This window comes from Meles meles, chromosome 4, assembly GCF_922984935.1.
Source record: "Meles meles chromosome 4, mMelMel3.1 paternal haplotype, whole genome shotgun sequence".
NCBI lineage: Eukaryota > Metazoa > Chordata > Mammalia > Carnivora > Mustelidae > Meles > Meles meles.
The window spans coordinates 20,759,671-20,903,849 of record NC_060069.1 but is presented as its reverse complement, the minus strand read 5'-3'; the positions used below and the strand labels follow the sequence as shown (position 1 = coordinate 20,903,849).

Sequence of the window (144,179 nt, the reverse complement as noted above, 5' to 3'; positions counted from 1 at the left end):
TCCCCTTCCAATTTCCCTCAATTCCCTCTCCTCTCCATCTCCCCATGTCCTCCATGTTATTTGTTATGCTCCACAAATAAGTGAAACCATATGATACTTGACTCTCTCTGCTTGACTTATTTCACTCAGCATAATCTCTACAAAACGCTGAGGAGAAGCACAAAATGAGATACTATTTTCTTAGAAACATAATCAATAAATATGTAGAACTATCTATGAAAAGTGACAAGTATCCTACATCATTTCAAGTTTGATTTTATATCTCCTCAGTAGATATCACTCTTCGCCTTCCAAGTTTCTAATGTCTGTGGAGCCACAGAAGGAACATCTTACTGGCATCACAGAGCCTGTGGCATCACATCTGCTGTGTGCGGGTCCTTGCCTTAATTCATCCCACCCAGGTCCAGGGGCCCTTCGAGCCCTGTCCAGTCCTGAGTCAGTTCTAACCATGACTTCTAGAGCATTAACAGTCTAAGACACATGATTCGGTGGGCTCTGAGTTTCATCTTTCTGCCCTAAACAATCTGGCTTTCCAATCCACTCCACACTTGGTCCTGCAAGATTATCTGTTCCATATACACATCACAGCCCCACCTGCTCCATGAGAAGGAGCATCACAAACAAGCTGGTGGCAGAGTTAGCCATTTTCTAGCCCTACTTTCCTAAGCACAAAAGCTTCCAATTTCCTTATTCCCACTCTGATGTTTCTGATTCTTTACCCCCAATGTTGACACTTACTTGAAGGTTCCTCCAGGATTTGAACCCTCCCCCCCATTCCAGTTCTTGCTCTTGTCTCATAGTCTGGTCCTGTTCTGAATGCTTCCCATTGTCTTAAGTGAACTTCCCTCTCTTGCCTCCCAGTGTCGGGACAAGCATGCTGACATCCTTCTCAGGCTCTAGTCACTCAGCAAGTACCCTAAGGCATGGTTACAGTTCATGTAGCACCTGGGCCAGAAGGAAGCATTGAGGACCTCCCTTGTCCACCAAATACTGGGCCCATCACTCTAACCTCTGACTTGTGACTAATCTTCCACTCTGGTTTCCACTCCACTTTTCCTTTCTGGAGTAAAAGCCCTGCCCTGCAAAAATAATAATAATACCGACTACTTATTTCTGTCAAGGTTGAATATGAAAAATAGAAGCTATTCTGTAGATATACATTTTCATACAAGGATTTAGACGTTTACACACCTGTTGGAAGAGCCTGGGGAGAGAGGTTCGGGAAGGGTCCTACCACCCACCCTGGACTGCAGCACTGATATGGTTGATTCTTTAAGGCTCTCTGGAAAGTTCTGGAAATCTCTGTTTCCAGCTGGGCTGCCTCCAAAGGCTTCCTTTTCTTATCTTCCAAATCTCACCCAAGCATTTCTCTTGGAAACACCCTGAGATCTCGAGAGAAGGAGGGTCTGGGGGCAATCCCCAGCTTCTACAGTGAGCAGAGCACTTTCAAGGGGGTGGTACCGATGCTGATTCAACAGCAGACAAGCCGGCACACTAAACATTTACTGAACGCTTCCACTGTGCCATGCACTGTGCTCAATTATATCATCTAATCCTCACAATAAGTCAATGACATGGACACTTTTCACATTAACAGAAAGAGAAACAAAACTCAGGAAGGTGAAGAAATATGCCCAAGGTTACACAGCTTAAAAAGGGCTCAATTAAGATTTGAATCTAGGGGCACCTGGGTGGCTCAGTTTTTAAGTGCCTGCCCTCAGCTCCAGTGATGATTCCAGGATCCTAGGATTGAGCCCCACATTGGGCTTCCTGCTCAACTGGAAGCCTGCTTCTCCCTCTCCCATTCCCATTGCTTGTGTTCCCTCTATCAGTGTGTCTCTCTCTGTTAAATAAACAAAAATCTTACAAAAAAAAAAAAAAGATTTGAATCTACGTCACCTGACTGCAAAATTCTATCACTTAAACACCATACTATTTGTCCCTGAGCTCTACCCTAACTGTTAGAACCCTTCAAATGACCTAATCCTTGCTAGAACCTTTCACCTCCAGTTGGAGACTGAATCTGTCTGTATCTTCACCTCTGCCTGGGGTCTTATTTCAAAATGGATTGACCTACCAGGAACAAGGTGGTGGCTCCTAACAGACCCAGTCTTCCTGCTACATGAACTCAGTAAGGCTTTCTTAGACCAAGACTATTCATAGACCACTCCCTTTGGTCTCTGATAGTCAGCTGTAGACCCTTCTCTGAAGGCCAAGTCTAATTCCACACTAGTTCACCCAGACCTCGGCTTCCTCACTTCCCATCCTTTGCTACTTGCCCAAGCTCCTAGCCTCCTTCAGTGTCACAAAGGCCAAACCATACATGTTATAATACTGCAAGATTCCAGCAAGCCAATTCTGTCACTACTCTTTGGAACTCCTGAAGTTCCCCACTGCAAATGTACTGTGAACACGCTTCCATATTTGAGTTAATTGGACAACTGGCCTAACATGGCATCAAGCCATTACAGCCTACAGAATAATATAGATACTCTCAAGTCATTCAAAGCCATTCCCAAATGGTTCAAACCTACCTTTCTAATCTTGCAGCCCATTACTTCCCTAGATGTATATTTTATCCTGTCAAAACTAATATAGCTACCATTTTTCTAAAAGAATCTGTGTGGACCTGCCTCTCTACTTTTCTTCAAGCTGTTCTCTTCACTTGGAATGCCCTTTTTACTCCCCAGTTGCCCCTGTCAAATTACAGCCTATTTCTCAAAGCACATTTCAAATGATACCTAACAAAAATTATATTTCTCAATAACAAACTTCAACACAGTGTTTGTATCTTGACTATTTGGGTCTAGATAGTATTATTTGCTCTATTGCCTTGCAAACCATCAAGAACAAGGATTAGTTGTCTTAATGATGTTCCTCACCTACATTTTCACAGACTCCCACAGTGGACTAAGACATGATAGATGATCAATAAAAAACTTTCAAATTTAATGTAGAAGTTGAAAGGAGGTCAAGAAAACTGTTATCTGATAAAGCAGAACATTTCCTTTTTCCCAAATTGGAAAAGACATTCTATACAATAATTTCTAGCTATGTAAAATAGCGACTTTAGATGATGCAAGTAGAAGGAAATTTAATATGATACTACCAAAAGGAAAATTGCTAGGGGAGGGGGGAATCTAGTCTCCAATTACCAGTGGATTTTAACAATCATCCCATCCAAAGGTTGGAGACCCATGAAGAGTCAGTATAGGTTATAGATTCTGACCATTTATCCAATTATGTTCTAATTGCATTTGTTATTTTCAATCCATTAAAACACTTATTCAAGCCCTTGGGATTTTCCCTACCTCCAATCCTAAAAGTATTTCCATCAATATGTTAAATGAGCAACAGAAGCTTTTGCTGAATCCTTGCTGAAAACCACTAAATACTGAGACTAGAGGAAATGTATCTCCTGAGTCATTGAAATATAGGAAATCAAATACCTGGAGAGAATAATAGCCTAAGAATATAGGAGGTATCAAAGATGGAAGCATTAGGAAGTCTTAAGGCACTGATACCAAACCTTGTGTGGCAAGAAATCTTTGTTTTTCACTGAAAGGAAACATTCAGATTATATGGATAAGTATACCTCCATCCTGAGGTATTTTCTGCCTTAGGGCGGAAGCTAGAGAACCTAGGTTAGCAGTTGTCTGGTAGGAAGGTCTGGAAGCCAAACATTGAAGACAGAGGTGTTAAGAGGCTATTAGAGGACATTGATGTGGATACACAGATTCCTATGGATACCAGGAACTGGGAATAAGTCACTTTGAAACACAAAAGGGTCAAAGCAGAGGTGAGGAAGACAACAGGGTTTCAATGGTCAAGGCAGACATACAGAAAGACTTGTGAATGGCATATTGATCAACACACTGCACACCAAGCACAAGAAAACAAAAGTCTGATCTGTGAAACAAACATGATGCGTTTGTGACACTAATACCCTCTGACTTCCTCTATGCATTTTATCAATTGTGAATTATTCCATGTTCACAGGTAAATGGAGAAAGTCATTAAAGTAGCTGGAGCTCAGGAGCATTCCTGATGCAGGCGAGTTCTACTGGCAGCTAGGACAGGAGTAGATGAACCCCGTGTGGCAGATTCTATTTTCCAAAGATGGCCGCCACCGTATGTCCCATCAAATGTGCTCTTCTTCCATGTCATCTTGCCATTTCCCCCGCAAGAAGTGAAGTCTCATTACTCTACCTGAGTGTGGCCTTCGTGACTTACTTGACCTATAGAATGTGGCAGAAGTGACTCTCTGGGTCTTCTGGGACAGGACTGTAAGGAGCCTTGCAGCATCTACCTTGGCCTCAGAGAGGGGTCACTCTGGGGCTGCTCCCTCCAAGAATTTTGCTGCTATCCTAAGAAATCTCTAGGCCCTGTGGAAGGTCCATGGGTAGGTACTTGGGAGGCCCCAGCTGAGCTCTCAGCAGTTAGCACCAACGCTAGCCTCGTGACATTCCAACTCAACTGAACCTTCAGATAAATGCAGCCTCGGCCTCTGTGTGACTTCAATTGCTTGATAGACCCCAGGCTGAGCCCAGTCGATCCACAAAACCATGAGAGAAAAAAATAAATAGTTATTTGAAGCCGTACATTTTGGAGTGGTTTGTTATGTAGCAGCAGATAATCAGTACCTGGAGTTACAGGGATGATTTTGAAAATTACCTCTATCTATAGATAGCAATACTTGGGACGTGGCATTTACAATTATCGCCTGTAGCAGACTCAGAAATTCACTGTTTGCCCCCATTCACTGCCGTTGCCATTCTAACAAAAAGTTTGGTGAAAGAAGACTCTGAAAGTTAAAATGATATTGGGGACTATCTGGAGAGTTTGGCTTACAGTGTCTCTGCAATGCCTCTTGCTGCACATATCTGAGATTTGGCTGGAGCCTAGAACAATCGAGAATGTGGAACGGCCTCTATTAAAGACCAGGATGGAGCATGAGCATTAGAGATAATTGAGCAATTACAGAACACCTTAGAGAATCCATACTCTGGCGATAATTGCCATTCACAGGGTGAAATTTTCCAGACAGATAAATCAGTTCTCTCTCAAACAATTAATACCAGCACCAGGCTGTTTGTTATGTTGTTACATTTCCTAGTGAAATATTACAGGCACCAGCCCATTTCCCTTACCTCTAAGCCTTCAGTTGCTCTGCCCCTGGTAATACAGGGGCACAGTGCAGCACATAAAAATGACTCTCAGTTTACAGTCCATTCTCAATTATCCAAGGCTTATGGAACTATGGTTCAGTCCGTTAGAGAGCTCTGCTTAAATATTGGCTTCATTGACATTTGGGCACATCTGAAAATCCAATCTGTTTAATTATAATTTTGCCATCACAACGAAGTTCTTTCAAATCTAAATAGCCAAACACTTCCTATGAAATTTGGGTTAGACAGAAGGAGGGGGGAAAAATTATAGATTGTCTTTTGTATACACATTGCTCTCCCATACATTATGTAATTTAATCCTTCTAGCTATTATATGAAGTACTGTTATCTTTCTTCTATAGAAAAAGAAACTAAGGCTCAGAGAGGTCAAGTTCAGTTTTCTTCCTCCCCCTATTTTGCTGCTTGACATTCAAATTATACACTCTAGAATCAAACAGGTTGGAATCAATCCTGTTTTCATCACGATATGCTAACATTAGAATTGGGTAATAGGGAGGGCACATATTGCATGGAGCACTGGGTGTTGTGCAAAAACAATGAATACTGTTACACTGAAAAAAATAAATAAATAAATTTTTTAAAAAAGAATTGGTTTTCTAATGTAAAGTTCATCTCTGTTTTTTATATACAGCAGTTTTCTCTATGCTTTAGCTTTCAGAAAAGCTATATTTTTTCTTAAATGACCTGCTCCTACTTTTGTTTAACTCACATCTTCACTATCTGGGAAATATCTAGCCTTAGAGGGGAAACAGGCAAGCATTTAGCTCAAATAGTAGCCACTCTATGCACTAAAAGAGAATAAGAAGTAGAAAGAATGTGACATGTCATTTTAAAAGCTATAATGACCACGTGCCTAGGAATTTTTTTGATAGTGTTTTCACCTTGTTTTTGAAACTACAATTCTACCAGTCACTGTATCCTGAGTTTTGCCTGGAAAGCAGTCATCCTTTGTTTAGAAAGGATAAGTCACCCTAGACTAACAGTCTCTTAAAAGTTGGTTGACATGTAAGATGGGATCGGGAGGGAGACAAACCATAAGAGACTCTTAATCTCATGAAACAAACTGAGGGTTGCTGGGGGGAGAGGGTGATTGGGTTATGGACATTGGGGAGGGTATGTGCTATGGTGAGTGATGTGAAGTGTGTAAGGCTATGATTCACAGACCTGTACCCTTGGGGCAAATAATACATTATGTTAATAAAAAAAAAATAAGTAAATAAAAAATTTTTTGAAAGTTGGTTGACATGAGACACTGTGGACTCCAAGAAACTAACCTTGGGGTTAGTTTTGGGGTGGGGTGGGGGGGTAGAGGGATGGGTTAGCCCAGTGATGGATATTAAGGAGAGCACGTATTGCATGGAGCACTGGATGTTATAGACAAACAATGAATCTTGGAACATTACCTCAAAAACTAATGATGTACTGTATGGTGACTAACATAATAAGAAATAATAATTTTTTAAAAAAAAAAGTTAGTTGATGGGCTTTTTCACAAATATAGACCATTAACATGGATACAGATTCTTGCCAATATTGCTTCATATTTTACATGCAACACAGGATGGATATATAAATGGTCTGCAATGCAACTTGTAATTACAACTTCTTAAAAAACTTGGTGTTGGTGACTTTTCCATTTACTAAGGGACTCCAGGCAGATGGTTCTAATTCTCTTTCAGTACTGTGTTGTTTGCCCGGTCCCCGGCTGACAGCTGGAATTAAACAAAGAATTGAGTTTCATTCTTTAGTATGACAATCTTAGGGGAACACTAAGAGGTAAATTAAAAATTAGTCTTCAATCTTTCACATAATGGAATCATAAAAACATTTGCAGGCATCACATAAGATGCAACAATAGAATACAGAGTGCTGTAAATCAGAGAGCACACAGACCATGCTGAAGACAAACTAATGACAATGCACAAAGTAAACTAGCAGTAATCCTTGGGGAATGTGTTTTACTGGGGTAGTATCAATCTTAGCCCAGGCAGGCAGGAGGGGAAAAAACAAAAGCAAAGATAAAAACAGAATCTCTAGCAAGTATATATAATTTTTGAAATGTAAGGTAAAGGAATACAATATGTGACCCAACTTCTTTTAATCTAAATAAAAGTGTGAAGAAATTAAAATTATCTGTAAGTGATGACTAATCAGCTAGAATTGCATATCAACCCACAGGGACAGGGAAAAACAAGGGAAGGCACCCCATCCCAATACACCGCAGGACTCCCTGCCACTTGCTCCGAGTGCCCTGTCAAGGTGTTCCATGCTTGGAGTGCAAGGATGCCCACTCTCACCACTTTTTTTCAACATAGCACTGGAAGTTCTTGCTGCAGCAATCTGACAAGAAAAAGAAATAAAAGCCATCCGAACTGGAAAGGAAAAATTAAAACTGTCACCATTTGTAATGACATAATGCTAGATCTAGAAAACCCTAAAGACTTCACCAAAAAACTATTAGAACTAAAAAATTCTTTCAGTGAAGTTGCAGGATATGAAACTAACATACAGAAACCTGTGGCATATGTACACACTAATAATGAAATAACAGAAAGAGAAACTAAGAAGACAATCCCATTTACAATTGCTCCCAAAATAATAAAATACCTAGGCAGAAACTTACCCAAGGAGGTGAGATACCTCTACTCTGAAAACGATAAAACACTGATGAAAGAAATTAAAGATGATATAAACAAATGGAAAGATATTCCCCATCCATAGATTGGAAGAATTAATACTGTTAAAATGTCCATACTATCCAAAATAATCTACAGAGTCAATACAATCCTTATCCAAATACCTATACCATTTTTCACAGAACTGGAGCAAATAATTATAAAATTTGGAATCACTAAAGACCCTGAATCAACATGTGCAAACAATGAATACTGTTACGCTGAAAAAATAAATTAATTAAAAAACACAAGATAATTTTTAAAGAGTAAAAAACTTATGTGTTTCGAAGTGAAAAAAAAAAAAAAAAGACCCTGAATCAACAAAGAAATCTTGAGAGAAACCAAAGCTGGAAGTACCACAATTCCAGATTTCAAGATGTATTACAAATCTATAATAAAATCTATAATAATCAAAACAGTATGATACTGACACAAAATAGACATATAGATCAATGGAACAGAATAGGGAGTCCAGAAATAATCCCATGTTAATTTATGACAAAGTAGGCAAGATTATGCAATGGGGAAAAGACAGTATCTTCAGTAAACCATGCTGGGAAAACTGGACAGCTACATGCAAAAGCATGAAACTGGACCACTTTTTTACACCAGACACAAAAATAAACTCTAAATGAATTAAAGACCTAAATGAAGAGCACCTGAGTAGTTCAGTTGGTTAAGCATCTGACTCTTGATCTCAGCTCAGGTCATGATCTCAGGGTCATGGGATTGAGCTCCATGCCTAGTATGGAGCCTGCTTCAGATTCTCTCTCTCCCTCTGCCCCTCACCCCACCTTCCCCTCTCGAAAAACAAAGAAAAAAAAAAAAAAGTGAGACCTATAAAGAGTGGGAAACTATAAAACTCCTTAAAGAAAACATAGGGAGTAATCTCATGGGCATGAGCCTTAGTGACTTTTTCTAGCTATATCTCCTTAAGTAAATGAAACAAAAGCAAAAATAAACTATTGGGTACTCTACCAAAATAAAATGCTTTTGTACAGGGGAGGAAAAAATTAACAAAATTAAAAGGCAGCCTACTAAATAGGAGAAGACATTCACAAATGATGTCTGATAAGGGGTTAATATCCAAAATATAAAGAGGATGGCTGGGTGGCTCTATTAGTCAAGTGTCTGCCTTGGGCTCAGGTCATGACCCCAGGGTCCTGCGATCAAGTCCCACATAGGCTCCCTGCTCAGCGGGAAGCCTGCTTTTCCCTCTCCCTCTCCCTGCCTCTTCCCCTGCTTGAGCTCTCTCTCTCTCTTTGCCAAATAAATAAATAAAATCTTTAAATATATATATATAAATAAATATCAATAATATATAAATATAATATATAAATATATACTTATATATGTATATACTTATACAACTCATCACCATAAATAAATAAACAAACCGATTTTAAAATGAGCAGAAGACCTACATAGATATTTTTCCAAAGAAGACATACAGATATCCAACAGACACATGAAAAGATGGTCAATATCACTAATCATCAGGGAAATGCAAATCAAAAACACAATAGGATATCACTTCACACCTGTCAGAATGGCTATTATAAAGACAAAAAATAACAAATATGTATGGTGAGGACATACAGATAAGGACAACCTTGTGCACTGTTGGTGGGAATGTAATTTGGTTCAACAGCTATGGAAAAAAGTACAGAGATGCCTCAAAAAAATTAAAAATAGAACAAAAAATTAAAAATAGAAATACCATGTGATCAAATAATTCCACTATGGGGAATATACCCCCTCCCAAATATATAGAAACACTAATCTGAAAATATATATGCACTCTTATGTCTATTGCAGCATTGTTTACAATAGCCAAGATATGGAAGCAATCCAAGTGTCATTGACAGGTGAATGGATAAAGATGTGGTGTATATAAATACAATGGAATATTATTTAGCCTTGATAAAAGAATGAGATCTTGCCATTTGCAACTACATGGAAGGAACTAGAGGGTATTATGCTAAGTGAAATGAATCAGAAAGAGAAATGACATGTGATTTCACTTATATGTGAAATCTAAACAAACAAAAAAACAGAAACCGACCCATAAAGACAGAAAACAAAGTGGTGGTTACCGGAGGGAAGGGGAAGGGAAATGGGCAAAATGGGTGAAGAGGAAAGAGAGATAAAGGCTTCTAGTTATAGAATGTAAAAGTCATGGAAATGAAAGTTACGGCACAAGGAATATAGCCAGTGGTATTTTAACAGTGTTGTCTGGTAACAGATAGTAGCTACTCATGCTGTGTGCACAGCATATCTTTTGGAGTGTACACCTGAAACATGGTGTGTCAACTGTACTTCAGTTCCAACCAAGAGAAAACAGCAGGTTGTTTCATACTGATAATCAAATAAATATGAAAGAAGAAGTAGGATGTCTGAAAAATTGGACAAAGCCCTTTAGAAAGGAAGACCCACTGAAGAACAGCTATCAGGGACATCACTAGACACAGGGTAGATTGGGCTAAGATGGGCCCCCTTCCCATTACACACTACAAAAATTCAAGACATGGGTGAGGATAGTGCTTTCTGGCACTCCAGCAGCCCCACGTCATATTAGATCCAGCTGTAGGCTCTAGGAGACAATGGCATTTCATGGAGTCAGGGATGGGGACAGTGATGCTAGAATCAGGACCCCTACAGAGAACCAGAAACCAGATCCAGGTATCCAGTCCATGAAATAGAAACTAGACTGTCCCCATAGAAGGCAACGTGTTCTAGAAACTTGGGGAAAAAAAGAAAGTCTCCTAAAAAAAAATTTTAAATCCCAGTCTCGCCCTACATGCAGGGGAAGTCAAGAGATAATACCATGTGAGTGATAATAAATTGTTATTTTCATCCATAGCTTCTGGGGCAGCTTGTTATATGGTAGTGGAGTCAGTACCTGGAATTACAGGGATTCCCCCATGTGGCAGGAATTTCAAGCAAAGAAATTAACACAAGAAGGTTGATCTAGAAGTGATGAAACATGAATCACTGAAGTGCTGTTTCAACTCACTGCAATTCAGACTTTGACAGCATGATAAAACCAAGTTAAACTCGCAATCAAAAATTGCCAGTCACATAAGGAAATGAACAACCATGAGGCAGAAAGAAAGAGAGCATACAAAAATAATGGAAAACTTTACAACCTAAAAATGTTTGTAAACTCTGTGCTGTAAATTATTAAAGAAATTAAAAACAAAAAGAATAATGAGTATCTCAGCTATTTCTTGATTTCTGAACTATATCTTCAGACATTCCTTCAGCAATGTTGGTAGTAAACTCTGTTTTTGTTTCCCTGAAAATGAGGGTCAGAACAGAGTATTGACTATAAAAAGCATGAGGGATTTGGTGGGGAGGGTGATGGAAATATTTTATAACTCGATTGTTGTGGGGTTACAAAACTGTTTTGTCAAAACTCACTGAACTGTGCACCTAAAATGGAGAATCATACTATATGTAAATTATACCTCAGGCTCTGACATTTGAAAAAAAAAAAATTCAGTCTCTTCTCTTTCAAGGTCTCCACAGACAGAAAACAGAACAAAACAGGCATTTTCATTTAAAGAATAAGAATTTGTGCCAACACTCACTAAGCAATAAACTCAAACAAATGAAGCAATGGAAAAAAGTAGATTCAAATCCTACTAAGGGTTCACAGATGTTTGTTTTTTTTATTTTTTTAATATTTTATTTATTTGACAGAGAGAAATCACAACTAGGCAGAGAGGCAGGCAGAGAGAGAGGAGGAAGCAGGCTCCCTACAGAGCAGAGAGCCCGATGTGGGGCTTGATCCCAGGACCCTGAGATCATGACCCGAGCCGAAGGCAGAGAGGCTTAACCCACTGAACCACCCAGGCGCCCAGGTTCACAGATGTTTTAAGTTAAGACTTATGTGAATACCAGTCCCCAAAAGCAGACATGGATGTGGCAACCTCCCATGGGAAGCAATTTCCCTGGTGAGAGCTGCTGTTAATAAACAGCCTTAGCCATTTTGGAAAAACTTATAACAGAAATATTCGTGTTCATATATAACACTAAAAAAATAATAATTAAATTCTTAGTACACAGGTTTATCACTGAGAAGTCAGAATAAATCTGTTGACTCAGAAAATAAGGAAATCATTCAAATTCAGACTTGGCCAGAAATAAGTAATATGATCTGGAGGCCAAGGTCTCACTTTTCTACTCTTTAGAGTCATTGTTTGCAATAATAAAGATGATCCCTCAGGTCTACTCCTGTATTCACATTCTAAGAGTTTATGACAATCTGGACACAGACAAGGAGCGACTAAAACTTCAAAGTCAAAATACCAAATTGGAGAAAGTTTTGAGGCCCGTAAAGCTTAACTGCAGTAGTAGTTCAAGGTTGTATGGTTGTAGAATCGTGCTTTCTGCAAAAATCTCCATGGGGGGGCGGGAGGGTGGGGAATGTAGAAACTAATTTCTCACCAACACAAACAGAAGGAAAATGTGAATTACAATATTTGAAATTTGATACATGAAGTTGAAAAAGAATTAGCAAATTACAGCCTCACATACATCATGCCCCATTCCCTCAAAGTTCCATTTTCTCTTTGGAAGAGATGGTGGAAATAGTAGCCAACTCCAGCCATCTCAAGCAAAAACCTGTAGTCTATTAGAAAACTATCACCAGATCACATAGAATCCAATAGAAAGAAGTATAACCAAGCCTCAGAAGGTGCTTAAACATAACATCAGATATACTGAAAATTAATTGTGCCACTATCTGGAATCAGCACAGAACCCACAAGTTAAGCACTGAGTCCTCCATAAGACTACCATCATTTTAATGCCAGCCAGACATCAGGGGTCCCCGGGCCACCTGTAATTCCAACTGGCTGACTATAAATTCAGGGATTCCCACAAACCCCTCAGGCTTGCTAATTTGCTAGACTGACTCACAGAACTCAGAAAAGTGCTATGCTTATTATTACAATTCTGTTTTAAAGGATACAGATCAGGACTAGTCAAATGAAGAGACACAAAGGCCAAGGTCTGGGGAGTTCCTAAACACAGAGCATCCATGCCCTCTTCCCATGGGATCAGGACATGTCAGCCTCCTGGTACATCGATGTACTTATCTATCCAGGAAGCTCCACCGAGCTTCAGTGTGCAGAGTGTTTACTGGGGTTTCATTATATAGGCAGGATTGATTAAATCATCAACCACATGACTGAACTCCATTTCTAGCCTTTCATTTCTTCCTAGAGGTCAGACTGCTCAAAGTCCCAACCTCCTAATCATATAGTTGGTCTTTCTGCTGGCCAGTCCCCATCCTGAAGCTATTTTAGAGGCTACACTTGAGACATCTTATTTGCATAAACTCAGGTGTGATCCAAGGGGCTCATGAATAACAAAGACACTTTATTACTTGGAAAATTTCAAGAAGCTCTGTGCCCAGAACCTAGAACAAAGACCAAATTCTTTATCATACAACATAGCTCATCTCAAATTCTCTCTGTGCCATCTTTTTGAATATTTTTTCTCAGCACATAGGCATTCCTGGCTTTCAGATTCTTGTTGATCACAGCTGTCCCAGCCACAGTGTTCCAATTTGATATGACCATTCCATTTCAACACTCAGTTCCAACTAACTCACTTATGTCCCTGAGTTACCATTTCAGGTCTTAGGAGAGAAAAATCTAAATGCCAAACTTGAATCAAGAGACCATTGGTCTAAAAAGCCATGATCAGTGGGACAAAGCCACAGAGTGCTTCAAGATGGGCCTAACAATTCTCAGAAAACAGAACATGGACTTAGCAGTCATCAAACAATATATTTAAATGCAAGTTCTACAATTATAAAAAGCATAAGTATGTAAAGCAAGATCCTAGGAGATATGAACAGGGATATGCACAGAGAGAACTAGATGTAATCAGACCCCAAGATTGTTGCCATCCCTCCTACAGTCCCTTTGTAAAATAAACATACAGATACTTCAGTTCAACTTTATCCAGGAAGGATGTCATTAAGATCGATAATCATGGGAGGCAAACCCAAGTTGGACATGTTCTTCTTGTGTGCAAATGATTCTATTTGGTTTTAGAGAATCATCATTAAAGAAAGCAGTTTATAGGGAATGGGAGAAAGAGAAAGTCCATTTGGGAGTACTTTCTGGAATCAAAATATGGAAAGGTAAGAGAAGACTTAGCTAAAGCCTAACCGAAGAGTCCATGGTTGAGCTAAAGGAGAAAAAAGATACAAGGTCTCTTAAGCTGCATATGACGGAAGCTAATTAGAGCTAGCTTAAGAAAAAATGAGAATTTGTCACACTGATGACAAACTCATGAACTCCAAGTACAAAAATGATGTCTGGCCTCCAGAAGGGGCTGAGACCCAACCTTAAAAGCCTTTATGCCTTCCCTCTGTATGTTTCCCTCTCTCTCTCTCTCTCTGGTATTCCCATTTTGCTATTTCTCAGGTCATACAACTGTGTATGAGGGTCACTTCACAACCCTGAGTTTACTTTCTGAAAAAGCTAGAGTCCCTTAGTTCCAGGTCTTTATCTCCAAGAGACACTGTGTGGTTGGCCCTCTTGAGGGCAACCAGCAGTGGTATTGGGCAGGGATCACATAGTGTAAGCATGGCTGCACAGACCCATCTTTGTGGGTCAAGGAGGTAGTTAAGGAGCCATTTGTGAGTTGAGAATATGCCCCAGAAAGTAGCTCTGATACTGTTCCATTTATTTCATTTAGAGAAAAATAATACCTGCCCTGAATAAATGACAATGTCTAAAAAAACATCTCCCCAGGCCACATGATAGTTTCTGCATTTAATACTTTTCTAAATTATGTAAAGAGAGAGTGCTCAGAAAGGGAAGGAAGGGAGGGACGGAGGAAGAGAGAGAGAGAGAGAGAGAAGAACGGAAGAAAGAAAAAAGAAAGAGAGGGAGGGAGGGAGGAGGAAAGGAAGGAAGAAAGAAAGAACAAACAATTCACATTTGCATCTGGACAAATATTCTTTGGAATATAAGTAAGCCAAGGTGATAGGAATAGAATGTCAACAGATAAACTTCAGTCTGTGTAAGGGAAAGGTAATAAAATCAGGGCAAAGTAAATCCAAATGATCTAAATCCATTAGTTATAAGAAATCAAAGAAGCATAATCTTGGATGCACTGAAGAGAATTTCAAACAGATAAAGACCTGAGATATTCCCATGACCTAAAAGATGAAAGGAGACTTTTTATTTACTGAGAAACTTTTAGTCTCAAGTATTATGTATTCACTCGCTCATGCAACAGAAATATACAAGGAAAGAAAGGGGGTAAGGGGGAAATGGTGAGAGGGAAGAGAGAGGAAGAAGAGAAGGAAGAGAATGAGAAAGACAGAGAGGGAGGAAGGGAAATCCCCCCGACCATGTCATACATACTTCAGGAGGCAGAGATTATCAATCTCATTCTTCAGATGAGGAAACTGGACTCGAGATTCCATAAACTACCCAAGACCAGCGTTAGTGAGTAGAATCAGGATTCTACTGATTTGGACTCACTAGTCTGAGTCCAAAGCCTATGTTCTCCCCACAACATGATTACCTTGCATTTTCAAGATTTGGCATGAAATTCTTAGCAAAAACACTAGAGCATATAAAATAGCCTTGTAAAAAGCCATGAGGTACTGGGTTTTTTGTTAATACTACATAGAAGTCCAAAGATGAAACAATAATCCATTTGGAGCCAGAGTATGACACACAAAAAAAAAATTTGTCGGCCCACCTACATGTGTACCCCCAAAATGCTGCCCTGTTTGCTTGCTAGGGCCTGAAATTTCCAAGAGGAAAACTTTGGTATCAAGTAAAATGAAAATATCCAAACCTAAAAGCAAAGAAGAAAAAATGAAGGGGAAAAACAAGACATATCACATGACAGAAAAATTAAAAGTTACTTTTAGGCAAGTAATACCAAAAATAAGGTTAAATTGGAAATCATGTGTAACATTTATGACAGTTACTATTCTTAATAGCTAAAGAGACCATATGATAAGAAAACATTAAATGCCTCTATATAGCAAAAGGGCAGAGAACTTATGAAAAAATGTCCATCTTTATTAGTAATTTTAGTATTTGTCTATCCAGATGTAAGTTTTCTCTTTCTTTTTTTAGTATCAATAACCAGGGTTTGTGGACAATATGGGGAAGTGTGCTTTCTTAATATTGCAAGTGAATGTATAAATGGTATGCATTTTCTGGAACAAGTTTAGTCAATAGCGTCAAAAATTTGAACATCTGTCTACCTTTTGACCCAACACTTGCACTTCTAGGAATGTATTCTAAGACAAAAATAAGATCTCAAAGACTATAAACAGTAATGTGTTTATACCCAAGTATCAGGGAAAACTGAAAACACCTGCCAGCCAAGAATAACAACTGCTTAAAGTTGATCAATCCATGTCATAATTGTTTGCAACCACCAGAAAGTATATTCTAACAAATAGAAATGCTCTAATTAAAAGAAAAGGGTAAATTATGAGATTATGTTTACTTATGTCTACAATTTCAGAAGTGCAAGCATTATATATTATATATAACACGTAATAGAAATAATTTAAAATTCTCATCAGATACACACCAATATATTAACAATAGCTCTTTCTGCATAGGGTTATGGGAGATTTTCACCTTGTACATATAGTTGTTGTTCTCTCTTTTTCACAGCTTCCATCATAAATTAAGTTGCATTATTTTTATAATCAGAAAACGATGATTGTAAAATAAAAAATGCAAATTTTCCAAAGAGAAGGCATAATTTCTACTCATCTAGTCTATGTGCAGAATGGACTCAAACAGGTTTTGATCCCACTGGAGGAGGTCACAAAGACAGCAGCTCATCCTGCGTGGCTGTAAGTAACTGTCCTATCTATAAATTTGTGGAACCTTTTTAAATATTCCTTCCCAGAGCAACACACGACCGTACATGTCTAGTAAGAGCAATTCGCTTTTGATGATGAATTCCTATCAAAAAAATTAAGACATTATTCAGAATCCTCAAAGGCAATAATGCAAATAATAGAAACAGAATAAACATACAATAAAAAAGGATCAAATACAATGTCATCTCATTAATAACGAGGGATTACTGTTGAAAATGTCCAGGGTCTCATTGGAAGAACTTTATTTTCTGTAATAATAGCTTTGATTGGAGAATGCCAATGTCAAAGTGACTTCATTTTACTCTGATAATGCTTTCATGACCGGGTATAGATAGCTCTGAGAGCGTTCACGTGGTTGAGGAGCATGACTGATAGAAAAGGGAACATATTATTTAAAATATTCAAAAACAGGGGGCACCTGGGTGGCTCCGTCATTAAGCTTCTGCCTTCGGCTTAGGTCATGATCCCAATGTCCTTGGATCTAGCCCCTCATCGTGCTCCCTGCTCAGCAGGGAGCCTTCTTCTCCCTTTCCAGCTTCCCTGTGCTTGTGATCCCCCTCTTGCTGCCTGGCGTAAATAAATAAAATATTTTTAAAAATTAAAATATTCAAAAGTGAAACAAAACATACTATATGCAGATAAAAAATATAGTACCTTTTAAAGTTAATTATTTCATAGAGACAGTATAAGTTGAATTCGGGGTTTTTTTAATATTTTATTTATTTGACAGAGAGAAATCACGACGAGGCAGAAAGACAGGCAGAGAGAGAGGAGGAAGTAGGCTCCCCGCGGAGCAGAGAGCCCGATGTGGGGCTCGATCCCAGGACCCTGGGATCATGACCTGAGCCCAAGGCAGAGGCTTTAACCCACTGAGCCACCCAGGCGCCCCGAATTCAAGGGTTTTTTTTTTTTTAATTTTATTTTTTTCACCACGGTAAGTGCACTCTTTAATCTCCATCACCTATCTAACTCATCTCCCCACTCTCCTCCCCGTTGGTGACTATGAGCTTGCCCTCTGTGAAACTGAGTTAGGTTTAAGCAAGTCTGGCCCCTCTCGTCGTGTTCTGCTCCCCTTCCCAAGTATTTCTGCCACCTTATGCCAAAGGGGCCAAAATACACCATTACTGAGTGATTTCCTGGGGTCCTATAGGCATTTACCAAGAATCATTCATTACCTGAAAGCAAATATTCTCTGAGCCAAATTCAGCTCAATCTTTGTTTAGCTGTGAGTAAGAAAGTGACCAAGACAAACATACCATGTGAGGGAACTGTATAGGAAGGACATACATATGGGAAGCCATACAGTGAGAAAAAGGCAAAGGGAAAGGATCATGGAAGCAAGCACGGCTAGGTATCCATATACAGATAATGGATATAATCATCAAATTCCAGAGAAAAGTAACCGATGCCCTTTTAAAATCAAGGAAGCATCCCCTGAATCCCATTATCTTAAACACAGCAAGCAAACCACTCACTCGCCGAAATGAGCCACTTCCTGTTCTCACCACAAGGCGGGGCTCTCCTTAGGATCTGCAAACTCTGACTGCATGTTTAGACCTGAAACAGTGGGAAGCGTGCAGTAGAGAAACCCCATCTATAGACCATGCTCCCCCAGTCAATTCAGGTTTGCATAGGACTTGCTGCCAACCAAAGACTTTAGGCAACTATAGAGTTCTGTCCACTGAGGACCCTCATTACTGGTGTTGCGTCTATACAGGCAAAGTCACCTCTGCATTGCAGCAGCCACAGCTATCACTTTCTTTCCTCAAGCTGAGCTTTCTGCTAGGGAACTGAGCTCTCTGCCTCCCGCCTTTTTCTTCTTTCTTTTTATTTCTTGGATCTCGTTATTTTATTTTGTGTTATGACAAGTAAAGTGAAATGTCATGCGATAGCAGATAGGGAGAAATGCCACTCAGATTATTCTTCAGGAAAAGACTGGCTGCCCAGCTGTGAAGACTGCAGTCATCAGAGGGCAGCTGTCAGCTCCTTCACAGTCTCGGCTACAAAGAGCCACCTCGCTCACGCCCATGCCCATGCCCATGCCCTTCCCGGAGCAGCAGACCTCCGGGGTCCGGAGAGGGTGGGTAGGAATATGGAGACCCAGCCCCCTCAGCCCAATGCCAGGCAACTGTAACAAGCAAAGCTTGCCCTGGAGCTTCGCTGGGCCACCAGTGCATGTCACCTTTGTCTCCTGGTTAACACTGCTTCCAGCCCTCTTCGTTTCAAGGTACTAATCCCTGGTAAATGTCTTGCATCCCAAACTACATGTCTGCGTCTACTTCCAGAGAACATAGCCTGCAACAATGAGAAAATAAATTGCTCCAATCATCTGACAATGATAGGCTATTAAATAATTTGGAGTGCCTAGCTTTTGCTTTTATACACTTTTGTGCTTCAGATATTTTCACTGAATCCCTATTTAGTCATTTATTCAATAAATATTCGAGTGCCTGCCCTGAGCTGTGCATGGTGCTTGGTAAAGTAGACCTGAAAAATATCAGGACTGGAGGTGAAGCAGCCATCTTGGAAGCATGAAAATGAGAGAAAGGAGCCAAGGGATGGCAAGAAGAGAGCCAGAAAGAGCCTTTGTGGAGCAGTCATGACTGTCCTGGATTGCCTAACCCTGACCTTCTCCTTGTGTAAGGAAAGTAACCTCTACTTGGTTTTTTATTATGTGCAGTGGAACATCAACCCTCATTGACAGAATCCCCCAGATGGTACTCACTGTGCCTGATGCAAATACGGTGCCTCGGCCGTTGTTTGTTAATTTATTGATGGAGTAAATGGAGGAATGAAAGACCATTCTTGGGGCACCTGGGTGGCTCATTGGGTTAAGCCTCTGTCTTCGGCTCAGGTCATGGTCTCAGGGTCCTGGGATCGAGCCCCTTGTTGGGCTCTCTGCTCAGTGGGGAGGCTCCTTCCCCCTCTCTCTCTGCCTGCCTCTCTGCCTACTTATGATCTCTGTCTGTCAAATAAATAAGTAAATAAATAAATAAAAGACCATTCTTACTATGATGTGACCAAACATTCCCTGGTCGAATCCAGAAATGCAGCCAGTAATAAGGAATAGAGCCCTGAAAAGTAGTCTGGTCCCTGACTGTCCACTCCTTGCCTCAAGTCTGCTCCCTTTATTCTTCCCTTTTTCATTTCAAAACTAGACTCATGTTATTCCTTTTATAGTATTGCCAGATGAAAGTGAACAACAAGCAAAGCATTTCTCTAGTAAGATCATTTTTGACACTTTTTTCTTCTATGTCTCATATACAAAGAGGAGGAAAATCTGACACATGGGCTGTGGGGCTGTATAAACATATAGCATATTATTTAAAATGGTACAGTTTCAGGGGAGCTGAGAAATAAATGGCACGTCTATAATCATGCCCGCACCATCAATACGTTTCAAATTACTATCTACTCTCAAAAGTGGAGAAAATAGTAAAGTATTTTGTATGAAACTTCAGAGGTTGTATATTTTGGTAATTGGTTATATCATAAAGTCCTGGACACAGAAGGGGTCTTGAGATTCTATTTACCTGAAGGGAAGTTTTCAATTCGTTGTTCAATTGGGATAGAAGAAGCCCACCACAAAAAGTCTGATCCATGAAGCAAATCCAGGCTTGCTGAGGTTCACGAATGTTTTCCACCAAAACTGGCAGGCAGGGGCAGTGTAACCCTCAATTAAGCTATCTCCCTATAAATGTCCTTATTCCCAACAATGTTTCCTTTTAATTTACTGATTTATATATCTATTTATCAGACTTTCACCAAACAGCAATTATGTGCAGTCATAATAGAAATAATAATAGAAAACCAAGTAGAGGTTACTTTTCTCACACAACGAGAAGGTCAGAGGCAATCCAGGCACTAGAAAGAAATAAGGCCTGGCCCTGGATCTAAAACCACAGAACTTATGAACACATATAAACACACACAGAGCACTTCAGTACAGTACCATGTGTCTAATAGAGGTGTGCATGGGCTATTTGGAGAAATCCCAGAGGAGGGAAACCTAGCCTAGCCTGGAAGAACAGTACAAGAAGTTTTCTCAGAGAAAATGGCCTTTATCCTAAACAATGAACAGAAGTTAGTTCCACCTACTGTGAATATATCCAAATCCGATTCCTTCTCCACAATTTCTTTTTTTTTTTTATTTTATTTATTTGACAGAGAGAAATCACAACTAGGCAGAGAGGCAGGCAGAGAGAGAGGAGGAAGCAGGCTCCCTGCTGAGCAGAGAGCCCGATGCGGGGCTCGATCCCAGGACCCCGGGATCATGACCCGAGCCGAAGGCAGAGGCTTTAACCCACTGAGCCACCCAGGCGCCCCCGATTCCTTCTCCACAAACCCACCTCTACTAGCTACGTCCGTCATCCCCTTACCTGGGTCACCACAGGAGTCTCCTAACAGGTCTCCCTGCTATATACTCAGGCCCCTACAGCAGCCAGAGGGAGCCTCTTAAAAGGGAAATCAGATGTTATCACTCCTCTAATACTTTCGTACATCCTTAAAATAAAAGTCTTTGCCATATCTCTAGGAACTGATATGATCTGGTATCTGGCTACCTATTCAATTTCATTTCCTATACCTCTTCCCCTCACTCACTGCTCTCCATCTACACTTGCACGCTTGACATGCCTCGAAACCTCGAAACCTATGTCAGGGCCTTTGTACTTGCTGTTCCCTCTGCTTAGAAATAGTCTAATGGCTTACTCACTTCCTTCGGGTCCCTGCTCAAGTGTCGCTGCCTCAGAGAGGCCCTCCAGGACCTTACCATTGAAAATACTGTGTACCATCCCCTTATTTGACTTCATTTTTCTTCCTAACACTTGTCAATATCTATCATTATATGTAATTATCCATTGCCTATCTCTCCCTCCAGAATGTAAATCCGATGAGACTAAGACTTTATTTCAATGTCATGTCCCCAGTACCTGCAGCAATTCCTATTATTCACAGCAGACACTCAGTAGACATCTGTTGAACAAATAAACCCACTGCATATGCCCACACCCAGAAAAGAAGAAATAAAAGGACAGTGTGTTTAGAAGTGCTTTACATGGCAGGCCCAGGCTCTCTGCTTCGGTTCTAACTGAGCTAAACAATCTGTCTAGCTAACTGCATGAAACCAAACAAAGACAAGATCATCTTCAAAGTGGGGACACAGGTGGGGTGGTAGGAGGGTCTGGGTAGGATTACTGGCCTGAAAATGTTGGAAACTGTATCGTCAGCGAATCAGAGCCATAATACTAAAAGCCTTTTTAAATCCTTCAAGTTCTAAGTGACTACAACACCCAAGTCCACATTAGAAACTCAACTACCTCAGCTTGATGTCACACTCTAAAGATAGGGTACCGTGGTTGACAGGGTTCCTGAAGAAACGTTGCTGTGCAGTCTCGGTGGGAAGCTATGTAAGAATTTCCTACACAGAGAGAGGTAAGAATTCTTAAAATGGTGACCCACAGGCCCATTCTGTATTTAAGGACTGGGGGTGGGGGGCTCCGTTGTATTTTTATGCACTCAAACATTAGAAGAATTCATGTGAAAACCCATATGTTGTATTAGCTCTTGAAAATAGAAGAACTCTAGCAAAACATAATAGTCCGCTGGAGCCTAGGTACAGCCAGTCCCTTCACTCTGTAGCTTGCCACCATGCTTGACACAACCTCTTTGTTATCTCAGGTGTGTTCTCTCATTTACTCGAACGGTCTAGGCCAGGCTAGTCTTGATTCCTGGCCTTAGACTTGATTGGTTACTTGTCCCAGAGTCAAGAAGATAATAAAAAGAGCAAAACACTCAATGCTAAGAACCACCAAGTATTAAAATGACCCAAGTCCTTGCAGAAAGGTAGAGCTGGAAGGGGCCACAGAAATCATCCAGGCAACTCCGTTATTGCAGTTGGAGCAAAAGAAGCCCAGGCGGGTCAAACTTTGAACAGATCAACGTTGTATCTCCTGATGCCAATATGGGTCTTAACCTTCCAATGAGCGCTGATCAGAACATATATTTGTAGGTTAGCAAACATTGCCATGTAACCCTGGCCAGTGCCATAGCCGCCCACAGACCTTCAGCCCTAATGTTTGGAAAACACTTTTTAAAAAATCTAAATATTAAGAAAAGATAGCATTTATAACCATGTAAGGGCAATTGAGAAAAATCTTTGAAATAAAATCTCACCCGGCCTAGACAAGATTTGGAGAACTGAGTTGGCCTCTGTCAGAGATAAATAAATTCTTTTGGTACAAGGCCAGATAGTAAATATTTTGAACTTTGTGGGCCATACAGTCTCTATGGCAACAACCCAACTCTGCTGTTGTAGCAGGAAAGCAGCCAGAGACAATAGGTAAATACATAGGTGTTACTCTGTTCCAATAAAACTTCAGTTATAGACGCTGAAAGTTGGATTTCATATAATTCTGTGTCATGAAATAATACTCCTGGATTTGGGAGGTTGGGGGTTGCAGAGGGAACCATTTAAAAATGCAAAAAGCATTCTAGCTCCAGGGCCATACAAAAACAGGTGGAGGGCAGGATTTGACCCAGGGGCCGTAGTTTGCAGATTTCTGATCTAGGCAGTGAGGGCAGATAAGAAGAGTGGCCAGTCTTGCTTGTCCTGCTATCCTAGGGCTCCTTCCAGTTTGAATACAAGAGATCTCCCAACTCGCAGGTCTGGCTTTCTAATGGTAGTATTTGAACTCTCTTACAGTTCAAGTTTACCCGGTTACTCATATTCTCTTGTTGGCTCTTCACGATGATCCTATTGGACACACAGAGCAGGTCTATGTGTATACTGCATTTCAAATTTGTTCACTTTTTGTACAGGTTATAATGATAACAGCAGAAGAAAAATTTGCCCAAAATATCACCACCTCAGGAAAAAATATTTGACCTTTTTTAATACTTCTCTATTCTTTTTTACTGAATTGGTAGATAAAATATAATGCACATAAAATGGTATGTTCCAGTTCTTTCCATAGTGGATCTATGCCTTACAGCATATTCCTAAATAAGCCTCATGATGAATATTTAAGCTTCTGTGTAACATGCCATTATTTATTTAATTCTTTCTCCTTTGTTGGACATTGAGGAACTTTCCAGTTATTTACCATGATAAATAATGAATGCTGCAATGAATATCTTCACTTACTTTACTTTTATAGGAATATTTCCTTGATAGTCCCAGAAAGGAGCTTACCAGATAAAGAACAGTAATACCAGATAAAGTAACAGTAACTTGATTATTAATATGCTTTGGACATTCTTTTCAAAAAACTGTTACCAAAGCAGTTTTCATCAGCACGGGGTTAAAACAATGGGCCATGAGTAGCCGAGCTGTCACAGACTCTGGTGTGACTTTGGGAAGTCACTTCTACTTAAGCTTGAATCGTACCACCTGTCAAAAGAGGAACATAATCTATGTCTTCTGCGAGAATGAAAAGAGAAAATCTATGTAAAGTTGAACCACAATAAGCAACTTCCACACACCAGTGAAGATGCTGTGAGATGTTGATGATGGGATTGGTAACAGTGGTGATGAGGGTGTTAGGACAGTGAAGCTGAGCTCCAGTTTATCTGGGGAGAATGGACATTCAGAGTCCACTGTCTTGCCCAAAGCCACATACTTGGTAAAGAGCACTTCAGATTCGAATTTATGCCTTTCTTTTGGTTTGATTTTTGTCCCTGCCAGGCTTTATATTAACATATACTGTGTTATTTGCTTCAGGGCTACAGGTCTGTGGTGCATCAGTCTTACACAATTCACAGCATTTATCATAGCACATAACCTCCCCTCCCCAATGTCCATCCCCCAGCCATCCCATCCCTCCCATCCCCCTCCCCTCCAGCAACCTCAGTTTGTTTCCTGAGATTAAGAGTCTCTTATGGTTTGTCTACCTCCCTGGTCCCACCTTGTTTCATTTTTTCCCTCCCTTCCCTCAAGGCCCCCTGCCCCGCCTCTCAAATTCCTCATATCAGAGAGATCTTATAATCATCTTTCTCTGATTGACTTATTTCGCTTAGCATGATACCCTCTAGTTCCATCCACGTCGCTGTAAATGTGCCGTTTCCTTTTGATGGCACCCGAGGATCTCCTGGGACCTGGGTATATAAATAGTTTTGATTTCTTGCTCACTCTCCAGGGCATTTCATTTGCAGTCTGACTTCTAAGTCCCAGATATCAGCCAATCTGTTCCTTCCAGATTCTTGGACCCCACTGGTCCATCTCTAACCTGCTACCCAAACCCAGAGGCAACAGCTTTTTCCTTTTTATTTTCTAAATTAAACAAGTAACAGATGATCATATCCACACCAAAATGTGTCTGCCTTCAGGCCCTCCGATCAGCCTGGTCACTAAACTTGCCACAGCAGTTTCCTTTCTGACAGCATTCAGATTACTTTAAAGGAGATGTCGACAAGTTCTAACTCTGAATTCATTTATATTCATAATCTTTTATCCACATTCTGATATTTCAAGGTTAATGAAATCAGGACTCCCGAAACTGAGAATTAATATCCAAGAAGAATTCAGATGAAAAATAAATGTAATACTTCTTCCTCTTTCTTTCTTCCTTTACAAAAACAATATCCCCAAGAAAGGTCACAATTAGAGGCAAGAATAATTACCATCAGAATTTTGACAAAACCTATAATCTCTATTTTCTATAATCTTATTCTGAAAGAAATGCCAAGATAGACCTTACCAACTTTTCTTGCCAGCTCTTAATCAGTGCTCCCAAGACAGTTTTCTCTAAGTTTACTCACTGATGTAACTGTGCTTCTAGGTGTTGTTTGCACTGGGTAGCAACTGTGGTCTACAGTATTTGAGGCAAATCTGGTTCCAGGAATTAAGGAGACCTGTGGTTATGGAATGGGGGCATATGTATGTGTGTCTAGAACAGTGTCAGGAGACTTTTATCTTAAATAGCCAGATAGTAAAGGTTTTAGCCTTTCCAGGCAAAAGGTCTCTGTTGCAAGTCCTCCACTCTGCTGTTAACAGTCCGTGCTGAAACAGCCACGGACTAGTGTTAAACAAATAGGTGAGGCTACGTCCCAATGAAACCTCATTGACCAAAGCAGGTGGTAGGCCTGCAGGCCATAGTTCGCTGACCGCTGGTCTGGAAGCTGATCGAACGTGCTCGCACTTCCTCATGTCAGTATCTTGGCACTTTGTAACACTTGATAATATTTCAGTGGCACATACCATCTCAGTTTTGGTGTTTTCCGGTACTTTGTGAAACCAGCGCACGGGGAAGGCTTCTTGGGACTTGGTGGCACTTATGCCTCTAGACGCTGATAGCACTTGAGGTTTTATGCTTGATGACTCTTGTGGTTGTGAGGGCTAGTGGCATTTACATTTCTCAAAGAGTTATCTAATGGCATTAAGGGTCATTTGCCGATCCTGAAGTCATAACCCTGAGCCCACAGTAAACACTCAGAGAATGTTGGTTGATTGAATGAATGACCTCTTCAGGAGTCTTCAAGTTGTGCTAAAAATTGTATTTCTAATATTTACAATTTTTCTACTTTGTGCTTTGTGTTAAACAAAAACCGGCTACTTAATTTGGAAAAAGTGACAGACCTTGGCCGACAGGAGGCATGGGTATTCATTAATTCATACTTGCAGTCACCATGTTAGAAAACATTAGCTGAGAATCTACCATGTACGGGGTATACTACTTCCTCTAACCAATTATTTCAAATGTTGTATTGAGGTATCTGGGTTCACAGCTTTATAAATATCTCTTATTGAAATGTGGTATATCTTCCAAAGTACTCTGGAGAAATTTCTGCCTTCCCAAAGGAATGAGTATGGTGTTATACACAGATCCTACTGGTCTCATTTTTAAATAAATATGGAATTTTAACTTTCTTCTGCATCTCTCTGAGAATGTTGCTATTCTGAGTTAGAAAACTCCAATTTTACAAGCATAAAATAAGAGAAGGCCAGTTTTACCCATTGACCTAAGTACATGAGGAGAAATAAAGTATCACTTTGAAAAAAATTTCACTTATCTTCAATGAATTTGTTTTTTTTTTTTTTAAGATTTTATTTATTTATTTGACAGACAGAGATCACAACTAGGCAGAGAGGCAGGCAGAGAGAGAGAGAGGAGGAAGCAGGCTCCCTGCTGAGCAGAGAACCCAATGTGGGACTCGATCCCAGGACCCTGGGATCATGACCTGAGCTGAAGGCAGAGGCTTAACCCACTGAGCCACCCAGGCGCCCCCAATGAATTTGTTTTTTATCCAATAAAATAACTAAGGGAAGATGGCAGCATTTCTGTAGAAGGAGTTTGCAAGCCGGTCTGAAAAGCCATACGAACTCCCAAGGTTTTGGCACCATCATGTGGCCATTTAGATTTAGCCATTAAAAACTGAAGTAAGTGCCACCGTGACCAATGTATTCCCACAACTCCACACAAATCATAACCGATCCCTGGAAATAAAGAGGAAACTCTTCAAAACAGAGTCTCAGTCAAACCTGATCTCTGACAGGAGACAAAAGATTATTATCCTCAAGCTATTACCTGACTTACCAAGTTAGCTTACTGTTTTAGACCCAGTAATTGTGAAGCCTTGTGGAATGTTCTAAATGTCTCCTGGATCTTCTGTGTGGCTCCCACTGCCAGCACCCTAGTCCAGGTAACACATCTGTTTCTCAGCGGGTCTGTCTCTCAGGCTTCTCGACCCATCTCCCTGCAAACACTCTTGATTCCCTCCACTTCATTCTCTGCTCTGTTGCTGCAGGGATTTGTGTTAATACAAAACTGATAGTCACTCTTAAACTCTACCTAAAACCCTTCATTAACGTCCCACTTCTTTTTTTTTTTAAGATTTTATTTATTTATTTATTTATTTGACAGACAGAGATCCCAGGTAGGCAGAGAGGCAGGCAGAGAAGGGGCAGGGGGAAGCAGGCTCCCTGCTGAGCAGAGAGTCTGACGCAGGGCTCGATCCCAGGACCTCGAGATCATGACCTGAGCCGAAGGCAAAGGCTTTAACCCACAGAGCCACCCAGGCCCTCCAATACCGTCTCACTTCTTAGGAAAAATGTCCCAATTCTAACATGGCCGACAGGCCTCACCGAGCTGTCCAGTGCAGCAGCCTCTACCAACATGTGGTTATTGAGCCCTTGAAATAGGCCTGGTGCAAATTAAGTGTGCTGTCGGTGTGAAATGCACCCTAGACTTTGACTACTTAAACCAAAAAAAAAGAATCTTGCCATTTGCAGCGACGTAGATGGAACTAGAGGGTATTACGCTAAGTGAAATAAGTCAATCAGAGAAAGACAATTATCATATGGTTTCACCCATATGTGGAATTTAAAAAACAAAACAGAGGAGCATAGAGGAAGGAAGAGAAAAATAAAACAAGACGAAACCAGAGAGGGAGATAAACCATAAGAGACTCTTAACCATAGGAAACAAACTGAGGATGCTGGAGGGGAGAGGAGTGGGAGGATGAGTTAACAGGGTGATGGGCGCTAAGGAGGGCCCGGGACGTAATAAGCACTGGGTGCTATATAGGACTGATGAATCACTGACCTCTACCCCTGAAACAAATACACTATATGTTAATTAATTGAATTTAATTAAAATTAAATTAAATGTAAAGAAAGTAAAAAAGATGTTATCTCATTACTAATTTTTTAAAGTATGCATTTTGCATTCTTTTTTTAAACTTTCTATATATTTTTTAGATTTTTATTTATTTATTTTTTTATTTATTTGACAGAGAGAGACCATGAGAGAGGGAACACAAGCAGGGGGAGTGGGAGAGGGAGAAGCAGTCTTCCCGCAGAACAGGGAGACCAATGTGGGGCTCTATCCCAGGACCCTGGGACCATGACCCAAGCTGAAGGCAGACACTTAATGACTGAGCCACCCAGGCACCCCTCATTACTAATTTTTATAGTGATTATATAATTACATTACATGAAATGATGATGCCTTGGGTAGATTGGGTTAAATACAATATATTTTAAACTTATTTTCACCTGTTTCTTTTTACTCCTACAAATGTGGATCTAAAACCTGAGGCCATAATAAAGCAAAAAGGGAAAGTTCCTTTCCCAGTGGCACTTACATCTCATGGGAGAAATAGGGCATAAACAACATGTATCAGAGAGGATGTGAGATAATGACACACCTTAACAAGAAGGGAGACGTGAGCTCCTGGACTGGTGGCTGAATTTTATGTAAGCAATTTTAGGCAAGGCATCACTGACTAGAGGATTTTGAGTCGGAGGAAAAGTGAGAGAAAATACCAGGAAGAAAATTCATTACGGGCAGAGGAAAGAGCAAGGGCAAAGGCAGGGGCAGACCTTGTTTATTTAAGAACCAGCAAAGAGGTCAGTGTGCCTTAAACTCAGCTAACAAGATGAGAAGTGGAGGTCAGGGTCATACCAAGAGCCAGATCTGGGTACTTTAGCTGAGGGAGAAAGGAAGCTACTAGAGATTTTCATTATCACATTTGTGCTGATGCAGAAATTTTATCTCTGGGGGCACCTGGGCAGCACAGTCAGTTAAGCATCAGATTCTTGGTTTGGCTCAGGTCATGATCTCAGAGTCATGAGATCGAGCCCTGCGGGGGGTGGGGACAGCTCTGCACTGGGTGTAGATTTTCTCTCCCTCTGCCCCTCCCCCTCCACTAGCATGCATGTGCTTGCATGCTCCTGAAAGAAAGATTTCATTATTTCTTTCTTCTTTCTTATCTCCAGCCCTAGCTCATTATCTGACTCAAACCTATATATCCAACCACTTGGTTGTTTAAAAACTCTTTCAAATGTTACCTAGACACCACTGATTCCTGATATCCCAGTCCACTATGCCCTCCCAAGACCTGTTTCTCACCCAGGATTCCTTGTCTTGCTAAAGTTGGATCTACATAAACCTATTTACCACTTACATTAAAATAATTTAGAGTAAAAAGGTTCCAGTTTCAGCTCCACTATGTAAAAATATTCAAAAATTGTCGGGGCACCTGGGTGACTCAGTCATTGAGCGTCTGCCTTTGGCTTAGGTCATGATCCCCAGGTCCTGTTATAAGGCCCCACATCAGGCTCTGTGCTCAGTGGGGAGCCTGCTTCTCCCTCTCCTGCTCCCCCTGTTTGTGCATGTGCTCTTTCTTTCATTCTCTCTGTCAAGTAAGTTAAATCTTAAAAAAAAGGAGGGGGGGGGCTTCAAAATTATCACTCTCAAATTCCAACAAGAAACAGCTGAACAAACTGAAAATCAATGGCTTTTCTTGGACCCATCACAGAACTGGGGTAACAAGGCAGATAACACCCTGAAATCTGGAGAGACAGGTGCATGCATTGAATTACAGCCAATATCTGCTTTCTTGAAGGAGAAGCTACTGGTAGCCTCAGATTCTACAGGGTTGCTACAATTACAGAGAATTTGACTCCTACGCAACTGACAGATGTCAAAGGCTTTTCCAAGTTAGAAATGAAATCCAGAGGTAAAATATTTACAGAAGCCATGAAATCTAAAAGACATGTTTGACTACCTAAAATTGATGAACTTCTATACAACAAAAGGAAAAAAAGATTAAAAGATAACTAGGAAACTGGAGGTAATCATTTATAGCATAGGTAACAAAAGCCAATGTCCATAATATATAAATAACACCTACAAATCAATTTTTTTTGAAAAAGAAAATCTTACACATTAAAGTATAAACAGGCATTCTGGAAAAAAAAAGTTACATTTCAAGCAGGCATTTGGGGAAAAAAAAGTTGTATTTGGGGAAAATCTAGTGGATTGAGAAAGAATGTTAAGAGACAAATAACAGGGGCCCCTGAGTGGCTCAGTGGCTTAAAGCCTCTGTCTTCGGCTCAGGTCATGATCCCAGGCTCCTGGGATAGAGCCCTGCATCAGGCTCTCTGCTCAGTGGGGAGCCTGCTTCCTCCTCTCTCTGCCTGCCTCTCTGCCTACTTGTGATCTCTGTCAAATAAATAAACAAAATCTTAAAAAAAAAAATAACATTCAGTGTCAGACATGGGAAAAAAGACACTATAAAGCAGCATTGGTAGGAGTGTATATTGGTAAACCTTTCTCGGTGGACAATTTGACAGCATTTGCCAAAATATTAAATGTGCATATTTTTGAGCCAACAATCTCACTTCTAGAAATTATTAGGGGAATATATAGAAATACAAGTATGAGCAAGTTCTTGTTACAATGTTTCCAGTGCAGAAAATTGGAAACAATTTAACATTCACCATTAGGAACTGGTTAAGAGCGGCACTTGGGTGGCTCAGTTGGTTAAGCATCTGCCTTTGGCTCAGGTCATAATCCCGGGGTCCTGGGATTGAGGCCCACATTGGGCTCATTGCTCAGCAGGGAGCCTTCTTCTCCCTTACCTGCCACTCTCCCTGCTTGTGCTTCTTCTCACTCTGTCAAATAAATTTTTAAAATCTTAAAAAAAAAGACCAAACTGGTTAGGGTAGGTATAACCATTCAGTAAGGTTCTATGGATGTGATCAAGGCCTATTGTAACTCATCTATAGTCTTAAGAAAATGTCCATGATTTGTATTTAAATAACAGAAGCATGATAAATATTCAGAGTCTTAGCTCAAAAAAAAAAAAAAAAAAAAGCACTTAATGTATTTATCCAAGACTTCTTTTTTGGCCCCACAATGAAGTTTTAGTTTCTTCCAAAAGAACCTTTACAGGTTAAGTTTATTTCTGTATGGTTTATGTTCTATGTTGCCATTATGAGTGGAATATATTTTTCTATTATATTGCCTATATAAATTTACATATAGTTACAGAAAATGTGTTGTTTTTATATAAGAAATCTGATTTTGTACATTTAGTTTATAATTGAACTCCTTAATGAATCTTCATATTGTTTCTAGCAGTTTTATTATCTACCCCTTCTACTTTTTATATTTCCTTTTCTACCCCCCAAGAGAAGGTATTAAATACTATGGCAGTTCAGGGGAGTTTTATTGCTAAGCACCTGGGAAAAGAGAGTAGGGAACCAAAGAATTACACATATTAGGAAGCAAAATTGTTTTGCAAAATCACGATGTGGTCACTGAGCTAAGGTTCCTAAAATCATTCTCCATCTAGGCAGTGGTGGTATTCACATACCTTAAGTTTTCTCCAAATGAAAACTTGGACAGGAACACAATATGTAAAACCGAGCTTGTCTGGTTGATGCTGTCCTAAACATTACTCTTTTTCCACGCATAGGGGTCCTGAGATAACTTTTGGACACAAACAGTGCCTTTGCTACAGCCCTAATGGAATGTCCCATGATCATCATCTTCTGGGATTTGATTTGGCTTTAAGGAACCCAAAAACAAAATATTGTACATGGTGATTCTTTGCTTTAAAGCTTATTTAGTCAATTCTTGAAAATTCCTACCTGTTGCCCTTAAAAACATACCATACTGAGTGATTAAAATACCAATGTTCCTGTTGATTTGATGTCTTTATAAAGATTATCAATTTAACGAAGGTCTTACTCTGTGTGCCCACTGCTGCTAAGGAGAGACAGCTTAGGAGAAGTCAGGAAAATTAAATCCAAAGTGGAAAGGAAGGGGTAAACAACTTTTAGAACAGTATAGACCAAGGATGGAGCTTTACAACAACGAGGCTTTCACCCGAAACTGTGCCTGATGCAAATGGTTCTTCAAGTTCCATTTACATAATTGGCCCAAGAGAGGTCTGCTGTCTGGCAAGCGCTCACTTATAAATTTGGTTCTTTTCGTCCTATGTCAGGTAGGGCTGGCAGCTGTGCTTTGGGACTTCTCTTACTCTCCTGGCACACATCTCTGTGTGCTTGCATAAAATTCCATCTGGTGGTATATGGAGGGATTTTAATTGCGAGACTACATTTGGCGAGTGGATGAGACAATACATCAAAAGTTTTCCACATGATGAAATTGCATCTCCCAGCATTATACTTTTTTGAATCACTGACGATGCTAAACTACATTGTTTGTGAGCAAAAGCCTTTCTCCCCAAATCATGTCTTACAGCAGAAGGAGCTGTCATGCTCTGAGCAAGCACACTGACCAGAAGGCTTTCTCTAAAGCCAACCCTGTCAGCTGCTCAGGCTCTACAGAAAGTACAGTATGGCGCAGGAATTAAATGAGTATCTTTGGTAACTGCTTTGCCATGATTGGTATAAAAAGAATAAATACACAATTGAGGAAAATTGGAGCTACCCAGATGCACATTACTTAATTAGCTTAGCCACAACTGAATGCACTAATCATTTTCCCCTTAACAAGTCCTGCGTTCACTTCTTTTTCTTACAAGTTAATTGTACCCCCTATCCACAGGCTCTGGCTACATTCTAGCTTTCTGTCTCGGTTTAAATCTGGGTTTAGAAACTACAGAATGCAATATCTCCTCTCATAGCCAAATGATACCTGTGTAAGTTCTGTTCCAGTCCATTTCTTCCTGCCCACAGAACTCGCCCATTGACCCTGAATATACTGCACATTTTTTTATGCATCAAGTATTGCTGATGAAAAGTCTGATATCATTCTGATTTTCTTTTCTTTGTAGGTAATCAATTTGCTTGGGTTGTTTGTTGTTGTTTTGTTTTGTTTTGTTTTAATCACTAGTAGCCTTTAGGATTTTCTTTGTATCCCTAGTATTTTGAAGTTTCACTACAAAGAGTTACTTTTTGTGAAAGGTGTAAGGTCTGTATGTAGGTTCATTTTTTGGCATATGGACTTCCCATTATTCCAGCACCATTTGCTGAAAAGATTATTCTTTCTCTGTAGACGTGCCTTTGCTCCTTTGTCAAAGATCTGAGCAGTCTATTTCTAAGCTCCCTATTCTATTCCACTGATTTATGTCAATCTATGTGTCTGTTCTTTAACCAACAACATGCTATCAGTTTGCCCTGCAAGAAAGGTTTACAAATACATACTCACACCAACACTGTTTCACATTGCCCTTTTACCCTCATCCCATCAACACTAAATGTTATCTGTCCTTTTAAATCATTTTTCCAATCTACTAGACAGCCCCCTTCAAAAAAAAAAAAAAACTTCCTTTTTTTCAATTGCCTGTTCACCCTTCAATATATTGGGTAATTATTTTAATGATTTGTTGATACTGTTTACATATTATGTATTGACATTTTGTTACCAATTTGTAAATAGTTCCCTCAAGTCTCCTTGCTACCTTTTAACTTTTTTTTCTTTTGTTGTACAGAAGTTCTTCATTTTTATGTAGAGAAACCCATCTTTTAGATTTCATGACTTGTATGAACATTTTACTTCTGGGTTTCATTTCTAACTTTAAAAAGCCTGTGACACCTGCCAGGTGCTTCAGAGTCAAATTCTCAGTTTAATTCTAGCAACCATGTGGAATCTGTGGTTTACATATTTTCATTCGAAATTTTTGCTTTCTCATCTCAGTGTTCTAACTTTCTTAACATTATTTAATATTTGATTTAGCTAATGTCTCTAAAACCACCTTGATTAATGTTTCTATCTCACAGGAAATAAATTCCCAGTGCAAAATGGGCAAAAAATAAACGTACATTTCACTCCTAAGCACATACCCCAAAGAATTGAAACCAGGTGTTCAAACAAAAACTTGTACACAGATGTTTATAGCAGGACTACTCACAAAAGCCAAAATGTGGAAATAACCCAAATATCCATCACATGATGAATGAATAAACAAAATGTGATATATCATACTTTGGAATAGTATTATTCAGTCATTACTTGGAATGAAATAGTGATACATACCACAAACTAATGAACCTTGAAACCCTATGCTAAGTAAAAGAAACCAGATACAAAGGCTCACATATTGTATGATTCCATTTATAGGAAATAATCGAGAATAAGTGAATCCCTAGAGACAAAAAGCAAATGAGTGGTTGCCAGGGACTGTGGGGTGAGAGTAATAGAGATTGATTGCATAATAAGTATAGGGTTTCTTTATGGGATGATGAAAATGTTTGGGGACTACACAGAGGGAACGGTTACACATTTGTGAATATACTAAATGTCACTGAATTGTACACTTTAAATGGCTAAGTTTTTATTATGTGACTTATACCTCAGTTTTCTTTAAATTCAAATATATAATAAACATTTCCTTCTAAGGCGGGGATCTTAATCTCCACCTACTGCAAAGGGTTGTTATAATGCTTAGATGATAAACAGCAAGTTAGAGCATTGTGCAAATACAGCATGATCCCATAGATCATAATCATGACTGTTTTCCCTTCTAGGACAGATTTTGCCTTCCTTTCAAAGCTTCTCAGCTGTGGCTTGTCATTCGTAAATCTGTTAGGACAACAAATTGCTTAGTTTCCACCCCTGCTCTGCTAGAATTTCAATAAAAGGAAGGTCATGGTTAAAATTCTAGCCCATCTCTGTCCCTGCTCCAATTAGGAGCCGGCAGCTGGTGTTCCTATGGACTGGATTACAAACTGTGTGGACTCAAAAAAAAAAAAACAAAACAAAAAACCATAAAGGGCAAAAACTGTGAGCCCCTTCCCTAGGGTACAGTTCACTTTGGTATTGCTGTTTTGTTTTATTTTCTTATTCAAAAATTAAGTATTGTTGAGCACAAATTATGTGTTGGGTACTTGGGATGCATTTACCAACAAACCAGTCAAAAATGCCAGTCCTTGTGGAGCTTGCCTTCTGTAGAGGGAGGAAGAAAAAATAATAATAAACTTAAGAAGGAAGTAAATTTTATAGTATGTAATAAGGTGATGAAATGCTATGGGAAATGGGAAAAGTAAGGAGCATGAGGAGAGTAAGGAAGGGTACCATTTCTAATAGGTGATCAGGCTAAGACTCCTTGGAAGAGTGGCATGTTAACAAAGACGTTAAGGAAGAAAGAGGTAGACCTCCAGATGTCAGATAAATGTCAGATAGATTCTGACATTTATCATGGAGAGGGCCTCATGCAGAGCCTAGGCAAATGTCCTAAAGCAGGAACATGTTAGAGCCTTAACAAGGAGACCGGTGTGGTCAGAAAGGAGTGAGCGGTGGAAGAGAAGACGGAAATGAGGTCCAAGGGGTAAAGGGGACAACAGATCATGTCAGATCCTTGTGGGAAAGTATAAGGACTTCAGTCATGAGGGAAAAGCAAGGTTCTGAGCAGAGGCCATGCTCGTGTCCAGATTGACTTCTCATTGTTCTAGCTGGTTTCCCTCAATGACTCTAGCTCAGCATATCACCCCCAGAATCATAGGCTTCTTGTGCCCATTTCACAATCTTCTTAACCCTGCCTCTTCCTTTAGCAGCTGTTACAGCTACTCATTCTCTGTGGTTACTAGTTCTTTGATCTCCTTTGTCCCAGAGCAGCTAGAGCACACCCTCCCTTAAGCCCCCCTGCATACCACTTGCTTTTGGCCCAGGGATTCTTTTGAGGCTAAGCCAAGATGTCTTCCAAGTCACTTGGAATTCTTAATCCAGATGTACAAGGAAGTTAACATAGCAAAGTCATTCATGACCGTGGCAATCAGAAGTCAAGGAGTAATCCCTCCCTCTTGCATCGCCACCAAGAGAACAGTCCTTAGATGCATTTCATGAGACTCCTCGGGAAGTCGCACTGGATCCAACACAAGATGCCTCTAGCACTCATTCAACTCAATAACACATTCTTGTATTGGCTTCTCCCCCCTTCCAGTTTCATTCCTGCACTCTCTATCCCTGCTCCTTGAGACCATATTTCCTAATAAACTGGTTTCACACAACCATATCTCAAGTTCTGCAGGAACTTAAGGGAAAATTAGGGGAGATCCAGTTTAAGACACCACCCTACACTTTCAAACTGTGCCCTTATTCCTCCAGAGTGCAATCCCCTAGAATGTGGTACGAGCCTGGAATGTCACAAACGGTCACACTCACCCAGCTTTTATTGACCACCAGTTCTACCCCAGCTGCCCCTTTAGCTCCCTCTGTTCCCCACAGCCGGAAGCAGAAAATGAACCCAGAAAACAGGTGGCCAACAGATTGTGAAAGGGCTGGGATGCCATGCCCAGAATTTGTAGGCAGAAGAGAGTCAATGGATGTTTTTAATCAGGGGAGGAATGTGATCACATTTTGGGAAAATAACCAATGGCACTGTAGATGGTAGATAGGAAGAAGAAAGGAGCCAGGCTGGGTTGCCCTAGGTGGAGGGACTGGCAGGAGAGCTGCAGAGGAAAGATAAACAGATGAGGGAACGTGGTAATTTGAGGTTGTGGTTGAAGGGCTAGATCATACTGAGATCCCTCATATTAAATGGGAAAGCTACAGAAGCCAGGCACAATGGACAATCTAAAAGAATCAAGACAGAAAGTGGTGAGAAGTGAGAATGGACAAAAAGGTGAAGATGTGGGGTGCCTGGATGGCTCAGTGGATTAAAGCCTCTGCCTTCGGCTCTAGTCATGATCCCAGAGTCCTGGGATCGAACCCCTACATTGCACTCTCTGCTTGGCAGGGAGACTGCCTCCCGCCCTCTCTCTGCCTGCTTCTCTGCCTACTTGTGATCTCTGTCAAATAAATAAATAAAATCTTTAAAAAGAAAAAAAGGTGAAAAGGTAAAATGTCTATCTTATTTCTTAATTATAATTCTGAGTGGAAGGCTTGGTATAGAATATATGGATGCTAATCACTCAGATGAGGTTGGGGATTATTGGTGGATTTCAAGGATAATTGGACTGAATATGCAATGAAATTCAATTCTGCTTAGCTGATAGGAACTAATGATCTCATTTCAAAGTCTAAAGTGAGAATGGACAAAACTTTCCATTAGTTCAACATAAATATTAATATGGAGCCATGGGTACAGGGCTAGAAAAATGAGGCCAGAGTATGGCCTTAAATTTATTTAGAATAATGGTCTGATCAAAATGCTATACCACTTGTAAGAGTTAACTACACGGATACAAATATATGTATATTAATGATATTTTAAGCCAACTTTAAAAATAAATTTGGTTTATCAACTTGGTGATTTTTCCTTTTTCCTAGTAATTTATCATTTCTATTTTCTTTCTATAATTGAATAATCCCTCATCTTCCTTTTTACAATTAAAATGATTTTCATATACATGAAAAATAAATAGCCAAGATAAATGCAAAAGCATAGGAATGAGGTCTGTAAACCACCAAGGTGGTCTTTGCTTGTTTCTTTGGTTCTTTTACTTTTATCGATGTACAAAATCACTTCCGCTAAATTGCATTTATCACCTTGAAGAAAGTCCAGAAAAAAATAATTTAAAAACCCTACAAATCAATACACGTGCCAATAAAAAAGTAAATAACCAAACCCCACTATATCAATTATCTATTGCTGCATTAATGTTTTGTAACTAGCACCCACAAATCCTGATTGGCATACACAGACAATCGTTCAGTGCTCTCATCACTGTGGATTGGCTATGTGGTGCTGCTGATCTCACCAGGCTCTCTCAAGTGTCTGTGAGTTGGATAGGTGGCTCTGGTTTAGCAGAGCTTTACTGAACCCAGTTAAGGGCTAGTTCTGCTTTCACTCTCCTGGAAACAGACTAGCTAGGAATGTCCTTCTCATGGCAATGGCAGAAGCTCAGTTGCAAAAACCCTTCAAGACTCTGCTTGCACCATATTCCTAAAATCCCATTGGCCAAAGCAAGGCCTAGAGCCCAAAGTTGGGACATTTCATCCTGCTCACGGTGGAAGAGTGCTGAAAAGGAACATGGCAAAGGGCACAGATACAATGAGGAGAAAAAATACAGCCATGGGTGCTATCTCCCATATCTATTGTTCAGAATTTACCCAAGGAAATATTTTAAAAGGATAAAAAGCAAAACTATGCATAGGACCCATTCATTAACATACTGATTACAATATGGAAAAATTAGAAATGTAAATATCCATGGAGAGGGGCCTTGTTAAGCCATCATGATATAAGAAAATGATCATTTACATTTCTATTAAAATTGATGTAGATACTTTTTTTTTTAATCTTTTTAAAAGAAAAATTTATTTATTTGAGAGAGAGAGAAAGTGCACCCACAAGCTGGGGAGCGGCCAAGGGAAAGATCTTCAAACAGACTCCCTGCTGAGTGTAGAGCCCATCTGGGAGCTTGAGCTCAAGAACTATGAGATCACGAGCTGAGCTGAAATCAAGAGTCAGATGTTTAACTGGATGAGCCGTCCAGGCACCCAATCCTTTTCTTTTTTAAATGGAAAGATGTCCGGGGCACCTGGCTGGCTCAGTCAGTTGACCATCAAACTCTTAATTTAGGCTCAGGTAATGATCTCAGAGTTGTGAGACTGAGCCCCATATCAGGCTCTGCACTGAGAGTGGGGTTTGCTCAGAATTCTCTCTCTCTCTCTCTCTCTCTCTTTGTCTCTTCCCTCTGCTCTGCCTCCCCCCCACTCTCACTGTCTCCCTCTCTCAAAAAAAAAAAAAAGAAAAAGAAAAAAGATTAAATGGAAAGAGGTCTACTACATGTAGTAGACAGGAAGGAGGTGCAGGGGAGAAATAAATTACGGAGTAGAATGAATAGTATGAACGCATTTATGTAAAATGCATACATATTCCCACATGTTATATGCCTAAGAAATAGTTCGATGTCAACTATACTTTTCTCTGATTGTAGAGTTTCAGATGCTTATTTCTTTCTCTGTATTATTTGATTTTTTTATAAGGCACAAATATTTTATAAAAGCCATACAGCACTCAAAAAAATAAGTAACTCCTCTTTAAGATTAAATAGAGGGGAGAAATACACCTTTCTTCTTAATTTTATTCCTGATTCATTGTCAAGATTTAGATTGGAAGTCCTAGTTTTTATCCACAAAAAAGAGTAAATATACATTTAAAAACAAACTTTGGGGGCACCTGGGTGGCTTAGTTATGGATCTGACTCTCGGTTTCAGCTCCAGTCATGATCTTAGAATCCCGAGACTGAGCCCCTTGTCGGGCTCCACACTCAGTGGAACATAACAGTGGAGTAAAGCAGCAAATACTGCCATAACCTAACAGGGGAGTCTGTTTGAGATTCTCTCCCTCGCCCTCTGTTCCTCCCTTCAGCACGAGCTCTCTCTCCCTCTCTGTCTACAATAAGTAAATAAAATCCTTAGAAATAAACAGTTAACTTTTTCATTAACTGGGTGGAAAGTACAAGGATATTTGCTATACTATGTTTTATACTCTTTTGTGTCTTAATTATTTCATATTAAATATTTTGAAAAATTCTTAAGCCAAACCTGTTTTACTACTCCATGTATTTGTATTGTAAATGCAATCTTTTATTAGCCTGAGTCTTGATGTCTAAAAAGCTGTTCAAATTTGAGACTTTTTTTTAAAGATTTTATTTATTTATTTGACAGACGAAGATCACAAGTAGGCAGAGAGGGAGGTGGGGGGGAGGGGGGGTGGGGAAGCAGGGTCCCTGCTGAGCAGGGAACCTGATACGGGGCTCTATCCCAGGACCCTGGGATCATGACCTGAGCCGAAGGCAGAGGCTTAACCCACTGAGCCACCCAGGTGCCCCTCAAATTTGAGACTAATTTTCATAATTTTCTAGACTCCTCTAAAATATAATCACTTAGGGTCAATAAGCAACTTCATGCCCCCAATTACAAGCATTCTGGCTACAGGGCACAAAAAAGAATATATACTAAAGAAAAAGAACAAAAAGAGCAATGTTAAGTAGTAAGCCTAATATGGTGATCCAAAATTGGCCAATATCCCAAGAGGATTATTCACCAGGATGCCTTAAAGTTCCTGAATATAGTTTGTTGTCAAAAGAATCTAATGTATGTAACTCGATCTGAGCTTAATATGACCATGCACACAAATTCAGCTGCCACATTTCCAACACATTGTCCTCCACATTCCACCAAAAATAGGAATTCCAGCTGCCCATATGTTAATACACACTGCAAGAACATTGCATCATTACCAAAGACCACATTGTAGACAGGCTTCCTAGTAGATACTGAACTGGTGATACACGCATTTTAGTTTTTTAATATCGAATACCAATTGAAGGCAGTAATTGCTGCTTTACTCTAAAATCCTATAGTTCAGTTTTTCAGTACAATTGCATTTAGATATTGACCTACATTTAAAGCATTTTCGTTCAGATCCTGCCTTTCTTCATTGATTATATATTCCTTAAAGAGAAGAACAGTATCTATTAATCACTGAGGCCCCAGGACCCCTACCACATTGTCTGGTAAAGAGTAGGTTCTCAATAAATGGTTTCTAAATAAATGAACAAATTCTAATTCTATTTCAATTTCTAAGCAATAAAAGGAAATCTGATGAGATAAAATTAAAAGAGCATGGGACTTTTGAGTACAGAGATGTAGACACTGTTGGCTACCAAGCCACATACTTACTTTGCAATACTATCATCTTTTACAGTAAATTCTGACTCCACTGACAGACTAGAATGCTAGGTCTTTTTTTTTTACACACCTTCCTTGTTACTTTAGGGATAAAAATATAACCAGTTCTAACCAATGAGATATGTAGATAACTATTTGCAGAATTATTTCTTGGAAAGATGCATCTCCTGATAAAGAGAGGAAGAAGGAAAGAATGGGAGAGATGAAAAGACAGAGGGAGAGGTAGACAAAAATCAAGGAAGAAAGGAGGAGGGGAGAGAGAAACAGAATGAAAGAAATAGGGAAGAAGGAAGGGAGAGAAAAAAGAAAAGGAGAGATTTACAGAGAAAAAGAGGTCCCTATCTTTCTCTTTCTGCTTTAGATTGAGTCTATAATGTGAAGATGTGATATTTGGAGCTACTGCAATCATCTTATGGATTTGAGGGAAAGGTCAAGACAATCAGAGAAATCAGTCCAATTCTCTGAACTAACCTAGAACTATTTTCCAATCTTCTTTTAATGTGAGGTTATTAAGTGTCTTTTTTGTTTACACTACTGTTAGCTAGGTAACCTGTCATAATAAGCCAAAAATATCACGGTTGATGTAGAAAGCATAGGTTTAAGTCCCAGCTCTGCCACTTGCTCTCAGTAGGACCTTAGAAAACTTTCTTCATGTCTGATTCTTCATTTCTCTATCATGACTTTCCCGGCAAGGATGGTATAGTGAAGGGAGGAACATGGAGAACAGTAAATAGCTATAAAAATCAATTTATTTGCAAGTTGAAACTAAAGATATTCTCGTATTTTTTCAAGGATTGTAGAAAGATCATGTCCTCATATCTCAAAATCAACGGGTAAAGAAAAGCACACCATAAAAACAAAATCAAAATCTGCTGACAAAGAGAAGCAATTAAATTCCTTACATCTCTATCTTATCTTCCTAGCAAAGAGAACTCCTTAACCTCATTAGACCAACTCCAAGAATTTCTTTCATAAAACACTACACTATGATTTTAAACAATATAGATTTTATTCTTCTTCAAATATGTTTTAAGTGGGCCAAGAGACATTTTTCTGGAACATAATTACAGCAAATATGGACTAATTACAGGATCAAGCCCAAGGCTGTTTTTCTACGACACGTTGCACACTGTAACCTGTAAACGCTCAGCAGCGTCTAATTACTCAGCATTCACGGCTCAGTATGTTCTACGCCTTTGCCAAATGAAACCAGACAAATACTAAAGGATAGACGTCAGACGGGTACATGAATCCGGGAAAGCACAAGTGTTTTACTTTCAGGTTGCCTGGTCTATGATCGGGGATGCTTTGTTATTCTTCATTGCACACATTTGTGGGAGTGAACTCCAGCCAGCTTCAAGTCAAACCATCACAGTCACCACCTGCCCAAAGTGAGAGGTTTAGGCCTGACTTCTTCTGATCACAGCAGATTGTAGTAACTACTATTTTATCCGCTCAGCATACGCACTTTCCTCACTTGTTTCTTCTGGTAACAAACTTTCCCCACTAGCCACAGGCTTGGTCATATGATGCAAACAAAATCAGTTAAATGCCACGCCCTCCTGACCCCAGGGATTGGCTCAGGAATGTGCATGTGACCCATTTAGGGCCAATCAGGAGCCTGCTCTGAGCTTACTGTATGAATGTTAAAAAAAAGTCCCTCTCCGTAACAGATAACCAGCTCAACACATAGAAATAACTAGCTCATTGTTTGGGTCAGGCTTTTAGCTTCTGCATAACTGGCAGGTTGCCAATTCAAATGACTTTTTTTTTTTTAATTCAATTAACCAACATAGAGTACATCTTTAGTTTCAGATGTAGGTTTCGATAATTTGTCAGCAGCCTAGAACACCCAGTGCTCATCACATCAGGTGCCCTCCTTTTTTTTTTTTTTTTTAAGATTTTATTTATTTATTTGACAGAGAGAGAGATCACAAGTAGGCAGAGAGGCAGGCAGAGAGAGAGGAGGAAGCAGGCTCCCCGCTGGGCGGAGAGCCCGATGTGGAGCTCGATCCCAGGACCCTGAGATCATGACCTGAGCCGAAGGCAGCGGCTTTAACCCACTGAGCCACCCAGGCGCCCCTTAGGTGCCCTCTTTAACGCCCATCCAAATGACTTCCGGCAAATACTTGCTGGTTTACCCAAGGATGTGACTTAATTTTTCCTCCATATGGTAGCAAGCAAAAATTGGGCAGTGAAATCAGCTATCATCAGAACACAGGTAGAATTCAGGAAAGACTTGGATTATCTATATCATTGAACACTGATTAAGTTAACAAGCAGAAATAAAGAGTAATTGAGAATAAAGATTAATTGATCCAAAGAAGACTCTAGAGCAGCACCATCTAATAGAAATATCCGGTGAGCCAAATGTAATTGTAAATTCTCCAGTAGTAGCTGCACTTTAGAAAGTAAAATAAAAGGTGAAAATAATTTCAACAATATATTTTATTTAACCTAATATAGCCAAAATCTTATCATTTTAACATATAATATTTTAAAATTATTAGTGAGATATTCTTTCCTTTTTTAGTAGTAAGGCTTGAAATCCCATGTGTGTTCTATATTTGCAGCTCATCTCAATTCAGACTAGCCATGTTCTTTTTTTCTTTTAAGATTTATTTATTTTGGGGGGAGGGGTAAAAGGAAAAGACAAGAGAGTCCCAAGCAGACTCCATGCTGAGTGCTGAGCACAGAGCCCAATGTGAGGCTTGATCCCATGATCCTGAGATCATGACCTGAGCAGACATCAAGAGTCAGATGCTCAACCAACTGTGCCACCCAGGTGGCCCTAGCCATATTTTAAGTGCTCAATAGCCACATGTGACTAGTGGCTACTATATTAAACAGTAAAGGTCTAAAGAATAAAATATCCTGGTTTTTACGTTTTGGTAGCAGCTTCCTGTAACTCTTTGTGTTGGGCATCAGGGTGATTTTCCCTAACCCAAGAAGACTCATTTACCATTATGATAAATAAAAATCCTATCTTTGATATTAAAAGGAAAATTCCAAGATTACATGTGGGTGTGGGTGCACCCAGGCATGTGTGCCAAGAACCTGAGACACCTCTTGTGAACCATTACACCTCCCCAGTGAACACACAACTATGAGTCATTTACTCTGCACCCAAGTTGTTGAGCTCTCTCTTGGAGAAAAATCCTATAACTCTGAGCATTGGTCTCATTTACAAATTCAAAGCCTTCGGATCTCAATTTGAAACTCAATATTACCCCCAAGTAACCTGCCCCTGATCAATTCCCTTTGCCATTGTCCTCAAAAATTTCATATCTTCACCATTTTCTTCGGTCCACTGCCTTTGCCTACCACCTTTTTCCATCATTCCTCCCTGGGCAACTCCAATCTTTCTTCATAGATAAATGGAAGCCTCACATACGAACCCTATTTCCCTACCCCTGTTTCCTCCTTCAAACTCCAGACTTCAACCTTTATCCTTTTTGGCCTCTTGTCTAAATCTAATTGCTGTCACCTCTTGCCACTGTCAGGCTTTTCACAGTCAATCACACCATCCCTTGCATATCCAACCTTTCTTCTCTGCTTCTTCTCTTTAGCATCTAAAGTTCAAACTTCTATTGCATTGAAATTATATACATCCAATTATTGCTACTGCTTGCTTTCTCTGCATCCCTTTGTAGCAATCTACCTTCCTTACTCTATTAAAACTGCCTGAAGGTACCTCCTCCTGGAAAATCCAACACAGTCTATTCTATATGTTATTGTTCCTCAGTAATATTTGACCAAGTTGAGCATGTCCTGTGTCATGAAAATCTTTCCACACTTGACTTTATGACACCAGTAAATTTCTGATTTCTTCTTTTTCCAGCTTTCAACAATTTCTTTAAGGTTTTTTTTTCTCCTTTGACTATTATTTGATTGTTGTTCCTTAAATATCAACCATCTACCTTCTTCATTTTCCACAGGCCAGTAGCATCACCATCGTCTCAGAGCTTGATGGAAATTCAGAATCTTGGGCAGCACTGCAGGCTTTCTAAATCAGAATCTGCATTTTAACAAGAGTCCCAGGCACAAGAGGCATATCAAACTTACTCTGGTCCTACAGGCATGTCTGATCCCATGTGTTTATATAAAGGGAAGCTCGTGAGAGGAGTGATCATGAAAGAATACTTTGGAATTGGAGTTGAATTTGACATAAGCCTAAAAGGTTGGGGGAGGACCAGATCCATGTAACTAAAAAGTGACAGGAAGCACAAAGCCCATTTGTCTTCAAAACTGATAATGTAACCCTTTTTTCCCCCAAGCCAGCAGTCTCCTGGCAGGGAATATAAAGAAGAGGTAAACTAGTCAAAGGTTGTTCCCGCCCCCAGGGTTTCTTCAACTAGTATGAGAATTCACCCAGACCACTTGGTCTCTACCCTCTGCAAATTTCTTTTCATGTATAGTTCTTTATGGAGCCTCTACTCAATAGTGTCAGGCACTATTATTCCCAGAGCTGGTGATATAGCAAAGAACAAAACACAAAAGTTTCTGCACTCACATTCTTAGTAGAAATATTTATTTTCTCCCCATAGTGAGTTATTTAGAAAGAAGTCATCATGCAACTTGAGTCCCTTTGTGATCAAGTCCCTGTGCAGCTCGAAGGTTCAGGAAGAATTCCAAAGTATCACTTGAAATACCTGAAAGCAAAGCCTCTATCCTGGGAAGACTTACAAGTAAGACTTTCTGTAGGCAAAGAAGACCTGGATCCTTCTTCAATTCCTCATTGCGTGTACAAAGAGGCTTGCTGGAAGCTAACCCCTAATAACCTCAGAATGACTAAGCCACTTATTCAATGTTTCTACACACTGAACTCTGATATCACAACAAAAAAGAACGTCTCTGCCCTCCAGCAGAGACAGGAGCTGCATTTCCTTGGTGAGTGCAAATCCACCACCACACCTGAGAAACTTTTTCCAAGTAGAGGAACAGGTTCATCAGTACACATAAAAACACTATGGGACATTCTGTTGTAGCTCTTGGTCCATACAGATTTCACTTGTGACCTATTCCCCACTGTTTTTATAGACTAATTGGAACAAACCACCAACTACAGTTCAACAATAGTGCACCATAGAAACGAGAATGGAATACATGTCTGGAAATGTGAAAGTAAGCCTATCAGTTCAGTTGGGAGCAGAAAAATATTGGTAACACTAAACCACAGAAAATTGACAGTGGAATTATAGATTAACTGCAGAAATAGAGCATCTCCCAGACACTTTCACAAAAGATGTTTTCCTCCAACCCCAAAGATCATGCCCTTCTATATGGTTGATAATTGTGAAAATTTCAACTAAGTCACCACACTCCTCCTTTTACATTTTTTTTATATTACATGTTAGTGCTGATAAAATAAAATGGGAGAAAAAAGTAGAGCTCTGATATCATGGCTCTTACCTTCTGATTTGATTTCTATCCCATTATCACATATTTCCAGAAATAAGCATAGTGCCAAATAGCTTTTTCTATCTTGAGGTGGTTTCCCTGTGTGTTAGCTGTCATTGTAAAATTATTGTGCCTCCTATTATGCAGACTAAAATTCCAAACAATGGCTACTGACAAATTTCTCAATAGTTCACTGGTTCCTCATGGAAAATGGATTTTCTACCCAGCTAAAATTAATTACCGTTGTTATAGAAATCAGAATGCATCTGTCGATTTGAACAGAAAATACTGCGTGCTTTGCTTTCCTTTTTATCGCATCAGTAATACAGTCTCCAGAATCCATTATTATCCTATAATCTTCCTAAAGAAATAGCCCACTACACCTGCTTACTGTGGAAAAGTCCCTGGGTTTGTGTATCCCTCAGGCACAAGAATCTCATGATGGTGGAGACACCACTTGGGGGAATAGGAGAAGGCCTCAGCGAATATTTTATCACCTCTAGCCCACCCCAAGAATAAGAAAGCTTTGGGAAAGTGACACGATGGTACTAGAAGCCCAGGATGGAGAAGGTTGGGGTGTTGAAGTTACTACTTCCGCCTGACCAGCCACCTAAAACTTAGTGGCTCAAAACAGCAGCCATGCATCATTCCTCATACATCTACAGGTCCCCAGGCAGCTAGTTCATATGACCCACTTCTGTGTCCTCAGGCACCTGGCAGGCTGCTCTTGCTTCTGCAGTGGCTCAAGCAGGACAATTGGGAAGTCTCAACTCTCCTGCCTGTAGTCTCCCCTTTCAGCAAGTTAGTCTGGGCTTATTCTCAGGGCAGCAGCAAGGAGAGAAGAGAAACGTGCAAAAGTCTTTAATGATTCAACTTGGAACGGGCATTCCGTCTGGCCCACAGCAGGCTCTTAGCCAGAGCAAGTCACCACTCAGCCCAGATTCAAGGTGCAGGAAAGAGGATTCTACATCTTGATGAGATTTTAAAACCACAATGCAAAGGGCTAACATAAAGGGGTAGGGCATTATTAAAGTGTTTTAGCCACAAGTCTAACATTCCTAGGAAACCCCTGGATAGCCTCCTTGGGTATTACACTTCTATCTGGCGCTCTTCGGGATCACGTTTATGCTGAGATTTTCTCTTACTGTGGCCTCCTCTTGCAAATGCTGTTACACCCCAAAGGGCAGGTCAGAGAAGAGACAGCAACAGAGGAAAAGAGGACAATGCTGCCTGTGCCTGTAAGACTTCATGGTCTCTCAGCTCGACCGGTACATCCAAAACAATTGCTGCGGCTTCTTGGTTGGAGGGAGTAAGCTTTCCCACCCCTTGACTTTGGGAGACCCACGTGCCTTGCTTTGGCCAATGACATGTGCCACAAGCAAAGATTTAAAATGTGTTTGGGGTGCCTGGGTAGTTCAGTCTGATGAGCAGTCACCTCTTGATTTCGGTTCAGGTCATGATCTCAGGGTCTTAGAAGGGAACCCTGAGTCAGGCTCCATGCTAAGTGGGGAGCCTGCTTCAAGATTTTCTCTCTCTTCCTCTACCCCTCCTCCTGCACACATGCTCTCTCTCTCTCTCTCAAATAAATCTTTTGAAAAATAAATAAAAATAAAATGTGTTTATACATTGCTTGTATTATTGCATTTAGGCCTGGGCCAGAAGAAAAACATACCCTGAGTAGACACTGCCTCTTTAGCATGGCGTGAGGCAGCCCAGACAATACACAGGGGCGTGACCCACAAACAAATGCTTACAGTTATATGCAATTGAAATTGTGCAGCAGCTAAACAGCAAACATTGAATTATTGATAAATTGAATTAAAAGAGTAAAACAAAAGGCAAGGAGGAGACTGGAAATTCTGAAGGCAGGAAACCAGCAAATAGGTGATGGAATCACTATCTTCAATCTGGGTTTGTACAACATATGAATTTTCTGGAGAGAAATCCCACAGCAAGGGTATTTTATCCTTTTTTTTTTTTTTTAAGATTTTATTCATTTGACAGACAGAGATTACAAGTAGGCAGAGAGGCAGGCAGAGAGAGAGAGGAGGAAGCAGGCGCCCTGCCGAGCAGAGAGCCCAATGTGGGGCTTGATCCCAGGACCCCGAGATCACAACCTGAGCCGAAGGCAGAGGCTTTAACCCACTGAGCCAACCAGGTGCCCTAAAAGGGTATTTTTTCTTTACTGAGCATTACAATCACTGATCCAAGAACATCTTTTCTACACTTTGTGTGTGTGTGTGTGTGTGTGTGTGTGTGTAAACATATTTCTTGTTTAATAGCAGGTGCTGGCCATGGCCACTCATTAGGTGAGAACTTTACATTATTTTTGTAAGTATAACAGGTTACACTGGTGTCTGTTCAAGAACTAAACCACCTTCTCCCATCTGTGAAATGGAGATTAACATGCTAAGATGCTTCAAAGGATTGTTTTGTTTTGTTTTAAGAATAATGGAAAAAAATAATTGAAAACACTTAAGAAATACAAAGCGATGTAAACATTAAATAATAATTACTTGTGAGAATTGCTTTGCCAAGAATCTTAAGTTAGATTATAGCTCCATTATTTGTGAGGAACAGTTAATGGGAATCTTCATTAAAAATTCTAATTTTCTACTGACTGACTCTTTACCAGATCAAAACTATTAGCAAATCCATATCAACCATCCATCTTGAAAAAGAATGATGTTCAGCGGAACCAGCCTAATTTCTTTTTGCAATACAGTTGACCAGGGTTGTCAGAAGTCACACAGCCATTGCAGAAAGATGTGGTACTTCCTACTGGAGAGGAAAATAATCATTCTCCCTGGCAGATAAAGCTTCACAGGGGTATAAGGCTCTAGTTAGTTAGTTGGAAGACTAATTGATGTAATATTTCTTATTGCCATTCCAAAAGACTCACTGCTGATTTATATATGCACACTAATAATCATAATAGCTACCACTTATTACATAACTACTATGTGCCAGGAACTTTATATATGTATATTATTTTATTCCCTAACCCTATTATGTGTAGTTCTTTATATATAATAGAAGCTAATGAATACATAATGAATGAATATTCCTTCTTACAGATAAGAAAAATGGAACTTAAAGAATTTAAATGACTTGTGTGGCACAGCACAGAGCCAGAATTCAAAGAAACTTTCTGAATCCAAAGCCATGTCTAGGACACATAGTACATTCTAGTAGCTCACTCCTTTTCCAGTGTAGACATGAAGAACAGAATGTAAGCTCACAGAATCCTTGCTCTTTTGACATTTCTGATCTAAACCAAGGCAAAGTTACCTGGTGCAGCCTGTGTTCAGTGGGGTCCAGCTATCCCCATGCAAGGTAGGGTGGACTGCCATGGACCAAGGACCAGACTTTCTCTAGGTCCTTCCCTGATTCTCCCAAGGCTGTGCCCCCTGGAAATCAATTTGAAGCAAGATAGCCTGGTATTTCCAAATACAGCATCCACCAGTAGGGCCTCAGCTCCAGCCCTTCCCTAGTTCCTCTTTGGTCAACCACCCTGTGAACACACTGACCTGCTCTCCTACCTCTTATTCTACAAAGATGACCCTGTTACCCAGCTCCAGGAAAACATGTGGGCTGATTGGGGCTTCCAGGGACCCTTAACCTTCTAATTTTCCTCATCTATCTCACGACCCAGAACACTCCCCACAACCCACTTAGCTCAACATGTTCCTCTCCATGGAACATGTTTTATATGTTTGCTACAATATCATGAGCATAAAATCTGGAGCCAGAAATCCCAGCTTTGTCATTTATTAATGGACTTTAAGAATGTCTCATAATCGGGGCACCTGGGTGGCTCAGTCAGTTGAGCATCCAACCCTTCATTTCAGTTCATGGTCTTGAGTTAGTGAGATTGGGCCCAAATTGGGCTCAGTGTTGAATGTGGAGCGTGCTTAAGAATCTCTCGCTCCCAAATAAACATTAAAGAAAAAAATATTGGGGCGGGGGACATCTGGGTAACTCAGTCGGTTACACATCTGCCTTTAGCTCAGGTCATGATCTAAGGGTCCTAGGATTAAGTCCTACATCAGACGCTCTACTCAGCAGGAAGTCTGCTTCTCCCTCTTCCTCTCTGCCTGCTTGTGTTCTCTTTCTCTCTCTCTCTCTAAGAAATAAACAAAATCTTACAAAAAAAAAGTTTCGGGACGCCTGGGTGGCTCAGTGGGTTAAGCCGCTGCCTTCAACTCAGGTCATGATCTCAGGGTCCTGGGACTGAGTCCCGCGTCAGGCTCTCTGCTCAGCGGAGAGCCTGCTTCCCTTCCTCTCTCTCTGCCTGCCTCTCTTGTGATTTCTCTCTGTCAAATAAATAAAATCTTAAAAAAAAAAAAGTTTCTCTTTCCTTCTGCCCCCCTCCCCACTTATGCACACATACTCTCTCTCTGTTAAAAGAAGAAGAAGAAAAGAAAGAGGAGGAGGAGGTCTCATGATCATCTTCAGCCTTGACTTTCTCATCTATAAAGTGGAAATGAATCTATGGAGAAAAAGAATGTACTTTAAGGCAGGTCTTTCAAATCTTACCAAAAGTATTGTTAATCCAGATACTTCAGATAGAACACTCTGACAAATTGGAATGAAGGAGAGTGATTTCAGTTGAGGGAGCTTGGTCTATGACCCTAATATCATGCTGCCTAGGAGCCTACCTGATTCCCCCTTTACACTGGCCCTGAGTCATAGCTCTTAAAAAGAGGGGCATGTAGGGGGGGAGTCAAGATGGCGGGGAAGTAGGAGGAGGCACCATTTCAACCTGTACCCTAAAGTGAGCTGATTACCTACCAAAGAACTCCCACCACCCATGAAATCAGCCTGAGATCAGAATTATACACGTCTGGATCTCTACTGGAGCAGAAGATGCCAGTGGCAGGTAAAGCAGACTGGGAGCGTCCGACTGATATCGGAAGATAAACAAAAGGGGGAGGGAGCCACCAGAGGTGACCGATTGGAAAGTAACACCCCAACACGAGAGTGCTCTGCGTCTGGGGACCAGCATTAACTTGGAGTCTGGTTGAAAGCACTCAAAAAACAAACAGCAAAGGATCGCGGCGGGGGGGGGGGGGGGGGGGGGGCGGGTAATAGTGGGAACCTGGGCCGTTAGGGTCAGGGACCTAAGTCCCCGGACCCAGGAGAGCCTCCCCTGGCGCTGAGCCAGAGAGAGTGCGGCGGAGAAATCAGGTCTCCGTTCCTGAGCGGCCACTGCACCTGACCCGCCAGGGCGCCCGAGAACGAGTGGGGTCTGGCTCCCGTGAGGGGCTGGGAGCCTGGCCAGACGGCAATCCTGAAACGCGCCCGTCCCACACCCTCCCTTGGGATAGGTGCTACTAGGCGCTAGCCTGGAGCTCTGGCAGCCGGAAAAACCAGACATTCCCAGCCCGGGACAGCGGGAAAATCTCAGTGTGCGATCTCTGCTCGGAACCTCTCTGGCGGTCTGGAGCTGCCTAGACAGCCACCGCTGCCCTGGTTTTGGGTACAACGAGGAGCTCCTGCATCCCCAGGGACAGTGACTCAGAACCGACTCTGCCAGCAGCTTTTGCAAAACAGTCTGAGGCTTCTCTCTGAGAGGGAGGTTGGGGTGCTGTTTGCTCTCCTCTAAACCTCCAAAAACCATCAAAAGCTGTCAAGGCGAGAGAAAGCAGATGAAAGAACATAAAAACCCCCACAGAACAAAAGGCTGAAAAAAACAGTTTCCTGAAAAAAAAAAGCTCACCCCCTTGAGGGGAGCAGGAGGACCTAACTCAGGCAACATCATTGTCTGAAAACCCACGTGGCAGGCCCCTCCCCCAGAAAACCAACCAGGAAGGAAGGAAAAAAAAAAAAAGACTACAAGAGAACAACCACCACTACTTCATAAATACAACTTTTATTTTTAACTCTTTACCAATATTCTGGTTCTTTTTTTATATACATACAGATAATTTTTTAACCTATTTACCATCACACTGAGATGTCCAGTACATCAAATTCTTTAATAACCTTCTAACCTGAACTTTTTGATACATATACCCGTGTTTTTCTTTTGCTTTTCTATTTTTTTAATTCTTTTTTAACTTTAACTTAGTTTAGTCTAGTTTATTCTTTTTTAATTTTTATTTTCTACTATACATATAGAGTTAAACTTCAAGGTAATCCCCTTTCCCCAATCAATGCTACCCCTATAGGCAAACCAGTTTCTAATCCCCCTGTAACTTGGGAAAGTTGAGTCCCTTAACAAAAACATCAAGATACCTTCAGGAAGAATCAAAATAACCTTCCTCACCCACACTGAGAATCTATAACCATTCTCCCAATTTTTCCTTCTGTCAGTGTTTCTGTGAATTTGTGTTTGTCCTGATAATATATAAATCGTATACTTGGGGTTCTTTCTGATGAGGTTCTGCCCTTTTTTTTGCTTATATATACATATTTTTTTCTCTTGTCATACTTTTATCACTCTTTTTGTTTGTCTGTTTTTGTTTGTATACTCCACAAATCTTACCTTGTGGCCCATTTGGGCTGAGCCTTCTCTTTTATCTTCCCTTTTTTTCCTATCTCTCTCTCTCTCTCTTTTTTTTTTCCTTTTTTCTTTCCCCCTTTTTTTCTTTCTTCTTCTCTATTTCTTTTTCTTTTCTTTTTTCTCTCATTTGGGTGGGGAATCCTGATTGCACAGAAGCGTTCCAGGGTGCACATTGACTGCACCATAATCAATAAGTCCAGCTGCATCTGTTCAGTCATCTCTTACCAAAATGACTAGGAGGAGGAATACCCAACAGAAGAAAAATACAGAGGATGGGCCTTCTGCAACAGAGCTAATGGCTATCGACATAGACAATATGTCAGAAAAGGAATTCAGACTAACAATTATCCAGGCAATAGCTAGGTTGGAGAAAGCCATGGATGACCAAACAGAATTGATTAGGGCAGAACTGAAAGCCACCAGGGATCATGTTCACAATGTTAGGGCAGAACTACCAGGGATGATGTTCAAAATGCTCTCAATGAGTTCCAATCCAATCTAAATTCTCTAAAAGCTAGGGTAACTGAGACAGAAGATAGAATTAGTGATCTGGAGGACAAACAGATAGAGAGAAAGGATCAGGAGGAAGCCTGGAACAAACAGCTCAGAAGCCACGAAAACAGAATCAGGGAAATAAACGTGCCATGAAACGTTCCAACGTCAGAATTATTGGAATCCCTGAAGGGGAAGAAAAAGAAAGAAGTCTAGAAGATATAGTGGAAGAAGTTGTCTATGAAAATTTTCCCAATCTCACAAATGGAAACAACGTTCATGTACTAGAGGCAGAAAGATTTCCTCCCAAGATTTTAGATTCTCAAAAGTCCTCACGGCACCTTATAGTTAGAATGGGGAATTATGTTTCAAGAGAGACCCTCTTAAAAGCAGCTAGGACAAAGAAGCTTCTTACATACAGAGGAAAGCCCATTAGAATAACGTCAGACCTATCCACAGAGACCTGGCAAGCCAGGAAGGGCTGGCAAAATATATTCAGAGTACTAAATGAGAAGAACATGCAACCAAGAATACTCTATCCAGCAAGACTGACATTTAAAATGGATGGAGAGATAAAGAGTTTCCAAGACCGGCAAGGCTTAAAAGACTATGCAACCACCAAGCCGACACTGCAGGAAATATTAAGGGGGGTCCTATAAAAGAGAAAAAATCCTAAGAATATCATTGAACAGAAATATAGAAACAATCTACAGACAGAAAGACTTCAAAGGCAACACGATGTCAATAAAAACCTATCTCTCAATAATCACTCTCAATGTGAATGGCCTAAATGCGCCCATAAAACGACACAGGGTTGCAGATTGGGTAAAACGACAGGACCCATCCATACGTTGTCTACAAGAGACCCATTTTGAACCTAAGGATACACCCAGACTGAAAGTGAAGGGATGGAGAAGCATCTTTCATGCCAATGGGCCTCAAAAGAAGGCCGGGGGTAGCGATTCTCATATCAGATAAATTAGATTTTAAACTAAAGACTGTAGTCAGAGATACAGAAGGACACTACATAATTCTTAAAGGGACTATCCACCAAGACGATCTAACAATTGTGAATATCTATGCCCCCAATATGGGAGCACCCAATTACATAAGAAAACTATTAATCAAGATAAAGAGTCATATTGATATGAATACAATAATAGTAGGAGATCTTAATATGCCTCTCTCAGAAATAGACAGATCATCGAAGCAGAAAATTAATAAAGAAATAAGAGCATTGAATGAAACATTGGACCAGATGGACCTCATAGACATATACAGAACATTCCACCCTAAAACAACAGAATACTCATTCTTCTCAAGTGCACATGGAACCTTCTCCAGAATAGACCACATACTGGGTCATAAAGCAGGACTCAACCTATACCAAAAGACTGACATTATTCCCTGCATATTCTCAGATCACAATGCTTTGAAACTGGAGCTCAATCACAAGGAAAAGTTCAGAAGGAACTCAAACACCTGGAAGCTAAAGACCACCTTGCTTAAGAATGCTTGGATCAACCAGGAGATCAAAGATGAACTTAAACAATTCATGGAAACCAATGAGAATGAAGACACCTCGGTCCAAAACCTATGGGATACAGCAAAGGCGGTTCTAAGGGGGAAATACATAGCCATCCAAGCCTCCCTCAAAAACATTGAAAAATCCAGAATACACCAGCTGTCTCTACACCTTAAAGAACTGGAGAATCAACAACAAATCAAACCAACTCCACACACAAGAAGGGAAATAATCAAGATTAGAGCAGAGATCAATGAGGTAGAAACAAGAGATACAGTAGAATGTATTAATGAAACTAGAAGCTGGTTTTTTGAAAGAATCAATAAGATCGATAAACCATTGGCCACACTAATCCAAAAGAAAAGAGAGAAAGCCCAAATTAATAAAATTATGAATGAAAAGGGAGAGATCACAACTAACACCAAGGAAATAGAAACAATCATCAGAAATTATTACCAACAGTTATATGCCAATAAGCTAAGCAACCTAGATGAAATGGATGCATTCCTGGAAAGCTACAAACTCCCAAAATTGAACCAGGAAGAAATTGACAACCTGAATAGACCGATATCTAGTAATGAGATTGAAGCAGTGATCAAAAACCTCCCAAAAAACCAGAGCCCAGGACCTGACGGATTCCCTGGGGAATTCTACCAAACTTTCAAAGAAGAAATAACACCAATTCTCCTAAAGCTGTTCCAAAAAATTGAAGCAGAAGGAAAACTTCCAGACTCTTTTTATGAAGCCAGCATTACCCTGATCCCCAAACCAGGCAAAGACCCTACCAAAAAGGAGAATTTCAGACCAATATCACTGATGAATATGGATGCAAAGATTCTCAACAAGATCGTAGCAAACAGGATCCAGCAGCACATTAAAAAGATTATCCACCATGACCAGGTGGGATTCATCCCTGGGTTGCAAGGTTGGTTCAACATTCGCAAATCAATCAGTGTGATAGAACACATCAATAAGAGAAAAGAGAAGAACCACATGGTCCTCTCAATTGATGCAGAAAAAGCATTTGACAAAATCCAGCATCCGTTCCTGATGAAAACGCTTCAAAGTATAGGGATAGAGGGAACATTCCTGAACTTCATAAAATCTATCTATGAAAGACCCACAGCAAATATCATCTTCAATGGGAAAAAGCTTGCAGCCTTCCCGTTGAGATCAGGAACACGACAAGGATGCCCACTCTCACCACTCTTGTTCAACATAGTATTAGAAGTTCTAGCAACGGCAATCAGACAACAAAGAGAAATAAAAGGTATCCAAATTGGCAAGGAAGAAGTCAAACTCTCTCTCTTCGCAGATGACATGATTCTTTATATGGAAAACCCCAAAGACTCCACCCCCAAACTACTAGAACTCATACAGCAATTCAGTAACGTGGCAGGATACAAAGTCAATGTACAGAAATCAGTGGCTTTCTTATACACCAACAATGAAAATACAGAAAGGGAAATTAGAGAATCGATTCCATTTACTATAGCACCAAGAACCATAAGATACCTGGGCATAAACCTAACCAAAGAAGTAAAGGACCTGTACTCGAGGAACTATAGAACACTCATGAAAGAAATTGAAGAAGACACAAAAAGATGGAAGACTGTTCCATGCTCTTGGATTGGAAGAATAAACATTGTTAAAATGTCTATACTGCCTAGAGCAATCTATACTTTTAATGCCATTCCGATCAAAATTCCACCGATATTTTTCAAAGAGCTGGAGCAAATAATCCTAAAATTTGTATGGAGCCAGAAGAGACCCCGAATTGCTAAGGAAATGTTGAAAAACAAAAACAAAACTGGCGGCATCACATTACCCGATTTCAAGCTTTACTACAAAGCTGTGATCACCAAGACAGCGTGGTACTGGCATAAAAACAGACACATAGACCAGTGGAACAGAGTGGAGAGCCCAGATATGGACCCTCAACTCTATGGTCAAATAATCTTCGACAAAACAGGAAAAAATATCCAATGGAAAAAAGACAGTCTCTTCAATAAATGGTGCTGGGAAAACTGGACAGCGATATGTAGAAGAATGAAACTCGACCATTCTCTTACACCGTACACAAAGATAAACTCGAAATGGATAAAAGACCTCAACGTGAGACAGGAATCTATCAGAATCCTAGAGGAGAACATAGGCAGTAACCTCTTCGATATCAGCCACAGCAACTTCTTTCAAGATATGTCTCCAAAGGCCAAGGAAACAAAAGCAAAAATGAACTTTTGGGACTTCATCAAGATCAAAAGCTTCTGCACAGCAAAGGAAACAGTCAACAAAACAAAGAGGCAACCCACAGAATGGGAGAAGATATTTGCAAATGACAGTACAGACAAAAGGTTGATATCCCGGATCTATAAAGAACTTTTCAAACTCAACACACACAAAACAGATAATCATATCAAAAAATGGGCAGAAGATATGAACAGACACTTCTCCAATGAAGACATACAAATGGCTATCAGACACATGAAAAAATGTTCATCATCACTAGCCATCAGGGAGATTCAAATTAAAACAACATTGAGATACCACCTAACACCAGTTAGAATGGCCAAAATTAGCAAGACAGGAAACAACGTGTGTTGGAGAGGATGTGGAGAAAGGGGAACCCTCTTACACTGTTGGTGGGAATGCAAGTTAGTGCAGCCACTTTGGAGAACAGTGTGGAGATTCCTGAAGAAATTAAGAATAGAGCTTCCCTATGACCCTGCAATTGCACTGCTGGGTATTTACCCCAAAGATACAGATGTAGTGAAAAGAAGGGCCATTTGTACCCCAATGTTTATTGCAGCAATGGCTATGGTCGCCAAACTATGGAAAGAACCAAGATGCCCTTCAACGGATGAATGGATAAGGAAGATGTGGTCCATATACACAATGGAGTATTATGCCTCCATCAGAAAGGATGAATACCCAACTTTTGTAGCAACATGGACGGGACTGGAAGAAATTATGCTGAGCAAAATAAGTCAAGCAGAGAGAGTCAAGTATCATATGGTCTCACTTATTTGTGGAGCATAACAAATAACATGGAGGACATGGGGAGATGGAGAGGAGAGGGAGTTGAGGGAAACTGGAAGGGGAGATGAACCATGAGAGACTATGGACTCTGAAAAACAACCAGAGGGTTATGAAGGGGCGGCGGGGCGGGGGGGGGAGGTTGAGGAACCAGGTGGTGGGTAATAGGGAGGGCACGTACTGCATGGAGCACTGGGTGTGATGCCAAAACAATGAACACTGTTATGCTGTAAATAAACAAATGAAAATAAATTTTAAAAAAAGGGGGGGCATGTAATAAAAACTCAGTGAGGACAAGGATTTTTGTTTGGTTTACTAAGATATCCTAAGGACATGACACATAGCTGGTATTCAGTAAAAATTCTTTGAATGAATGAATCGAGAAATTGCCATAAATAGCCAAACTCACAATTCTACCCACCACGGAAGTAACTGGCCTAGTGGTTTAAAGCAGTGATTTAGGGGTCTGACAGATTTGAGTTCCATTTCTGGCTCTGCATCTTATAAACTATGTGAGCTTGGGCAAGAACTAAACTCCTAGGCCTGAGTTTCATCATCTGGAAATGAAAATAATAATAGCATCTACTTGTTCAGGGCTGTTTGAAGGATTAAGTGAGATAATACATGGAAAACATTTAACACATGCTTGGCATGCAGACCAACTGCTGGGAGGAAGAGAAGCTAGGAGTATTGCAGGAGTAGTCAAGTGAGACAGAGGTCCTTTGGTTTATGGATTCCATTTGTGCTCTCTTTGTAGGCATAAGTGACACCAATTCATTCATTCATTCGGCAAATACCTTTTGGGGACTTTCTATGTGCCAGACATTGATTTAGGCACAGGGGATGCTTTAGTGAACAAAACAAAGAACGTCTGGCAGAAACAAATATATAAGCAACAGGTGAAATAAATAATTATAAGGTATGTTAGACGGTGACTAATGCTTTGGAAAATTAAAAGTAGAGCAGGGTAAGTGTGATCAGCAGTGGGAGGTGGGAGCATAATGTAGTATTTAAATAGGGTGATTCTTGAGAAGGTGACATTTGAGGAAAGACTTGAAGGAGGTGAGAGATTTGGTCATGTAGGTATCTGGAAGATGAGCAGTGAAGGCAAAAGGGAACAGCCAGTGCAAAGGCCGTGTGGAGGGATAGGACCAGTGCCTTTATGGGTCTGTAAAGAGATAATCAGGGCTGGAGTAGAGTGAACGGAAGTGGGTGCAGATTATTTAGAAGCTGGTAAGCCATTGTAAGGACTTCAATATTTGACATAACCTGGGTTTTAAAAGGGTTGTTCTAGCTACTGAATTGAGAACATGTCATAGGGAAGCAAGTGCACAAACAGGGACACCTATGAAGAACCTATTAGAGTGATATAAACAGGAGATGATGGTGACATGGACCAGGGTACCAGGGGCCTGGGAAATGGCAAGAAATGGTTGGATTCCAGATACATTTTAAGGTGATTAGAATGGGTAGAAGTCAGAGGTTTGCCCCAGTGAAGGTCTGCTTATCTCCACTTATTTCCAGAGGACACAGTGCCCAATCAGTAAAGATAAATACGAATAATTCCATAAAATTATGCTAGGTGGGCCTTGCCCTGTTCAAAGAACCATGGCCTCCACCCCTGATTTTTATTCAAAATTAGCAATTTATAGACCTTGGCCTGTCTGCTAACATCACAAAAAGATAGCCATTATGTGCTGACTCATGAACAGTGTGTGTTCTTGTGAACTTGGATCAAGTCAAGCCCCAGTTCTAACCACTAATTTCTAGGCAATCTAGAAGATACATGAACATGTTAAATAATACCACAGACTTGCAACCAGCAAGATACAAATGTGCAAAATTCTATAAAACAAAAGATCTGTTTCTTTCGCAGGTAAATTACAGGGAAAAAGAAGAAAGAGACTTACTCCTTTAGCTTGAAAATGATTTCAGAGCTACCTCTTCCAAATGTTTTAACCTTATTTAGGTCCTGTTTTTCAATAAATCCATATTTTTAAAAATTTACGAGATATTTGGGCAAATTTTAACACAATTTCATATTTGATAATATTAACACATTATTGTAAATGCTGTGAGATGTGAAAATGGATCGTGGTTATGTTTTTAAAAGGAAAAGAGAGAGGGGCACCTGGGTGGCTCAGTGGGTTAAAGCCTCTGCCTTCAGCTCAGGTCATGATCTCAGGGTCCTGGCTTCGAGCCCTGCATTGGGCTCTCTGCTCTGCAGGGAGCCTGCTTCCTCCTCTCTCTCTGCCTGCCTCTCTGCCTACTTGTGATCTCTCTCTCTGTCAAAAAAATAAGATCTTTGAAGAAAATTTTAAAAAAGAAAGAAAAAAAGAAAAGCAGATTAGGAAAGAGATTTTTATTCACATACATAAGAGTACACACACCTAGGAGGTAGTTAGAATTTGGGACTTACATATCACCTTAATGGTGGGGGGGGGGGGGGCGCAGAGGACACTTATGAGAAACCAAATGAGTTCTAGGAAGGATAAATGGGCCCTTAGAAAAATAGATGACAGATATGATAGTTTTGTGACAATGTCTGTTTAGATGTTGTTCCAACTTCTTTATGATAAGAATCAATCTTTCATAATGTTGAAATTCCCAAGGAGGAGACTTATGATAATTGAGTTCTTTTAGGAGACTCTACCCTTAGGCACATAAGTGAGTTGGTAGGAGAAAAACCTATCCTCAAATGACTTCAGCTTAAAATTATTTTTATGCCATATGGAATATTCTGGACCCCTTCACTATGTTCCAATTAAAACAGACATTGGGCTGTAATTTGCTACCTCTATATTAGAGATACATCTTGGAATATTTATGCATGAAGTAATATGATGTATGAAATCTGTTTCAAAATAATCAAGTAGGGGAAGTGAATGGGCATTTAGGAGAAGATTGCCCATAAACAGATAACCGCTGGTGAGTACATGAAGATTTATTATACTTTGTTTTATATTTTTAAATGTTTGCTATTTCTCATCATAAAGGTAAAAAAATAGGAAAGAAGCAAAACAAAATAAAACAATACTTAAGATTTGTAATTAATCACTATTATTGAATACATTAAATTCCAGGAACAGTGCTAACCACTTTTAATGTACTGACTCGTTTAATCTTCAAAACCACCATAAGAAGTAGGTACTATTTTTATGCCCATTTTACAGATGAGGAACAGGAGATACAAAAAAGGTTAAATAGCCAAAGTCTCAGAGCTCATAAAAGCTCAGAACCACTATCTGACCCAAGCAGGTTGGCTCCAGAGGCCAGTCTCCTAAGACAATGTACAAGTTACTTACTAGGTATAAGATGCTTATGGAATTGTAGAATTCTCTGTTCTCTGCTCACAATGACTCTTCTCTAGTTAGTATGCTGCTCCAGTAATGTCTAGTCTGGGAGGATTACCTCCTGGATCTTTGCATTCTACATTATTATTCATTCATCTTTCTGAACTGCAATGTGATAACTAAGCTTAGTTATTAAAATAATCTAAATCCTTCTGTATCTGACTGCATTTTTTATCAACCTTCTCCCTCTTGCTTTCATCCAAAATACAACACCGAAAAAAATCTTCTTGAGAAAAAAGACCCAGTGGCTTTTATAAAACATGAGTATTTGAGTCCTGCTAATCTCAAGTATACAATTTTAACCAAGCAGGCAGAGATTCAGGTCAGGAGCCAGTATTTTCAACCATCATTGTGTGTACAGAGGATTTCACATCAGCAGTATTAGCATAATCTTTAAATAGACATCAAAAAACAAAACCCAGGCTACAGGAACCTTGAGAGGTCATCTAATCCTCCCTGCTGCTAGGAAGGGGTGGGCCTGAGCCAGCCAAGAGAGGCAACCTTTCATCCCTTCACCAGGAATTTCATAAGCTTCTTTTTTAACATTTCTATGCTTCAAAACACTTATTTTAGGGGAAATTCCTAAAGTCTGGATATGGTACTTTTTAGCTTGACAAAGCTTTTCTCCATTTAGTAATAGGTCTCAAGGATGATACTATAACAGTAATAATAAATATAGATATAAAATATAAAAATAATGATAAAATCCAAAGGCAATTGAATTTTCTGCATCTAGCAACCAAGCTCCTGGAGAATTCATTAATATGAAAAAGACCATACTCGTCTCTTAATACAATAGCCACTTTTTACACAGATGATCCCACTCAGTGTGTTATCGATCAACCTGTTGGAGGTTCAAAATCATTATTGCACAAATATTATTACTGACTCCATCTACAGATGAGAAAACCAGGGCCCAGCAACAGTGATTTCAATCTAGGTCTATTGAGTCCAACTCTCCCTCTCTGCCCCCCATACCACCCTAAGAAAGCAAGGAAATTTTCAGGTGGGTTGTTCGTCATCAGACCACGGCTAATAGACCTTGGCTAGGGTGGGATTCAGCAGTGAAAGAAAAAAGGAAATTCTCATATGCTATTTTCCGAAGTCAGGCCAGACCAAAATGGCAACATATATATCAGGTGCTTGGAGGTTATAACATGTCATTAGCCAGTGATAAGGCATATGGAGAATGGGTTGACTTGTATTCGTCCACACTGCTTCAATTTGTAAAACTGATCATATATTGGGGCACCCGGGTAGATCAATCAGTTAAGTGTCTGACTTGATTTTGGCTCAGACTGATCTCAGGGTTGTGAGATGGAGCCCCGCATCAGGCTCTTTGCTGGGTGGGGAGTCTGCTTAAGATTCTCTCTCTCTCTCTGCCCCTCTCCTGCGCTGCGCTCACTCGCTGCACTTTCTCTTTAATAAATAAATAAATAAATAAATAAATAAATAAATAGAATATAGGACATCTGGGTGGCTCAGTCATTTAAACATCCACCTCCTGCTCAGGTCATGATCCCAGGGTCCTGGAATTGAGCCCTGCATGGGGCTCCCTGCTCAGTGCCTGCTTCTCCCTCTCCCTCTGCCTGCCGCTCCCCATTGCTTGTGCTCTGTCACTCTCTGTCAAACAAAAAAATAAAATCTCTTAAAAAGATGAGCATATACCCTATACTATCTGTGGTAATGAAAAATATACCATCAATGTTTTTACCTATAGATAGGTCCTTACCTTAAGATACAATGATGAATTTTAAAATCCTAAGTATTTTAAAATTCTAAATAAAGATACACAAATACTGTACCTGGAAAGAGCAGAATATTTACAGCTAGAGAAGGATTATTTTGATTTTCAAGTGGGGGGTTATCAGACTTTAAATGTTCTAATATAATCTCTCAATACCTGCAAAACCAAATAGGTCACATATTCGTTCATTTCCAAATAGACAAAAGAAGACATCCAATAAACTTTCCACCATTCCTTCATCCAACTCAAAACAGCGTCCATAAGAGTTATCTTCACCCTGTTCTATAGTAGTAGGGAGTGTCAGCTCTTGATTTTTGAGCAAATGGTATATTCTTAAGTTTAAGAAGATGCTCTTGGGGGGCGCCTGGGTGGCTCAGTGGATTAAGCCGCTGCCTTCGGCTCAGGTCATGATCTCAGGGTCCTGGGATTGAGCCCCGCATTGGGCTCTCTGCTCAGCAGGGAGCCTGCTTCTTCCTCTCTCTCTGCCTGCCTCTCTGCCTACTTGTGATCTCTGCCTGTCAAAAAAATAAATAAAATCTTTAAAAAAAAAAAAAGAAGAAGATGCTCTTTGGAGTCAGAAGATACCCTTGAGTCCCTGCTCTGCCATGTTCTAACTTTGGAAACGTTGGACCAGCTTTTTAGTTTCACTGAATTTCAGGTTCCTTGTCCCGAAAATGAGGACAACAGTATTACTGGAATTGCATAACAGTTATGAGGATTAAATGAGAAGGATTAAGAAAGGCTTGAAACAATGTGTGGCATATAAGCATTAGCTATTGTTCTTGTAATTGTTATTACTACTCCAGTACTAAAATCCAGCTGTCTAAGGTTATACTGCAAAGTTTCTGGACACTTCACCGATGCACAAAGATTAGATGGCTAAACATTTCAGAGAATGTCAAACAATGTGCTTCTTTGAAGAGTTAGGGCAGGAACTGTGAAAATATAACCCATTGCCCGAATCTGCCCCTTTCCCTGCCAAATCCTGCTAGACCTACCCACTCATTTATGCATGGTCTATTGCTGCCTTTGAACTATAAGGGGAAGGTTGAGAAGATGTAACTGAAACCATATAACGCACTAAGCCAAAAACATTTGCTATCTGGCCCTTTACCAAAAAATGGGCTGAACTCTGAGTTAAAGGCATTTTTGCTCAAGACAGAGTATTTAATTTCTTAAAATTCAAGATAACATTTCTTGTAAGCAATTCTAAAGAAACTACCAAGATAACCATGAGCTTTCTTATTTGATCCCAACCAGCTAAGCTGAGTCTCAAGTAACCAAACAGAGAAACAGCATGGCAGCTTCCACTAATTATGGTCAGGAGGTCCATCCCCTGTACTTAAGGCCCTGAGTGGGCAACTCTTACCTTAATAACAACTCTTTTGGTTTTCTAAGACCATGGGTGAATGGCTCTTCCTCACTACCTTCCTGGAATAAAGATATTTTTAGTTATTGTTGAGACTAAAATAGTTGTTTGTGTTGGTGCATGTGTTCATGTATATACTTGCATGTAACGTCTGTGTGTACCACACAATTTGCTGGATTCTGGGAATACAATTTTTTTTCCAAGGATCGATAAGATTTTTTTCCATGAAACTTGTGTTTTAACAGAGAGATTTTTTTTTAAAAACCCAGAAAAAGGGGACAATTTTTTAAAAAATTATTTATTTGACAGAGAGAGCACAAGTGAGCACGAGCTGGGGTAGGGGCAGAGGGAAAGGTAGAAGCAAACTACCTGCCAAGCAGGGATCCGGACGGGGCTCAATCCCAGGACCCGGAGATCATGATCCAAGCTGAAAGCAAACATCTAATTAATTGACTGTGCCACTCAGGCATCCCTAATAGGGGATAATTTCTGGTAGTAACAAGAGATTTAAAAAAAAAAATACCATAGGGCTAGGGGATGGAAAGGGATTAGTAAGGAAAAGAGGGGGCTACTTTTTTATTTTTAAGAATTTATTTGTCAGGGGTGCCTGGGTGGCTCAGTGGGTTAAAGCCTCTGCCTTCGGCTCAGTTCATGATCCCAGGGTCCTCAGATCGAGCCCCACATTGGGCTCTCTGCTCAGGGGGGAGCCTGCTTCCCCCCCCATCTCTGCCTGCCTCTCTGCCTGCTTGTGATCTCTGTCTATCAAATAAATAAATAAATAATCTTAAAAAAAATTATTTGTCAGAGAAAGAGCATGCAGAAGCAGGGAGAATGGCAGGCAAGGGGACATGCAGGTTCCCGCTGACCAAGGAGCCCAATTTGGAACTCGAACCCTGGACCCTGGGATCATGACCTGAGCGGAAGGCAGGCTCTTAACCAACTGAGCCACCCAGGCGTCCCAGGGGGCTATTTAGATTGGGTGACCAAAGAAGACCTCTCCCAGGAAGAGGCATTCCTGCTGAAACCTGCATAACAACAGGAAGCCATTTTGCACATCAGTTAAAAAAAAATCATGTTCCAGGACAAGGGAAGAGCAAACAAAAAGCAGAAATGAGCATGGTGTATTTGAGGAAGAGAAAGAACACTTGAATGTGAGTAGTATGACATGAGATCCGAGAGGGAGGTCAGGGCCAAATCCCATAGAGCCCCTGGCCTTGGTCAGGTGTTTGAATTGCATCCTTCATCAAATGCGAAGCCATAGGAAGCTTTTCAGCAGAGAAATGACATGATCTGATTTATATCATGCAAAGATCAATTTGGCGACTATGACAAGCATGTTTTGGGGGAAGCATTGGATAAGCTGAAGCAGAGACCCCAAAGTTGCCCCTTGTACTGATAAGGAAAATCTGTGTTCTGAGGTGGATGACCAATCCACCCGGGGCCCAGGGCCATTCCAGGCTTTCCCACAAGAGTGGCACAGAAGTAAAAAGTGTATAAACTACCCCATTTGTCTGCACTAGGGTCTCAGACCTTTAGAGATTACTCTCCTCTGGACCCACTGGTGTGAAATAAATCTCCCATCCTCCACGGTCTCCCAGTGCCACTTGGTCTTTTTGGCCAGGATCCAGCCCACATTCTGTAATCGTACTAGTTCGGGGGAGAAGTGATAGCAGTAATAGTACTAGTTCAGGGGAGAGGTGATAGCAATGGTTAGGTGTGAAGATCAGTGACTGCTTAGAGCATATACTGGGTATATAATCCACTGGAATGGCTGAAGGATTGGAAATGGGAAAGCAAAATCTGGAGAATCGAGGATGATTCTTACTAGTCTTGTGGTCTAAGCAACCAGGTAATTGGTAGAGCAACTTTTGAGATTCATTCATTTGTTCACTCAGCAAATGTTTACTGAGGACCTACTTTGTGCCAGGTACTATTCTAGGCACCAGGAACTCTAGCAGTAAAATAAGCAGTAAAAATTCCCACTCCGGTAAAATTTATATTCTAGGAGGAAACAGAGAATACAGAAGATTAAGGGAGAAGCAAAGAATCTGGGGAGGAAGATGGGGGGAATCATTTACCAGATCCTGCTGATTCTGTCTCCCAAATATTTCTTATAGTTCAAGTTGAAAAAGATGGCAGCTGCTTTAAAGCCACCTTCACCTTGTTTAATTAATTTAACAAGGAGGCTCTTAGACTGAGGTGGCTCAAATACTGTGGCAGCTGATGTAAATAAACCAAAATCAAGCCTGTATATGCCTCAAGGTTATTAAATAGAAAGCTAAGGACAACCAATCACAAACAGCCAACTAGGACGTAAACTGCAGTCAATCAGTAATTGCCTTGCTCAGCTTCCACCTGTTCTCTGCAAAATCTCTCCCTGAACTCTTTTTTTTTTTTTAAACATTTATTTGACAGAGACAGATCACAAGTAGATAGAGAGGCAGGCAGAGAGAGAGAGGGAAGCAGGCTCCCTGCTGAGCAGAGAGCCCTATGTGGGACTTGATCCCAGGACCCCGAGATCATGACCTGAGCCAAAGGCAGCGGCTTAACCCACTGAGCCACCCAGGTGCCCTCTCCCTGAACTCTTGCTGGTGGAAGGCTCCTAACTGTTTCTCGTTTGGTACTAGCCAATTTGAGTCAATAAATTTTCAGATAAACTCTGAAAATATTTAGCATGCCTCATTTTATCTTTTAACAGAGTAGACTTGAAAGACCTTGGGGAGGGGAAATCTTCCTAAGGAGCAGAGCTGCAAACAGCCCAACTGGCCATCTACTTTGTCCAAAAGAAGCCCAAGAAGTGAGACAATATAAAGGTTCCTAGGGAGTAACCAAAGTCTCTCCTTCAATCAGGCGTCCGGACAGAAAAAGACGGAAAGATCAGAGATAAGATTATCTGGGGCGGAGCCGTGCAAAGGGACATACAGACACTTATTTGAATAAAGACTTCTGTATCAGGGCTCCTGGGTGGCTTAGTGGGTTAAAGCCTCTGCCTTCGGCTCAGGTCATGATCCCAGCGTCCTGGGATCGAGCCCCACATGGGGCTTTCTGCTCTGCAAGGAGCATGCTTCCTCCTCTCTCTCTCTGCCTGCCTCTCTACCTAGTTGTGATTTCTCTCTGTCAAATAAATAAAATATTAAAAAAAAAAAGACTTCTGTATCACACATTTATACCCCCCAGAAGACATCCACCACTGCAGAGGAACTGAACAACCAAGTGGATAAAAAGACTCTGCCAACTGACATTAGTCAGCCTTATCACCGAACACCAGAACTTTCATGAAAGACACATGAATGAAGTAGTCACAATGGCAGAAATGGAGGCCACATATGGGCCCACCAATGTAGACTCCCACTTACCAGATGGATCTAGCTACCGCTGCCTCCATTTACTAAGTAAACAATTTAGCTACAGCTGGCCTCCTCGTCTGCCAGGGATACCTTCTAAGACCCCCCAGTGGAGGCCTGAAACCACAGATAGTACACAACCCTATAAATTCTGTTTTTTCCTATACGTACATACCTATGATAGAGCTTAATTTATAAATTAGGCACAGTGAGAGATTGACAATAAAATAGAATTATGCTGTAATAAAAGTTATGTGAATGTGCTCTCTCAAAATACCTTTTGGTGGGACACCTGGGTGGCTCAGTTGGTTAAGCGGCTGCCTTCGGCTCAGGTCATGATCCCAGCGTCCTGGGATCGAGTCCCACATCGGGCTCCGTGATCGGCGGGGAGCCTGCTTCTCTCTCTCTGTCTCTGCCTGCCACTCTGTCTGCCTGTGCTCACTCTCTCTCTCTCTGACAAATAAATAAAATCTTCAGAAAAAAAAATACCTTTTGGCACTGAACTCACCCTTCTTTTGCTGATGGCAGATAGCGTATGCCTACGTGAGGAGATGTCGACAACATGAGGGGAAAGTCATGGGTGCTATGGCAAAACCTTGGGCTCTTACTGATCTTCTGACCACCCGTCAGGAGGATGACTGGCTTCTGGACTTGGCTGAGGGCAGGGAATCAAAACTCGGAAAACCAAACTGCAGATAAGGGGGAACCACGGTAGCGTTACCCCTGAACGTCCAACGTAGCTCAGAAAGAAGCATCCGTGTTTCGTGGTCATAGGATTAGATTCCTATTTCAGGGGTTACACAAGCGTGGAACCCCACACAACACAACATCTGAGTGGTGCTTCTTGTCAGCTTCCCTGATGAGATATGAATGGGCCCCTCACACCGGAGGGCAAGGAAAGCCTGAAGAAACTCCCAGTTGGTGAGTGGCTGGCTAACAAGTAAGGGAACCTTATGAGGCTTGTTTCCCATGGATCTCTGCATCAGCTGCGAGAAATCTTTAAAGTTTATAGAGAGGCCTTAATGAGGTTCAGTCCTGTAACTGCCTAGATAGTTTCAGTAACATATTGCTCGCTCAAGGCTGTGTCCTTGAAATTGCCTCCCTCTGTAGAAACTAAGGGCTGAATGTAGATTTTCAGGACCCAGCAGGGGGTCAGGAGCTTCTAATTGCCTGGGTCTAACCTGAGGGTCAACTGGTGTTTCTGTCTGCTGGGTGACCTCTTGCAACAATTTACCCATCCTGATCTGCCTTTACAACCTTACAAGCCCCCACGCCCCGCCCCCGCCTCTTCTGCTAATTACCCTGAGCAGGCGGCAAGGAGTTTCACCGGGATGGCGGTGATTCATTGGACAGCTACCTGGCTGCGTTGGAGGCAGATACCACAATACAGACACATGCAAGAGGACACAGATTGAGGTAACGATTCTCGAGATAAAGAACAATTTTTTCCAGCAAAGACCCCATGATCCAAACTACCAATTCGTTAAGTTACCGAAAAAGGGTGTGATTCAGAACATTCACTTGTATCCTCAGGTGACTCTGCTAATGTATTAGCATTAGCAGGTATGAACACAGAGCATTCTCTTGAGTAATGGCATAGGTGCCTCCTTGCAAGGCAGTAATAACATTCAAGGCCATCGTTTTTTGGAGAATAGTTTTTTTCTTTAGAGATACTTCAGTGTTCAGTAAGGAGAGGCTGTGTTGGCTATCATTTAAGCCTTCCTAAGTGAAATTTGTAAGACCTTCTATGTGAGTGATAATGTCCTCCAAGATGATGGTGGGGGGAAAAGACAATGGCCAAATAATTGTACCAGTGGAAAACAGAATGTATCCGTCTGACCTAGAGGAGACTAAGGTTGGTGGCTTTAGGATTTACCTGGTTGTAATACTGTGCATGTTTCCTGGGGGAGGCAGCACTCTCAGGCAGGAGGAGATGGACTGGGAGCAGAATACGTCAGACCAAGACCTCTACTCTCTTCCCGTTTAAAATGGTGCATGTTTCATTCCAGGTATAGTACATTTCAGAGGTCCAGCTTGCAGCAGGACAACTGGATCCCAGTGCAGATTAAATAGTTGCTCCTCATCCAGGGGTGCAAAGTAATTATTCATCCATTCTGGTGGGACATCCCATTGCAAATCCCAGTAGGTAACACCTTTCCCAGGCATCATGGGACTTCGTATACTCAGCAGCACAGCATTTTGATCCACGGTGACAGTTGGTGGGAAGGGCTCTGGTTCCCACAATTGCCATACATTTGCGGTATTGTGTATCTCAGCTGGGTCCTCAGTCTGGCATATGGAGCAACAGGTGCTACTGGATGATCATTCAAATGTATTAAAACATGGGACAGTACCTTAGTCTACCCAGGCAAGGTAGTTTTACCCTTGAGTAATTTAATCTCTTGCTTGCAGTTTATAGGGAAGATGGAACCTCCATTCAATGTCACACTCTTTTGCCCAGTTTTGTACATCATGACATTTGCAATGTGGCCCCTGATCACCATCTATTTGATGAGGGTATCTACATGGTACTTAGCTTCGCTAATCCCCTATGGTAACAGGAATACTTGGGTTAGGCCAGACACAGTGTCGACACAAATCAAGGCATATTAGGAACCCTTACTTGGAGGGACAGGACCAACATCATCAACCTGCCGATCTGTCATCCATTGGCAACTCCAGTGAACAGCCCTAGGGTCTTTTGGCAATTGCCTTGGGCATTTTTTAGAATGCACAAGACATGTTGTTACTGCATTAACCAAGTCTATGTATTTCAAGGGCAATTTGGCAATATGCCATTCCACCTGGGCACTACTGTGGCACCTGCTGAGGGGTCAGTACGAGGGCTTATACAGAGCAATGGCATTAACTTCCTGATTGCCAGGAGGTGTCCTGCCTTATGAGCCAGGATGTACAAGGCAGTGAGAAATGTCTCAGGCCCTTGCAGGTGAACCCAAATGTCCTTCCACATATCCTGACCTCACAGAGGCTTATTCATGAACATCCATCTCTCAGCTTCCCACCAGTCCAAACCATGGGACTGATCCTTTCTGAATAGCCCAATTGTAAGTATAAAGGGTTAATGGCCAGGACTTATGAGTGATCACCAGCCAAACTGCTCTGAGTTCAACTCACTGGCTGCTGTGGCTCTTTCCTGTTACAAGGAGAACAGATTCTTACTGAACTTATACTAAAAGCTATATGGGGGGCGCCTGGGTGGCTCAGTGGGTTAAAGCCTCTGCCTTTGGCTCGGGTCATGGTCTCAGGGTCCTGGGATCGAGCCCTGAACCGCATCGGGCTCTCTGCTTGGCAGGGAGCCTACTTCCTCCTCTCTCTTTCTCTCTCTGCCTGCCTCTCTGCCTACTTGTGATCTCTGTCAAATAAATAAATAAAATCTTTTAAAAAAGAAAAAAGTCTAAAAAAAAGCTATATGGACATGAAAATAAGAATACACAGTAAGAGTTTCCAAATTCTGGAAGGATCAGGTAGGGAAGAAAAGAGAAATGTTTCAACTTTGTTTATAAAGGTAAGATGTTGGCAAACTGCTGATAGCTTAAGGAAAAAAAGCAAAAGGTTTTCTTAAATCTGGAAAAACAAGACCAAAAAAATCAATGTTTCCAATAAAAAGCCATAAAAATTATAGACATCCTTATCAGTTTTTCCATTAGAGTTCTGCAAATTCTTATTCAGTTCTGTCTTATGATCTTAGAGATCAGACACCTGTATGTGTCAGTCTTTTGCATGAGTCTCCTAGAAAATAAAGCACTGTGCAGGAACACTTTCGCAAGGGTATGGGAGTACAGCAATAACTGTAAAAGACAAAAGACTTAAAAATAGCTATGGTTAAAGATCTGGTAAGAGTTTGTTAACAATGTGATTAACATGGAAATTTGGTTATTTCTTTGGTACACAACCTCTTGATGACTCCTCCGATACTGAACAGGGGGCTCCTGAAGAGCAAACGCGCAAACGAGATGGACCCTGGGAGCACGCCAGTGACATGGTTAACATACATAAGTTGTATCCCATGTCATACCATCCAGAAGCAGCCAGCCTCAGAGACTGCCAAAACGGCCCTCTAACGGCAAACTGGAATCAGCAGCTCACAAGCAATATCCTGAATTAGTGCCATCCTCAGGATGCAGTATTTGCTGAAATCAAAGACTTCGGTACAGGGCCAAGTCCCCACTAAGTAGAACACAACGGGTGTGGGGAAGAGGAGCGACCCCGATTACCATCACTCCCAGTGATTCAATCACAATAGGGAATTTTGTGCTTCCCATCCTTGTAACTCTAGGCTCTGCAGTGTTAGAAGTTCTGGTCTCCGAAGGGTGCACATACTCTTGCCAGGAAACACAGAAAGCGTCTCATTGAACACCAAAGTGTAGTTACCACTAGGACACTTGGACTTCTTGTGCCTTGAGCCCAGAAAGTCAACATGCTGGCTGTGGTATTTGACCCTAATCCGCTGAAGAAGATGGTGCTGCTTTACAAGGACAGGGAGAGTATGTATGGAATCTAGGTGGTGTACTTGGGCACCTTCTGGTATTTCCTTTCCTCCTGATGCCAATGGTCTAGACACAAACAGCAACTGCCGTCTGGAAAAGGTGTGGTATGATTGCTTAGGGCCCAGGCTGTCGGGAATGAAGGTTTGGGTCACACCACCAGGGGAGTCAGCAAGGCCTGCCAAGATAACTACAGCTGAGTGCGAGGGGGAATTTAGGATGAATAGTGGATTGGGGGAGGATGAGGACCAGTGTGAACCTGAAACCTACCGCGGCATTAGGAGCTACTATTTGTCCCACTAAGCTTCCTCTTCTGGGAGAAGTGGTTAAGCTGTCTCTGTAAGGCTGTTATGTTCACTTGTTATCCTCTGATGCTGGAATCTGAAGTCCACAGGGCAGGCAGTTGGAAAGGGAAGATGGATGTAAAGTTTCAATAACAAGCTAGAACCCACAACCATGAGAATGAACTGAAACCACTCAGAACTTGCTCCTTCTGATTTGGGTGGTGTGGGACAAACCTGGGCCCTTTATTATCATGGAGCTAGACACACACCTGGTCCAGAAGTCAGGGAAACTTAAGGAAGATCCAGCAGAGGGAGAAGCAGGTTCAGGCTCAGCCACTGCCTCCTCATTGAGGTGAACCAGCAAACCCCCATCACGTATCTGCTACGAAATGGCTACTGTTTCACGTCCACCCTCCCAATCTCCCACAAGAATCTCTTATGGCCAGCACTAACCAAAAACATAAAGAGAATTCTGGGTAATGTAGGTGAGCCTAGCCAAGCTGACATTTTACAAAACCATGATGACCTTACCTTAAATGACCTCCCATTACTTTTATGCCTTTAACAAAACTTGTTAAGGTTCCTTGTGACCTGACTTCCACCAGATTTCCTGCTTTATCTCCTCTTCCTCCCCACCACTCCCCCAATCTCAGGTTATATGTATTTATATATAGTACAAATGTTCTGACTTTTCTAGCCTTTCCACACTATTCCTTGTGGCTGGAAGACTTTTCATTCCATCTCTCTTCCCCTAACCTGGCTGAGACCTATTCACCCTATGGGTTCAGCTTTTTTTTTTTCTTTTTAAAGATTTTATTTATTTATTTGACACAGAGAGAGTGATCACAAGTAGGTAGAGAGGCAGGCAGGGGAAGGGGTAAGCAGGCTCCCTGCTGAGCAGAGAGCCCGATGCAGGGCTGGATCCCAGGACTCCGAGACCATGACCTGAGCCGAAGGCAGAGGGCTCAACCCACTGAGTCACCCAGGAGCCCCTGGGCTCAGCTTCTTTTCGGAAACTTCCCTGGGGGGCACCTGGGTGGCTCAGTCGTTAAGCAGCTGCTTTCAGCTCAGGTCATGATCCCAGGGTCCTGGGATTGAGCCCCACATCGGGCTCCCTGGTCAGCAGGAAGACTGCTTCTCCCTATCCCACTCTTCCTGCTTGTGTTCCCTCTCTCGCTGTGTTTCTTTCTGTCAAATAAATAAAACCTTAAAAAGAAAAAAACAGGAAACCTTCCCTGATGTATCACTTTATTCTTGGCAGTCACTACAAAACCTCCATAGTTAGCAACCAACAAATTTTGGTTAAGTAAATTAATACGTGCCAATGACAATTAGAACTGATTATAACTGAATGAATATGGCTGCAGTCTTGGGCATACAGGGGATGAAGTGTTATAGTTAAGGTCAGTGGGTAGGTAATATATCCAGCCTATTAAAACATGTGGAACATAATTCAGTTCGGCAGAAATATACATGTTCCATTTATCCATTTATCCACTTATTCACTCTACCCCTTTGCTCTATAAACCCCCATTTTAACACCCACTTCTTGCTCAGTTTGAGTCTCCCACAAAGCAGAGCCTAACACAGGGTTGTTTGTTTGGGAGGTGATTTCTGAGAGTAGGATTAAAAATCAGAAAGGGAAAAAAAGGGAAGGGGGAAAAGCCAGGAAAGAGGTTATTGAACTGGTTAATGCCCTGAGCGCTGAAGTTTTATCTGACCAGAAACCCTCTGAGGAACTGGGGAGAACATTAGATATCCCTCTGGGAGGAGGCTGACACACTTAACCACTAATCCCATCCTTTTTGGTTTTGACTGCTGCTCTAGGGAACTTGCCCCTGTCCCTTTCCCAATACTTCCAGCCAGATGGGGATGAATGAGACCCCAAAAGATCTATAGAAAAAGCCCCATTGTGGAAAATTAGAGACACCACCAGCACTTGTGGGGGACATTAGAAGCAGACACAAAAATTATCTACCATAGCTATAATAAAGGTGGGTTGAGGTAATGTGGCTTAAGTCACCAACAAGTTCTGCTCCACTTCCCAAGAACCTTTATCTCCATTAATCACTAGATGCCACCATAATTACAAAAGGAGTAAGAAACACCAAGCCAATTTTACTTCCTTCTTTCAAAGAACTCATGACTTGGACATTTAAGGAAACTCCACTAATTTATTGCATCTCTGTATAGATAATACGAAGAAAAGAGACCTAGCTGGATAGAAGGGGTAACTAGCTTGCTGCCGGCTGACTGCTTTATTCAAAGAATGTTGATCAGTGAGGCAAACTCCCAGTTATATGTGTCTTCCTTCTCCTTATGTTGTATGGCAATGGTAAGCCTAGAGTTGTGCAATGCAACAACCTAGCCTAGCACAGAACAGCTACTCACCAAATGTTATTGGAAGATACAAGAGCAGGTGAAACATCCAAGAATTGTTTGACCTAGAGTATTAGGAAAATAGAGATCAGTGGTTCTCATATGGGGACCATTTTGCCACCCAGAAAACACCTAGCAATGTCTAGAGACATTTTTGGTTGTCACAACTAGAGAAGATGGTGCCTCTGAAATCTAGTGGGTAAAGGTGAGGATGCTGCCCAGCATCCTGTAATATACAGGACAGCTTCCCCTTACCCCAACAAAGAATTATCCTGTCCAAAATATCAATAGTGGCAGGGTTGAAAAACCCTGACACAGATGAAGGGTATCTGGGTATTGATACAGATTGATATATAGATACATACTGATGTATTTATGTAAACATTTATTTCTCCATTTAATATAGTTCATACATTTTTTAAAAATCACATTTAATTACAAATTATTTGTCCTACATGCCAGCAATACAAAGCGTTGCATTAGTACCACCAAAACCGAAGGAATTGGTGAGTCCAATACATCTTTTCTCAGTTTTCCATTCCTGTGCCTTTAGCGGAACATAATTGAGATCAAATTCTGGTTCTGTACAATCCAGGTTTAAAGTAGGTGGTAGTTTTTGATAATAACAAGCCAGAGCAGTAAAAGCTGCCTCGACTGCCCCTGCAGCTCCCAACAGATGTCCCGTGGCTCCCTTAGTTGAAGAAACTGCAAGGGCAGGTGCATGGTCTTTGAAAAGATGTTTGATAGCTTTGTTTTCAGCAGCATCTCCCAATGGGGTGGAAGTAGCATGCGCGTTGACATAGGATATCTCTTCAGGTTGTACACCTGCATCTTTTACAGCCGCAGCCATACATCTAATAAAATAAGAAAAGAAGTTCATCAGAACTAGGTTTAATTTGAACAAAGGAGTCTTTATATGGCTTATAAGAAAAAAATAAACATATATGCTGGGTGAAGAGAATCCTTTCCTCTAATAATAGAACCCCAACTTGGATTACCAGAAGAATTAGAATGCCACCTGCATGGGAATAAGGAGTAACCCCCAATACCCTGGATTGATTCAACACCATGAGATAAACACACAGGCCTATAGGTTTTATAATCTCTAACAAAATATATTTACATTTATTTGAATTGGTATTTTTCTCTGGAGGAAAAACCATATTGACTCAAGCCTAGAATAGTTTTTCTTCTAGGAATTTTTTATCAATGGGGGGTGTGTGTATGTGTGTGTGTATGTGTGTATGTAGTGATTCCAAATGTGGTAAAAATTTTTATAACTGTGTTTTAATTTTTTCTCGCACATTTAAATGTAAAACTTGGCATATTTCTCAATAATCTAAAAATGGCTGCACCATCACTTTGGTGCTTCAAATAACTTTTCAAAATTCTATTTAGGCTGTAGGAATGCTAAATAAATGAAGTACAACACCAAGCAGAAACAAACAAATCCGAAAATAAAACATTTCTCTAGAAGAATCTTTGAAAACATCATCAATGTCAACACCTTCTGTTTTAGTTCCTGATCTCTGGATTGCATATATTTCCTTAAGAGGTAGCTCCGGGTGTAATTTGAAGTGTGATGAAGGGTTTCACCTAAATATAACTAGTACTTCATCTAGCTGGCTACTGTTTGACACTTCTAGCACCAACAACTATTTACTAAAACTCAAAAGCATAATTCAGGGGCCAGTAAACTACAGCCCTGGCCAGATGCCTGTTTTTACAAACACAGTTGACCCTTGAATAATATGGCTTTGAACAGTGTGGGTCCACTTAAATGTGGATTTTTTATACTACTGTACTGTAAATGTATTTTCTCCTCCTTATGATTTTCTTTCTTTCTCTTTTCTCCAGCTTACCTTATTGTAAAAAAACAGTATATAATACATACACAAAATACGTGTTCATTGACTGTTTATGTTATCAGTAAGGCTTTTTTTTTTTTTTTTTTTTTTAAAGATTTATTTATTTGACAGATAGAGATTACAAGTAGGCAGAGAGGCAGGCAGAGAGAGAGAGAGGAGGAAGCAGGTTCTGCGCTAAGCAGAGAGCCTGATGCGGGGCTCGATCCCAGGACCCTGGGATCATGACCTGAGCTGAAGGCAGAGGCTTTAACCCGCTGAGCCACCCAGGCGCCCCAGTAAGGCTTTTTGTCAACAGTAGCCTATGAGTAAAGTTTGGGAGGAGTCAAAAGTTATACATGGAATTTTTGGTTGCACAGCGGGCCAGTGCCCTTGACCCCTGCATTGTTCAAAGGTCAACGCAGCTTCACTGGAGCACGTCCATTCATTTATATATTGTCTATGGCTGCTTTCACACTAGAAGACAGATTTGAATAATTGTGACAGAGACCCTATGGCCCATAAAGCTGAAAGTACTATTTGTCCCTTTACAGAAAAGGTCTGCCAACCCCTGGCCAAGTTAACTGGTTAAAACATCATCTGATCGAAGCAGGCTAGTCCATTAGCTAACACATTAACAGGGATTTTTTTAACTTAATTATCTCTTCTGCGATATCAACTTGCTTTTCAAATTGTGGTTCTCAGACCAGCAGCATCAGCGTCCGCTGAGCTTGTTAGAAAGGCAGAATCTCTAGCACCACGCCAGGCCTAGAGTCAGAGTCTGCATTTTAATATCCCTGGGTGGTGAAAAGTTAGAAAGTACTGATTTAGTAACAGCAGAACCCGGTTGAAATGGCACAGAGACCAGACACAACTAGAAGAAAGGGTTGACTTTGCTGTCTGAGATGATGAAGGGCAAAAGAAGAAGACTGTGGGAGGAAGCACTCTGACAGCTGTTAAGCACAACTGGAAGTATGAAAAATTGGCAAAGACACACACAGCCCTCTTCACAACTTTACATGCCTTAACTAAAATCCAGTTTCTGTTAAAGATGTTCAAATGCTTTCAAATAATTCAAATATGTTAAAGCAAAGAATTCAAAATCATTTTGTTTAGTCTAAAATGGAAAAACATCAAAGACAGTGTACAATACTGGACTCCCTAATTTGAAAGTCTAATAAAATGTCTTTTTTGAAGAAATATTTTAAATAAAACTAGTATTGGGGCACCTGGGTGGTACGGTGGGTTGAGCAGCCCACTCTTGGTTTCAGCTCAAGTCGTGATCTTGGGGTCCTAGGATCCTGGGATCCTTCCATCAATGTGGAGTCGGCTTGGGATTCTCTCCCTCTCCCTCTGCCCTTCCCACCCCCACCCCATGCGCTCGCTCAAATAGGTAAATAAATCTTTAAATAAGAAAAACCAAAACAAGTCTTTACCTTAAGGCACCTTCTCCTTCAGGGTCAGGCGCAGTTATGTGACCAGCATCACCCGAGAGTCCATAGCCCAAAACTTCTGCATAGATCCGCGCCCCTCGTTCAATGGCATGATCATATTCTTCCAGCACCAGCACAGCTGCACCTTCTCCCATGACAAAACCATCTCTTTTGGGGTGAAATGGTCGACATGCCAACTTAGGATCAGGGTTTGTGCTCAGAGCACGGGCTCTGGAAAACCCAGCAAGAGATAAAGGACTAATGCAAGAATCTGTACCTCCAGCCACCATCACATCAGCATCACCGTGGGCTATAAATCTAAAGGAGTCTCCCACAGCATGAGCTCCTGTGGTACAGGCTGTAGACACTGCATGATTGGGGCCCTTGAGTTTATATCGAATGCTGACCTGGCCTGCCGCCATATTGACCAGAATCTTAGGGACAAAGAATGGGCTGACTTTACTATAACCTTTTGTCTGAAACATCAAAGCAGTTTCAGAAACAACTTCAAGAGGAACCATTCCCATGCCAATTGCAACTCCAGTAGCCACTTGATCAGCTTCTGATTGAGGGTGCCAGCCAGAATCTTTCATGGCTAACTCTGCGGCCCCAATGGCCATAATGGTTGGAGAAGACATGGACTTGATATCGGATTTGGACACAAAGTTTTGTTCATTGAACTGACCTTCATCACCACCTCTTGGCACATAAGCAGCAACACTGCAAGGGATATTCTTATACTCCTCACCGACCAGTGAAATAATTCCACTCTCTCCTCGGATGAGACGATCCCATACCAGCTGAGTTCCAACACCCAGAGGAGTCACTAAGCCAATGCCTGTAATGACAACCCGCCTACGAAATCTGAACATTGGCACAGTTCCGGAAAACCTCCTTTTACTTCCTATTAGTCGCTGGCATAATCTTGGATATACATGAGAGCTTGTCATTTTTAAGAAATTTTGCAAGCAGTTTGACAACATGATTGAGATTCGATCAGAAACACATTCCTGTAACAGATCACAACACGTCCTGGAGGTAATCACTGTTTAAATACTTTATAGGCCTAAGAAACAATAGCCGATTTCCTTCTGATGCTCGGGTGAGCTGTTAATGAAGACAGGGAAAACAACGTTAACATCACTTTAATTTAGACTTATCATCAAACCGTTTGGAGTTCCCTTTTTAGACTGTAAGTACCCTCAAACATTCCAAGACAAAGAGGTGAAATGATGATTCATTCAATGCACAATAGAATTAAACCATGAAAAACAAGCAGTCCCAGCCTTTTATGCACTGCAGAAAGCATCCTTTATCAGGATTACTGAGGCCTTATTTCAAGTAGTATTTCTGGTGTCGATGACACAAAAAAACATCAGGGCCTATTCTCTTGAGGCAGGGGTAGGTGAGCTTTATTGGTCTTCAACAACAAGGCTAAACCTAGGGCTTTAACCCAGGGCGGGGTTTGGGAGTGAGGGGGCGTGGCCAACTCCCCACACCGCCTCTCAAGCACCAGCACACACCCTCCCCCACCCCCCACCCCGAAGAAAGCACGCCCAGAGGAAAGGAAACCAGGCCCAGGCCATCAAACTCCCCCTCCCCGATTCAACCCACACCCGATGTGGCGGTGGAGGAGCAGAAGGAGAAGCGTAGCTAACAGCTGATACCTTCACGAGGCCTCACGCCAGCCGCGCAGCCGCTCTCTGCACACGCCCGTCCGCTCATGCGCGCGCACGCGCTGTGTCTGAACTGGGTGCGGCCGGGAGCCGTTCTTCCGCGTCACCTTGGTGGAGGTCAGAACCGGGACCGGGGCAGGGCTCCGGTGGCGGGGGTGGAAACGCCCCTCTGGCGATCTCAGTGACTGGATGATAACCAAGAACGTACCTGGGACGTGATGAGATAGATTTTTTTGCCCATCAGAAAAGGATTTTGGCGAGGGGAGGGGAGTAATACTGATGTCCAAATATTTCTCTCTGCTGGGAAAAGAGACGCATAGTCTACTGAAATCCTTGGAAAGAATTAAGGAAATTATTGTAGCCTCAAAGTTATTATTCTACCTCCCGAAGTTGTTTGTAATAGTAAAATAGAACTAACCGAAGTGCCCGACATCTGGAAATGGGTTATTTTGTAGTACACCTAAAGGCTGTGCAGCCGTTTAAAATAATTATGTAAGTGAATATTATGCGGAAAGATGTTGAAACCATGTTAGGAGATACAGGTTACAAAATAGTATTTATACCTTTTAAAATACGTGTGTGTGTATGTATATCTATCTGTGTGTGTATTTTTTAAGATCTGCAAGGATGCACAATGATTGTGAAGTTCCCCCATTTTTACTTAGGCTTATTTTCTGTCTCATCTACAATAAATAATACTTTTGTGATGATAAAACGTTTTTACTTTTTAAAAATTACTGGTTCTGGGGCAGGGCTCCAAATGCCATGTGTAATGTCTAACAAGAATGGAGACAAAAATAGAAATTGTAGACATTAATTGCTAAGTGTCTAAAAAATACAGTAACTTCATTTGTTTAGAGCTGTGAATCTATAAAGGAAAATATAACATGAAATATTAAAAAAAAAAGAAAGAAAGAAAGCAGCAAGATATTTATTTAGATGACCTCTGTTATATCACATGTTACATGCTATCCCAGGTGTGAGGCTTGTGTCCTTTATTCTTCTTTAGATAAAGGATTGACGATATAATCTGCATCTGATCCTCCCAGCCAAATTTGTTTCTTTCTGAACAGTGTCTTGAAATGATTGTTTCTGAGTGCTCTGCCTTCATTCTCAGTTCTAGAGAATTTTGGTCAAGTTTATCTTTTCCTGCTTAGTACTGGACTTAAACGAGTTTTGAAATACACTTTGCATAAAATAATTTAGGAAAGCCCAGTATGACCTTGAGTCTTGATCCAAGGCCTATTCAGTTACTTCTTAGCATGACTTTATTCATTAACTAGAGAGTTAATTTAAGAGGAATTAAACAAACACATGTTGTTATAAAATAACTAAAACTTGAGAGAAATATCCAAACTTGCTGTCCCTTTTCATTGTTATAGAATATGTTGAAATTACAATGTGAAAAGATCTACAATATATTTTTTGAACCCAAACTCCTATGAAATACAGTTTTAATGTGCTGTTTTTTTCTCTTTTGTGATAGCACAAGATTATCTTAGATAAGAAGTGACAAATCAGTTAAAATCTTATAGAAAAGTAAAACCCCCAAAAAAGTCGTTTCATTTTTATTTCTACCTCTGATCTCCTTTCCTTTGGTTTGGAAAGGGGTAAGAATGTCTATGATACTCCAATAGCCATAAAATGATTTAGTACTGTATTTCTTGCTGGTGATGCTGATGCTGATGTAACCATGGCTGTAAACTCATTGTAACATCCATGAAAGCAAGGCCTGTGCTTATCTACTTCACTGCTTCACAGTACCCAGCACAGTGCCAGGCATTTGGTAGTCACTCCATAAATGTTTGGTGAATGACTGAATTATGAAATGAATGAATAAACATACATTTTTATTGGTTAGTATATATGCAATGCTTTGGGTGGTTTTTGTTTTTTGTTTTTTTAACCAAATGACTTTTTTTTTCTTTTCACAATAACTTTTTTGTTTCATCAGTTCTAGGGCTGTCTGTGTGTAAGGTATGATCATCAGTTTTGTCTTTCCTACTTCTTTAACAATCTCTTATGTCCTCCATCATACTCCATACATACTCTGCTCCATCAGACTACTTTGTATAAACAGGTGCTCAATAAATGTTGGTTAGTCACTTAATGCACTCACACAGTAGTGAATCACCATACCAATTCCTCAAAGGCTTCACCTCCTCTCCCTGTTACAGACTTCAGTCCTGGGGAAATTTAATGGGTTATTTCTTTTTTCTATTCCATTTAAGAATAGTGCCCCCATGTGTCAACTCTAACAATGGTGTGCTTAATAAAGCTGGAATCTTTAAAAAGAATTTTTTTAAATTATTATTTTGAAGGAAAAAAATCAAGTAAAGGAATGGAAAGTTCAATGCTAATTTAAAACTAGAACACCCATGAGTTGACACGATGTTAAAAAGTGTAAAGAGATTAAGAGTAGCCTACTATCTTCAACTTTTCTAAAGGAACTGAAAAATCAAAATATTTTCAACTTAGTAGAAGCAGCAGACAGAGAAAACAATGAATCAAAGTCACTTATAATAAACTCTCTTAACAGCTGCATAAATGGTGATATCCAAGAGAGACTGTACTTAAGAACTTCAATAGGAGTATTGGTAAATTTGTAATTTGGAATGCTTTAAATTTCAGGTGACTTAAACAATAACTTACTGAATTACCCTCAAAATGATGATTTCTATGATTCCTTGGACTGCATTATCAGAGCATGAACTTTATGGCATTGGTTTTCACACTGTGTTTGCATGTTCCCCCACACAGATACCTGGTGACCATTACCTCTGTTAAGGCGCGGGCTAAACTGATAGCATTCTGTCCCTTCTGCCCCCCCCCACCTTCCACCCCCCCACCCCCCGCCCCCGCTTAAATTCTACAGCATATCCACTTTGGTGCTTTCTATGTACCGGGTTTCCTCCGAAGAATTTATTTGAAAGAGAATAAAAAGTGGTGTTACTTTAAAAAAAAAAAAAGTCAAAATACTATATAGTATATAAAATAACTTTAAGCTATTATAAGTATAAACAAATGTGAAAAAAATTCAAATGAAGGTGAATGTAATTTTTTGTTTTGTTTTGTTTTATTTTACAGAGAGAGACACAGTGAGAGAGAACACAAGCAGGGGTAGTGGGAGAGGGAGAAGCAGGCTTCCCGGCCAAGGAGGGAGCTGGATGATGGGCTCAATCCCAGGACCCTGGGATCATAACCTGAGCCGAAGGCAGACACTTAACAACTGAGCCACCCAGGTGCCCCCTAAGGTGATATAGTTTGTGGTTAGAGACACCTAGCTATAATTCTAGGCCCCCTTCCCTGCACCTTTCCATCCTTTAGAGTTGTGGGTAGTACATGTACAGCTAGGGACATTTCCCAGCCTTCCCTCTTTTTTCTAGATGGTGCTTCATTTTTTCCAATTATATGGTAGAGAAAATGCTGTATGTCATTTTGGACCCATGTGGTTAAGAAGCAGGTATACCTTCTTTTTGCCCAACCACTAACTAAATACAGAAGTCTCTGGGGCTTTATGGCAGGAGTTAGCAAACTTCAGGCCAATTCCAGCAGGCTGCCCGTTTTTGTAAAGTGTCATGGGAATGCGGCCATGACCATTCATATTAAAGTACTATCTACAGAACTACAAGTGCAGAGGCAGAATTGAAGAGTTGAAACAAAGACCGTGTGGCCACAAAGCCTTAAACATTACAATCTGGCCCTTTACAAAAAATGTTTGTTGACCTCTGTTCTACAGGATGGAAGCAGCCTGGGAGCCCGAATCATTACATGGAGGAAAGCAGCCCATTGATTAATGACACCTGCTTTTTAAACTGCTATGTGAACAAGAAATTTCTCTTGTGTTAAGTCACTAAAAATTTTAATTACAGTAGCTAGTTACATACTATTGGTTAAACACACTGGTCTTGGAAGCTGTTCCAAAAAGCTACATATTAAAAACTTTTCCCACATCTAGGGATGAATGGTAATTGAAGCACATGGCATGGCTCAAGGTCTTGCTCTGAGATACTGGAAGATAACTTCAAATTTAAGAAGCAAACAGAAGACAAATCATCAAGAACATTTAAATAAGCAACTTACACAAATAACTTACCTTAAAAACACAAGGTCAAGAGAATATTTGTTGAAGTTTGAAAAATATGTCTGCAAAGAAGGAAGCCATTGGTAAAGCACATTTTCAAGGACATGGTGAGGCAGAGAATGGATTAAAGAAGTTAGGATTCATCTTCTAAAAGGAATAAAGGACATTAATGACATGATCTACCTATGAAGCAAAGTCACAAAATAACACCTGCCCTTACCATGTGAGATGCATATTTTTACTGCCAACCTCCCCCTCCCATTTTATTCTATTTTGTCCTTATGGTATATATGTTTTATGCTGGTCACCACACGGTAAATTGAGTCCACAACCCGCTGTGTTGCAACCTGCGGTTTGAAAACTAATTCTTGGAGCGCCTGGGTGGCTCAGTGTGTTAAAGCCTCTACCTTCAACTCAGGTCATGATCCCAGGGTCTTGGGATCGAGCCCCCCCATGGAGCTCCGCATCCAGCTCTCTGCTCAGCAGGGAGCCTGCTTCCCCGCAGCAACCTACCCCCCACCCCCCGCCTGCCTCTCTGCCTACTTGTGATCTCTGTCAAATAAATAAATAAATGTCTTTATTAAAAAAAATAAAACTAATTCTTTACAGAGACGTCACGCCATTTGAACTGGCACTTATGAAAAAGATTTTTCCATCATTCATCTAATTCTAAAAAGAATCTATATACCAGAAACCCAGTAGAGTTTACAGACACCCGTTTTTTTTTTGTTTGTTTGTTTTTTTTAAAGATTTTATTTATTTATTTGACAGAGAGAGATCACAAGTAGGCAGAGAGGCAGGCAGAGAAGAGAGGAGGAAGCAGGCTCCCTGCGGAGCAGTGAGCCCGATGCGGGGCTCCATCCCAGGACCCTGGGATCATGACCTGAGCCGAAGGCAGCGGCTTAATCCACTGAGCCACCCAGGCGCCCCAGACACCCGTTTTAAACATTTGTTTTAAACATAGTTTTAAACATTTGTTGCTCGGTCCTTCTGGGGTCTTTCATCCACCCTAATCTAGGAACACGGAGCAGTCTTCGAGGAGGAAGCTGTAAGATTGTTTTGTCTGGGGGGAAAGGGGTGATTGTACTAGGGGGTTTTCCCACCTTCTTGGCTGGATCAATGGAAGACCGCACTTGGGCGCGGAAGGAGCCGGGTTTCTGGGACAAACTCGCCGGCGTGGGCCAGCATCTCCCTGCCCCACCCTGCTGAAGCCCCCGGGCCCTGACAACCAAGCACCCCGCCCCTTCTTTCTGATCGAAGCCCGAGGCCCTGGCGGTGAGGCCAGACTTGGACTCCAGGTCCAAATCCCCGACTCTCCCAGAGACGCCCCCAGCCCGCCCAGCTGAGCCCACCCGCGCCCCCGCCCCTGCCCCTCCCCGCCGCTGCCCCTCCCCGCCGAGCCCCCGACCTCCAGGTCGAGTGCCCCGCCCCTCCCGGCTCGCCGCAGAGGAGGCAGCGCGCTGTAGCGCCTGCTCAGTGCGGGACGCGGCGCGCGAGGGGCGGCGACGGCCGCGGGCGCTCAAGCATGGCGGCAGCGGCGCTGGGCAGCTCGTCGGGCTCCGCGTCCCCGGCAGTGGCGGAGCTGTGCCAGAACACCCCGGAGACCTTTCTGGAGGCCTCCAAGCTGTTGCTCACCTATGCGGACAACATCCTCAGGTGCGGGACTGAGGAGTCGCGCGGAGGGGAGGGAGGGTGCCACGGCGGACGGTGAGGGGGCGCCTGGTTGGCCTGGGTTTAGGGGTGCCCGCTCGGGCCCCGAAGGGTGGCGAGGCCAAAAGGGACTGGGTTCTGAGCCGGCCTTGGCTCAATATCGGAGCCCACCGGCCAGGGGCCTCGAGACCCGGTCGGGCTACTCCCTCCCGAGAAGAGTAAGTTTCTTTGCACTTGTGACTTGGCACCTAATGTCGGGGTGCTCTAGGGTGAACTGGAGGTCGCGGGGATGGCGCAGGGCGGAGGAAGGTGAGAAGGCGTGCCCTAAACATTCGCCTCCTTTCGGGGTAACTGTCTTAATGTCAGCACGGAAACGGTAACAGCGTTTCATTCCCAATGCGTGAATTTTACCGAACAGAGTGCCTTAGCCACAGGCTTATGAGAAGTTAGTCTCGACAAAATCCTCGCCCCAACGTTTTGTGACTACCTTAATATTAAAGCATACTACCACTGAAGTGGTGGTGGGGGGTTTACATTTTTATGGTCTTTTCCTGCCCACTTTTTTTGGTTGAAATATTATTAACCATATTAAAGTTACAATTTTCATATTGATACCTGTATTCTGTTTTTCAACATGACCTTTTAAATAGGAATTGATAAAGGTTACCTTGGCTGAGAGTAATTTGTTTCATTCTCTTGTGAGCAAAAGCACACTTGTAGATCCTTAAGGGACCTTACAGGTTTGGGGAATTGGGATGCAAGTTTGATTATTCATTTTGAATCATTATCGGCTTCGGTTCTTAGATCAAATCATGTGGTGGCTTGTGTGGGGGAGGGAAATGGAATCGAGGTTAAAGAGCTCCAGCTGCCAGGTACTTGTGGGGTTACCTCCTTCATCAGGTCACCATGATTATTATCTAGGTTCTCTCGCCCACCTCACCCCTTGGTGCACTTGTTCTTTTTTTTTTTTTTTTTAAAGATTTTTATTTTTTTATTTATTTGACAGAGATCACAAGTAGATAGAGAGGCAGGCAGAGAGAGAGAGAGAGGGAAGCAGGCTCCCTGCTGAGCAGAGAGCCCGATGTGGGACTCGATCCCAGGACCCCGAGATCATGACCTGAGCGGAAGGCAGCGGCTTAACCCACTGAGCCACCCAGGCGCCCCTGGTGCACTTGTTCTAAGTGGCATGAAGTCTAAAGGCATTGACATGAAATCTAAAAGGAAATTCTTAGTTTCAAGGTTATAGATTTGATGTGACCCAATTTTAGAGACAGTGGTTACAAATGTAGTGTTTTAACCCATGGTATTTCATTGTTCGTGGCAATATATTGTTCATAGAGGTAGCATTAAGGATTTTAAAAGTAAATTGAAGGAAAAACGAGCCTTTATTATATCCCAAATGCCATAAGGGATGTGCAGTATGTGCAGTGTACACACCTACACAATTGTGACCTATGTGGAGACTGCCTTTCTCCTCTGTGACACCTTCTCAACTCACCTCTACCTTGTGAGGTCTAACAGCTGCTCAAAGCACAGGGGTGCCAATAGACTGCATGAATGAACTCATAAGCTGAGTCTTCTAGGTCTTACAAGCTGGGACCTCCAAACTGGAAAGCCACCAAACTGTTTAAATCCCATTATTCAGAAAAGGGAAGTGGCCTTGTAATAGGATTCACTTCTGCTTTTAATCTAGTAAAACCCAAAATGCTAAGATCAAGGTGTTTTGAGGAAGGAAAACTTTGCATGCAAATAATGACTTGGCATCATAATTACCATTATGAATATTTATCAAACTCATAGAAGAAGCTTGGCATGCTGTCAGTTCATTTTACAGTCTTTCCTATGGCTTGTGTTTCTGATCTGATTTCTGTTTCCGATTCAAAGGGTATTGAATTAGGAATCTGGAACTCATAATTGAAGATGGTATGAAAAGCTACCCTTGTTAGTTTAAGTACAGGTATACCTTGTTTTATTGCTCTTCACTTTATTGTGCTTTGCAAATACTGGCTTTTCGTTTGTTTGTTTTGTATTGTTTTTTACCAATTGAAGGTTTGTGGTATTGAGTGAGTCTATTGGTTCCATTTTCTCCAATAGCTCACTTTGTATCTCTGTGTCACATTTTGGTAATTCTTGTAATATTCAAACTTTTTCATTGTTACATTTGTTTTGGTGATCAGTGAGCTCTTTCATTTAATTAGAATATAGTTTATACACAATGTTACATTAGTTTCACTAGTACAACATAGTGATTCCACAAGTCTATACATTATGCGGTGATCACAAGTGTAGTTGCCATCCATCACATACAGTTCTATTATAACACCATTAACTATATTCCTTATATGTATCTTTTATCTCCATGACTTTTTTTTTTTTTTTTTACTGAGCTCTGTGTCCAGTGTGGGGCTTGAACTCATGACCCCAAGATGAAGAGTCACATGCTCTACTGACTGAGCCAGCCAGGCGCCCCACCCCCACACTCGTGACTTACTTATTCTATAACTGGAAGCCTATATCTCCCACTCCCCTTCACCCATTTTGCCCATCCCACATTTCCCCCTCCACCCCTGCAACCATTTTTTGTACTCTGTTTTTATGTGTTTGAGTCTAATTTTTGTTTGTTTTATTTTTTTTATCCACATAGAGGTGAAATTATGTGGCATTTGTCTTTCTCTCTTTTTTTTTTTTTTAAGATTTTATTTATTTGACAGCGAGAGAGAGATCACAAGTAGGCAGAGAGGCAGGCAGAGAGAAAGAGAGAGGGAAGCAGGCTCCTGCCAAGTAGAGAGCAGAGAGCCTGATGTGGGACTTGATCCCAGGACCCTGAGATCATGACCTGAGCCAAAGGCAGCGGCTTAACCCACTGAGCCACCCAGGCGCCCTGTCTTTCTCTTTTTGACTTACTTCTCTTATCATAATGCCATCTATCTAGGTCCATGCATGTTGTTGCAGATGACAAGATCTCGTTCTTTTTTATGGCTGAGTAATATTCCATTGTGATTATGTATACCACATCTTCTTTCTTCTGTGATCAGTTATCTTTGATGTTAATATTGTTTTGGGATGCACCAACTGCACCCACATAGGATGGTAGACTTAATCTATTAAATGCTGTGTGTGTTTTGACTGCTCCACCCATTGGCCCTTCTCCTGTCCCTCTTAGGCCTTCTGTCCCCTTAGGCCTCCCTGTGTCCTGACACACAATAATTATTGAAATTAGGTCCATCAGTAACCCTGCAGTGGCCAAGTGTTGCAGTGAATGGAACGGCTGCACGTCTCTCAGTTTAAACCCAAAACTAGAAGTGATTCAGCTTAGTGAGGGCATGTCAAAATCCATGATAGCCCAAAAGCTAGGCCTATTGTACCAAACAGCCAAGTTGCAAATGCAAGAGAGAAGTTCTTGTTTTGTTTTTTGTTTTTGGTTTTTTTTTTTTAAGAGAAGTGCTTTAAGGAGGTTAAAAGTGCTACTCCAATGAACACACAAATGATGAGAAGGCAAAACAGCCTTATTGCTACTAATGGAAGAAGTTTTTGTGGTCTAGATAGAGGATGAAGCCAGCCACAACATTTTCCTAAAACCAAAGCCTAATCCTGAGCAAGGCCCTACCTCTTCAGTTCTCTGAAGGTTGAGAAAGGTGAGAAAACTGAAGAAGAAAAGTTGCAGGTTAGTAGAGGTTGATCCATGAGGTATAAGAAAAGAAGTTGTCTCCATAACACAAAAGAGCAAAGTGAAGTAGCAAGTGCTGATGAGAAGCTGCAAGTTACCCAGAAGACCTGGCTAAGGTGATTCATGAAGGTGGCTACACTACAACAGATTTTCAGTGTAACCCAAATAGCCTTTTATTGGAAGAAGATGCCATCTAAGGTCTCATAGCTAGAAAAGAGAAATCAATGTCTGACTTCAAAAGACAGGCTGACTCTTATGTTGGGGGTTAATACAGCTGGTGACTTTAAGTTGAAGTCAGTCTTATTAACCATGCTGAAAATCCTAGGGCCCTTAAGAATTATGCCAAATCTATTTGGCCTGAATTCTGTAAATGGAAAAAACAAAGCCTGGATGACAGCACGTCTGTTTGCTATGCAATTTACTGACTGCCACTGTTAAGACCTGCTCAGGAAAAAAGATTCCATTCAAAATACTGCTCATTGACAATGCACCTGGTCACCTAAGAGCTCTGATGGAAATGTACAGTGACATAATGTTGTTTTCATGCCTGCTAACATGACATCCATTCTGCAACCCATGGATCAAGGAGTCATTTGGACTTTCAAGTCTTTTAGATTACATTTTGTAGAGCTATAGCTGCCATAGCTAATAATTCCTTTGATGGATCTGGACAAAGTAAGTTGAAAAACTTTAAGAAAGGATTCCTCATTCTAGATACCATTAACATTTGTGATTCATGGAAGGAGGTCAAAATTTCAACCTTAAGGGGCGCCTGGGTGGCTCAGTGGTTTAAGCCGCTGCCTTCGGCTCGGGTCATGATCTCAGGGTCCTGGGATCGAGTCCCGCATCGGGCTCTCTGCTCAGCGGGGAGCCTGCTTCCTCCTCTCTCTCTCTGCCTGCCTCTCTGCCTACTTGTGATCTCTCTCTGTCAAATAAATAAATAAAATCTTTAAAAAAAAAAAAAATTTCAACCTTATTAGGCATTTGGAAGAAATAGATTCCAACCCTCATGGATGACTTTGAGGAAAGACTTCAGTGGAGGAGGGAACTACAGATGTGGTGGAAACAGCAAGAGAACTCGAATTAGAAGTGCAGCTAAATTGCTGCAATCTCTTGATAAAACTTTCATGGATGAAGAGTTGCTTCTTATGGATTAGCAAAGGAAGTGGTGTCCTGAGATGGAATCTGCTGGTGAAGATGTGTAAAGACTGTTGATATGACAACAAAGAATTTAGACTATAAGTACTTTGTTGATAAAGCAGCAACAGGGTTTGAGGGGACTGACTCCAATTTTGGAAGATGTTCTATCAAACAGCGTTGCATGTTACAGAGAAATTGTTCATGAACTGAAGGGTCAGTTGATACAGCAAACTTCATTGTCTTGTTTTAGGAAATTGCCCCACCGACACCAGCCTTTAGCAACCATCAACATTGAGGCAAACCCTCCACCAGCAAAAAGATTATAATTCACTGAAAATTCATATGGCAGTTAGCATTTTTTAGCATTAAAGTATGTTTAAGGTATGTACAATTTTTTAAAACATAATGCTATTAAACACTTAATAGACTACTGAATAGTATAAATATAACTTTTACATGGAGTGGGAAATTATTCATTTGACTTGCTTTAGTGTAATGTTCACTTTATTACAGTGGTCTAGACTCAAAACTATAATACCTCAGAGCTATGCTTACAGTAGTATTAGTCCCTGCTCTTAAATTAGACTTTAAATTCCTTTAGGCCTCAGGAAGTTAGAAAACACTCTTTGTTCCACTTCTAAGTCCAGTGACTTGTTAACCTCTAAACAGAAAAGCCTCTGATCTCTTTTTGATTCTAACTACACTACCTTATAGATCCATTACTCTAACTTGTTTAAGAGTAGAGAGGGGCGCCTGGGTGGCTCAGCAGGTTAAAGCCTCTGCCTTCAGCTCAGGTCATGATCCCAGCCTGGGATCGAGCCCCGCATCAGACTCTCTGCTTGGCTGGGAGCCTGCTTCCTCCTCTCTCTCTCTCTCTCTGCCTGCCTCTCTGCCTACTTGTAATCTCTATCTGTCAAATAAATAAATCTTTAAAAAAAAAAAAAAGAAAAGAAAAGAAAGGCTCCCACAGGGGCCACCTTTTAAGAGTAGAGAAAACCAAGAGTTCTGTTCCTTTTGCTGTTTTGGGAAATTGATCGGTGTTAAAGATAAGGGACTATGTCAAGGATGTTGTCTTGATATATCTTGTTCCTACCTCAGGGTTTGACATAGTATCTTATGAAATGAGTGCTGAAATAAGAATTTCATTAGTAGGTGTTTTGGGTTTGTTTGTTTTTTTTTTTTTTTTTAAGATTTTATTTATTTGTCAGAGAGAGGGCACAAGCAGGGGGAGCAGCAGAGGGAGAAGGAAAAGAAGGCTTCCCGCCAAGCAGAGACCCTGATACAGGACTTGATCCCAGGACCCTGAGATCATGACGCCACCTACTCAGGCACCCCTTGTTTTGTTTTTGAAGATTTTATTTATTTATTTGACAGACAGAGATCACAAGTAGGCAGAGAGAGAGGAAGAAGCAGTCTCCCTGCTAAGCAGAGAGCCAATGCCGGGCTTGATCCCAGGACCCTGGGATCACGACCTGAGCCAAAGGCAGAGGCTTTAACCCACCGAGCCACCCAGGCGCCCCATCTTGTTTTGGTTTTTTTTTGTTTTCTTTTGTTTTTTGTTTTAAGATTTTATTTATTCGTTTGACAGAGATCACAAGTAGGCAGAGAGACAGGCAGAGAGAGAGAGAGAGGAGGAAGCAGGCTCCCCACCAAGCAGAGAGCCAGATGCGGGACTCGATCCCAGGACTCTGAGATCATAACCTGAGCCGAAGGCAGAGGCCTAACCCACTGAGCCACCCAGGCGCCCTTGTTTTGTTTTTTTAACAGCATTACTTGTCACTGCACTCAAGTGAAGATAATACCTTTGATTACATTTCAGATTTCTGCTTCAGGTGATGTTTACTTATTCCCCAACTAAGAGTCATAAAGCTAATGAAATTCTAGAATAAAATGTAAGCTAATTCGCATGTACTATATGCTATGGGTTTGAGACTTTCTAGGGGTTTTTTTTGTTTTTGTTTTTGTTTTAGTTCACTAACTTCTAGATAAAGATGAGCTGTCTCAGTAATAATCTACTTTGCAAAGTTTATAATAGTTTGACTAGCATGTGTTCCGTAGATAATTTGCTCCTTTCATTCTTTAAAAAAGATGGTTGATTTCCTTTGCAAACTGCACACAGTTGTTGGTTAAAAACTGCACTGCGTATCATTGGGAAGGGCCAAGAATGGAAAGTGGTTTCTTCCAAGAAAAAAGTTATGTTTAGGAGAAGAACACAAGTATGGAAAGTAGCCACAGCATTAAATCTAGAGAACAATTGGAAGACAGTGTTTGAGCAGTTACATGTTTATGTCTGGAGATAGCAGAGGGACCTAGTGTGGAAGAGTTTTGAGAATGGAGGTTTGGTAAGATGGGATGGGTTCAAGGAATAGCAGACAACATATGTTTGATATAAGAGGCAAGAGAAAATAATTGTACTTTCTAGAGTCAGAGAGAAACATGAAGGAGTTTCATGTAGAATAGTGATGTAAGGCACAGGCATGGGTTTCATTTGTGAAGCTATTACAGTAATCATAAGCATAAATAGGGATAGAATGTAGAAAGAACAATCAGAGGCAGGTATTGGCAGTTCTTGATGAGTAGAGGAGACAAAATAATTCAAATAACTTCAGCTTTCTAATCTAGGTGACTGTTGACAACTAGAGAAATTGAGAGAGGGAAGTTAATTGAGGATTGGTGAGTTTGTTGGTATATTGTATGGTGGAGAGTATGTAAGCTTTGTAATTAGACCAGTGGTTTGAATCCCAGTCAACCATTTCTTAAAAGAGTATGGCTCTAGGCAGTTTATGTAAAGTCTCTGGGTTTCAGTTTCCTCATTTTTTTTTTCAGTTTCCTCAATTTTAAGAGGAAAGAAAAGTGCCTGCATTATAGGATTGTTGCAGAAGAGAAATGAAGGAACATATCTTATCTGTTGTTACCATTATTCAGTTTTTTCATGTTGAACAAGCCAGATTATGTGTGTGGTTCCCTTTTTGTCAGCTACATAGAGTGGTAGAGTTAGAGTCAGATGGTTCCCAGATGATTCTAAAGATGTTTTTTGAAAAATTTACATGTATCACAGAAGAATAGATTTTCAGAAGGACTAGAAATATTTTCTAAATGGCCTGCAAATCAACTTTTGTGATTAGTAATAAATACAAGATTATAGGATCTCTTGTGTACTAGATTTCTATTTATGTAAACCTTTCTAAGATTATGAATTCTAAAGATGTAGAGGGCTAGTAAATGGCTAGATATATTTAATTACCAGCATTTCTGAAATTCTGAAATAGAAACATTGAAGGGTTTTTTTTCTGAGTCTGTGACCTCTGGGAAACCTACTATTCACATGTCTTAGGATCTTTTTTTGGGTGCCTGGGTGGCTCAGGCAGTTAAGTGTTTGCCTTTGGCTAAGGTCATGAGCCCAGGGTCTGGGGATCCAGCCCTTCATCAAGCCCTGCATCTGGACTCCCTACCCAGCAGGGAGCCTGCTTCTCCCTCCCCCTCTTTATCCCCCCTGCTTATGTGCATTCACGTGGGCATGCTCTCACTCTCTCTCAAATAAAGTCTTTTAAAAACAAATATTTTTCTTAAAGATTTTTGTTTGTTTTAGAGAAAAGGGGGTGGGGGAGTGGGATTTAAAAGTGAGAGGAACAGGGAAAGAATCACAAGCAGACCCCATGCTGAGCACAGAGCCTGACATGGGGTTTGATCCCATGATCCTGAGATCATGACCTGAGCCGAAACTAAGAGCCTGACCCTCAACTGACTGAGCCACCCAGGTCCCCCAGTGTGTCTTAAGGTCTTAAATATGTGGTCAGTTCTGACTTTGAAGGTAAAAAGCATGGATTTTTTCTACCATTTAATAATAAAAACAAAGACAAGTGAGGGTAAGACAACTAGGAAGACAGCAAAATGTATTCAAAGTGGTAGTGAAGTGCAGGATATTTTGCTGCCTTTTCAAAAAAAAAGGTAAAAATTATTGCAAGCAAGCAAGATAAATATTACAAATTGCAGAAATAGGTAAGGGTCAGCAGAGGTAGAAAAAAACACATTGAAGTAGTACAGCAAAAAATACTTGAGAAAAGTCTACAGAGGAAATTAAGTTAATGAAAGAAGAAAATGAAGCAAAAATAAACTTGATCCTTGGGGCTACTTTAGCCACTGCCAGATAAGGAGAATAGTAATAAGTTCAAGGATGGTGGATACTTGGGGATGATGCTGTGAAGCTAGAGATTTAGAAAGTTTGTTTGGTACTTTTCCAGGGGCAGGGAATGGGATCTGTTGGATTTGAGCTCTGATGGCTTTATGGCCAAATTCTCTCTGCCTTTGAGGGCTTCAGGACAAACTTTTGGCCCCATTGTGTGTTCAGTGCTATGGCTGGTGTGCTCAGCATATTTAAAAACAGGAAGATAGAATTTGGGTAGCCAGACATTACTGTTGGTCTTTTGGTTTGCTTCTCTTTGCATTATTTTTTTAGTGAGAAAAACAGATAAATGGTATTGTGAGGCCCATAATGTTAAAAGACAGAAAATTGCTGACTAGACTAGAGCAGAAAAGTTGTATCAAGAGTTACTTTGAAACATGTATCAAAATAATAAGCTGTATCAGATCAACTAGTCTAGGTTTTATAAGAATTTTTAAACAGTGGTGGAAGAGGGAGGAAAAAATATAAAATTAAAGCCAGAGAAAGACTGATCATGTAAAAATCTGGAAGATATTGGGGGGAAAATAGGTTAAAAAAAATCGGGCAGTTTTGCACCAGTACATTATATCATCCTGGTGGTACTGATGGTTATGACCCTGTGAAATGTGTTGAATATCATGAAAAGATGCTTCATTAATCTATAACTGGCCTTGATAAAGTAAGAATATTGTATAGTTTAGTATTTTTTAAGTGGTAAGAAAAGGAGGCACACTTACGGTATAATGTGGCAGAAAAGCCAGGGATGCTAAGTATCTTGCTGTGCTCAGGGCAGTCCCAACAACAAAGACCTCAAATGTCAATAATGCCAAGGTTGAGAAACTCTCATTTAAAACAAAGAATGAAAGAGTGGCACATATATTTTTCTTTGTGTTTTTTAACCATCCGTGTTGAACAGTGTTTTCATTTTTAATTTCCAATTTTTTGTGGATCTGTAACTTTGTAAAGTACAATAAAAAATTCATGGCAAATTGTTATAAAATTGCTGAGTGGTCTCAATTTATGCACTTCTCATGAATGACTAACAAGGAGTTACAGGTGGGTACCAGTCTGTGGACCTTTTGAATAATACTATTTTAGAGCTTTATCTCTGAGTATTCTGTAATAAGCTTGTACAGTTTTTGAAATTAAAGAAAAGTTTAAAAAAGATTTACGTATATATGACAGTTTGGCAATAGAGAGTTACTTGATAGAAAACAAATGTGAAATACGTTGAAATTTCTACAAATTAGGACAAAAATGCTTAATGGTTGCTAGCAGTTGCTAGCATTTGTCCATCATCCCCATTCCATACCCCAGGCAGATGGCCTCAGCACTCCTTCCTATGGACCCCTGACACTGCCTCAGAATCCTTCTTAGAATAGTGCTAATGGAAGCCACTGCTATTGCAAGGGAGTTTGTATCAGATATGAAATTTGCTTATCGGGATTCCTGGGTGGCTCATTCAGCTAAGTGTCTGCCTTTGGCTCAGGTCAAGATCCCAGGGTCTTGTGATCAAGTCCAGCATCGGATTCCTTGCTCAGCAGGGAGTCTGGTTCTCCCTCTGCCTGCCATTCCCCCTGCTTGTCCTTGAGAGCATGCTGTCTCTCTCTCTCTCCCTCTCTCTCTGACAGATAAATAAAATTTTTAAAAATTTCATCATCCTAAATTATGTTCTGAAGTTCCTTTGTGTAATAGAAGTATAATAGTGTCATTATTTTTATTTTATTTAATTAATTAATTTATTTATTTGAGAGAACGTGAGCGGGGAGGAAGGGCACAGGGAAAGGGAGAAGCAGACTCCCCACTGAGCAGGGATCCCAATTCAGGACTCAATCCCAGGACCTCAGGATCATGACCTGAACCAAAGGCAGACACTTAACTGACTGTCCCACCCAGGTGCCCCAATACTGTGGTTATCTTAACCTTGTATTTTTTCTGTGTTTGTTTGTTTTTTTAATACAGCCTTTCTGATTTATCAAGGTTATTAAAAATATCAGAGTTTTTCAAATATGCTGGTCTCATCCCATGTATATTCAAAATCTTAATCATGGTAAAAAAATTTCTGGCTCTGACAAAAAAATGTATCTTGAGCTGAAGCAGAACTTACTATAAAAACAATCATTGGTCTAGGGAAGAAAGAAAATCAATTGACTCTAAGGTATACCTGGATTTGTATTTGTCAGAGGTAAAGTCTTTGAGGAACTGTGATCCTTTTTTGTAAAGCTTCTTAGTTTCTTTTATTCATTCATTTCACAAGTATTTATAACCGCCATCTATATGCATCAGGCACCATTCTTGATTGATGAATCAGAACAAAATAGGCAAAACGTCCCCATGTCTGGAGATTGCCTAGATTTTTTTTTTCTTAGCAACCTAAAAACTTATTAAGGTATGTGGCTTTAACAGCATAGAATTAAAATGTCGCATGGATTTCTCTTATGGAAGCATTAATATCATTAGCTATGAAATTAAACAGTAAGGTGGTAGTAACTGTATATTGAGGTAAGAATCACAAAATCCGGCTATTTTTCTGGACTGTGCTTCCTCTTTCTTTAAGGTTGGGAACCTTGCTTCCTCGTAGCCAGTATAGCCAGTATAAAATGTAAAAAGGAGTGAAAAACACTTTGGAACATGTACATTGTTATATATAATCATACTTTTTTTTATTTAAATCAGAAACCCTAATGACGAAAAATATAGATCTATCCGAATTGGAAACACAGCTTTTTCTACTAGACTCTTACCTGTGAGAGGAGCCGTTGAGTGTTTATTTGAAATGGGCTTTGAAGAGGTAAGTTAAAGGGTTTCTTTTCCCTGGTTTACATATAAAGAATTTATTATAATGTTGATGGATAATTATCTAAATAAGATAATGTTTTTAAATTAATATATTATTTTGAAAATCTGTGGAACTACTTATTTCTTCACCTATTAGATATTTAAAAGTCACAGTAAATAATTTTGAAATCACAGTAAAGTATAACAACTCTCCCACAGGGAAAATTCTTACAAGTTTTAGTTCTTTAGAACAGGAAGATCAGACGTACAACCCAAAGACCAAATTGTGGGTTATTTTAGACTTTTGGCAAAAATCTGATTTGTAAGTACACATAAATACTAGCACGGTCTAACCACCTGTCTCCAGTAAGAAATGAAAAGAGTAAATACAGAAAAGCTGAGTTAAGTTGACATATGTAAGGGATTTCTTCTGTGATGGAAGAGAAGAATGTCAGTATTTTTTTTGTTTTTTAGTCAAAATAAAAGTTCAGTGTTTTCATCTTCTCAAGTCTTACGGCATAGCTTAATTTTATGACACAATGAAAGTTAACAATATTGTCAGTTTTCTTTATGTATATATGCTTAACCATTTCTAGTTTATGGACTGTTGAAAGATGTTGAGCCAGGTTGTGGATGCACAGCAGTCCATAGCAGTCAGAAAGGTCAAGGCTGTAGAAATTGTTAAAAAGAGATATGCTGAGTTGCCACAAGAAGTACTTTCCTTCCTGCTTCTCTGCTTTTCTCTCTAGATTCTGTTTCAGGCCCTGAAGGGTATAGTAGTGAACTAGAGAAGATGATCCCATCTCACATGAAACCTGATTCTAATAGGTTAGACAACAGTAGACGTGAAAGCAAAGATGAGTGCAAAAAAGAAAATAAGGCATGCTAATACACTAAAAAGCAACTGTAGAGGTGGGCAGCTATGTAAGAATGAGTGGTCAGGGAAGGCCTCTCAGGAGATAATATTTGAGCTGGGAACTAAATGAAAAGAAGCCCTCGGGGAAGAGTACTTCAAACAGAAGCATTCAGATGTGCAACAGACTTCTATTAGGATTAGCTTTGGCACAGAGAGTAGCTACGCAGGCCAGCAGAATCCAGGGTGTGGGGATAAAGACTTGGACTTCATTATAAGTGAGATGGGAAACCATAGGAAGGTTTTTTTTTTTTTTTTTTTTTTTTTTTCCATAGGAAGGTTTTAGGCAGGGAAAAATATTTAAAAGATTACATTAGCGGCTGTATAGAGAATGTTCTGGATGTTCTGGGATGGGGGCAAGGGATGAAGCAGGGAGACCAGTTAGAAAGCTTTTATCAGCCTAAAGGAGAAACAAAAATGGTTTGTATAAGTTCCCTGAGGGCAGAGCCTTTTGTCTTTTTGTTCCCTCTGTTGCTAGCTCCTGGAACACATTGAGGCACTCAGTAAACACTTATTGAATTAAAGACTAATAGCAGTGGAGATGGGGGAAAAGTAGAGGCATCTAGAATTTTTTTGAAGAAGAGCCTGCAGGACTTGCTGATGAATGTGGGGTACAAGGGAAAGGAAGGAATCAGGGATACTACTAGGTTTTGGTTTGAGCATCTAAATGGATGCAAGTACCATTAATTCAAATTGAGACATCTTGGAGTGTGTAGCAGATGTCAGGAGAAGTCACTACTTCTCTTTTGGGTAATTATAACCCATATACTGTTAAACTTTCAAGTAGAGATAGCAAGTAGGCAGTTGAATATATGAGTCTATAACTCAAGGAAAGGTCAACCTAGAGATATAAGTTATGTTGTCATCTGCTTATTAGTTACAGACTTCTGAACATAAAGAACTTAAAGGGATCATAGACAAATTTGAGAGAGCATTGCTGATTTCGTTAAAGGAAATACAGATTTTTGAGTTAAATGACAGAAAAATTTAGTAAATGACAACTGGAAACTACTGATTTCTCAGTTTTGAAGTGTCACATATTCTGTGGAATCATGTTTGTCTTTTCATTCAACAAATATTTGAGTGCTGGGTGTGATGACAACCATCCCAGTTTGCCTGGGGCTGTCCTGGGTTTAGGACTCAAAATCCCACATTCTATAAAACCCGTCTCAGGCAGACCCAAAGGTTGGTCACACCATTGCCAGGTAACAAACCACATTGAGAACTGGAGTAGTATTTGACACAAATGGAGCACGCTTCAGAAAAGATTAACATGTTTTGATCAGACATTTATACTTCAAGGTTCTGATTGTCTTTAGACTTCACACCTCAGGACCCATCTGCAGTAAATGTTTTATCAGTGTGGCTACGTTGGAGAAAGAACCAGTGGAACTGCAACTGAACTCTACCATTAGAAAGAAACTTAGTAAGCTTAAAGTGAAGTAGGGATCTCAGACCCATCCCAAAATGTTCATTGTATATTAAAATCTTGAGCACTTTTGGGCCTGCTTGCCTCTGAGGCTACATTCTTTGTGAATATTTTGAGGAGGTTGAGAAAGACTGGGATCCACATGGATATGTGACTCAGCCAGCTTGCTGAGTGAAGTGATTCTCGCCAGGTCCCATGGCGGGGGGTGGGGGGTTAGTTGTCTTGGTGACTGGAGGAGGATATTACCAGCACTTAGTGGGCAGAGCCAGGTTGGCTTAGCATCTGATAGTGAAAATTGTCTTCGCAAAAATATGTTGAGAAATACAGATTTTGTTCAGTACTGGAATTCTCATTAATTTTTTTTTTAAAGATTTTATTTATTTGATATATAGAGATAGATCACAAGTAGATAGAGAGGCAAGTGGAGAGAGAGGGGGAAGCAGGCTCCCTGCTGAGCAGAGAGCCCCATGTGGGGCTCGATCCCAGGACCCCAAGATCATGACCTGAGCTGAAGGCAGAGGTTTAACCCACTGAGCCACCCAGGCACCCCCTCATTAATTTTTTAAACTGTTATTAGATCTAGTGCATTAAGCCTGTAATTTTGTCCTTTTGTGAAAAGACAGTGTGGTTGATGAAACTTTTTGGTACAGACCCTTTAGCCATAATCATACATTCTTTTAAAACTGGTCCTGTAAAGCTAGAAGGTAAGGGAGCAAGGCACAAGTAGCATCTCTGTCTTATCAGGGCCTTCTTTGAGGTATGGACTGAACATAGATCCCGGTTACGCTGGATTTCTGCCTCTCTCAGTGCTGCTGCACTAACAGTATGAGATGGGAAACCTCCATATTTGGTTTCAGCCTAGATACCTGATTTCTGAAGAGAAACCTCATCAGAGATGTGGGGTGGTTCCTTTCTAATGTTGGGAAATCATTGTGATCCAGTTTTTGCTAATCATGTGTGTCTTCACAGCTGTAGAAATACTCACTTTTTGCTCAACCCTTCCAACTATTAGTACAAGCTTATGGTTTTTGGTCCCTGTTCAGTCTAAGATGTAGTCAGTTATAGCTTAACAACCAAGGTTTACTCCAACAATTAGTCTGTAGCATCAGGCAGATAATTTTACTTTTCTGAGCTTTCATATTTTCATATAAAGAGTAGGGATAAACCTAATACCTACATTTCAGGATGGTTGTGAGAATTACTTGAGATAACATACATAAAAGTTTATCATAGCACCTAGAACACATGAATACAATAAATGATAGTTTTGTTTTTATAACTTTTATGGGTAATGAATATATAGAGCTTAATGGCCTCTTTTGAAAGCCTTTTAAAAGGGATTCATATGAACTTAATTTTCATGTCATTAAGGAGAATTGTAATGGTCACTTGATTCTGAAAGGTTTGCCATCACCAGGGAAATAGATCATCCTCAGTTATGGAGCCTAACTTAAGTGCTTAAAATCGACAAGTCTGTCTACTGCACATTAACAAGATTTTATCCCATATCCATTTGGTGGAATTACTATATTAACACTGTTGTTTCTCACAGCCTTGAAACTTGATTGAAGATATTTCATTTCACCTTTTTTTTTGTAATTTGTTTCACATTGTGAGCTTTGTTGTAATGTTTATTGTGTCTTAAAGCACTCTGATTATATTATGGGTATTCATTAAATGAATCACTACTTGAGGAGTGGGATTTTTATTGCTTGATTGTTTTGTTTGGACCACCTTTGTATTACTGTTAACAGTCTGTGTTAACTTGACCACCAGGCTGTACTTTTTGTTTTCTAGGAAAAATTAGTGGACCCCCCCACCCATATCCAGACTTCTAATCACATAGCTGTTCTTCAAAGTCTTAGGTTTGGAGAGTCAATCTTCTTGACCCCAGATCATTTTGTATGGCTACATCTCTAATAGTTACTATTATTTCATAGGGAATTTCACAGAGAATAGTAGTATCATATACTATTGCAGAGAAGATAAGAATGTATATTTTTATAATTCTTATGAGACTTTGTAACTTATTATTCCTAAAAGAAAATATTTTTCTGATGGCCTTTAAACCAATCAGATAAGCTAAGCATTATATGCAAAGAAGGAGACCCAATTTTCTTAACTTCCTGGTTCATATATAGATACATTTTACCTTTGACTATTTAAAAAATATATACCATAATGATAGGAAATCAGAGTGATTTTAAAATTATGATGTATTCTATAGTATTGATTTCATTTTATAGATATATATATATATATATGAATGACTATCAGTGTAAAGCAAAGGTTAAATTTCTTCCAATTTTATAAATTCCAGGGAGAAACACATCTTATCTTTCCCAAAAAAGCTTCGGTGGAGCAGCTGCAAAAAATTCGTGATCTGATTGCCATAGAGAGAAGTAGCAGATTGGATGGATCGAATAAGAGTTACAAAGTTGAATTATCTCAGCAACCTGCATCCAGTACCCAACTTCCTGTAACACAGCCTTCAAATCCTAGTGGGTTAACCCAGCATGCAGGGAACAGTGAAGGACAGTCATCAAATCCACCATCTGCTCCAACGGTAATGTTAGAATTAAACCTTTCTTAACCGTTCAAAGTATTGAAACAGCAAAAACTTTGAAATATGTTGTGATTTATTCCTGAATTTTTGCTCTTGTTATTCTTGGTTCTTAGAATTGTAGTACATCCAAATTTCCTTAAGTCTCTAAAAAATTGTCAAATTTGTAACAAAGTAGGGAAAATAGTTATCTTTTTTATACTTTTAAATCTTAACTTTTGGTTCATTGCTTCTTGGGCATTTCATCATTTTATCATTCATAAATGTACCCATTGCCTTGGTACATAAATCAGTAACATAAATTAGCATATGTCTTAACCTAAAACCAGAGTAACAGACTTGCTGGACAATGGCAATCAAACCTCTACTGCACTGGTACTTCTGATCTAAATTTTACCTGCTGCCATTCATTATGAACATTATTAATTCCAATAGCCTAACCATTATTAACTCCTCAGTTTGGTAAAAGAAATCAGCCTCTTTAAGGTAAATAATAATGCATTAATTTATTGAGGGGGTGCCACCAGATTAATGAAGTTTAGTTAGTGGCATACACAGATACATGCTTCTGAAGAACTGCAGTCAAACTTTCATCTCTTACAGGCATCCTTGATACCCTTAACTGATCTTATTTAATAGGAAACTATCCTATTTACAAAAATTCCTTTTGATAGCGGTCTTTAAGTTTTCCTCTGAATTTTTTTTTTCCTATAGTAATTTTATCATTAACCAGCTTCAACTCGTATCCTCTTGTTTTAATTTTCGTAAAACATTTTGTCAGTGTCCTCCATAAAACAGACCTTATATATAGAGTCAGTTATTAAATCTGCCCTTAATTTTCTCCAGTTGAGTAATTCCAGAGTCCTTAACCTCACTTCCCTGGGGGTCATTTCTTTGTTTATGCTGAGAAGACCCTAAGCTTGTCTTTAAAAAATAAAGAATAAAGGTGGTAAAGGCTATCAGGGGAAGAGACAGCGTTAACTGTCCTTTTATATAATTCTTGTTGAGTGGTTTCCAGACTTTTTTTTTTATAATGGAGAATTAATTCCTCTAAAACATATTTCTTTGTGCTTCAATTTACTTAGATTAACTTTTAAGTCTTGAAAATATTTTCTCCTCTAATTAGCTTCACAACTGTTGTTTGCAAATGTCTTCTAGAAACTATTACTGAATATGTCTGATCCACTAGAAATGATACTAAGTGGCTGTGGGTATTCCATGAGATAGCATATGTGAAAACACTGTAAACTATAAAGGACTTTGTGAATTATAAAGGTTTGCTCTTGGTAATAGTAATTCTTTTTGTAAAGTATCTGAGCTGCTTCATTCGCAGAGTAACAGAAAAATGTAACTACTTAACTCTAGTGTGACATAATAGTGACCCTAGTCCGTCCATTATTTAGAAGAGTGGTTTTTGGTTACACATCTTAACAGTAATAAAATGCTGAGTACATAAACCAGCATCTATTTCCTTATAAATTATGTACTTTATGTACTTCTAATATGTTATGCACTTATACAACAGTTTTTTTAAAAAGTGAAATAAAAATAAATCTAAGATGTGCCCCAGTGGATTCTTTTGTGCCCTTCTTGTGAGCATGTGTATTCCATCTTGGAATACCTGAGGTTGTCTTCAGTTTTACAATTAAGGTTGTTAACAGAAGCACATTTAACTTCTTCATTTTGAGCACTGTTTCTTATGTTTTCTAATTATAGTGTTAGAATATATCTTTTAAGATTCCCTTTTAAGATTGAATTTCATTGTTACAATTTAAAATGCACAGTACTAACCAGCTTTTCAGAAAAGCGTGTAATACATGAAAACATTTTATTTTACAAAATAGCTGTTTCCTGGACTAAGTAGTATTTTGTTAGTGTTCTGAGTGAGGAGATAAATTCACATTTTCTTACTCTTCTGTGACCTCTTTTTTTTTTTCATTCCTTTTTTTTTTTTAAGATTTTATTTGTTGGGGGGAAGAGTATGAAAAGCGGGAGGGACAGAGGGAGAAGCAGACTCCTTGTTGAGCAGGGAGCCCGATGTGGGAATGGATCCCAGGCTGGGATCATGACCTGAGCTGAAGGCAGCCATCTAACTGAGTGAGACACCCAGGCACCCCTTATTTTTTATTCTTAACCTTGTAATTCATATATAATTTGAGGCCTTTAAAACTCTGTAATCACTAGAAAGCCTCTGTATTCTAAACTAAAAACAAATATATACAAATGTAGAGTTTAGAGGAAAATAAACTTTCCCAAAGACATATGCTTTTAGTAGGCAGTCTATTACCAATTCTTATTTCTCTAGTCCTCGGGACGCAGTATCTTTTTTCAGAAAAAGATTCCTTAAGAGAAATTAGAATGAATGTTATTTTTTATCAACAAGTCTTGTTTATCCATGGATCACTGGAATGCATAGTTTAAAAAAGTATTTTGTTTTTTAAGCATTCATCACCACTATTTGTTATGCTATAGAATTTGACAGCTGTGTTCCCCTGCCTTGCCTATTTTGAGTAGGTGTACTTAATTGATAATTAAAGTAGGCCAAAGGCAAGCAGCAAGAGAAAGACTTAAAAAGCACTGAATGGGGGCGCCTGGGTGGCTCAGTGGGTTAAGCCACTGCCTTCGGCTCAGGTCATGATCTCAGGGTCCTGGGATCGAGCCCCGCATCAGGCTCTCTGCTCAGCAGGGAGTCTGCTTCCTCCTCTCACTCTGCCTGCCTCTCTGCCTACTGGTGATCTCTCTGTCAAATAAATAAACAAAATCTTAAAAAAAAAAAAAAAAAAGCACTGAATGTGTATAAACTAGAAAATCTTGAGCACTGATGTGCTCATAACTATTATAATATTTCTTTGGTTAAAACTGCATCAAGTAAGTAAAATTTTGAAATACAAATCAAAGTGATAGTGATGTTGAAGTTTGCCAGTAAGCTTTTCCTTTAAGATGTAAAGTCCTGGAATATCCTGGTACTCAATAAAGGTTAATGTTGTTAGAAACTTATTTTGCTGCTTTCTCTGGATATTTTATGTAAATGGAATTACACGATATGTAGTTTTTTGCTTTTGGCTTCCTTGTGTGTTTTTGAAGTTTATTCATATTGTAGGATGTATCAGTATTTTATTCCTTTTTACTGCTGGATAGTATTCCATGATGGACATTTGGGTAATTTCCCATCTTTGCCAATTATGAGTAAGGCTGCTATGAATATTCATACAAGGCTTTGTGTTTTCATTTCTCTTGGGTAGATTCCTAGGAGTGGAGCCACTAGGTTGTATTGCAAGTTTATGTTTAATAGTTTAAGGAATTGCCAAGCTGTTTTCCAAAGTTGTTGCACCATTTTACATTCTCACCAGCAGTGCGGGAATGTTTCTCAATATCCTCTCTGACACTTATTGTTTTTTTTTATTATGGCAATTTTAGTGGATGTTAGGTAGTATCTCATTGTGGCTTTAATTTGCATTTCCCTAATGACTCAATTGACTTTTAAATTTGCTGGTTATACATGCTGAGTGTTTAGTGTTCCTAAAGGACATAATTTCCCAATAAACCTTTATATATTTTTATACCCTTTGTCTTTGAAAAGCAGTTTTGAAACAGCAGAGATAGTTTTTCAAAGATATAGACCTTGGAATGTTAAAGGCATTATATTTCCAATTTTGCAACTTTATCTAGGTTGAAAATATGTGATTCTGAAGTATGATTTGCTTAAAATAAGCCTCTGTTATTACAGAACTAGTTTAGCTGCATACTTTTATTTGGCACATGCCTACTTTTAGCATTTGTATAGAATTGTTAAGGACTTTTCATCAACTCTAATCACTCTAGAAATTATTGCCCATTGTGTATATGGGTATGCATTTATTTATTTAAAAGAATTATCATCTGAAATTACTCTTGAAATTATGTGTGTAATATTGTATTGTTAGACAATGATAAAATGAGTTGGCTTATTTTTTTGAGTTGGTTTAAACTTAATTTCATAGGGAACGTTTTAGTCTGGATCTCTATATGATCTTTATTAGATAAGAAGTCTTCTAATTTGGACATTAGATTAAATTTCCAGTTTCTTGTTGTGAATCTACCATTCTTCAAGGTAAAATATACTGCATAACCTTCAATAGGGGTTCACTTATATTACAACATGTCCATATACTGGGATTCTTAGCATCCATTAAAAATGATGATACGGTCTTTTTGGCATTAGGAGAGTTGTTATGTGGGGGAAAAGTGATAAACTGAGAATTCCAAAATTAAACAACATATGTCATGTATATGTATATAATATTTCAGTTTTCTTATTAAAAAATGCACATACACAAATACTTTCATTTTCAAAAGGTCTGGAAAGCTATACATAGGTATCTTAGCCATAATTTTATCTTAGGGTGAAATTATAGGTGATTCCATATTATTTATACCACTCGGTATTTCCTGACAATTCATTACAACAACATTTACTTTTATAAATAGAAAAAAAAAAAGAGGGGTTGTAAGAAATAAGGTGATAAAAGTCACAAGCTGTTTAAAACTAATGTTAAATTATTAAACAGAACTTATGCTTAAAAAGACAGATTCTAAATTTAAAAGTCACAAAAGCAAAAGGCTGCATAAAGGCAGAAGGAAGACTGGTGGGCTTGAGAACCCCTGGTCCTTTACTAAAGAAGTAAATTTGCTTAATCCAGCTTGTATGGATTATATCACATGATTTGACAAAATATACATTTTTTTTTATTATGAAGAGTCTTAAATATATTTCAATTAGAAACCAAAATAATTGAAATCCAAGTAGTGATCAGTGAAGCAAACCATCGTTTTGACCTAAAACCAGACAGATTACACATTTTGAACTTCTGTTTGTATGCCAAATAACTTCACCTCTCTCAGGCAATTACCTGCTACCTGTCTGTGTGGTTGCCCCACTGCGGTAGTCACCATGCAACCAGCAGACTTTGCTTTTATCTCTTAGTGTGTATGGAGTTGTGCCAAAGAATATGTAAAGAAATCAGGCAAGAAAATAAACTCTCATTCAGCATTGTTTGAGTGCCATAAAAACCACAAAGAGTGAGGTGGTTTTCAGATTGGAAGTATCAAATTGAAAATAAAAATTCTTTAGATGTGTTCTTACCCTCTCTCAGTAAATGAAAATCTACATGTAAAAACAACAGCAAAAATATAGCTGTGCCTCCTTTTTGTAAAAGTTCTTTTAAAATGGAGAGCTATTTTGTGTGTTTTTGTATCAGTTCTGGTAAAAGAGCGTACTCCTCCCTCTTGGGAATACCCTGGATTTCTCATCACAAGATCGTCAGTAAGTTTCTTTAATCATCTGTTGCACTCATCCCTTCTGTGAATGGGGAACCGTGTCTGCTGTCTGCTCTTAATAAAAGGCAGTTCCTTGTTTGTCCCTGCATCCCTTCTCCTCTGTTCAGTGTGGAATCTCATGTGGACTATGTGCAGTCCTGAACCTCGTCTTATCTTGGGGATTCTTCTCATTGGCACTTAAACCTTGCTTTAGGGCAGTTTTCATCTAAGGTTAGGCTATTGGCATCAGGATTAGCTGGACATTCAGGTTCCTAGATGTAACCCTAGACTGGCTAAATCGGAAAGGGATGGGGGTGGAATTAGGGAATCTGTGTTTTTCACAAGCAGATTAATGTTTAGGAACCTTTCCTGTAAACTGTTCTATCTGAGAAACAAGCCAACCTACATATATCCCTGGGTACTACATGTCCTCTGGGTCTCATTTCTTTACAGAAAGTTTCAGAAAGAGCTCCTTGTACTCATCACTGTATCTTTACTTCTCACATACATGTCTAGCAAGCTTTCCCTTCTTTAGTCATGTACACTATCAGTAAAATGTTTGAGCATAGCCTTATAAATTTTTGTTTATAAATTATATACATGTACTATTATGCCATTATACTGTATCAGGAAACAATGTCAACAGAAGCTAGTGAGTAAATATTTCTAATTCTTAAAAATGTGTTAATATATCATTGACGTGAGGGGTACCTGGGTGGCTCAGTTGGTTAAGTGTCTGCGTTTGGCTCAGATCATGATCCCAGGGCTCTGGAATTGAGCCACATCAGGCTCCCTCTCCCTCTGCCTCTCCTCCTGCTCGTGTTCTTTCGAATAAATAAAATGTTTAACTAAAGATAATCACAGTGTTACACTCAAAAGACCTTCAGAACATAATTTAGGTTGATGAGTAGATTTTTTTTTTAAGATTTTATTTATTCATTTGACAGACAGAGATCACAAGTAGGCAGAGAGGCAGGCAGAGAGAGAGGAGGAAGCAGGCTCCCTGCTAAGCAGAGAGCCCAATGTGGGGCTCGATCTCAGGACCCTGGGATCATGACCTGAGCTGAAGGCAGAGGCTTTAACCCACTGAGCCACCCAGGCGCCCCGATGTTGTTGTTTTTTTTTTTTTTTATATTTTATTTTTAAATAATGTCCACACCCAACTCAGGGCTTGAACTCACAACCCCAAGATCAAGACCTGCATGCTCCACCAACTGAGCCACCCAAGTACTCCCAGTCTTTGTAATCTTTTACAGGTTGAGCGTTTGTTAGTGAAAACTGTATAACATAACCTGTAAAGTGTACCTATAAATTCACTTAGCCAGGTATATATGAATTGCCAAACCTTGTAATACGGTTAAGTAGTATTAAGCGTGAACATGCCAGTTGCTAACTCCCCCTGTACTTTGTGGTCCTTTCTTTCCTCAGGCCAGCTTGCTAGCCACTAATCACCAATACTAAGTGTTCTTATAACTTAATTGCTTTTTTTTGGCAAAAAAAAAAATAGGAGTTCTGATAATTTCTGTACACTTTCCCATAGACCATTTTGTGCTGCTGCTTTAGGTACTCTTAGGCCATTTTGGGACACAGTTACACAACTAAATTTTTTACAATTTGTTTTCTACTAACACTATCAGAAATCTTCAAAAACCTCCATGCTGCCAAATTTAATGTCCTTTTTTTCAGTTCATTTTTACTTAACCCTTCATCATCTTTAACTCAATCATTTCTTGGTTTTTCTTCTACCATAAGTGATTCAGCCACTGACCCAGTTAGTTGCTCACTCAAAATCCACAGATCATTACTAATATATTTTCCTACTTTTCCAGCTGCCCCCTGACTCCACAGTTCCGTCACCCAAGACTTCCTGATCCTATTTCCTAAGTTCTTTTTATTCACTTTACTCCTACTAAAGCCACCAGCTCTTTCAGAGTTCTGCAGTAGGCCCCCCTTGGATCATCTGTAACCTCCTTTCTCAAGATTCAGCTAGAGTGATATTCTGAAGATGTAAATCTGATGGTTTTACTCCCTTGCTTAAGTCTTTAATTGGTTCCCATTACAATGGAGGTAGACCAGAAAGATAGCAGCTTATCAACTCCATTTCATCTTCAGCGTTCTCCACCATTCTCCCCTTGGTTCTCCATGCTCTCAACACCCAGATTTTTCTCTGATCCTACATAATTTCCTGAACATATCCCCACAAACACACTCCCCAGCTACCTATATGCCATCCAATAGGATTTGCCTTTTCCCTTTCCTGTTAGCTTCTTATCCTTATTACTTAACCACAAATACAAGAAATACCATTTTTTCAGGGAGTTCTAGGTTCAGAACCCTGTTATACAGTGTCACTATCGTCTATATTTGCTTACTCTTCTTATACCTGTTTTAAATTGACTAACTTACCATTATATCCCCAGTACCTAGCAAATAATAAAGACGCATTAAATATTTGAGTAAGTGAACACTGTTGTACCAGTGTTAGTTTCTATATCGATAGACTACTTTGTGAGGATAATATCCTTGACTGTTTTGGTCTCCATTATTTTTCCAGTATGTAACATATACACAGATTTGTACACAAATACTTGTTGACTTAATATGGTGGTTTTGTCATTATTTAATACCTTTCCTCTCTCTTAGACAATAAAGTGATGTCTGTCTTAGGCACCCATCCCCAGTGCTTTAAAAAGTCCTGGATAATAAGAGACTCTTAATGCCACAAAACAAACTGAGAGGGGCTGGGGGAGGTGGGTAGGGAGAAGGTGGTGGGGTTATGGACATTGGGGAGGGTATGTGCTATGGTGAGTGCTGTTAAGTGTGTAAACCTGGCGATTCACAAACCTGTACCCCTGGGCTAATAATACATTATAAGTTTATTAAAAAATTAAAAAAAAAAGTCCTGGGTAATGTCAGGGAGTATTTGAGAATGGTTTTTATTTTTTAAATTAATCTATGTCTTCCTTTTAATATACATATTTAAATCAGTTCATATTTACCATAATTGTTAATATGTTTGAATTTATTTCTGACGTCTTATTTTGTGTTACCTGTGTCCTTGCTTTTGTTTTTTCCTTTTTTCTATCTTTGTTTTATATTGAGAGCAGTTTTCTTTCACTATTTTCTCTTTAGAAGTTAGAAAGTTAAATATCTTCTTTTTTTAGTCCTCTATTATTGCCCTTAAATTTTTTTTTTAAGATTTTATTTATTCTTTTGACCGAGATCACAAGTAGGCAGAGAGGCAGGCAGAGAGAAAAGAAGGGAAGCAGGCTCCCCACTGAGCAGAGAGCCCGATGTGGGACTCGACCCCAGGACCCTGAGATCATGACCTGAGCCGAAGGCAGAGGCTTTAACCCACTGAGCCACCCATGCTCCCCTATTGCCCTTAAATTTTTAATACAAATATTTACTTTTATTTTTTTTTAATTTTTTTATTTATTTACCAGAGAGGGAGAGATCACAAGTTGGCAGAGAGGCAGGCAGAGAGAGAGGGGGAAGCAAGTTCCCCACCAGGCAGAGAGCCCGATATAGGGCTCGATCCCAGGACCCTGAGATCAAGAGGATCCAGGTGCTCCAACTTTTATATTTTTTTAATAACATAACAAGACAGGAACCTCAGAAAGCTTTAACTCTTTCTGCTCCCTTCCCTGATACCTTCTTTGTGAGAAACTTTGAGATTTTGCTTTTCAATTATTATTTGTAATCATGATGAACTTAGGTTTTACTAGTTTATTTTTTTAACTCCTCCAGCTTTTATTTATATCAATTTCTACTCCTGGGTGTTCTGTTTATTTACTTTGATTATATTGTATTTTGAGGGGACAATAACTTCTCTAAGAATTCTTTTAGATAAGATTTGTGAGTGGTATACTTTCTATACTGCTACATATCAGAAAACGTATTTATTCTGCCCTCCTGTGTGATTAGCTTGGCTGGGTAGGAATCCTATATTCCCAGTCATTTTCCCTCAGATTTTCAAAGAATTTGCTTCATTGTTTCCAATGACATATCTGATACATAAAAGGCTTTGGGATTTTATTTTTCTACTTAACTGTTGCGAAATGTCACTATTAATACGCTTTTTTATTCTTCCATTCATACTGACTCTTTCTTCAGCTCTCAGAAATTGGATTCCATTGTTTCTTTGAGAAGTTTTTCTTTTCTTCTGTTTCTGCTCTACTTTCTAGACTTCTGTTAACTGGATTTGGAAACTTAGATTTATCTTCAGTGTCTATTTGGGTTTTTTGTGCCACATTCTCAGAAAATGTCTTGGCTCAGTCTTCTAATTGATTACGTTTTAACTATGTTAATTCTACTGTTTGACAGAATGTGTACTTTCTTATTTCAGTGTTTAAATTTTTAATTTCCAAGATCCATAGTTGTCTTTCTCTGAGTACAGTATACTGTCAAATCTCTGAAGATAGACTTGCTGCTGTGGCCACAGGGTTAGTTCTTCTGATGTTGATTCTAGTGTATCTTTGAAACAGTACAGGTTGTTGCAGATCAGTGAGTCTGAGAGCTCCTGATAGCCTGTCAATGTGGCATCTGCTTCTAACAACCATGGGGAGGGGTAGGACATGCTACAAGATGGGCTGTACCAGAAGCCACTGTTCTGAGCTTGGATTTTTCTCTTTCCTTTTGGGACTAAGCAGCCTCTCTCACTTCTCAGAAGCATGTTCTTTGTTGAGAAGGAATGATGAGGTGGGGACAGGGGTAGATGTCTAGCTATTCCTCCTGCAGAGCCCAGCCAGTATCACTAATGTTTGTTCCAAGGCCCTTTTCTGTTCTGGATCCTGTGGCTCCTCTCTCCTTGGGATTGTTTTGAAAACTTTTTTTTAGTTTGTATAACCACTCCTTTGGGGGGTCATATTGCCATGGTTTTTTCCTTTAGTCCATTTGTATCTGTTTTTCCTCTTAGGAATTTCTCAAAATTCTGAGCCTTGAAGAGTATTCCTCCTTTACTAATGCTATATGGAGTTTTGTTTTTTTGTTTTTTTTTAAATTATGTTACTTGCAGGGATTTGAACTGGAAGGGCTGTCAGATGCATTGCTTAGAGCACTGTCTTTTTTTTTTTTTTTTTCTTTTTTAAGATTTATTTAGAGAACACATGTGCACGTGAGTGGGGGCAGGGGCTGCAGGGGAGGAAGAGAAAAGCCTCATGCAGACTCCCTGCTGAGCATGGATCGTGACTCAGGGCTGAATCCCAGGACTCTATGACCATGACCTGAGCCAAAATCAGGAGTTGGCCACTTAACCGACTGGACCACCCAGGCAACCCTCAGAGCACTATGTTGATCCAAACTTGTAATCAAGAATCTAGCATACCTCTGTTTAAATATATCCTCAATAATATATTCTGAGAAAAAGAATAGATATATCTTCGACTGTGACAAAGATATGGGTATCTCCTAAGACTAATATTATATAGGCTTTGAGTATTATATTTTAGTAAATCCATAGTTCCTCTTTATGAAATCATAGAACCACCATTTTTGATTATGTGTTATTTTTGTAGCATACAGAGAAAAGCTAACCAGTATTTTTTTTTCTATTAGGTTACTACTGATTCAGTCATTCTAAAAGTTCTCCAGTCCAACATTCAGCATGTGCTGGTCTATGAGAACCTTGCTCTCCAGGAGAAAGCACTGGCTTGTATTCCAGTCCAAGAACTAAAAAGGAGATCTCAAGAAAAGTTATCTAGAGCTAGAAAATTGGATAAAGGTAGTAGCTTTATATAACCATTCATTGCTAAATATACATCTGTTGCTAAAGAGAAACACTGAAATGCTGCCTTTTGCTGTATACATCATAAAATTCTAACCTATTTCTATTCTGATTTTTAAGATGTATAACAGTGGTAAAGTATTACTGTGTGTACCTCATAGACACATCATTAACACATCTTTTTTTTTTTTAAACCTCAGTATATGTTTGCAGCTTAATCATTGGTATATGAATTTCTTTAGGCATAATATAATTTAAGTCTGTGGAACATATGATAGTATTATTAGTGAATTTTAATGTGAATTAGAAACCACATTGAGGATTAATCCAAATGATTAGACCGTTGATTCATTTCGGATAATAAAGAGATAGTATTTATGGGTATATGATAGGGTTCTTCCTCACCCACTGCTGTCTGCTGCCTGGGAATAAATTGAACTCTGGCACTTTACTGTGCATCACTAAGCAAGTAATTTGATCTCTACGCCTCAGTTTCTTCATTTGAAAATAGGGTGATTTTTTTAAATAAATAAAATAGTACATGTAAATGCCTCAGAACGATACCTACCACATTCATCAACCAACAATATTTGTGTGTTATCATTAATAGTCTTAAGATTTTAGTTGGTAGGTTTTTCCAGTGTTAGCATTTTTACTTTGAGTTTTTATGTGATTAGCTTTTATCTAAGTTGTTTCTTAATACTGTATTTTCTAGGGGATTATATAATTTCTCTGATGGTTACCTTAGTTTGCAATAAAGGTTTTAACTGTGTCTACCTTCAAAAACACTATTCTACTTCATGTATAATGCAGACACCTTTTAACAGAATCATCCCAGTTCTTCCCTCCCATCCTTGCAATATTGCAGTCATATGCTGTAATCACCCAATACATTGCTCTTATTATGATTTAAAGAAGTTACTTTTTAGGCCAAGAATAAGAAAATAAAAGATTCTCTTTTACCTTCATATATTCCTTTTCTGACACTTCTTTTTCATAGATCCAAGTTTCTGATCTATATCATTTTCCCTCTTCCTAAAGAATTTCTTTTAATACTTCTTTCAGAGCAGATCTGCTAGAGATGAATTTCCTCAATTTTTCATTGCCTGAGAAACCCTTAATTTTTTCTTCACTTTTGAAGAAAATATCACTGGGATATAGAATTCTAGGTTTGTGAGGTTTTCTTTCAACAGTACTTTAAATGTTTTACCTTCCGGTCCTCTTGCCTCCATTGTTTATGACAAGAAGTCTGTTATAATCCTCATCCTTATTCCTGTCTAGGTAAGGTTTTCCCCATTTCCCCCAGCTCACTCCCATCCCCAGCTTTATTCAAGATTTTCTCTGTCTTTGGTTTTCTACAGTTTGAATATGATGTGTCTAGGTGTAGTTTCTTGGTTGGTGTTTTCTAAGCATCCGAGGTCTGTGGTTTGGAACCTTACTAATTTTGGAAAATTCGTGGCCATTATTGCTTCAAATATTTCTTTTGTTTCTTTCTCTCTTTTCCTTCTGGTATTCCAAAATGAAGGAATCCTATTTTACTTTTATCTGTCTCTGCCTCAGTTTCCCACAGTTCTTAGATGTTCTGGTCCATTTTGAGATTCTCCTGTGGTTCTTGGATGTTCTGTGCTCTTTTCCTTTTTTCTTTCTCTTTTTTCTTTCTCTTTCTCTCTCTTTTTTTTTTTTTTTTTTTTTGTCTTTGATTTTCAGTTTGGGAAGTTTCTGTTAACCTACCTTCAAGCTCACTGACTCTGTCCTTGGCTGTGTCCCATCTACTGATGAGCCCATGAAAGGCATTCTGTTACAGTGTTTTTGATTTCTAGCATTTCCTCTAATTTTTTTTGAAGTTTCTAAACAGACAAAAAAAAAAAAATCTATTTACATTATCCATCTGTTCCTGCATGTTGTTTTTACTTTTTTCATGAGAGCACCTAATAAATAGTTATTTTAAATTCTTTGTTTTTTAATTCCAAAATCTGGGTGGTTCTGATACTTGCTTTATCACTTCAGACTGATTTTTCTTGCCTTTTAATACATCTTGTATTTGTTTGTTATTAGACATGATGTATTGGTTAGTAGGAGCTGAGGTGAATAAGCCCTTTATATAAGGTCTTACGTCCATTTAACAAGGAGTTGGGTTATATTTAATGTTAGCAGTCGGTGTCAGAAACTTCAGACTTCCTCTGGTATTCTTGTCTCCCTTGTTGTTTCTAAAAAACTCCTCCTTAGATACAGTCTGCATCTTTTAGTAGATTCCATTGTTTTTACACCAGAGCCTTTTTGGTGTAGTGGTAAGGCAAGGGGGAGTAGACGCCCCCTGTAATCTGATGATTAAATCTCAGTGCTTTAGTGGGCCTGTAACCTCAGACCTGTGACCTTACCAAGTCTTTCTTAACTTTTTCCTCCCATAGATGAGATAGGAAGGCTACAGGTGGCTAGGGTCAGGGAAGTTCCCTTTCCCCACTTAATTGTAAAGCCTTAATTGTAAAGAAGGCTCTGGGCATACTTCGCAATTCTTTTTTTTTTTTTTTTTTTAAGATTTTATTTATTTATTTGACAGACAGAGATCATAAGTAGGCAGAGAGGCAGGCAGAGGGAGAGGGGGAAGCAGGCTCCCCGCTGAGCAGAGAGCCCGATACGGGGCTTGATCCCAAGGCCCTAAGACCATGACCTCAGCCGAAGGCAGAGGCTTAACTCACTGAACCACCCATGCGCCCCATACTTTGCAGTTCTTAATCTTCTCTTCTTCTCAGAGCTATGAGGGGATCTTTTTTGGTTCTTCACCAAGAAAACCTGGTAGGATTGTTGGAAGGAAAGCCCACAAAAGTGTAAGGAACCCCTCCCAAGATTGTGTTTCTTACTAAAGCTTGTCCATATTCAGACTCCAGCAGTTTGTCAAAATTATCATTTAAGTGTTTCTACCAATTAATGGCTCCAGTGGCTTCCGTTCCATATAGCAGATGACTGGTTGTGATTTCATGTATTTGGCTGAGATTCTCTGTATTTGTCTGTCTCTCCAGATTTCAGGGTGACAGTTTGCCCTGTGAACTCTAAGGAGCTCAAGAACAGTCAATGATTTTGGTTTGTTCAGTTTTTTGTTGTCGTAATGATGGGAATGACAACTCTAAGCTCTTTACATGTCAGAAGTAAAACCGCGGGGCGCCTGGGTGGCTCAGTGGATTAAGCCGCTGCCTTCGGCTCAGGTCATGATCTCAGGGTCCTGGGATCGAGCCCCACATTGGGCTCTCTGCTCTGCAGGAAGCCTGCTTCCTCCTCTCTCTCTGCCTGCCTCTCTGCCTACTTGTGATCTCTCTCTCTGTCAAATAAATAAATAAAATCTTTAAAAAAAAAAAAAAAAAGAAGTAAAACCGGAAGTCTCTCTGAGGGATTAACTATGAGTCTCTTTTCCATTTTTTAATCATTTAATCACTCCTCACATATCTCATTTAGGAATTTTGGTGCCTATTGTATTTTGGTAGTTTTGTTTTTATTATATTATACTGTGTCATTTTCTTGTATTTGAAAACCATTCTGGGCCTGAGACTTAATTCAACAACATTGTTGTGAGACCTTGAGACAACTCTTCATCTTCTTGAATTAACAGTTTTTTGTAATTTATGAAGTAAGAATGCTTATTAATATGTGATCACAAAGACCCTGTTCACATTAAAGTACTGTGCTCCTTTAGATAATCCCTGACATAAATGCCTGTTTAACAGGTACTTACCAGAGCATGTTTTATGTGTGACTCATTTGGCTGAGCCCCACAGAGGAGACACAGCAGTGTCCCTGTCGACATTTGCCTGGCATTTTTTCTCTCTAATTATAAAGATAATACATGGCTTTTTTGTAGAAAATTTAGAAAATGGGGGTAAGATAAGCCATCTATAATTTCACATCATAGTGCGACATGAGACTTGTCTATATATTCTTTCACACTTAAAATTTAAGAGCACTATACTGCAGCTTTAAGTAGGAAAGAAAGAATATATCAGGTTGGTAGAATGGTATTGTGAAAATCAGTAGAAGATTGAGTTTTTGGGTTTTTTTTTTTTTTTTTTTTTTAAGGTTATAAAGGATGACTTGGAATAATAACCTGAGCTGCCACAGGAATTACTAAGGCAGAGATCAGGGTATTGTATTGTTCCAAATGTAGTGAACAGCATGTATGGAGGCAGAAAAGTTATATTCTATGTGGGGAACAATGAGTAATAAAATCTGGCCATGTGTAGTGTAAGAAGTGGGTAAAAGAGTAGTGAGAGATCAAGTAGGCTGAGATCATATTTTGGTTGACATTGAATTTCAGGCAGAGAAATATATACTGAATTTATCTTACATTTTTAGTCTTTCCAAAAAGAACTAGAGATAAAATGGAACAAAGAATATTTTCGACAAAGTTTTGAAATAGAAAATAAGGACCAAAGAAATTAGGAGGATGTACATGTCTTAGTGGTAAAGCTAACATTACAATGTTAGTATGATTGAACATGAAGCAAAAAGGTTATGTAGTCTGTTCATTAGCAAGGAGGAAATAAAGCCATTGCTCAGGGAAGTCAAGTATTCTTGATTACTTAATTCAGCTGCATTAACCATCGAAGCTTTAAGCACATGAGTGACCTCAGAGGTGTGCTTAATTGACCTAGCTATAACTTGTAAGATGAACAAGAATAAGAGAGTGCAAGGAGAGAAGAGTGGAAACACAGTAGTAATAGAATTTCCAAAAGAGGAATTAGGGTGAACAGGGTATTGTGACAGCCGGGGAAAAAAATGGATGTGAGTTACTGGGGTGTTAGAATGCATGTTGTTTGCAGTTGCTGAGTACGTTTGATGTGACAAGGCACTGTGTATGCCTAAGGAAAATGTCAAGGAGGACTGTCCGGTTTTGAATTCAGACAACCAGAAGATTAGAGGAGTCAATAGGAAGAGTCTTTGAAGGGAAATGCTTTAAAGTACCTGCTGGCCATTATCTGGACCAGGTGAAAATGTAGGCCTGGAGTACACTTCAGGGTGATAGGTGAATCTGTGCAAGTAAAGGAGATTTCCCAGAATGAAAAGACAAGGGGGAAAGGAGAGATTGCAAAGATTCTAGAAAACAGGTCAGTACTAGCCACATATAGGTATTTATATTTAAATTAAGCTTTAAAAAATCGAAAGTCCAGTTCTCTAGCTACAGTCAACACATTTTAAGTACACATTAACCACAAGTGACTAGTGGCCTTGCATTTTTAAAAAGATTACTCTGCTTTAAGCACTTGTTGGAGAAGAAGGGTGGCAGTGCTTTATTTCTAAAGTTCATTTGTAATCTAATACAGACTTTCATATTATATGAGAAAAACTAAACTCTCCCTGCCATTCGGTCCTATACCTCTTCTGTAAGTAACAGCTATTACCGTGTGATATGTTCCTTTTCATACCTTCTCCTATGTATTTACACGCATAGTTACCTGCAAAAATAGTTTCAGTTGTGTGGCTTTACATAAAATTTATCATCCCATGTATCTTCAGTTTCTTGGTGTTTTTCAGTTACTAACTTGTCTTAGAAACCTTTTGAACCCTCCATAGCGTTCTGTAGTATGCACATACTCATGTTTATACAGTTCCCTGTTGCTGGACATTGAGACTGTTTACCATTTTTCTCTATTCTGAATGCTCCTGCAGTGAGAATTCTTGTAAAGCATGCCTTGTGGTGTATATGCACGAGTGTTTCTCTGAGATAAATATAAAAGTATCAGGGGTGTGTGACGTAACACTGTAAAGGATCCTGTCAAACAAATTGTCTTTCAGTTTACAACAGAAGTATCCGAGAGTACTTATTTCTACTTAATGAAATTATTGGACTTCTTTTATAGACTTTAAACATTTCAAATGGGTTTGCTAATATTCTTACCAAGTTATAGAAGCTCTTTATATATTCTGGATACTTTGTTAGATATATTACATTTTTTTTTCTCCCAGTGTTGTTTTCTGTTGTTTTTTTTTTTTAAGATTTTATTTATTTATTTGACAGACACAACAAGAGAGGGAACACAAGCTGGGGGCAGTGGCAGAGGGAGAAGCAGGCTTCCTGCTGAGCAGGGAGCCTGATGCTGAGCTTGATCCCAGGACTCTGGGATCATGACCTGAGCTGAAGGCAAATGCCCCTCTCCTGGTGTTCTTTAATTTTATTTAGTGTACCTTTTGAAATTCATAAGCTATAACTTTTAATTTAAGAAAGTTTATTCTTTCCCATTACTGATTTCACAGTCTACATCTTGCTGAAGAAGGCCCTTCCCTACCACAGTCATTAACATATTCTTTTGTGACTTCTGTTACCTTTATAGTATTCCTTCTGTCAATATAGAATTTATATATTGTCCCCAAATCATTTATTGAACAGTCCATCTTCTTAGAACTACTTTGAAAGGCTAACTTTATTAGATAGTATGTATTACTCAGAAATCTTTTAGGAATCAGGGCACCTCAGTGACTCAGTGGGTTAAGCCTCTGCCTTCGGCTAAGGTCATGTTCTCAGGGTCCTGGTATCAAGACGTGCATCGGGCTCTGCTCAGCAGGGAGCCTGCTCCCCCCCATCTCTCTCTGCCTGCCTCTCTGTCTACTTGTCATCTCTCTCCTCTCTGTCAAAGAAATAAATAAAATCATTTAAAAAAAAAAGATCTTTTGGGCATCATTCTTTGGTTTCAGTGATCTGCTTTTTGTTTTTCACTAATATCACAGTACTGTAATTATTAAAATTTTGTAATGTGTTTTGACATTACTAAATGAATTTATTATATTCTTAGCCAAATTTTATGAAAAATTATTTTATAAATTCTTAAATAATTTTTTTAATTAAATACTTTTTAAATTATCTTGTAATTGGGTTTACATTACAGGTTAATTTGTAGAGGAGTAACAACTTTGGAGTATTGTTTTCCCATCCAGGAACATAATATATTTCTAGCCTTTATATTCTCTAGTTTTTTTTCTAATACAGTTTTCTCATTTTGAACTATATCAAACAAATGGAGTATAACTATAGAAATAGAGTATAATGTATCAAACACCTGTGACCAGCATTAAACTTTACTAGATCTTCACATTACACCATATAGTACCTTCATATGTATGTTTTATGATCACTTCTTAATAATAAAACTTGAAAGAGATGAGAACTCGTATATGTGTCTCCTATATATTCTTTTCTCCTCTCCTTCTCCTCTTCTCACAGTCTTGAATATGATTAAGAGACATCTTTTTATTTGACAAATAGGTACAATTTTATATAATATAGGCTGTACTTACTTGCCAGGGTTGTTGTATACTGTGTGGACATTGTTGTGTTTCTGGTGATTTATGGTGAGTATTCACAGATGGATTATATTGTATAGTTGAAACACTGATAGAAAAGCTGATAGGTTGAATTTTTAAGGTGTCTGGAATTCTGTGCTTTCTGCTAGTGATTTTGTTATTGTTTCTTGTTTACTTGTATATATACCTGATAACAAGTTGAATGTAGTCCTTTTTAAATGTTTTAAAATTAAACTGATTTCTTAACCTCCCTGTGTTTCAAGATCAAGTACACATTGACCACAGTTCCCTGAGAGGTTGTTGTGTTCAGTTCACTTGTTAGTGCATGATATTGATTAGCAGTTACAGAGTGGTAAATGCCCTGCCCCTGTAAATGTACAGTATATTTGGTTCACAATATGCTGACAATTCTTGTCTTGCATCATATTTGAGAAAACCTTTTAGATCTTATATTTTCATTTATTTTGGCTCCGTATTCGAGAATAAAGTATGTGTGCATATTTTTAGTTTTTGTCAGCTTTAGATCTTACTTGGCTCTGTTTTAACTTCTCAGGTACTAATGTAAGTGATGAGGATTTTCTTCTGCTGGAGCTTTTACACTGGTTTAAGGAAGAATTTTTTCAGTGGGTGAATGACATTTTGTGCAGCAAATGTGGTGGCCAGACTAAGTCTAGAGGTGAATCACTGTTCCCCAATGATGATGAGATGAAGTGGGGTGCAAACAGAGTAGAAGATCATTACTGCAGTGCATGCCAGTTCAGCAATCGATTCCCAAGGTGGGTGTCCATGGGACAGTAAAGTTAGATTCCATTATTCCTTAATGGAATGGTAGAAAAGAATTTTTGTTGGATGAACTCTTCAATTATTAGAAATACATTGCTCTAGGACAAACGTCAGCAAGCTGTGGCTGACAGGCTAAACCCAGCCCACATCCTATTTTTATAAAGTTTTATTGGAACACATTTATGCTGATTTATGTATTTATGATCTATAACTCTTTACATTCCAGTGGCAGGGTTGAATACTGGCAGCAGAGGCCATATGGCCTGCAAAGTCTAAAGTAATTACTGCCTTTTTATAGGAAACATTTGTTTATTCTTGCTCTGGAATATAAATTGAGTATAGTCTTAGCACTTATAATGCTGTAACTTTTGTATTAATCTTTTAATTATATAACTTTAACTTTCTGATAACTTTAATAATGATTGATAGCACATAAAAATAACACTAGCAAAATTAATAATAATACTGATAAATTGTGACACTAAAGACAATGCTGTACTTAAAATAATTATCAGATGTTAATATGGAAGGTAGAAGTATAATACCATCTTACTATTTTCTTTTTAACAACAGAATTTTGTTTTAATAGGTGCCTCCCCTGCTCAACCTAACATATCCTCATTACCTAAATTTTAAACTAAAGAAGTTTGAACTTTTCAGTTAACTTTTTTCATCCTTTAATTCACAAGCCTCTTACCAGTATTTTGTTAAATTGACAATACTTACAAATGTTGATTGTATCACTGGTCAGGAAAAGATACCAAGTATTTGAAATCCCTAATTTTTGGAACTTAGGGACTCAGTTGTGTCCTAACTAGGAACCAGCCCTGTGGAATATACAGAATCTAATATCTACGAATGACATAGAATTAATTCAGGTTATTTCTTCAGTCAGCATACATTTGCACAGGCACTTTGCAAAGATTGGAAGGTAAAAAATAATAATTAAATCTCTTTCCTCATAAGCTTTTCTAGGCCGTTAGATATAAACTGATAATGCAGTGTGGAGGGGCACAGGCTAACAAAGATATTTACTATTTTCCTTTCTACTTGTTTGCTTGTTCGCTGTTAATTTGTTAAATGTTAACTTGTTTAACTATGTATAGAGTTGGGATGATGAACACTATTAATTCTAGGCTAAGCTGATCATTCAACTGATACAACTAGTGTATAGAAGAGGCATAGGATGCTCTAATTCTTTGGTTATTACTTCTTCATATAAATATACATCTTTTTTCAATTATTTAACTACTTAATTTTAAATTCATTTAATTTAGCTAGTTTAAACAACAGTGTCTACTTAAGACAAACTTGTCATTGTCAAGCCAGTTTATTCATGTAACGGCTTCCTTCCACAAGCTCATGGCCAGCATCTCTACTCAGCTAGGGCCCATTTCTTGTTTAGCTTTATCAACCAAGATCCTTCTCAACACAGTATGCAAAGTTTGGTATTCTCCAGTTTTATGATAATTTTATAATTGGAGTACCTTTTTAAAACATTGTTGCAAACATCTTTCAAAAAACAACTTCCAAATTAGCAAGCACCTTTAAGGAGTTAAGAAGGAAAAAAAAAATTCAATCAAAAATATCATTAGAGGGATGCCTAGGTGGCTCAGTTGGTGTGAGTGTCTTCCTTTGGCTCAAGTCATGATCCCAGGATCCTGGGATCACGTCCTTAACGGGGCTCCTTCCTTAGCAGGGAGCCTGCTTCTCCCTCTGCCTGCTGCTCCCCCTGCTTGTGTGCTTGCTCACTTGCTTTCTCTCTCTCTGACAAATAAAGTCTTAAAAAAAAAAATCATTAGACAGAAAAGTAGTATTTTAAGTAGAATTGAGTTCAACTTAGTTTTAAAAATTTTTATTAAGTTGTTTACCTTTTAAATGCATGAGCTAATTATACCATTTATTAGAATAATATCAATGCTTTAAGCAGATTTTCTAGAGAATCTCTGCCTATCCAAATCTAATCTGCCCTTCAAGGCACAGTTTAAATAAAAGCTGTCCTTCCAACCACTCTCACATAACACTCAATCTGACCTAGTGTATGGTTTTGTCACATTCTGCCATGTATTAGTTTTTGTGTTAATTTCTTCTTCCTCTAAGGCTTGTAAACTCCTTGAAGGCTGTACCACTGTTTAAACATTTTCATTAAAGCTTCTATTAACATAATTAACAAAAGTAACAAAAAATTCTGTTAACAATCATATATTCTTGGCTCTAAATCACTGTCTAAGAATGTGAAATGAAACTAATATAATATTGTATGTCAAATATATTTCAATTAAAAATAATTTTTTAAAAATGTAAAATAACATGGAGCACTGGGTGTTGTGCAAAAACAATGAATACTGTTACGCTGGAAAAAATAAATTTTTAAAAAATGTAAAATAAGAAATATTACTATTTAGCACAGAGGTAATAAAAAATGTTTAAAATTCTTGATTTTGTTAATGAATCAAAGCTTTTTTATGATTATTTTAAAACAGATATAATAACCCTGAGAAACTTTTGGAAACAAGATGTGGACGGTGTGGCGAGTGGGCCAATTGTTTTACACTGTGCTGCCGAGCCTTAGGGTTTGAAGCTCGCTATGTTTGGGATTACACAGGTACAAAACATGGTGTGAGCAGAGCAGTAGGACTGTGCAGACTTCAAGATTGGGTTTACAGTCTGGGCTCATCATTTTCTGTTACTTTCTGGCCTTGTCATTCTGAGTTCCCATTTGCCGTCTATAAAATAACAATAATACCAACCTCAAGTTTTTTGTGGGAAATCTCAAGATTTTTGTAGTACACTTATATTTTGCTGGGCGCTTTAAACATGACAATATAAAAATTCTCTTATAAACAGTTTACCATGACACTTTAAATAATGCTTTTTCTGTATGAATAATAACATGTAATATGCTCTAGAAATCTTTGTTTTGATAGCAATTAGTGTAAAAGGTGTAGTAATCTTAAATCTCAGTATCCAAAAAAAGTAATAAAAACCGTGTGAAATTTTTATTGTCCTTATTTAGAAATGACTCTTCTCATCTACATATTTAAAAGTTGTTTCCCTTGTCAGAATTTTACTTGTGTTTCTGTTGTTTTTTAGGATAAAATGAAACCTTCACTTAAGAATTACTGTTCTCTTAGTTCTCTTACAATCAAATATAGAACATCAATAACCAGAGATCCTTTGTTAGACCTCCTACCGGTTTGGGCCTTATCGGGCAAGAGAGACGCAGTTTCAAAAGTGTCATTAGCTCCTTCATATTAGCAAAGACTGAGTCTGATGTTTTTGATGCCGTTGTTCAATATGGTCACCTTTTTAGAGTTAGAGGTCACATTATTTTTAATTAAGCTTAAACTGACTGCATTATAGGACATAGTCCAAAAACATTTTTAAGGACTTCAAAGAGACAAAAAAATTTAAACAAGTATGCCAGCGTCTTGTGTGCCACAAAATGCTCAGACCTATTAACTAAAATTTAGACCCTTACAAATTCTTCTGTGATCCTTATCTTGAGTTTGTGGATAGTTGTTGGAAATCATTCTGGTTTTATAAACTTAACTTTTATTTCCTTTCTTTCTGTTGCTCACTTGTCTCTTGAGTAGACCATGTCTGGACAGAAGTCTATTCTCCTTCTCAGCAGCGGTGGCTGCACTGTGACGCCTGTGAAGATGTCTGTGATAAGCCACTCCTTTATGAAATTGGGTGGGGCAAGAAGCTTTCCTATGTCATTGCATTTTCTAAGGATGAGGTAAGGCATAAGCGAAAAAATTATATTCTAAGAATGAAATATTTCTTTCAGACTTTTGAAGGTATAATTGACATACAAGAATCAGCTTATTTTGAAAATAAATAATTTAATCAATTTTGTCATTTGTATACACCCATGAAATTACCTTTATAGTTAAGATAGTGAACTTACTCACTATCCCTGTAAGTTTTCTTATCTCCTTTGTTATCCCTCCTTCTTACCACTCTCTAGGCAACCATGCATCTGCTTTCTTTCACTATATATGAATCTGCATTTCCAGAGTTTTATATAAAATGGAACCATACAGTGTATGTTCTTTTTGGTGAGCGTGGTCTGGTTTCTTTTACTCAGCATAATAATTTTGAGAGTCATCCATGTTATTCTTATGTATCAATAATTTATTACTTTGGGACACCTGGGTGGTTCAGTCAGTTAAGCATCTGCTTTGGAGTCAAGTCATAATCTCAGGGTCCTGGGATCGAGCCCCGTGTCCACCTCCCTGCTCAGTGGGGAGCCTGCTTCTCCCCTTCTCACTCCCCTTCACCTCCCTAACTCATGTTCCCTCTTGCTCACACCACTCCGTGTCTCTCAAAATAAATTTTAAAAGTCGTAAAAAAAATTACTGTTTTAATTGCTGAATATTCCATTGTATGCATGCACCATAGTTTGTTTATCCATTCACCTATTGATGGGCATTTGGGTAATTTCCAGTTTTTTACTATTTCAAATAAAGTTGCTGTAAACACTTAGGCAGAAGTCTTTATAGCGCCATATGCTGTCTTTTCTCTTTGGTAAATGCCTAGAAGTAGAATGACTGGATCATATGGTAGGTGTATGTTTAACTTTTGAAGCACCTGCTAAACTTAAAAAAAAAAAAAAAAAAAACTGCTTAACTTCTTTCCAAAGTCATATGCTATTTCATATTCTCACCAGCTAGTATGTGAGAGTTTCCAGTTTCTCTATATGCTTGCTAACTTCTATATCTTTAGTATGGTCATCTGGTTTTGTTTTGTTTTTTTGTTGTCGTTTTGTTTTTTAATTTTAACCTTCTTAATAGATGTGAGGTGGTATCTCATTGTGGTTTTCATTTGCATTTCGCTAATGACATAATACTGAGTATCTTCTTATGTGCTTATTTGCCATGCATAGTCTTCTTTGCCCATTTTTTTTAAATTGGATTGTTCATTTCTTTGTTGTTGAATTTTGAGAATTCTTCATATATTCTGCATACAAGTCATTTTTCAGGTAGATGCTTTGCAAAGATTTTCTCCTTGTTATTGTCTTTTCATTCTGTCAGTGACTATCGAAGAGACATAATTGATAACATCCAGTTAATCAATTTGTTCTTTCAGGGATTGTGCTTTTTTTCTTTTTTAAATGAGGTATAACAGACATGTAGTTGCATGTGTACAACATAATGATTCAGTATTTGTATACATGGTGAAATGATGGGTTGTGCTTTTTGACGTATCTAAGAAATTGTTGCGTAGCCCAAGCCACAATGATTTTATCCTGTGTTTTCTTTTTTTTTTTTTTTTGAAGATTTTATTTTTTCATCTGACACACAGAGAGAGATCACAAGTAGGCAGAGAGGCAGGCAGTGAGAGAAGGGGAAGCAGGCTCCCCGCTGAGCAGAGAGCCCGATGCAGGGCTCAGTCCCAGGACCCCAAGACCATGACCCGAGGCGAGGGCAGAGGCTTAACCCACTGAGCCACCCAGGCACCCTATCCTGTGTTTTCTTTTGGAAGTTTTATATTTTCAGTTTTACATTTGGGTCTGTCATCCATTTTGAGTTAATTTTTGTATACAGTCCACTGTGTGCATAGAAATTCATTGTTTTCCTTTAGAATAACAAGTTATCCTAGCATCCTTTGTTGAAAAGGTTCTCTTTTTTCCATTAAATTGTCCTTGTAGCTGTCACAAATTAGTTCTTTAATGTAAATTTAATACAATAAAAATGGAACAGGGTTTTATTTGTCTAATTTTATGAAATCAACTTTGTAAATAAGTTTTAAAAAACTAAATGTTCTGGAAATCTCATTTTATCACAGGCTTTCCTGAAAGTGTACCTCTTAGAAAAATAAAGAAAAATAAATAAAAAGCATATTCTTTTTTTTTAATAGGTTTTAAAATTTAAATGAAGGATAGCATTTAAAAAATCTATTTAAGAATTATATACATTCTAGGTAGTTAGCAAATTAAGATTGATGGTTGTATTCTTGTTAAATACTGTATTCTGTAATTTGAGGTGGTTGATGTCACTTGGCGATATTCTTGTAAACATGATGAGGTAATCTCCAGAAGAACTGAGGTTAAAGAAGAATTACTTCGAGAAACTATTAATGGACTTAATAAACAGGTATGAGCACTTGGCATTTTTGAGAGGACATTTAAAATTTTTATAGAATCAGGAATGGCCAGTTTTTAACCCATTGAAACTCTGAGAGTAGCAGCATTATTTTGCAAGCAAAAATATTCTAATATGTTAAATGGTTTTTTGTTCATTGAAAACTTTGAGGTCTTATTTTAAATATCATGGCTTTTTTGTGTATTCAGTTATCATAACATCTCTTTCCAAAGTTTAGTGAAACAAAATTTCAGTGTATGTAATACTAGACCTAAAAAGTATATTTTTATTTTTCAAAGAAATTGTGTCTTGAATATAATTATATTCATTTCTCTAAGAATGGAAATTTTTGAAATAAGGCACAGGAAATTGTTAACAGTGACTCTTCTGGAAAAAGGCACTAGAGGTTCAAAAAGGAAGATTCCATTTTTATTTTATATCCCTTTGGTAGTATTGAAATTTTTTACTATTATACATGTGTGGGGTTTTTTTATGATTTAAAAGCCAAACCACTAATTTTGCTTCTGGCAAGCAGTTAGAATAGGGCAGATCCCCTTAACCCAGTGATTGAGTTTCAAGGTGAAGTGTCTTTGGGACTGTTTGGAATTTCACCTTCTAATGTACGGCCCTTGAGCCTCTCACCTTGAAAGGCTTTGAACTCCAGCTTGTTTAGTCTGCCGTACTGTGATAATGTAAAAATTTGCTGTGTTTTTCAGCACGTAAAATACCATTTCATGGTTGCTTTCTCACCCTCTTTGGGTCAGACCAGTTAATAATTGGCAAATGCCTGGAAGGAAAGTGGAGTATGTTCAGTTGACCACAATTCATTTCTTTCTTTGGGATCTTAGCTTGTTTAGCTCTGGTTACCTTGGTAGCTTTCTGTTGTATTTAAACAGGTGTTTGTATATGTGTGCCTGCATATAATGTTTTGCCCAGCTTTTGTACCTTTCCTTGGTAGGACACTTGGTCTGACATAGCTAGTCTGTCATAGCTGGAAGCAGAAGTTGCTACCTCCATTTTAAAATTTAGAACAATAAAGGTCATAAAGAGTTGGCTATGGATGTCAAATTATTTCTTTACACAAAATTTGTAAAATTATTTTAAGTTTTCCACAGTGTCTTACATACCAGGTAACTACATGTGGACAAAAAGTTGGTTATGTCTTTCAAGATCCCATTAAAATACAAATGTTTTATGTATATTCTTACTTAGAGGTGGACCTCTACATTTCCCTAATCTTAATGACTTCTTTTAAAATATGAATTACAGAGGCAAATATCTCTGTCAGAAAACAGAAGAAAAGAACTTCTCCAGAGGATTATTGTGGAGCTTGTTGAATTTATATCTCCCAAAACCCCTAAACCTGGAGACCTTGGTGGAAGAATATCTGGGTCAGTGGCTTGGAGAGTAGCCCGTGGTGAAATGGGTCTAGAGGTATTTAATTCTAATCTTCTCTGTTGCTTCCAGTACTGTGCTCTTTGCTTATAGAAAAATGCATTGGGCATGATCTTTTTTTTTTTTTTAAGATTTTATTTATTCATTTGACAGAGCACAAGCAAGGGGAGCTGCACGCAGAGGGAGAGGGAGAGGGAGAAACAGGCTCTCTGCTGAGCAGGGAGCCTAATGCAGGGCTCTATCCAAGGACCCTGGGATCATGACCTGAGCCAAAGGCAGACACTTAACTGGCTGAGCCACCCAGGTGCCCCAGGCCACGACCTTCCAATGAACTTTTTAGAGTAATTATTGAAAAACACAAACATTTGAAAGAACCAGTAATTGATTGGCATAGTATATCCACATGCAGTAGTTAGCAAGGCATTTTAAAATAACATCTTTCTATGTTAGTTTTCAGTAGAGTGTAACTGTTACTGAAGTACGTACAGAAAAATTCACAAATTATAAATGTAGAGCTTACCAGATTTTCATATTGAGCACCCACATAACCACCAACCAGCCTGAGGAATAGACCACCAGAATCCGAGGAATAACCATCCATTCCCTTCCAGTCACTTCTGCCACCACTAAGAATAACTATCATCGTGGTTTCTAACATCATAGATTAGTATTGCCTGTTATTGTGCTTTATGTAACTGGAATTGTACCATACATACTCATGTGAATCTTTTTTTCTCAACATTATTTTATGAAATTCAAACTTGTTGCTGCGTTTTTGGTTTTTTTTTTTTTTTTGTTACTGCTTTTTTATGGTACGTTTATTCTCATTGCTCTATAATATTCCATTGTATAAATGTAATTTATCCATGCCACCTTTGGTGGATATTTGGGCTTAAAAATCGTACTGCTGTAGACGATTTATACACATTTTAGGTGAATGTATTTATCCGTTTGAGTTAGGTATATACCTAGGAGTGGAATTGCTAGGTGGTCAAGTAGGAGCTAGGAGTGTGTTCAGCCTTGGTGGATACTGCCAAGCAGCTTTCCCCAGTGGTTTTGCCAGTTTACACTTTCACCAGCAGCGTATGCGAATTTCCCACATCTTTGCCTGTAGTTGGTATTGTCTTTTTCATTTTAGTAGCCCTGATAGTATGTAGTGGTATTACATTATGATTTTACTTTGCATTTTGGCGATGACTAATGAAGTTGAATGCCTGTTCTTTAAATTTTAGATATCCTCTTTTGGGAAATGCCTGTTCAAGTTTTTCAAAATAAGATTTTATACATTTTAGAGAAACTTGTTTACCTGTTTTCATATATATATGTACACACACACACATACATACACACACATATACTACAGTGAGAAAAATAATGGACTCTGGATAATTCAGTGGATGAAAGTGTTTATTTCTTATATACTTATTATATACATCTCATATTAGCTAGAAATTATCATCTCTGGTGTGATTACTATTGTCAAATTTATATTAAGACATTATGTCTTGATTAATGACCCAAAATTAAATAATGAACAGAGGAAATATGCCTATATTAGGGGCTAGGTGAAAAACAATATGCTCTGTAATGGATATTAAGGAAGTACAGTAGACCTGTCCCTTGCCCTTAGGGAATTCAAAGTCAATCACCACTGAGTATTTTATATAAATGTCTAAGAAGATATGTAATGAAAAATGCTTACATGGAAAATAACCCATCACTGTATCATATCAGAATTCCAAATAAATTTAGAGTTTTATATCTACTTTTTCTAAATTTGCCATTGTTGCAGCTCATTTGCCAATAAAAGAATATGTCCAAAATGGGTGAATTATCCCCAGTAAACTTTATGTTTGCTTTTTAATTTATTTCATCATCTTTAGGAGGCAGTTGAAAGTGTTGGTTCAGCCACAGAATTACAAGATCTAAATTCAACAGATAATTCAAATCACTGCTGATGCAGTGCAAGTTACAAGTTTAAATCTAAATGAAGCCAGTTTAAAAGAGCTAATTTAATTCACAGCTGTGTTCAGTTTAAATAAAACATCGATATTAGGTCTTCATTCTTTTTTCTTTTTATGGACGGATATGCTTCCTCTTGTATGGCATGTAAGTTGATTAAACTTTAAAAATATGAATTGGGTCATATGCCCAGATTGTCTTCCCTTTTGAAATTTCTTTTTAAATTTCCCAGTTACTGGAGACCATTACAGACATGGATTTAAAAAATCATTTTCCTCTTCGAAAGGCAGCTATGCTCACCACTATACCACCAACACTTTAAAAGTAAATTGAATAATGAAAAATGTTAGTCTTTTTTTTTTTTTTTAAGATTTTTGATTTATTTATTTGACAGAGAGAGATCACAAGTAGATAGAGAGGCAGGCACAGAGAGAGAGAGAGAGGGAAGCAGACTCCCCGCCGAGCAGAGAGCCCGATGCGGGACTCGATCCCAGGACCCCGAGATCATGACCCGAGCCGAAGGCAGCGGCCCAACCCACTGAGCCACCCAGGCGCCCGAAAAATGTTAGTCTTAAAAAATGATGAAACTGTACCTTGAAATCATTTGGAAAAAGAAGGAAATGGTGATATTATTTCCAGAGAGAAAAGTTTTATCTTAATCATAGATTTAAAAGATTTTGTGTGAGGGGTACCTGGCTGGCTGTGTCAGTTGAACATCCAACTCTTGATTTCTGTTCAGGCCATAAACTCAGGGTTGTGAGATCAAACCCCACATCAGGCTCTGCCTCAGTGCAGAGTGTGTTTGTCCTCTCCCTCTGCTGCTCCTGCCACCTACTTGCTCCCTCTAATAAAAAAATAAAATCTTTAAAAAAATAGAAGATTTTGTGAAATATTAATGTTATTCTTACTCCAGATTATTCAGTTGCATATATGATTATGTTCAGTAGCATAAATATCTATCTTTTCCCTTTGGTAATTAGTTATCCTTTTTAATGAGTAGATAATGCTACTTCTAAATTTTATTTCCATTTGGTTTATGTCAGTACCCTAAAATATGTTTATTAAGGTTTTATTTATTTATCTGACAGAAAGATAGCAAAAGTGGGCAGAGTGGCAGGCAGAGGGAGAGGGAGAAGCAGGCTCTCCACCAAGAAGGGAGCCCGATGTGGGACTCGATCCCACATTAGAATCATGACCTGAGCCGAAGGCAGCCATCCAACTGACTGAGCCACCCAGATGCCCTAGTACCCTAAAATATGTTTGATAAAGAGGAAAAGAACTGGGAAGTTTTGTTACACACTTGGTCATTCATGATTATAAGTCATTTTCTAAAAATAAGCTGCTTTTTTTCTTTACCTGTTTGACAGTAATATTCACAGTTTCCACTAGGGATTATCTTTTTCATACATTTAATGTTACTATTTTAATAATGCTGACAGTGATGTTTAAACAATGTGATGTTTAAACACACACACTTTTTTTGTTTCTAAGATGTTTTATATTCTGCTTATTGATTCTTGTACATTCAAAGTTTTTTTTATTGTTTAATACCTAGTACCCAATGTTGCTTTAAGTTGAGGCCAGAAGGATGAGAAAGAACCAAGTATATGGAGAGTAGAAAGAACAGTATGTGTCAGGGACCTGAGCTGGAAGTACCTAGATGGACCTTTTTGAGGAGCTAATGGAAGAGTAACTTAAGATTGATTGGAGAAGTAAGTAGGGAATAGATCATTTAGAGTCCTAGTATAAAGATTTGGATTTTAAGTACAGTAGAAGTTGTTGGAGTGAGTTAAGTAAGAAGGTGACATATCCTAATTTACCCCAATTTCTAGAAAATCACTTTCATTACTATGTGGAGTCTTGCATTATTTTGAAAAGTAATTCTGCTTTCTTTTTTTAAGAGAAAGGAAAGAAAAGAAACCCTGTTCATTCCCTCTGAAAATGAGAAGATTTCGAAACAACTCCACCTTTGTTATAATATTGTTAAAGATTGTTATGTTCGAGTTTCAAATAATAATCAAACCATTTCCGGATGGGAGAATGGTGTGTGGAAAATGGAATCCATATTCAGAAAAGTTGAAACAGACTGGAACATGGTAATTTCATGCATGAGACTGTTTAAAAACTTAGTCATTGTTTTAACAAATGTAGATTGTTTCAGTTGTATATAAAGTGAAAACTGATCTATCAAAATTTTAATAATACTCAAACCTGTAAAAGAAAATCCTCCCAACGTTTAATCCAAAGTCCCTAAGAAATTTGTGCATTTGTATCAAGGAAGCATCCATTTTCGTTAAGGAGGCTGAAATTAATTCATTCATGGGGAAAAATAAATGTATGGCCAACTCATGACTCATTTTTGCATGAATGTATAAAATATAGTGTTATTTAATTCCTTGGTAGGTACTTATTGATTACCGACTAAAGCAGGCTAGTGGGGACTCTAACATTTAATCTGAAGTCCCAAGAGTTAACCATTTAACACACTTTCATTTCATAAGAATGCGGATGATTGAGCAGCAATATTGGTTATTTCTTCTCCATGCCCTGAAGAGTAAAGATAAAGGTGCTAGGACTAGTAGTTTACTTATATCAACCTGCATTGTCGTCATAGGCTATCTGTTACAAGTAGAAGCTTTGCTTTTAAACTGCCCTCCCCTTAGATACACACCAAAAATGAACACAAAATTATGCACATGACCTCAGTACATTGAACCATATTATTGATAGATTTTCATAGGAGTTCATCAACTTATAGGGAGCTTTTAAAGTTGACTTCCCAAGATTTTTGAGTAGGAAAGGAAGTTTCTCATTTGTAAGACACATTGGCTAGATTTAAAAAGTGAGTCATGTGTTAACAGCTGCTAGTGTTTATGCTTATGACTGTTCTAGGCATTGAATACAGAAGACACACAGAGATAGGATCCCTGCCTTTTTTCCCAGTCTTGTTTTTGTTCTAAAATTTACCTTGGTGCTTATATTGGTGATCTTTTTGTATTAAACTAAGAATAATTTACAACATTATTTAAATTGTAGGTTTAGGAATTTTCTTCTTGAGTTGACAAACATAAAAATTAGAAGAAGATCAAATTGAAAATTTTAAGATGTCTGTATCTGTAATTGACAATATAGTTGATGAGAGAGGATGAACTTCTCTGGAAAACTATCCTTAAGCCAAAGATTGTTCTGAACAGAAAGCAGGATAGGATAGACATGTTATGTATCCAAGGACTAAGCTACCCTTCTGAAACTAGTGAAAGAGTACGCCTTTCTCCCTCACCAGCAGTGTTAATGGAGAAAGTTAATGGAGAAAATAATGACTTTCTGCAGAAGATTTGGTGTGATGAGAAACAGTTCGATTCTATGTAATATTTCTTCTCTGTCTTACTCATTTGTTCATCAGCAAACATTTATTGAATGCTTGTTAATATCAGGCATTGTCTCAGCTACATGGATAAAAAGATAAAGATACAGTGTCTGCCCTCACAGTCTAACAGGGGAAGCCAAAGCATAAACAGCCATCTTACCCATGATGCAGAGTGCTATAATAAGGATATCAACACATTGCTATGGAAACACCGAGGAGGGAGTAATTAGCTCTGGCTGTGGGAGTTGGGGAAAGCTCCGCGGAGCAAGCGACATTTGAGCTGGACACTGAAGGATGAGTAGGTGTTCATGAAGCAAGAGAACAGCAGGGGAAAGGCATGGAGTACATGGCATGTTTTGGAGTTCTCTAAATAGGCCATTGTAGCCAGAGGGTATATTTATAAGTAAGATTTAAATAATGTAAATGAGATGTGGAGGTCATTAAATAAAAAAACGGACTCCCACTCAATTAAAGCTTATGCTTTGATGTACCTGTACAGAGGACATCACTTTTAAAACTTGAGTGAATCTGTTTCAAGTTGTAATATGAAGAAAATGTGAGAATCTTCATTACACTTACAGAGTCTAATAACTTAGAAGTAATATATTGCCATTGAAACATTGAATTTTCTACCTAAGTCAGTATTTTTGTATTTTCTACCTAAGTCAGTCAGTTTTGTATTAGCATGTTCCCCATTAGAGATTCTCTAGCTCCACTAAATAGAAGAAGCCTGTTTCCCACCACATCTTTCCTCAGTAACCTCCAGCGTGGAATCCTGACAGATATCATGCAGTCTGCCCTCAGATATTTAGAACAGATTCTTGCTGTCTCAGAGTTAGCCTCCCAGGAATGTGGAGACTTACTAAGTGTTACTATTTGGCAGATACACAGTTCAGTGATGTCTAATTTGGAAGGAGTATAAAAAGCTGGATCAAAAAGACCACTATATCTTTTAGGAGGCAAATGATAACACCTTGATAAAAGTGTTAATAGCTTCCTAATTAGTCTTCCTGGATCTCACAGTTATTTTCCATGCTGTTAAGCCAGAAAAGCATTTTCCAAACCCCAGTCATTACCGAGTGCTCGAGTAAGAAAGAGCTCAAGTCTCTTCTGAGTCTGGCCTCTGCTTTCTTCTCTGGCCTTGCCTTGCACCATGCTACCCCCTTGCTCTACGTTGCAGTTGGACTGCCCTTCTGCCTTCTGCACAGAGCCCCTTTTACTTTCCTTTGTGTTAGATTCACTTACTCCTTTGTTTGGAACTGAGTTTAAGCCTCACTCCCTCTAGTCCCAGCTAACTCGATCCATTTCCCCCTTTATTTATTCACTGTTCATGTACCTCTCCTTCGTGACATTTATTTAATAAATTTGTGTAAGAATAGATTATTTGTCTTTGTCCTACCAGAACTGTAAACATTCTCAAAGAAAAGGCTTTGTCTTTTTCTACTCCCTTGTACTTTCAGTATGCATATATCTAGCATAGGCCTGATAAATGTTTAGTAAAGATTACTGAATATAAGAAAAATGTTTGAATGCATATGGCATAAATTCTACACCACCCTCAATACTGTGTAAGACTGTGTAGACTGTCAAAGATGCTCTGTCTTCATTCAGATGATCCCTTGGCATGTTCTTAAGTACTTTGCATTTTTGCAAAGTATCATCTTTGTCACTAGAGTCACTTTAGCACTTTTTGGTGCATGGCATTATGTCAAGAATTGATTCATTTAGTCATTCAGTAAAAGTGCATTGTTAGACATTGTTTGGCACTTAGATTGTAATGATAAATTAGGAGTCAAGCCTCAAGGTGAGCATAGACTGGTGAAGGAGAAAAACATGTGGGCCAATTGTTTAGATTAGTGAGATAAGTCCTAGAAGTCCTAGAAGAATATGGGTTTGTTTGTGACTCTAAGGGAAAGAAGACAGAAGGAAGAGCCACTGTGCCTTTTTGAGTCAGAGAAAGTAATAACCTGAGTAGGCTTTTGGAGAAGAAGACAAAGGGAGAGTTTCTCAGTGTAGAGACAGGATATAGAAGGGAGCAGGAGATGTAGCATGGGCAAAAGCACTGGGGTGAGAAACACCTGGTATATTCAGGGAAGAGTAAGTTGTAGGGAATATGGGGGAGAAGAATGGGAAGTGAGACTAGAGTCAGGTCCCAAGGACTTTGATTACCTTGCAGTTATGTAACAGAAAACCATAAAAGATTTCAGGCAAGAGAAGGACAGGCTCACACTAATGATCCAGAGATAATTACAGAGGCTGCAGATAGAAAAAATAAGCATAGTACAGAAAGATGTAAACACAGTGGGGACAGTGAGTAATGTTTGATTGCAATGATAAAATGGAATAACCAAAAATAAGAATCATGAGCAATACCAGTTTACCAGCATTAAATTAAAATCAATTGAAATGCAACTTGTTTCATTAGACATGTGTAGGAATATGTGCAGAGTGTCTGCTGCACAGTAAACTTAATTAAGTTAATCTTTTTTTTTTTTAAACTAGAGTTAATCTTACCAGGCTAAGCAGAAAAATCATTTTAAGAGCAGAGCAAAGAACAGCTTCAGCAGTGCAGTACAAACCAAACTTCCAGAAAACCACAGCAGTGGACAGAAGAGCCTGGCATATAGTAATCAGAAAATCTTTAAGTGAGGATCTTCTGTAGACAGAAAAATGTAGAGCGTAAAGAAGCTCACATGCAAATTGTTCTCAGTTTTGAAAATAGTGGTCACAGCCATAACCCAAAGGATACGTTTCTGTTGTGTCCCTTGTTAGTGGCATAGCTGAGACCTTAAGCCATACACAGACTGGTCTTATTCTCACCCACACGTTGTGATCTGCCTGTACTGTATGCCTTACACTTGCCAAAAAAGGGGCAAGGATGGGTCACCAGAGGGAGGGGGTGGCGTACTGTATAGATTTCAGGTCTGTAGGGGTAAAGTCCATGACTTCTGATTTTACTCTTCCTGCTCCTAAAGGAAGGTAGCTCTTAGTAGTCCCCAGAACTGAAAGACCAAGCATGTAGAGCTGCACACAGTAAATGATACCAATGAATTAAAAAGCTGACAGGCAAAAATTTGTCTAAGATAACTCAAGAAAGTGAGGAACATCTAATAGTAAAAAAAAAAAAAAAAAGGTTTTTTTTCTCTAGACCAAACAATTGAATATTTAAAAGCTTGTAAAATATTTTTTCTCCTAAATAAATTATACTTACCAGTTCTATTGCTGTTACACATAGAAAGGACTACAATTGGTGTTTATAAAAATCTTACTGTTTGGGTACATTTCAGTTATCAAACTGAGAATACATATTCTTGGTAACTTCCACCTCTAAAAACGCTGGGTTAAAATTAGTTAGTTAAAATGGTACAGACGGAATATATTGTAAGAAAAAGATGACATGAATTTTCAGTATCAATGGAGTCTGTTTTGTTTCCATATACTGTTTCTTTAGTCTGAGAGACCTTTTATTTGCTCACAATGTGTTTGAATGTTTATTTAAGCATTTAAGAATTCTGTGATGAATTCTATCCTATCCTTTAGTTTTCTAGAGTCTTAAAAGCTGATGCCTTCATGACTGAAAAATGTATGTTTTAGAATAAGCAATTCTCTCAGACATGTTCAACAGCTATTATAAACCTTGTTATGACAGTTAAAACCACAGTTGTGGCCTAGACCCATGTGGTATAACTAAGACAATTCTGAGGGTAAGCTAGAAATTTGAAATTAACCTGACTTGAATCTGTCCTATTTTATACCCCCACTTTTGGGGGGGAGGGGATCATTTGAAACTATTGAGCTCTTAAAAAAGACACAAGACATAAAAAAGCATATACTGAGACATAAATCTAAGTGTATTTGTCTTAAGATTTCTTTTCCCCAGTCTTTGTTTTCTTCAACCACCTTTCTTCCAATAACCCTACTGTTTGGCTCATCTTTTAGAGTTAATCCCCTTTACTAGCCACACCTTTGAAGTAGTAATTATAGGCAATCCATAGATGCCCAGTAGTTTAGGATAGATGGAACCAGTGACTCCCAGGGAGCACTGGTCCATAGCCCCAGGTTCTCCTCACAGACAGGTACAGGAGGAGCACTGCAGTAGGAATGCATGGACATTAGAGGAGGTTATAGTGAGGTTGCCCTGAGCTTGAGTGGAGCAGTCGACACTTCCATACATCTAGGTGTGCCATCCCGAACAATCCAGTCTGAAGAGTTTAAATCATTTTCCTTGGGGAGTGATTGTTTTTAATTGTTGATAACCTCTGGCTCACTGCTTCTAAAAACTTTCCAATTAAATTAGCTGACATATTTAACCTGGAAGAACTATAGGTTGTGAAGTAGAATAGAATATCAGTAGAATACTAGCAGCGATTGGTTTTTTTTACTTGCTGACTAAGCACAGGTTGTAGGACATTTCCACGGCAGATGTGTCATATGGTACTTGTGTTTGTCCCAAGAAGTAAGTTAGAAGTTTCTAAAAGAATAGGTTGTGTATGCAGACTTTTAATACTTAAATACTATTTATTAAATCCATATGAATCCAGAGCCTGTGCCCCCAGAAAATGTGTGATTTGGTTAAGATCATACTAAGTCCATCTGATAAAAGTTACATTTGGGTGGAGAATTATTGGCAGTTCACAGTGGGGTGAAATTCTGTGAAGGACTGAAAGCTGAGAGTTTGGATTTAAAGCTCGAGCCAGTTAACTTACTGTACATTCTAAACTATGCAAATGTAGGAAGGAAGTGGGCTTTTAAAAACATTAATTAGGCAGTTGGAGAGAGATGAGCATTGAGTCATGACTATAGTGGTAAGTATGGTATAAATGAGGACAGTGTTTTTTTGAGACTTACTTCAAAGAAATGCATGAGTTACTGTGTGAGTTTGAGCATGAGGAATAAGTGAATAAAGAGATTCTTAGGGGTTTGAGCCTGGGTGAATGAAGTTACCTGTGAAAGACCAAGGCCGTGATGTCAGTTTTCACGTGCCCATTTTCTAGAATGTGGATGAAACTATGAGAGAAGATGAGCTGGAAGCAGCCAGTAAACTTGGATACCTTAAACAGTTTGTACATTTAAAGTAATAAGGGTCTCTGATAGTGAAGGAATGGGAGCATACTTTGTAGAGAGGCAGCATGAATACTACATTTTAAACCATTACTTAAGAATGACTCAGTTGCTTTCTTGACTTGGATAGCCCATCCCGCTCTGGGAAAGCTTATCTGAAAATCCAGACTTAGAAACCAAGATAAAAAATAATTGCACTTAAAAGGATTCTTCATTTTCAGCAGGACTCATCTCCAGTTCATATCTAATAGCTAGACTTAACTAATTTAAAAGAAAATAAGATTTACTAAAATTTGATTAACATCTACCCCTTAGGGCTTATCGGAGCACCTGTATCCAAGTATCTTTCTTCCAGAGCAAAATACACTATAGGGAAAATTGCTGATAAAATGCAAAATGTTAACAGTGAAAATCTCCTCAGTGGGGAAGAAATTAGGTTTTTAATAATCATGACAGTAGGACTGACTATATGTGTTTTCTACACTATTATATTCTTTATGACAGTTCTTTGTTCTCCTCCTCCTTTGTAGGTGTATTTAGCCCGAAGGGAAGGATCATCTTATGCTTATATTTCCTGGAAGTTGGAGTGTGGGTCAGTTGGCCTAAAAGTAGATAGCATTTCCATTAGAACAAGTAGTCAAACCTTTCAAACTGGAACAATACAGTGGAAATTACGATCTGAAGCAGCGCAAGTAGAACTGTCAGGCGGTAAGCATTTGAATGGGGAATTAATCATGACGAGTATATTTAACACTCCGAAGAATAATGTACTTATTTGAGCTTTTCATACCCAGGAGTCATTCATGTAACGGCAGAAAAAAAATTAAAACCTGTGTAACCTCATTCTAATAGAACTGTTTATGTTTTTATTGTGAAACACAAATGGATGAAGTTGTTTCAAAAAACATATTTCCTCCATAAGGAATAATTTGTATTTATTTTTTTAAAGTTGATTTTACCTGCAGGTTAGGTAAAAAATATGTATTCCAAAACTATCTATATATCCTTCAAGTTGCTAAAAGTGAAGTGTTAATTATTTTTTTTCCTCCAACAGACAAAACTCTTCGCTCCTATCATGATTTTTCTGGTGCCACTGAAGTTATTTTGGAAGCAGAATTAAGCAGAGGAGATGGTGGTGTTGCTTGGCAACATACCCAGCTGTTTAGACAAAGCTTAAATGACCATGAAGAAAATTGTTTGGAGATAATTATAAAATTCAGTGACCTTTGAGAACCTGAACATTATAGAAAAGCTGGCAATAATCAAGGACTTACCATGTTCTAAAGTAGTCTGTTCGTTCAGTGCATGCTTAGTTGGCAGTTTACTACCCTCTGCTAGCATATTTCTTTTGCTGGCTATCCATCATGTACCCCTCATGAAAATATATCTTTATACTGTGGACCATAATGAAACCTTGAATCAAAAGCTCCCTTCCATATGTGACTGTAATTTGAAGTAAAGTCTTACTGCCTCAATATGAGATTTTAATCTAAAACTGTAAGTATAATTTTAAAAGTAAAATGAAGGTATTCAAGATGAAATGCTATTCATGATTGTGATATAATCTTAAGCTAATAATAGTAATATGATGCTTTTTGATCAGCCATTAATTTCTTCATAAGTAATTAGATTTCCCAAGATTTTTAATTTTTAATAAATGTGAAAGTATAGTATCTCATGAGTTATAATGCATGAACATTTTTATGATTGTAAATACATAGATATTTAAGAAATAAAATGAATTATTTTGCCTTATATAATTTTAGTGTTTACTTTGGCTAAATAAGAATCTTTAATAAAGGTATGCTAAATATTGAAGACTATTGGAATAGACAAATGTTAGGAAAACATTTAACATTGACTGTGTATATTCAGAAATACATTATAAATCCATGTGTGGACATTTCAGAATATGCTTTACTTTTGAGGTTACTTTTGAGTATTTCTATCTACCTCACTGAATAAAAATCTGTTCGTGTTTTTGAAACTATGTAACTAGATTCTGCAGTATATGCTAATCAAGAGTTTTGGTGTGTCTATATAACCTCCCCAGTTGAATTTAGTGAACATTTAAGTGTTCGTGTGCAAGCATTGTGATAGCACAAAAGGAGGCAAAGGTTAGAAGGACACAGTTCCTGTACTCTCACTCTTTGTGATCTGCAAAGTGAGTTCTTAACTCTTCATACAAGAAAAGTACATTCTCAGAGATTCTTACCCTGTGCAACTCCATAGGATGTTCATGTGCATTTAAAAAAAAACAAACAAAAAAAAAAGATGCACTAAGATGCTGAACAAAATTCTTATATTTGCTTTTTAATTGTAATCTGTTGATCAGTTTCTTGCTAAAAAGTTATATTTCAAAACAATTTTCCTGCATCTAAAGGTATGAGTCTTGAATATTAAAAAGGTTTCTGGAATTCTCCTGTGTTAATCATAGCTTCATATAGTGGCCAAATACATAAAATTGGAGAGCCTTGACTCTACCTTGAGGTGTCTGATATTGGCATAGGAGTATTGGGATTGAGCAGGTGGCCCAACCTTCCTAACCTCATGAGAAAACCTAGGGATTGGCAAGCATAAAGATGTAAGAAAAATGTCAGTCTCAACTGAATGTACCTCATCTGTGAAAAGAGTACATTCTAATTTTTACTGTGGCTGTAAGCAGAAACATGATTAGAGTTCAAATGTCTTATTTTTATAGACGTGAAATGTTGAAAAGGAAAAGTGGTTGCACACTTTTCTTAAGTGTATTCCATGAGAGTCTCAACCCCAAGGGTACCCAGTACATAATAATAGATATTTTATTATACAGAAAATGTTGACAATAGTACAGAAATCACGGAGCAAAGCAATTTCTCGGTAACGTATAAAGCCAAGTGACAGTAAACTGGTAAGGCGGAAGGAATAGGCAAGGAAGGGCTGACAGGAGAGCCGGTCTCAAACCGACACTAGTATCAGAGCCCAGTTTGTGTAGCCATCCTTTAGGATCCTCTCGCTTAGAGGAGTACGTGGTGTGCTGTGCTGAGAGTGACTGCCAGGGCAGGGCGGTCGTAACTGCACCACCTTCTGGAAACAGGCTCTGTCTGGCTGGTTGAGTAGCTTTCTACTGCCATTGCTCATTGTTTAAAAAGGCTGTTTACTCTGGCTTCATTTCAGGTCCCATCATGGTAATTTTACAGCCTGCTTTTTGTTACAGTGAGTTTGGGTAGAGGGTGGTTTAAAAAAGTACTTGTGCTGGAACTCACATTCTCAAGATGAACAAGAAGCTACAACTGATAAAATTGTGAATTTTATCAGTTTGCAAGGAAAAGAAGTGCCTCATGTTGAAGGAGGGTTAGAGAACCATTTATCATGAACTTTTGGAATAGGAAGCGTTGTTGATTCACCCGGAATCCTCACTTTTCACTGAGGAAACTCAAACCCAGAGAAGTTAAATGACCTGTCTAAACAATGAATTGCTGTTTTAGTGAGTGTTTCATGAATATAGATACTTCTATAGGAATGTTCAAGTTGAGGTGTTAAAATTGATATTTAGAATCAGTGATTTTTCTACCTGTAGGTAAACTTCCCTGGAGAACAAATTTATTGTAATTTGATGATGGATTGTCTAGATAAGTTTGCTTTGGTGTTTGTGTAATAATTTTTTAAAGACTTTTTTCCCTCTGTAACAATAAATTGTATGTTGATTTTATAGTCCAAGTGAATACACTCTTCTAAGCTAGTAACTGACTCAGATGGCATTCCTTCCTTAAACACTCTTGGGGGAAAAAGAATAAGAATAAAGTAACACAAGTCATGATTGGTTTTACCCCACTTAGCCTGTATTACAGTCACATCTTTGTATGGACCAAAACAGTGCTTTATTTCTGATAAAAGATTTAGAATGGGCCTAAGCTAATAATGGTCACCTTTGTAGTGTCTAGTGAATGCCAATGACTTTGGTGTCTCATTCGATCATAGTGACCTTGTATGTATTTTGAAACTGAGAGGCTAAAAGGAGCCGGCAGTATTTCATTGCCATTCCCTGTCATTGCAACACCACAAGTAAAGTTCAGACTCAAAAGTTCAGACCTTTCTCTCTCCTCTTAATTTGCTAAAGACTTGCTCTGAGATCAACACAACTGTAGCAGCAACTAGAAATCTGTAAGTAAGCCAGAGAGGGCCTCAGAAGAGCTAAAACAAATACAATGAAGTCTAACCACTAAAGCCCATATTCTTTATTATGAGAGTGCGTTTTGGGTAGTCTCAAAGTCTGTTGTATACTGATTTTAAATGTTTAAATTGTTAAAACCATTTTTATTAAAAAATTCAAACTCGACAATAAAATAAAAGTGCTCCCCACACTGCACCTGTTTACAGAAGTAACTGCCAGAATGTTTACATGTGTTTTTCCAGAGCTTTCGTGGAAATTCTTATATTCATGCATGTACACGTGCACACAAAATCAGTTTCCATGTATTTGGTTTTTGTCTTTTTATGTAAATGGAAGTGTATTTTTTTTCTGCTTGTTTTCTTAACAATGTGTCTAAAGAAGTCTTTCCATGGTTGGCAATAAATCGGCCATATTCTTTGTAACTGCCTCACAGTATTCCTTTATCTATTCCCTTATTTACAGATATTTAAGTTTTTCCCTTTTTTGTTATTTCAAACACTATGCAGTAAACATCAGTATACATATTTCTTTCACACAGGATATATGCAAAGATGGGCATTTTTCATCTTAACCTGTCTACTGTCCCATCATTTCCTAAAGGAGGTACCTCAATTTACACACTCAGTGATAGTATATGAGAGCACCCATTTCCACCCTTTCTTGCCAAAACCAAATATTGCAGTTGCTGTAGCCAGCCT

General features: G+C 39.2%; 2 protein-coding genes across 4 annotated transcripts; one reads left to right on the top strand and one right to left on the bottom strand.

Moving 5' to 3' along the window:
* Positions 1-75,417: 75,417 nt before the first annotated feature.
* Positions 75,418-80,592, bottom strand: OXSM (3-oxoacyl-ACP synthase, mitochondrial). 3 transcript variants are annotated; one of them, XM_046004033.1, is made up of 3 exons: positions 79,973-80,592; positions 78,309-79,412; positions 75,418-75,882 (listed from the first exon to the last, which is right to left on the bottom strand). In XM_046004033.1, exons 2-3 carry the CDS (start codon positions 79,286-79,288, stop codon positions 75,480-75,482), a joined length of 1,383 nt encoding a protein of 460 aa, XP_045859989.1. In that variant the 5' UTR covers positions 79,289-79,412; positions 79,973-80,592; the 3' UTR covers positions 75,418-75,479. The 3 variants fall into 3 exon arrangements, with proteins under 3 accessions (XP_045859989.1, XP_045859991.1, XP_045859990.1); XM_046004035.1 differs by having other exon boundaries at positions 78,309-79,143; positions 79,973-80,053; XM_046004034.1 differs by lacking the exon at positions 79,973-80,592 and having other exon boundaries at positions 78,309-79,964.
* Positions 80,593-85,557: 4,965 nt separating this feature from the next.
* On the top strand, positions 85,558-143,901 carry NGLY1 (N-glycanase 1). The gene is made up of 12 exons (XM_046003055.1): positions 85,558-85,721; positions 97,361-97,475; positions 102,125-102,370; positions 113,219-113,384; positions 121,225-121,447; positions 123,938-124,059; positions 125,051-125,196; positions 127,445-127,555; positions 128,813-128,977; positions 132,802-132,996; positions 139,859-140,036; positions 140,383-143,901. The coding sequence occupies exons 1-12, from the start codon at positions 85,591-85,593 to the stop codon at positions 140,556-140,558; spliced, it is 1,974 nt and encodes a 657-aa protein (XP_045859011.1). The 5' UTR covers positions 85,558-85,590; the 3' UTR covers positions 140,559-143,901.
* The last annotated feature ends 278 nt before the right edge of the window (positions 143,902-144,179 follow it).

What these genes read in the sequence shown, in the direction of transcription:
- OXSM (XM_046004033.1), bottom strand. Translation starts at nt 79,288, where the DNA reads ATGTTGTCAAACTGCTTGCAAAATTTCTTAAAAATGACAAGCTCTCAT. An exon ending in GAAGGAGAAGGTGCCTTAAG is followed by an intron (nt 75,883 to 78,308) that starts GTAAAGACTTGT and finishes TTATTTTATTAG; the next exon opens with ATGTATGGCTGCGGCTGTAA.
- NGLY1 (XM_046003055.1), top strand. Translation starts at nt 85,591, where the DNA reads ATGGCGGCAGCGGCGCTGGGCAGCTCGTCGGGCTCCGCGTCCCCGGCA. An exon ending in TTGAAATGGGCTTTGAAGAG is followed by an intron (nt 97,476 to 102,124) that starts GTAAGTTAAAGG and finishes TATAAATTCCAG; the next exon opens with GGAGAAACACATCTTATCTT. An exon ending in AGCTAGAAAATTGGATAAAG is followed by an intron (nt 113,385 to 121,224) that starts GTAGTAGCTTTA and finishes TTAACTTCTCAG; the next exon opens with GTACTAATGTAAGTGATGAG.